Source organism: Hydra vulgaris, chromosome 09 (assembly GCF_038396675.1).
Source record: "Hydra vulgaris chromosome 09, alternate assembly HydraT2T_AEP".
In the NCBI taxonomy this organism is placed as follows: Eukaryota; Metazoa; Cnidaria; class Hydrozoa; order Anthoathecata; family Hydridae; genus Hydra; species Hydra vulgaris.
This window is the reverse complement of record NC_088928.1, coordinates 63,784,897-63,929,075: the sequence shown is the minus strand read 5'-3', so window position 1 is coordinate 63,929,075 and position 144,179 is coordinate 63,784,897. Positions and strand designations below refer to the sequence as shown.

Sequence of the window (144,179 nt, the reverse complement as noted above, 5' to 3'; positions counted from 1 at the left end):
ATACTTTAATACTTACACCACCTACCATTCGATTCAAGAATTGTGATAAGGAAATTAAATAGCTTAAACAATATAACTTCTAAATGAAAACTGACAAATAGGTAAATTTATAACGGTATTTTTTGAGATTTTCCGAAGGAAAACTGTTTAATAATTTTTCCAAGGTTAATTTTTTTCACCTCCTTGTTTTCTATGAAAAATATTGCAAGCAGCGTCAAGCTTTTTTGTGTCATTGGTGTACATAGGTAGGTTTTAACATCATGTCACTGGAATTGTTACAGTACAATTCCAGTGACATGATGTTAAAACCTACCTATTATCTGTTGGTGTTTTATATTATATTGAGTGCTTCTAATGGTTATAGTGTTTTGTTGGTTGCCTTCTACTTCTGCTCATTTGTCAAAAACAATAGCTATCAAAATGACGTGTAGAATTTTCATTTATATCTGAAATGTTTTTCACAGCCAAATGTTCTTGTAACATTTCACAATCCACTTTAAGTTTGTCCTTTAAAGGTAGTTTTTTCAGGCCAAATAGGAATCCTCACTTTGACTCGTATTTGGAGCACTTGTCCATTCTGTCTTTAAAAGATGGTTCAATGGTGTCAATTAGGGGCAAAAAAACATCATTTTTGAAAGATTCTTTTGTGCTAGGGAAATAACCAACGCTTGATTGATGCACAAAAAATTTTAAAAATTCTTTGAATAACTCTAAGCAACAATATATACTTAACCAATGATTTAGCTCTGTCTGATATAACTACATTACGTGGTGAAACCTTTTTTTCTAAAATATGATTTTGGAGTTGGGTCAAACAGATGAAGAGGAAGACAATAAGCTAAATAAAAAGTTTCGAGAGAGTACATAAACCATCTCCTCTTTTTCAATAATTTTTTATCATTTCTTGTTACCCTCTATTGAAATTTATTCGAGAAATGGCATTTTTTGGTTTTAGGATATTCTTTATTGCTCTTCAGGAAATGTATTGGATTCATTTTGATAATGCAGTCTCTCTCTCTTACAGCCAGTCGCTGCCCAGGCCTTTTGGATTTGTTCAAACAGTTGATCCTTATTATGAACACCTTCACGATTAATTCTGCGGTTGTCGATCTCCCACAGGTTCTCGATAGGGTTGAGATCCGGAGATTGAGGCATGAGGTAGCATAACATCTTTCAGGATATTTTTATACATGAAACAGTCCATTATTCCATCGTTTCAATGTATTGGACCTAGACCGTTAGCAGAAAAACACCCGTAGACCATTACATTGCCTCCACCATGCTTCACGGTCTTGTGGCAGTAACGTAAATCGAGGCGTTTTCCGGCTGATTGACGTACACGGCAAATGCCATCACTCCCAATGATGTTGAACTTCGATTCATCACTGAACAGGACAGTTGGCCATTTCTGCACATTCCAGTCAATATGAGATGTAGCAAACAGGAGTCTTTTCTTCTGGTTTTTTAGTGAAATCAGCGGTTTCTTTGCAGGGCGTCGAGAAAACAATCCGGCTTCAACAGCATGTCGTCTGATTGTTCGGTCCGATACAGGCAGCTCTAATTGCTTTTGTATCTCGACTGATGATATCCAGGGATCCTTCTTGATGGATCTTACGATCATAGAATCCTCTCTAGAAGTGGTGGAACGCGGTCTTCCACCTTTGTTATCTGCTGCCAACTTCCCCGTAGAACGATATTTGGAACATAGTCTTGATACGGTCCATTTATTCACGCGATATTTATCACAAATACTTTTTTGTGACATTCCACTTATGTAATCGCCAATAATTTTCTTTCTTAGTTCCAATACAAGACTGTCGGGAGCCATTTTTGCACTTGAAGTCATAAAAATAATAAAAATAAATAATCACGCTTCTCAAGGTTTACTGTGTTACATTTACCTTGTGATGATACAATAATGCTCTGTGGAACACAACATCTTGGATGGATGTGGACTGTATTGATGTAATGAAACACTTGTTGTATTTCACTTCTTGTATTGATGTTCTTCGATAAAACACTTTGATAAAACTCACTTCGATAAACTGTCTTGATAATACTGACTGATTGACTTCCATATACTGACTGAATTACATGTCGATTTATATGTCTCTTATATAGTAAAATGAACCTGTGTGAACCTGTTCTGGAAGATTCTAGATGCTTCTTTTCGATGCTTCTGGAAGCTTTTGGATGCGTCTGAATGCTTCTGAATGTTTCTGGATATTTCTGGATGCTTCCAGATGCTTTTCTGGAAACTTCTGGAAGCTTCTGCATGCTTCTGGAAACTTCTGGATACTTCCTTTAATTATTAAAAAACTTCTGTGACGATGACACAGACCAGATTTAAGAAAATGAAACAAACCAAAAAAGTTGCACTTATTTTGTCCGCAACAAAATGGCACTTGTCAACGAAATTCTACCTGTGTGCTATCACCTGTCAGCTGATTGCTCATGTCATGGCATGCTATGACTCCAGACTCCTGAACTGTTTGCTGTGGTAGTATAGTTCGTTTTGTTTTTTAAGACATGTAAAATTAGGAACACTTTTTAGCATTGTTCGATGTTGGTTGCAAATGTTTTGTTCAATACTGTATATATATATATATATATATATATATATATATATATATATATAACTTAAAATACTTTTAGTAACTAATAAAAATTAAGTAAACGTTGTATTTCAACCAAATAAATAATATATTTATTTATTCTTTTTATCACCCAAAATTACAGGTAAAAAACACAAAGGGCATAAAACTAATAGTTTATACTCAAAGTTGAAATTCTAATTTAGATTCTTCTTCAAAGGACTGGTTTAAAATTTCCGCTAAATTATCTTCTACGTCATCGTTATGATGTTTGATAATGATTTTTCCCCCGTTAATCAAACACTGAATGAAGCTTAGCTCCAGGCGGTTTGCAAATTTTCAGTACTTCGTTGATAAAGCAGTTATCCTTATTAACATCAGATATTTGAGTTAAAATTAAGGAAAAAAAAGTCGGATTGCTCAGTAATCTGATAAACAGATTCAATTTGTTTCGAACAAGGATGGTAGATACGTCATTTATTTTAAAGTAGGAATGCAGATAGTTTTTGCTGTATTTTGAAATACTAAAGAGAAATTTTAATGCTGATCTTCCAATAGCGTCTAACTTATTAAGAAAAGTATTTTTTATTATTTCTTTTTTTATAATTCACCTCGAGAAGGCCACTACAGATGAAAAGGCTACTTGTGCTGCTATAACCCTCTCTCAACTCAATAACTCCGAAACACAAACCTTTTCAAACAAGGCTGCTGCGTGGAGAAACAAGTTGAGCGCGGTACTACCAGGGACATGGCGGAAATTGAACTCGGAACCTCTCGCTTATGAAGCAAGAGCTCTACCACTACACCACTACCGCATTTACCGTATTGTTATAATCACAAATTTCTAAGCCGTATGATAGATTCGACACAGCCAGAGATTCGAACAAATGCACTATAGTTAATGTTTGACAAAAATTCCAGATTTTATAAGAGCTCTGGTGATTGATTGAAATTGAATAATCCTTTTGTTTACATTTGCTGATTGGATTGTAGCTATATTTTGTCCATGGACTTGATTTTCCCATAGGAATCTGAGGTGTTTCAGTTTATTATTGAGTTTCAGGGAAAAACCGTTAATTTGTATTATGTTTTTTGTAACTAAACCTTTACTGGAGATAATGAACTCGGTTTTTTCTGTTTTTAATTTGATATAGAGGTTTTGAAATTGTGTTTGATCTTTATTGATCAACTCATGTAGCCCAGAAAGAGTAGGACTTTGCAAGATTATATGATCTGCATAAGCAATAATACCAGTGTATAAACCCATTACTGTTGTTCCAACTTTACATTCAGAAACAATTTAACTTGGAATTTGACTTTGATATGGAATATCTCTATCTTTTTATTTTATTCCACAAATAAAATATTTATAAAAAAACTGCAGATACAATGAGATAAATTATAACAAAGTTTAACATTTTTAGCACTAAAGGCCTTTCAAAAAATAAAATAAAATTTGTTTATTTTATTTTTTGAAAGGCTTCTATTGCTAAAAATATTAAACTTTTAGAAGCCAGCAACAGGTCAGCCAAAATAATTTCAATTAGGTTGACATTGCCGAATGCCAACCTTAGTCAATGCTCAGTTTCTCCACATTCACCTTAAGGTGCTACCAAACACAGTTTGATCTCTCTAAATCTATTATCTCATTCTTTTTCATCATCAGAATCCCCCTACCATCAGCTGACTGGGATTCTTTTCGTGATTTTCTTTGTGATGGCTTTTTGGTAGAAATCTTTTGTCTTCCTACTGACAAAGGTGCTCCTTATGTGACTTCTTGGAATTAGGCTGGCATGGAGTTTTTTATTCTTTCTTAATGATTCCAAATCAAGCTACACTCTTCTTCTCATTATGCTGCTGCAATTACCAATTGTAAACATTATTCCATATCTATCACCTAAAAAGACTTTATCTAACGCCAAAACCTGCTATTCTCAGGTCACAAAATCTTGTATTTCATCTCAAAAATTAAATTCTAGAGAATTCTGAAGAATTTTTAACAGTGTCTATAATAATGGCAAATCTGTTATTACACTTCTCTTGCATGGCTCAGATTTTGTTGCTAAAGACAAAGCTAAATTGTTTGCAAAGAATTTTTCATCAATCTCATCTCTTGATTCCTTTAATCACATTTTTTTTTTTTTTAAATCTTCACTTCCAACAAGGCTGCAAGAAACCAATATTAGAGTTAAAAGTTACTGGAAGGAAAAAGATGAAATTTATAGAGCAAGTTAACAATTAACAGACAACTTGCAAGATTGCAAATTATATGAATTTGGAAAACAAGATAAAGGAAGCGAATTCCAAAGAACTGATGTTCGAGGAAAAAAACTAGACAAATAAGAATTTTTGAAGCACTTAGGAACAGTCACAGATGACACTTAATTGAATGACAAGTAACACAGGAATGAATTTTAGTAGATGACACAAGAGATGGTAGCTCTTTAGAGCAGTGCTCATTATAGTATTTATAGAAAAGAGAAAGTGAAGCAACATTACAACAATATGATAATGGTTGAAGGTTAGCTGCAAGTGCAGGCCTAACTATGTTTACAATGCACTTTTGCACCTTATCTAAAAGAGAAAGGGCATAATTGGAAGATACAGATATGGCAACAATATTCCATACAAGGACGGATATGAGATTTATAGAGATAAAAAATAGAATCCTAAGTAAGAAAGTGGCAAGGACGATAACGAGATGAACCTTAACAGATGTTAATTTTGCAATCGATTTGATATATGATTTCCAAGAAAGATCAGAAGTGTTAATCCTTGAAGATGAAGGGTAGATGACTCATCGAGTACATTACCGTTCATAAATATAGGAAAATCTAGATTACTGCAATAACAATTATGATTATGATTTAATAAATAGTAATTAAAACCACCTCCAAGAAGCCAGCCGGGAGTGTACCAACTTGATTGAACATGTGGTGCATGTTACATTAGTGAAATAAGAAAAAAGATTTTCTCACAAATCCAAGAGCATAAAAAGACTGTTACTAAAGCCAACTGAGTTGAATCTGGATTTGTAAAACATATCCAACATTGCGATGGAAATGTAAACTAGAAAAATCCTAAAACATTTTTTTCATTTTAAACAGTAATAAAAACTCAATAGATATTTCTGATTCAGAAAATGTTATAAGTGGTTTTCTATTAATTTATCACTGTTCTGTTCTTTTAAGAACATTTTGCATTCTATTTTGTAGCATACATTTAAAACTATTTGTGTGTGTGTGTGTGTGTGTGTGTGTGTGTGTGTGTGTGTGTGTGTGTGTGTGTGTGTGTGTGTGTGTGTGTATATATATATATATATATATATGTATATATATATAGTTTATTTTCAAAACGCTATATGAACAATTTTGTTTTTATGTGCCAATTTTAATTAAAAAAATTCATGCTACTTTAAAAATAACAAATAACTAATAATAACAATTAATTGTGTATTTTATAAAAAACAAAGAGTTATTTATTATAAATAAACTAAAACTTTATAGAGATAAAAAATAGAATCAAGAGCAAGCACGATAAAGTGATGCAACCATAGCAGATGTTAACTTTGCAATGGATTTGATATATCGTTTCCATGAAAAGATCAGGAGTAAGAATTAATCCTAGAAGACGAAGGGTTTATGACCCCCTGAGGTTACAGGAAATGAAGAAGAGTGCTGTCCATGGGGACAACTTTAATACTACAATTTTATAAGTAAGGATTCAAGAATCTTAAAGATGTTAACTGATACTCTAACTTCTGAGGTAAGATACAAGATTTAGTGAACTGGGCATAATGGAACTTAGCATCAGACAGGTCCTTTTTACATCAGTTTCTTGCAATAAGAAATATGTGTTTGTTCTCAAGAGAGTTATTCTTTTGAAAAAAATGATTATGATTAGATATAGCAGCAGCGCAAGAAGGTGAGGTAGAAAGAGACTTGACTTGGAACCTACAAGAAGGAATAAAAGCTTTAATTTCTGCCTGGATCCAGGAGGTTACAAAGGAGGCACATTTATTAGAGAGATAAAAGACATCAGCCCAAGGACTGCCATAAAAAGAATCCCAGTTAGCTTTAGGATAGTTGTAAGTAGTGCGGCGATAAGCTGAGTCTAAAGAAGAAGTATAAGATGAAAGATTTATAGAGATCATTGCATGGTCAAAACCAACTAAAGGAGGACAGGGAGAAACTAAACAAAAGCTAGGGTAAGAGACAAGACACAAAACAAAGAGCGAAGTTAAGTAACTAGACATCTAAAAGAATGCATACTTGAGAAAAACAATAAAAAACAAAGATAAGTGAAAAGCTAAGCAAAAGATAAGCCGAAGCACATAAAAGAATGGTCAAATGATTCAAATCTAATTTCTCAACAAATAGGTTAATTGATGTGTAAGTATACCCCTAAGCCAAACATATGACTACTGGAGTCTTAGTGAATCAAAGAATAGTACCCATTAATATGGTCTCACAAAGAGTAAGCAAGTCTGGTAAATTTTGAAAGAGGTAAGATTCAACTGATTGAAGGTTACTTTGAAGACCACAAATATTTGTGAAAGATATATTGAAACAGTCAGGTGATGGGGTATATATATATATATATATATATATATATATATATATATATATATATATATATATATATATATATATATATATATATATATATATATATATATACATATATATATATATATACACACACATCTTAAAAACCAATCCATATTTCCTAAAAACTTAATTTTTTTTTTTGAATTATAGGATAATTATTTCTCTACAACTAACATGTTAATTATAAGTTTATATTTAGTTTTTTTTTTTAATAATTCACTTTTTTCGAAGAGAAAACATACCGGAAAAGATTGTAAAAAAAAAAATAGGTGCACAAACTTTTAATTGATTTCCATTCTACTTTTAAGCCTACTGTTATTCATAGTAGTTTTATTAATTTATGTTAGTTTGACAATTTCCTATAAAAAGTTGAATAAAATTACTTATGATGACCAGTTTAGTCACATTTAAAACCTTTTTAAATATTGTAATAAGACCTTAAAGTGAATATACATAAAAATGGGTCAAAAAGCTGTAAACAAAGCAATGAAGCCTTAATTATCAGTAATAAAGAAATAGCAAGAAAATTTAAACTTTCAGAGAATTGCGTCAGATATACTTTTAATATATATTTAAAATAACAGGCGGCATCCAACATGCAGGAAAAAATCAGTAAAAAAAACTGAGTGCGAAAATAGTTTTATATTTTGTGAAATAAGAGCCAATCAGAGGTTGAGCTATTGTGAACTCACTGACGCATTTAACGAAAACAGTGAAAACGAACCAAAAGCGTATTTTATCAAATACCATTAAAAACATTTTACTAAGGAAAAAAATTGGTATCTATGCAGCTGTTAGAAAATCTATGTTGACAGCCAGAGATCAGGGTGTCATGATTCACAAAACTTTTGTAAGCATAAGTTCTAAACTTAAGAATTTTTGTATTCAAAAAACTTGCGCAGTTGCTAAGCACAAAACTTTCGATATATTTTTGCGATATATCTTAAGAAGATTCCTTTTTTTTAGTAGAGAATAAAATTAATACATTATTTCTAACTGTACAATATAAAACTGATGGTATGATAATAAAAACCTGTGATTCTAGAGTTTTTTCAAAAAAAAGATAAAGAAAATCAAGATTGCCAGCTTTCTCTTGAAACATAGATACTTTTGTAATGAAGAACCATCATTATTATTATTATTCTTTGTTTTAATTGCATGAAATGTGAAGTTCTATACAAGTAAAAAAGTTTTAAATAAAATTTCTGAGTTTTTTGATATAAATTTATATTTAGTAATTGCGATGCTTGAAATTGGAAAAGGACATTACAAAAGGTGTGGTTTTCTGAATATGAGACTATTTTCAGAATTAAGACATTTAATTAGTTGTGGAACTATTATTACCTGGTGCAAATTCCAAGCAGACAATATTGCTGAAACATATGTGTATAAAGAAAAACCAGGACAGCCCGTTGTAATTATGGACATAATCAAATCAAAATTTATTGATTCATCTGATGAAAACATGTTAGAAAGGTGCCTTCATGAAAAAACTCAAAACAATAAAAATTCTTTAAATGCAAAACTAACTAAAATTTTAATTAATTTCTAAATTCATAACCCCTTTAGAATAGTGCTTTTAATAGTTGCACAGGCCAACAACAACAACAAATTTTCTATTGCTGAACAATACTAACATATATATTTTTTTTTTGTAATTCACCTCCCCAAGGCCGAAAAGGCCACTACAGATGAGGAGGCTACTTGTGGTTATAATCCTCGCTCAACTCTATAACTCCGCAACACGAACCTTGACGAACAAGGCTGCTGCGTGGAGAAACAAGTTGAGCGCGGTACTACCAGGGACGTGGTGGGAATCGAACTAGGAACCTCTCGCTTATGAAGCGAGCGCTCTACTACTACACCACTACTGCATGATATAGTATTTTTCAGCATTTAGGGTAAATTTCATAGCATTGTAAAAAAAAATTTCAAAAGTATGTCAACCTGAGTCTCAAATAAAGCATATTTTCATTGAGATTTTAAATGTATCTATAATCCCTCAAAATATTGTTTAAATTTAATTTCACAAGTTTTATCAAGTTTAAATTTATTTTTACTAATTAACCAAAGTTCTTAGATTTAAACTTAAAAAAAAAAAGTTACATAGTAATTGCAAAAGTAGTTGAGTTACGCATAAAATCTATAAATTTTATGTGTAAGTTAAGCATACCTTTAGCACAACCTTAACTTTACGCTTATGCTGCGAAATGTTTGTAAATACCAAATAGTTATGAAAAAATTTGCGCATGTTTTCCATAGTTTATGCAAGAGTTACAAAAGCTTTGTGAACCCGCACCCAGATCACAAGATTAAGGTGGCGTAAGGAGAAAATTTGGTGGTCTTTGGAGAAGTGGAAGAAAGTAATTTTTAGTGATCAAATAATAACTTTAAAGTAATAAATAGAAAAAGCAAAGTTCTTGTTAATTCAAATTGAAAAAGTATAGTAATCGCTTTGTTGTAACGAGATTGCAAAGTGGCAGCAGGAGTGTTGGTATTTGGGGCTGCTTTAAATTTAATGGAGTAGGAGTGTGTAACATTTATGCAAGTCAAATCAACCAACAAACAGATATAAAGACATTAGAGAATCCAATCAAATCGTTTTGGGCTTGGATGGACAAAGAATTAGTCAAGGGGCAAATACAATCAATAAATAGTCTAAAGCAAGAATTAGATACCATTTGAAGAAAAGTTCCAAACAAAATCTGCAACAATCTTGTAAGATTGATATAAAAAAGATGTTCTGCTTGCAAAAAAGCTTGTGGGAGATATTTTAAATACTAGCTTAGATGTTATTTTTGTTGCTATAATTTTTTCATATTGCAGTTTTTTTATTGATATTTCTTGTTAATGTTTGACAACGTTTTTATATACAATTTATGTATATATATACATATATATACATATATATATATATATATATATATATATATATATATATATATATATATATATATATATATATATATATATATATATACATACATACATACATTCATACAGTATAGGCCAAAAAAACACCCAGATAAGATTATTATTACTCAAGAGACTTTAGGAAAATCATCAACAACGTCATTATCAAGGGCAGATCTAACATTACATCTGTCTTATCCATGGGACTGATCTTATTAAATCTCCCAAGGATAAGGCAGAACTATTTGAAAATAACTTTTCGTTTAACTTGAATCTTGAATCTTATGGCTATTATCTTCCTTCTAGCAGTTCAAAACAGGAATGTTGTTGTAGTCCAAACAACATTCCTGTCCTAGTCTTAAAAAATTGTTCTCCAGAACTCTCTTTAAACTCAAAATTCTCTCTAAACTATTTAATATATGCTTGACTGAGCAATTTTTTCCTGCCAGCTAGAAAATTGCTAGGACTATTGCTCTTGACATATCTAAAGCTTTCAACAAAGTTTGGCATGCTGGTCTTCACCATATGCTTGCTTCATTTTTTTTTGTTGAGCTTATTGAATTGTTTTTTTCTTACAGCTTTATTAAAGTCATCTTCGAAGGCCAACACTCTCCTTCATTTCCAGTAACTTCTGGGGTTCCTCAAGGTTCTATCCTTAGACTTGTTTTTCTTATCTACACTAATGATCTTAGAACAGGCAGCTGATCTTGAATTTGATCTCACTTCTGTAACAGATTGGGGCTTGCATTAGCTTGTGAATTTTAACTCCAACAAAGTTATTTACTGCTAACAACTATCATAATTCTGTCAACATTTTAATGAATGGCAACCTTCACAGTGAGTCCTTTTCTTTATTGGATTATCATTTACTATTGACCTTTCATGGAAACCATATATACAATCAATTGCTAAAATAGCATCTGCTAAGGTTGCTTCTCTTTATCATGCTCGCCATTTTTTTACTCCTAATTCCATTTTCTACAAATCTCTTATTCATCACTGTATGGTTATCATATTTGGGCTAACTCCCAACTTAATATGTTATTACTTAATATATAATGTTAGCGTATTTTACAAATAGAGTGCTCCATTTTCTTAAAGAACAGAGCAATAATAAATTAGTAAAAACACTTATCTAACTTTTAGTTGTCTTCAACGGCATATTTCTCCATCAGTTGGTTTATATATATATAGATATAAATGGTCCTAAATGGTGTCAATAATGGAAGAATTATTGATATGTCATTATTGGATTGGACCTGTTGATGTGGATTAGGAATAAAGAGAAAAATAGATACAAAAAGAGAAAATAGATGCATAATTCAAGTTGCCCTTAAAAATTGCCGCATTTCTAGAGATGAGATAAAGTAGAAACTGGCATTCTCAAGAAAAATCATAATTTTTCATTTACATGAGGCGAAAAAACTGAGATTGTCATTAGGTTATCAGAAAGCATTTTCTATCAAAGATTAACGTAGCGACCTACACCCAATTAAAAATCTATGGTCAATTCTCAAAGACAAAATTAAAAAAAGAATGATGAGGCTTGTCTTTTTATTTGCCTTAAAGAAGCATGGAATAGCTTAGAACTATTGTTATTAATAAGGCTTGTTGATAGTATGCCTCAGAGAATCAAAGAAGCCCTTGCTGCAAAAGGCACTATGATTAGGTACTAATTTAGGAAATTTTGTTTTTAAGAAACTCAATTAGATAATATAATAATGCTGCAAACAACTACTGTGTATTATATAGGTCTGGTTTTGTTAAATCAACATTACATTACTTTTTTTTTTAATGGTTTGACATTGAGTTTCTTTAAAAAACAATTTAGTGGTGTTTTCTTTTCTTTTTTATATTATTTTTATATATTTAATCGAAAATTTTATATATTTAATAAAAGCATGACATTTATATATTGATACTTTAAATAAAACCATTCATTAAATATGTATTTTTTTTTAATTTTACTAAAAATTTTGTAAAAAAACCACACCCAATTTCTTGTCCGACTTTTGTAACTGTATATATCAATATAAAACCCTAACTGTATATATCAATATAAAAAAATAAAGTATCAAAAAAAAGAAAATAAAATAAAATATAATCCTACTGTTTAATATGTATTCACTTATGAGTTTTGGAACATTTTCATCATCTCTTTCAATTCCTTGTAAAACTAAACAAGAAAAAAACTATATTTATTTAAAACATTTACTAAACAGTTCATATTACTAATATGGTTTATGCCCATTAGTGTTTTAATAAGACATATGTTGACACAGGGTGAAATATATTTATTATAACAATTTTTTTATGTATTTTTTTTGCCTTTATTTACTTAACCATAAAATGCAAAATTTACAAAAACAGTTTATAAGTTACATAAAAAGGTTAGATGCCAATCATAGATCTAAAAATGGAGACACAACTATAACAGTTTTTAAGTTACATAAAAAATAAAAAAACAAAGTTTTTTTATTTTTTATGTAACTTAAAAAATAAAATCGGTAAAAAAAACAAAAACAACAAAAAAACAAACAAACAGGAATCAAACAGAAATTTTAACTTTATAAAAGTTTTAAATAATTGTTTACAATATTCAAAATATAAATGTATTTGTCCATGCTAGGTGGTATAAGTAGTGACAGCATGAATAACTCATAGAACTACTCACATGCACACTCAGTACCGAAAACAGTATCAACAACATCTAGTCTTAACACTGGGTGTTCTTATATATATCAATATTGTTCTTGATCTCGCTTTGTTTTACTAAAGTTTGAAATTTTTTATTTCAAGGTTAACTAAAATTTCTCTATAATCAAGTAGAAAATGGTGGACATCTTTTAAATTATCTTGAATTGCATTAAACAATGGTGGCTCAATATAATTTTACCCATCAATTACAGCAGGTTTTGCATGGTCATAAAATTAGGAAAGTTTATTTCCTAATTTAATTTTTCTCAAATATTAGAGGAAAATATTTTTCTTGATTTTTACCAATTGTGTTAAATACATCAAATGCTATAAATACATCATCTTTAATTCGCATCCTTTTAATAGTTTCATAAATCTCTAGAAAAACATTATTAATTGCTTGTGATGCGAACCAATTGTTGCCCAAATTATTTATTTTTAATCAGCATGAGAGTTCTAGACACCCTTTGGAAATAATACACCAATCATTGCATTAGTTTCATCAAAACAACGCAAGCCCAGTTGATGGATATTGATCAATTTAGATATTAAAACTAGTTTTGCTTTTTCGCATAAGGTTTGTGCATCCTTGTTTTCAATAACATGGACTATATCAAGAAATATTTCTTCAATAGTATGAAAACCAGACTTACCTAATAATAATACAATAACATAATAAAATATATAGCAATATAATTACAGAAAGGACAGTGCTATCTGACATGTCGCTGGCCTCATCAAGAACACTACATGACTTAAGTGTTCTTGATAAGATGAGGCTAAAACAATTTTTGTACAAACCTCCTTGCTTAATTTATTACTTATTATTTTAAAGAACTGCTTAACAATACTGAAGTGTATGTGGCTCCTTTGCTAGTAAATTGAATGCGTGAATCTATCCCCTTATCACCAAGGTCTCAAATAAATTATCATTTTTTTATGACTTTTGTTCGTTTGACCTGGTGGCGTTTTTTGCAAAGTTCTAGTGTCATTTTAAATTTTGATGAATCATAAATTTCCTATGTAGATGTTCCAAAAAATTGTCACTTTTTGTTCTCAATACTTCCCTAATATTACCCTCAATACTTCCCTAATATTCTTTACAAATACTACATAATCATCCTTGATGTTTTGCAACAAACAGCAAATGGAAATAAAGTTTCCATTTTTATTAAGATTAGTGACACATCATGCACATAAGTTCATTTATTAATGATTTGTTTATATTAGGGATAATGATTTCAGTGGATTCACATCTGATAAAAATTTTGCTTTTGTTTGATCTTATTTTAGGAGTTTTTCTTATTTTCTTATTTTTAAAAATTGATCTTTTTTTTTTATCGTTATTTTTAATTTGCAATGATAAATAAGTGCTAATTAACATTAGTGCTAAATTATTGATGACCTTGCTAACTAACAAAATTAATTAGCAAGGTCATCAGTACATTCAAAAGTTAATGACTTTTTTGTTCACTTACTAAAGTCATACAGCCCGATAATGTTTTAAAAAGTTTAAGTTTTAAAAAACTTTTATCGATCTATTCTATTACTCAACACTTTTAATTTACACTTTTATTGCAATTTTACTATTATTTAAAATGAGAAAGTTTAAAGCTTATAAAGTTTAGTCTTCGCATTCTAAATTGTAGCTATGATAAACGCATGAGAAAGAAAACCATACATTAATTGTATTTAAAAAAAGTTTTTTACAGCATTTAAAGCACTTTAGTGTTTTATATTTTAATCCAATAGTAACATATCAAGTACTTTATCCGTGTGAACTCCAATCAAATATTTTGATTAACTTACAAAATAGATTTTACCAATTAACATTATATCTATTTTAAAAGTTGCATTTGTTATTATTTCAAAACAATTAACAATAAACTTTATAACAAAATAAATTTTATAGGTGATGAAATGATACAATGTAGCAAGACAATAGATAATAAAGTTTTATTTTTATTTTTTTAAATTTATTTATTATTTTTATTTTGACTTGTTTTATGACAAACTTGCTATTAACATAAAGTTGTTATAAGTTGAACTTGGATTGAAATCAGCCTGGATAAATCACTGATAAAGAAAACTAATGAAAACAAAAATAATAGTGAAAACAAAATTTTTTCATTATAAAAGCAACAATAAGTAGTATACTAATAAAAAATATATCAGTAAAATAAAGTAAAATTAACATTATTAAAATAAAACAATAAGATAAAGAATTCTAAAATACTAATGTTTAACACTGAGTTCAGTAGTAAAGGATAATCAGAAAAAGCACAAAGCTCAGTAAGAGTGTTGTCATTCATTCATTCAGTAAGAGTATTGTCATTCACTCAATGTCAACAATGTTGTGATAATAATTATCAATAAACAACAGTGTTTTGTTTGATTTAAAATTAACCATTCACATAAGCCTAAAAATTGTCATAGAGAAGAGATCAAAATCAATATCAGCTGCTGATTGATAGATGAGAGATCACAATCAATATCAGCTGCTGATTGATAGAGGAGAGATTGTAATCAATATTAGCTGCTGATTGATAGGGGAGAGATCACAATCAATATTCACAGCTTATTCTAAGCAATCAAAAAATAATTTTTTATCGTAACAAGATGATATATAGTTATGTCATTGACAAATAGAAACACTTTAAAAGTGGGACTGATTAAAGGATTGTCTGGAGGATCATAAATATACCCGCAAAACAACATGGAGTCAAGTATGAAACCTTATGGTACCACAGAGGTTAAAAATAAAGAAAGGTGTTGGCCGTCAATGACATTATTTAAACTAAAAAAATGATTCAAAAACTTTTCAGATAAATGATATAACTGCATCTAGTGCTTATATATCTAAATGAATTCTACTAATTTGTTTCATATATGTATATATATAAACAATAAACGATGCTGAAGGAGAAGAGATAAAAAAGGAAACTCAGAGATATAAGAAAAATAGATCACTGTATCTTTTAAACAAACCCAATTTAATGTATCCTCAAAGCAGTTATATGCATAAGTCAAAAAATTTGATATTAGTTGTTTCATACAAAAAGAAGGATAACTCATCTGGTGCAGGGTAACTATCTAAATAACTCCTGTCGAAAAATTGAAATATAAGAGAAAAGATTGAAAGGTTTAAGAAAAAATGGACAACAAAAATAGAATTTAAAAAGTAAGAGCTTATCAACTTTTAAGCAATAAATAGATAGTTTTCATTTTAATAGTTTTTAAATTAGTAAACACCTAAATTATGCTAGTTTTTTTAATCTCAGGTTACACTTCTCTCAGAAAAATATATTTTTCTTATCAAAACAGACTTAAAAACATTAAATAATTCTTTCAGCTGAAGGATCAGGTCATAATTTTGAAAACTTTTTTTTTAAACAGTAACTCATAAAAAAAAAAAATTCAGACATCAAGGGAAAAAATCTCAGCTTCTGAAAATAGTAATAAAATGAATTTTAGTCTGACAATAGTAATGAAATAGTCCTAAAAATAGTAATGATATTCTGATTCAGACTGATATTCAGACAAAGGGTAAAAAAAATAAAAATGTATTGGATGATTTTTATAATCAGAACAATATTTTTGCTGTTTGTGCTGAGACAATTCCATTCAACATTGGTGCCTGTAATAAATGAATTCCATCCAACACTGACGCCCATAATAAATAAATTCAACTTAGTAGCCATGCTTTCGATTAGCATATTATGTGGATTTTATGTTGTTGACACATCTATTGGTTTGTGCACTTTCATGAATGATTAAGACACTAAAAAAAGACCTATTTAACAAATATTGGTCTGACATTTTTCAAGTATAGAATGAAGATGCAATGTAACAATGTAGCTGTTTATATAATATTATATATCTCTATATATCAATTTTTTTTAAATATATTTATATATAAATCTTCTTTATATAATAACTTTTTGGACAGATTAAATTGCAACATTTTTGAAAACAGCGCTTACATGCATCAGATTGCATAGATCTAACATATAAATAGAAACCACCATTATCCAAAACACTTTTTTCAAAGTCAGAACAAACTACAGAAGATTGTGTGAAATAGGTTTTTCTACTTCAGTAATAAAATACCAAGCTTTATGTTTCATTATTCCTTTACCCACAGATAAAATTAGATACCTGCTGGTATATACTTTTATACTGAATCTTATTATGCAAGGTTAAAATTTAGTAAATACCTTTTATTTAAGGTATTACACCTTAATAAAAAGGTATTTTATAGATTACATACCTTTGGTATATAATGACAATTTGTTTCAAATCTTTTACCTATGTGAAAAACTTCTATTTTGGGACACCCTTATAAAAATAGAATAAATGATAAATATTGACTACAAATTACCTTTGGTCATAAGAAGTAAGCTCGAAGATGTAGGTCCTCCTTCATTTTTTAAGTAAGGTATTGAAATATCTCCATTCTAATAAATACACATGTTTAAAATTATTTAATACTAAAATAATAACAAAAGATAAATTACTAAATTCAAAAATTAAAAGAGATTGATTTATTCTTTACACAATAAATCATTATTTTACTATTTCTACAAGTAACTTGCATGGTTTCTACAAGTAACATGCATGGTTTTTACAAGTAACATTCATGGTTTTTACAAGTAACATGCATGGTTTCTACAAGTAACATATATGGTTTCTATGAGTAATATGCATGGTTTCTAAAAAAAGACTAAGAAAAGTCAACTCTGACTTTTCACATCCCTTGCCTTGGGGTACTTAATAAAGTAAAGACTAGAGATGGTATCTCAATAAAAATACACAACTTGAGCATACGTTAACTGCATTTAGATAGTCTTTTGTAAAAAGCCTCCTAGGCAAAAACTTTAGAGCAGAAAACTTCTGTTGATTAGCCTCACACCTCTTCTTCATCTCTAGCCTCGCACCTCTTCTTCATCTCTAGCGTCGCACCTCTTCTTCATCTCTAGCGTCACACCTCTTCTTCATCTCTAGCGTCACACCTCTTCTTCATCTCTAGCGTCACACCTCTTCTTCATCTCTAGCCTTGCACCTCTTCTTCATCTCTAGCGTCGCACCTCTTCTTCATCTCTAGCCTCGCACCTCTTCTTCATCTCTAGCGTCGCACCTCTTCTTCATCTCTAGCGTCACACCTCTTCTTCATCTAATAATTTGGCATAAATTTAAATTTGTGTTACATTGTTTTCTACTTAGGATGAAAATAGATTTTCACTTTCATATAATAAATCTCATGAGTAAAGTCATCTAGAGAGAAAAATTGATTTCCTCTCTATGAGGTTTCATCCTTAGCCTTGTTTTTCTTTATCTACATTATCTTGCTGATGATCTTACCTCTAAAGTGAGTCTATTTGCTGATTGGTTAAAGTGACTCTATTTGCTGATTACTTAGAACAGACAGCCAATTTTTAATATTAAAATTTTAACCCAAGTCAAACCTAATTGTTTACTGCTAATATTAATAATAATAATAATAATGGAAATTTTGTTGACACGTCTTCACATCTTCTCTACTACTAAACCATCTAATCTCAGCTCTTGCATTTATTTACTCTGAGGCCTGTATACCTGACATCTATACACCTTGACACTACCTAACTGATACCTTAAAACTATACCTGACTTTGATACTCTGACACTACATTTTTTCTTGACTCCTTTCTCTACTCCTATAAACCTTCTATTTAAATTAGTATTTAGATTAAAATATTAGTAATTAAGGTAAAGTAATCCTGTTGTCTAATTTGAGTTTGTTTTGATAAGGCAATAATACTTCAACAGACAAAAAAGTCAAGAGCACATTATTTTTTTTATTTTTTTTAAAAACATCTTCGCTTCTAACAAAGCTGCAAGCAGCCACTAATTAAAGTTGGAAATTATTGAAAGAGAAAAGATGAAGATTGTAGAGCAAGATAACGATTGACGGACGAGTTAAAGGATTGCAAATTATATAAATCAGGAGAGAAAAATTGATTCCCTCTCTATGAGGTTTCATCCTTAGCCTTGTTTTTCTTTATCTACATTATCTTGCTGATGATCTTACCTCTAAAGTGAGTCTATTTGCTGATTGGTTAAAGTGACTCTATTTGCTGATTACTTAGAACAGACAGCCAATTTTTAATATTAAAATTTTAACCCAAGTCAAACCTAATTGTTTACTGCTAATATTAATAATAATAATAATAATGGAAATTTTGTTGACACGTCTTCACATCTTCTCTACTACTAAACCATCTAATCTCAGCTCTTGCATTTATTTACTCTGAGGCCTGTATACCTGACATCTATACACCTTGACACTACCTAACTGATACCTTAAAACTATACCTGACTTTGATACTCTGACACTACATTTTTTCTTGACTCCTTTCTCTACTCCTATAAACCTTCTATTTAAATTAGTATTTAGATTAAAATATTAGTAATTAAGGTAAAATAATCCTGTTGTCTAATTTGAGTTTGTTTTGATAAGGCAATAATACTTCAACAGACAAAAAAGTCAAGAGCACATTATTTTTTTTATTTTTTTTAAAAACATCTTCGCTTCTAACAAAGCTGCAAGCAGCCACTAATTAAAGTTGGAAATTATTGAAAGAGAAAAGATGAAGATTGTAGAGCAAGATAACGATTGACGGACGAGTTAAAGGATTGCAAATTATATAAATCAGGAGAGAAAAATTGATTCCCTCTCTATGAGGTTTCATCCTTAGCCTTGTTTTTCTTTATCTACATTATCTTGCTGATGATCTTACCTCTAAAGTGAGTCTATTTGCTGATTGGTTAAAGTGACTCTATTTGCTGATTACTTAGAACAGACAGCCAATTTTTAATATTAAAATTTTAACCCAAGTCAAACCTAATTGTTTACTGCTAATATTAATAATAATAATAATAATGGAAATTTTGTTGACACGTCTTCACATCTTCTCTACTACTAAACCATCTAATCTCAGCTCTTGCATTTATTTACTCTGAGGCCTGTATACCTGACATCTATACACCTTGACACTACCTAACTGATACCTTAAAACTATACCTGACTTTGATACTCTGACACTACATTTTTTCTTGACTCCTTTCTCTACTCCTATAAACCTTCTATTTAAATTAGTATTTAGATTAAAATATTAGTAATTAAGGTAAAGTAATCCTGTTGTCTAATTTGAGTTTGTTTTGATAAGGCAATAATACTTCAACAGACAAAAAAGTCAAGAGCACATTATTTTTTTTATTTTTTTTAAAAACATCTTCGCTTCTAACAAAGCTGCAAGCAGCCACTAATTAAAGTTGGAAATTATTGAAAGAGAAAAGATGAAGATTGTAGAGCAAGATAACGATTGACGGACGAGTTAAAGGATTGCAAATTATATAAATCAGGAAAGCAAGATGAAGGGAGTGAATTCCAAAGAGCTGACCTTCGAGGAATAAAACTAGACAAATAAGCGTTTTTGGATGGGACTTAATTGAATGACGAGTAACACGAGAATGAATTTTAGTTGATAGCACAAGAGACGCTAGCTCTTTAGAGCAGTGCCCATTATAGTATTTGTAGAAGAGAGAAAGAGAAGCAACATTTTGACGATGTGATAATGGTTGGAGGTTGGCTGCAAGAGCAGGTCCAACTATGTTTACAATGCGTTTTTGCACCTTGTCTAAAAGAGAAAGGGCATCATTAGAAGATCCGCCCCAGATATGGCAACAATATTCCATACAAGGCCGGATTTGAGATTTATAGAAATAGAGAATAGAATCCGAAGTAAGAAAGTGATGAGCTCGATAAAGAGATGCAATCTTAGCAGATGCTAATTTTGCAACTGATTTGATATATGGTTTCTAAGAAAGATTGGAAGTAAGAGTTAATCCTAAAAGATGAAGAGTAGATGAGTCATCAAGTACATTACCGTTCATAAATATAAGAAGATCTAAACTATTGCGATAACGATTGGCTGAAAAAAATTGAGTCTTATCTGTATTGAAGTTCACCAACCACTGTGAGCCCCATGCTGTAGCAGAAGTGAGATCTTTTTCAAGCTCAAATGCCCCCTCCAAGCAATCAGAGAGTGTTGCTTTCTTATCACGACAAGAATTAATGGTAGTATCATCAGCAAACAATGCCGCCTTATATGTGAGAATATCTGGAAGATCGTTAATGTAAATTAAAAAGAGTATAGGGCCAAGGATAAAACCTTGAGGAACTCCTGATGTTACAGAATAAGAAGAAAAGTGCTGTCCATCGAGGACAACTTTTATACTATGATTGGAATGGAAGGATTCAATAATCTTAAAAATGTTGCCAGATACACCATAAGAAAAAAGCTTATGGAGAAGACCAGCATGCCAAACTTTATCAAAAGCTTTTGAAATGTCAAATGGCCTTAACCTCTCCACCTTTATCTAATGCAAGATAAAACCTATCTGCTATTACTGTTAGCAAATCAGCTGTAGAACAAGAAGATCGAAATCCATATTGAATGTCAGAAAGTAAGTTATTAGATTCAAGATGAGAAATTAGGTGTTTGTTAATTAAAGATTCAAAAACCTAGCTTATTATAGGAAGAAGACTAATGGGACAGTAGTTAGACGAACCAGATTGCTCTCTAGAATCTTTGAAAATAGGGATAACAGATGCCGCTTTCCAGCAGGCTGGAAAACAAGACTCTGATGAGCACTTGTTGAATAGTTTTGAGAGTATAGACGACAGATCCGGAGAACACTTATGTAAGACAATAACAGGTATGTTATTGTCTTACAGAAATCACTTTAGATACAGAAGCTGGAGTGATACGAATGTCAAGCAATGGATCAACCTGTTTGTTGGCAATATCAGGTAGAACGCAACTAGTGGAATCAAGAGATAATATTGATGAAAAGTTCTTAGCAAACAATTCAGCTTTGTCTTTAGGCGAGGTGACAAAGTCTGAACCATACAAGAGAGGTGGAATTACAGATTTGCCCTTATTATTAATACTATTAAAGATTCTCAAGAAGTCACGAGAGCCTAATTTTTGAGATGAGATACGAGATTTCATGACCTGAGAATAGCGGGCTTTGGCATTGGACAATTTTGTCTGTTTATTACTGCTAGAAACCTTTTTAAAATGGTTTCTAGCAGTAATAAACAGATGTCTGTTTTCTGGAGAATTGTTTTGCTGATAAATATGGAAGTAACTGTTTCGATTGGTAATCGCAGCAGCACAGTGTGAGGAAAACCATGAAGGAGAGTGAGGCTTGACCTGGAATCGTCAAGAGGGAACAAAAAATTCCATGCCAGCCTGAATCCACGAAGTTATGTAAGATGCTCATTTGTTGACAGGAAGACAAAAGATTTCTACCCAAGGGTAGAAATTCACGAAGAAAATCACGGAAAGAATCCCAGTCGGCTTTACAATAGTTGTAAGAGGTACAATAATAGGGGGATTCAGGTGATGAAGAAGAATGAGATATTAGTTTTAGAGAGATCAAACTGTGATCAGAAGCATCTAAGAGTGAATGTGGAGAAACTGAGCGCTGACTAGGGTCAGAAACAATAAATAAATCGAGTAGAGAAGGTAAATGATTCGGGTTGTCAGGAAAGCGAGTTGGAAAGTTGACTATTTGAGTTAGGGATTGAGAAAGGCAAAAGTTGTGGGCTTTGATGCCTGCAGAGTTACTGACATTAGAGCCAAATCATTCAGTGTGATGGTCATTCAAGTCACCGACAACAATAATATAGGCTGATGGATAAAGAGAGAGGGCTTCGTCAATATGATCAGAAATAACATCAAAAAGAGTGCAGTCTTGATATGAAGGAGAGCCATATAGAACAAATAGAAAAGCAATAGAGTGAAATAGGTGCTAAACAAAAGCACATGAAAGAATAGTCTGTGGATTCAAACCTAGTTTCACGACAAATGGGTGAATTCTTACAAATGTAAATGCCCAGGCCAAGCATGTATCTATTAGAGTCTTTATGAATTAAAGGAAGATAACCATCAACACTAAGATTGCAGGTTGAGACAGCTTAACTCAAATTAGTCTCACAAAGAGCAAGTAGGTCTGGTGAACTTTGCAAGAGATAAGACTCAACAGAAGAAAAGTTACTTCGAAGACCACGAATATTAGTGAATGATAGGTTTAGAGAACTTGGCGATGATGATGGTTTTTTGTGTTTTATAGTTTTTGGTACTTAATTTCTCATTGAAAATATATTATATATGAGTTGTATATATATAAAATTTCACTTGAAATATTCACAAGCACTTTATTTTCATAAAAATAACTACATGAAACCGACAAATTCACAACTTCCCTGAGTGATCATTCATGAAATGCATTTTAATGAATGGCGTGACTTGATGATTTATAGTGCAATCCTGTAACTTTTGGAAAATTATTACTAATTCTAAAAAATTATTCAAAAAAAAAAATTACACTGCTGAAACCAAAATTTTCCAAGGAATTAAAGCTTATTTATCTAGTAACTAAAATTTGTGTTTTTCTGTTCTGTGCGTGATTCCGATTCAAACTTTATTCATTCTTTGATAACATCACTAATGTAATTGTTTACCATTTTTTGTTTACAAAATGTTTATATAGATTAGAATTAAATGTGAGTAAATTGGAGATCGCCAGTTTTTTTATTATGAAAATAATAAACAAAATACTTACGAGTTTCTGCGCGTGATTTTTTAAAAATGCCCTATATTTAAGTATATATAGAAAATAAAATTTAAGCTAATTTTTTGGTTTATCTTGATGACATAAATTTAATTGTGTCTATCGCTAAATTTGTTCAATAATCAAAATTTGTTTTTTATATACAAATTATCTATAGAAAAATATTATTAATCCTGTTTACAATGTTTTAATGGGCCTAATACTGCAATATCTACTGGTTAATTGGTATTAAAAATTATTAAGTTTAAATGATTAAAAAAATATTTTAATAACAATTTCATTAATAATCTAATTTACATAAAACTTGCTCCCAAACCTTTTCACTTTAACCTAAAGTAACTACAGGAATGCTTGCAAAAGCAGCAAACTAAAACTTAGAGTTTTAATCTGAACTCCAATTCAACCACTAAAAATAACGGGGTTATTCTCAGAGTTAACAATAATTCTATTTAAAATTTATATTTGAAGTTTTATTTATTTTATTTAATAACTAATAACAATAATTAAAATAAAACCTTATTTTGTTCATCTGCATATTTTATAAATACAAATCGATTTTTTTTCTTTCTTGATTTGTTAATTTCAGCTATCTTTCTTTCTACATTCATATATGTAGCAATAAAAGTATTTTGTAGTTCATTATGTCTTGAAAGTTGTTCTCTAATAGTTAACTCTTGTAGCAATATTTCTGAATTGATTTTTACTTGAGATGTTAGTGATTCGATTAACGAATGAAGATCATAAAACGATTTCAACTCTAACTCTAAATATAAATACTGAGTTCAACATCAAATATATACAAAACCCACAAAACACTACGCTCAAAATCAAAAGTATACAAAATCCACAATATATTGAGTCCAATAACAAATGTATGTAGTGTCAGAGTGTATTGATGTCAGGTATGGTTTTAAGGTATCAGTTATGTAGTGTCAAGGTGTACAGATGTCAGGTATACAGGCATCGGCAGGAGTAAATGAGTGTGAGAGCTGAGAAAAGCTCTCACACTCATTTACTCCTGCCAAACTAAACTCTAAAACGAACATGGCAAGCCATGCAAGTTGCACCTTTAAACATTTTCTTACGAGAGCTTTTGGTTTTTGCAAGCTATCTGTTTATTCATTTAAAAAGTTGCTTATTAAATACAAAATTTTGGTTTTATACTTGTTACAAGTCCAGGACGTGACAAATTATTTTTTTTTAATGAACACCGACATTCGTATTTTTATTTAATGACGAGCGTTTAATTTAAGAGATATATGTCATATAAGGAAGTTTTATTTTCAAATAATTTTTATTCTAGTTAATAAGTTTTTACCAAAATTTAAAAATTCTTATTTTTACCAAAATTTAAAAATTCTTTTCAAGACTTTTAAAAGTGTTTTTAATATGCAAATAAACATTAATAAACATTACTTTAAAAAAAATAAGAAAATTAAAAAAAAAAAGCATGCTGTAGAAAAAAGCAACTCTAACGTTTAGGCATGGTTTCTTTTAAACCAATTACAAATGCATTCATTTAAAGTAAAACTTCGCATGCTTTTTTGTTAACGCATGCAAAAACCATGCTAAAACATTAAAAGTAACACTATTGAGGGAAGTAATCACATTTTAGCATGGTTTCTTTTAAAGTCTTATAAATGCATGGGTTTTTTTCAAAGTTTCTTTTAAATGTGTCTTAAATTTTAATATTTAATTGTTTTTTATTATAAATATGTGTTTTTATAATAAATAAAAAACTATCAATCGCATAATTGTTAACGATGCATAATTATTAACAATCATAATTATTATTAATCATAATTATGATTGTTGTATTATAAAACATACAAAAATATACATATTGTAAAACGATCATAATTATTAATAATCATAAACAAACAGTGCATAATTAATAACAATCGCATAGTATTAACAGAGCCATGTTGCGCATGGATGGCTTCCCTATTCATACTTTTGGTGTGCATTGATAAGGCTTTTGGAGCCATTTGTTATAGCTTAGGGTTTATTAATAGTAATGAGGCAATTGCTTGGGCTATTAAACAGTGTACTGAGTACTATCTATGCTTTGAGTCAAGTTCTTCAATCTGATTTTAAAATGAATAAAGTACAAAAACATCGTTATTGCCAAGTTCTCTAAACCTATCATTCACTAATATTTGTGGTCTTCAAAGTAACTTTTCATCTGTTGAGTCTTATCTCTTGCAAAGTTCACCAGACCTACTTGCTCTTTGTGAGACTAATTTGAGTTCAGCTGTTTCATCTTGTGATATTAGTGTTGATGGTTATCTTACTTTAATTAGTAAAGACTCCAATAGTCACATGCTTGGTCTGTGCATTTACATTCGTAAGAATTCACCCATTTGTCGGGAAACTAAATCCACAGACTATTCTTTTAAGTGCTTTCATTTAGCATCACTTCACTCTATGCCTTTCTTTTTGTTCTAAATCTGTTTCCTTCGTCTAAAGACTGCACTCTTTTTGATGCTATTTCTGATCATATTGACCAAGCCCTCTCTCATTATCCATCAGCTAATATTGTCGTTATCGGTGACTTTAATGCTCACCACACTGAATGGCTTGGCTCTAGTGTCAGTGACTCTGCAGGCATTAAAGCCCATAGCTTTTGCCTTTCTCAATCTCTAACTCAAATAGCCAACTTTCCAACTCGCTTTCCAGACAACCCAAATCATTTACCTTCTCTACTTGACTTATGTCTTGTTTCTGATCCTAGTCAGTGCTCAATTTTTCCACATTCATCCTTCTGATCACGGTTTGATCTCTTTAAAACTATTATCTCACTCTTCTTCATCATCTGAATCCCCTATCATCGTACCTCTTACAACTACCTTAAAGCTGACTGGGACTCTTTCCGTAATTTTCTTTGTCATGGCCCTTGGGTAGAAATCTTTCATCTTCCTGCTGAAAAATACGTTTCTTACATAACTTCGTGGATTCAGGCTGGCATGGAATCTTTTATTCCCTTATGACAATTCCAGGTCAAGCGTCATTCTTCTTCATGGTTTTCCTCACATTGTGCTGCAGCAATTGGCAATCGAAACCATTACTTTCATATCTATCAGCAAAACAATTCTCCAGAAAACAGACGTCTGTTTATTACTGCTAGTAACCATTGTAAAAAGGTTTTGTCTAACGCCAAAGCCTGCTAATCTCAGGTCATGAAATCTTGTATTTCATCACAAAAATTAGGCTCTCGTGACTTCTAGAAAATCTTTTATAGTATTAAGTAATAATATAGTAATATATATAGTAAATATATATAGTAAATATATAGTAATAAGAGCAAATCTGTAATTCCACCTCTCTTGTATGGTTCAGACTTCGTCACCTCATTTAAAGATAAAGCTGAATTGTTTGCTAAGAACTTTTCATCAATATCATCTCTTGATTCCACTGATTGTGTTCTATCTGATATAGCCGTCAAACAAGTTGATCAATTGCTTGACATTCATATCACTCCAGCTTTTGTATCTAAAACGAATTCCTGCTTAGACTCTTCTACAGCGTGTCGCCCGGACAACATACCTGTTATAGTCTTGTAGAAGTGTTCTCTGGAGCTGTCATCTATACTTGCAAAACTATTTAACAAGTGCTTATCAGAGTTTTGTTTTCCAGCCTGCTGGAAAGCGGCATTTGTTATCCCTATTTTCAAAAATTCTGGAAAACCATCTAACTTGTCTAACTACCATCCCATTAGTCTTCTTCCTATCATAAGCAAAGTTTTTGAATCTTTAATTAACAAACACTTAATCTCTCATCTTGAATCTAATTACTTACTTTCTGATCACCAATATGGATTTTAATTTTCTCGTTCTACAGCTGATTTGCTAACAGTAATAACCGATAGGTTTTAACGTACATTAAAAAAAGGTGGAGAGGTTAAGGTCATTGCTCTTGACATTTCTAAAGCTTTTGATAAAGTTTGGCACACTGGTCTTCTCCATAAGTTCTTTTCTTGTGGTGTATCTGGCAACATCTTCAATATTATTGAATCCTTCCTTTCCAACCGTAGTATAAAAGTTGTCCTTGATGAACATCTCTCTTCTTCTTATTCTGTAACTTCAGGAGTTCCTCAAGGTTCTATCCTTGGCCCTACACTCTTTTTAATTTACATTATTGATCTTCCAGATATTCTCACATCTAAGGTGGCATTGTTCGCTCATGATACTACTATTTATTCTTGTCATGATAAGAAGTTAACACTCTCTGATTGGTTGGAAGGGGTATTTGAGTTTGAAAAGGATCTCACTTCTGCTACAACATGGGGCTCACAGTGGCTGGTGAACTTCAATTCAAATAAAACTCAATTTTTTTCAGCCAATCGTTATCGCAATAATTTAGATCTTCCTATATCTATGAACGGTAATGTACTCAATGAGTCATCTACTCTCCATCTTCTAGGAATAACTCTTACTTCTGATCTTTCTTGGAAACCTTATATCAAATACATTGCAAAATTAGCATCCGCTAAGGTTGCATCTCTTTATCGAGCTTGACACTTTCTTACTTCGGATTCTATTCTCTATCTCTATAAATCTCAAATCTGTCCTTGTATGGAATACTGTTGCCATATATAGGACGGATCTTCTAATGATGCCCTTTCTCTTTTAGATAAGGGGTCATCCATAAATGATGTCAGTGTTTTTTCTCTATTTTTCGACTCCCCCTCCCCCCTTTGTCAAACTCAATATTTTTACAAATTAACTTTTGACAATGTAATTACCTTGAGAATCAAGATGAGTTCCGTAATGTTTGCGCAGAAAAATCACTCCAGATAATTCTTTACTTAGAGGTGCCATCTGTCGCTCAGCTCTGTTGAATGCACTGCGGCCTGGACTGTTCGTCATGATGAAAAGAGCGCCAAGGTTATTCTTCAAGAATGGTAAATCCTGATTTCAATTACTTTCTGGTATCTGGGATTTTTGTCGGCTCCTCCATCGATGCTAAACACAACGATAGACTTAACGATATTAGTTTGAGGATCTCTGGAAATAGAGTCAAATTCTTTGATATCCAAGAGCCTCTGAAATTCTAATCCACCAGCGAAGGCGGTCCAGGATGCGTGTTTTCCTGATGGAACAGCAATGTAGGTAGGTCCAGAATAAGTGACAGCATCTGTTTTTCCGAGACCATCTTTTTTGATCGTAATTCCAACATATACAGATGGTATAAGCTTGTGTTTAGCAGCCACGACCCAGTCGTGGTCCGGGAGAGTTACCCGGTACCCCAAATACATCAACAACAGCACCTGTTTTTTGGCTGCTGTGATTCCAATTTGTACTCTAGCCTTGTTGTCTTGGCTAATGAAATACACTTCATCTGGCCCTAAAATAGAACAAACTTCTTCCACATATTTTATAGTTGAACTGCAAAAGAGTCCATCAACATGTTTTAAATGAGATTCATTCTGAGGATTGATCAATCTAACAAGGACTGTTTTAACGTGCCTTTTGCCTTCTAATGTTCCATAACTTCTCGGAAGTAGACAAGTATAGAGGACGCTCTTGCTGATTGCAAACCCAATTTTGTTCATCTCGGTTGTCAATTCGTCTAGAGTTTTAATGTTCTAAATAATAAAGAAATGTATTTGGATATAATTAACTTTTTTACAGAAAACGGGACTTATTTCATAAATTATATTCAAATCAAATCTTGAAATTAGTTGTTAACATTTCAAGGATATTGACAATAGTGCAAGTACTAATTAAGAGTAAAATTCTAACAAATACAATATTAACAAACCTAGCTAAGCTATCATTACCCGAAGAACCTCTGACTGACGTCTTTCATCAGCGGACAAACCATGGAGAGCAATATCCATAATCGCCTTCAAAAGAAGAGGTTGATCTACTTCTAATGACGGTCAACCAGGTTTCTTTCTGATTTTTAGTTTTTCTTTGACTTCTGGATGCTCCAAGCAATTTTCCTCCATTCTAGCTTTTTTCAGTTCTCTAGTTTTCTTCTGTTGAGCTTGATCATACTTTTTTTGGCCAGTTCTTTACATAGATGAGCTAGTTTCTTCTTTTTCTTCTTCAAATCATCCTCTTCAGCTTCAGGAATGAATCCACTTCTCTTTCTAGTCTTCAGTCCAGCAACTTCACAACTCAAAGTTACAATCTCAGAATTGAGTCGATCTTGAGCCACTGTTCTTGCATTTTTTTTATTTTTCGTGGTCTCGTGAAACTCAAAGTTAATGCACTTTGTTGATCATCAATAACAGATTGCTCATTGGTGGGCTCAACAAACTGTGAGAAATTCTTGTCAAATTCAAGTAGAGTATACGTGGGGGCAGACTGTTTTGGAGTATTGGCCCAAAATGATAATTGAACTTCATTGCCTTTCATTAAATAAATTGATTAAATACATTACTCTTGATTCAAGATCCTTATGCACCAGTTTCTCTTCTTTTAATGAATTCCATATACTATGGACTTCTTTCTGGATATTAGCCTTTTTTTATCGGGATGAGCATTTCCATTCGAGACCTTCAATAAGTTAAGTAATGCGGTTTTATCCATATTTAAATATTGATTTATTAGTATTGTTTACATCACAATCAGAATAATGATTTTGCTCATCGTTAGCGCAAGCTTTTTAAAAGAGTTTCTTCAACCCGCTAGTGAGAAATTAGCGTTTAACATTTCTAACATAATTTGATTTGCAGTCAAATGGTAATATATTAATAAAACGATAGTAATTTTTATTTTTCGTTAGTAGTTGTTATTTATTTAATGTCTCTGGAAAACTTATTGTATTAATTTATAATATTATATTATAAATAATTTAATAAAATATAATATCAAATTCCCCGCATTAATAATAATTTCACCACAAACAAAACATCATTTCTATACCATTTAGTAGATGTAAATACTGTTAAAATCTGCTCATTAAAACTAAAAAAATAATTTAAACTGACATCATTTTGGCATCAACACCCCATCTCCCTTATTATCAATTAGTGTCAAACTTTTCAGCACTCCCTCGCCTTCCCCCCCCCCCCCCTCTATGTTTACTGATATCATTTATGGATGACCCCTAAGGTGCAAAAACGCATTGTAAACATAGTTGGACCTGCTCTTGCAGCCAACCTCCAACCATTATCACATCATCGTAATGTTGCTTCTCTTTCTCTTTTCTACAAATACTATAATGGGCACTGCATTAAAGAGCTAGCGCCTCTTGTGCCATCTACTAAAATTTATTCTTGTGTTACTTGTCATTCAATTAAGTTCTTTTTCTGTGACTGTTCTTAAGTGCTCCAAAAACTCTTATTGCTCAAGTTTTTTTCCTCAAACATCAGTCTTTTGGAATTTGCTTCCTTCATCTTGCTTTCCAGATTTATATAATTTGCAATTCTTCAAGTCGCCTGTCAATCGTTATCTTGCTCTACAATCTTTATCTTTTCTCTTTCAGTAACTTCCAACTCTAATCAAACAAACTCAGTTTGTTTTTGCTTGCAACCTTGTTGGAAGCGAAGATGTTTAAAGTGTTGTTTTTACTGCTTATAAAAAAAGTTTTATATTTTCTTATTGTTATAGAACGCAGACATTTTAAAAATTTTTACAACAATTAAAAATTCTAGAATAAAAGTGAATAATATATGAAAGAAATTAGTATATAAAATATATAATTCATTACATAAATTAAAAATTATTATGCAATAATTTAGTGTAATAATTTTATTTTTATAAGTTAAATTTATATTTTATCAATATAATTAAGAGTGTAAAATTTCAATATTCATCAGTTAGTCCAATCTAATCAAAACATTTACATTTAAATCAGCGCTCTTTTTTATTTTTTATTATTACTTTGTTTTTTTGTTGCAACAACCATGTCTTTAAAAATGCATTAAAGTTTATTATGAAATTAGTTTATTTTTATTTTAAAAATGATTGCATTTTTAATGAGAGCCATAAATTGCTCCCGTAAACCATTTTAGGGAAGTGTGGACAAGAAGGAGGGCTAAAGCTTTTGCTTTAGCCCTCATATATGCATTGTAAAGTATGAAAACTTTGTTTTCATATATGGCACTCTCTGGCTTATAAATATGAAAAATTACCCTTTGATAGTTCTTTAAACTTGTTACTTTCATTACAAACAGCTTTGGCAAAGCAAATATTTTCTTCATTACATATATTAGGAGAACTTTCATCCATATTTACTTCTTTATCACAAACTTTATGGTTACGAAAGTGCTGAACATTGTAGGAATGAAAATCAAAGATTGAATTAAAAACTCCATATTTTTTTAATTTAAGGTCTTTTACCCAAGACACATTTCCACTCTAAAAACAATGAAAATTGTAAAAAACACAAAATAATCCTTCAAAACTTTACTGAATTTTTTAAACTTTTATTTTTTAACACAAGCATACCGATGATTGCAAGTTAGAAACCAAACTTTTTACAGCAACTTTATAATATTGTGTTTCACAAGATTTAACTGGGTCGTGAAGTTCACAATTTAATGAAAAATAAAGTGGGGACTCAATACACCTAAAAAGTAAGTCAAAAAAGTTACTTTATGCAGTAAAGTGCACATTACTTTTTCAATAAAAAAGTTCTAAAAAATAAACAGTTATTTTATTAAAAAAAAAAGCTATTATATTTCATAAAAGTAAATAAAGGATAGGACATAAAAAAAAGTCAAAAATATTATACCAGTATATCAATGTACACTTCACATGAAAAAAAAAATATAAAGAAATGAAGAGAATAAAATATAAAAAACATAAATATATTACATAAAATTCTATCAAGGATTAAAAACGTTTATCATTATATTTATTATTTATCCGGTTTTTAGAAAAATGATAAAATTTAAAATACTTCCATTTTTAATAAAATATAATGGTTGTTAAACAACTTTTCCATTATATTAATGGTAATTAATATATGGAAAATAGTTTAACTAATGTGACGATTTTAACTTTTAGGTGACATTAAAAAGTCAAAAAAAAAGATTTTAACAATCTTTAATTTTTCTTAAACAGCTATTTTTAGTGAAGAGAAAACAACTTTTAATGAGTAAGATTCAAACCAATAAAAAATACACTACTTTCCTTTTACCTCTCGTGTAATTGAATTTACACTCTCATTTAATTGAAAGAGCTAATGTTATACACAATGCAACAATAAAACTTCTATACAATACAATTTCTAGAAGAGACTTACAATTCAAACTTGTGTGAAGACAAACATGGTGGAAACTTAAGATCTCCTGTTATGTTTCATCATTTAATTATTTCTGCTGTAATTTTTTAAGTAATAACTTAAAAAAATGTAGTGTTTCCTGTTTTGCATATTATGTTAAGAACAGCATTAACAGAAATGCTAAAGAAATGTTATCTAATTCAATCTAAATCAAAAGGAATATTATATAATAGTGAAGATGTGAGAAAGAGTAAAATGTAGGCTGCTAAAAGCTTTGCATTTTCTAATACAGCAGAAACATTGTGTCTAGAATAATCTAAAGAACTAAAACAAATCTAAAATAATTTAAAATTTATTTAATTTTCATAACTAAAAGTTTTTTGTTTTTAAAAAATTGTGATATTTTATTTAATTTTTTGCAGTTTTGAAAAGATTAATTTATTGAAATTCAGCTAAGTTCATTTTTCAGTACACAGCTGTTTCACTCAAAAGCTAGCATCATGAGTTTATTAACAACAAAAAAGTATAAATAGTTGAAATTTGGAAGACCTAGCTATGAATGTCCATTCAATCTGATTCCTACATCACCCTGGCAATTTTTTTTTTAAAAGTCTGTTTTTAAAGCATTTATATTTTTTAATTTATCATTTTTAAATGCAAAACGTAATATTTTTGATGGATACGTAAGTTATTGAAATTTCAACCTTTTATGCAAATGAAATAAAAAAATTATTTTATGAACCTTTAGCTATGTCATCAAATATGTTTTCAAAAATGTCATGTTTTACAACAACTCTAGTTAGTTTTAAGCTATATTACATTTTTAAATGCAAAATGTAATATTTTGAAATTTCAACATTATATGCAAATGAAATAAAGAAATTATTTTATGTACCTTCAGCTATTTTAAATCAGCAGACGTAGATGACTTTTTTACTTTAAATAGAAGTATGGAGCTACTGAGTCAAATTGATTAATTAACTTCTAAAAATAAAACAAATGTGGAGCAAACAGAGAAACTTAAAATGCAGGTATTTAAGTTGTAAGCTGAATATACAGATTTAAATTCTGAAAATAGGGCTCTCTACATTGTAACTCATTTATTTCTGAATAAGAGACTAAGAGTATCAAGCTAAAACAGGAGGAGCAGTTCCAACTTAAAAAAAAAAAATGAAAAACAGCACAACATAAATTTGCATCTGCTCATGTCAAAAATGTATGATTGCTAGAAAAAATTTAACTGGAAAAAAATATTGCAAAAATCAGTGAAATAAGCAAAAACAGTTGCCAAATTTGCAAATGTTTTGTTAGAGATGATAAAGGTTTAGTTGTTGTTGATTTTTATTTAGACTATGACAACATTGGTTCCTCTAAATTTTTCTGTGGATTTAAGTTAAGTAATCCACAGACTATATCAGTTAAAAAGTCAATAGTTGGTAAAAAATATACTAACATTAAGTTAGGACATGGTAAACCTTTTTTTAAGTTAGGTAGGCAAGCAGCAGCTAGACAATCTTGCTTTTATATCCCTTCGAGTATTAGCTTGTTCAGATTTCGAAAGTGATTTGTCTATGTTATTTTGTGATTCTATGACTTGTAAAAAGTCAATATTTTGTTGTGTTGCAAATAAGTTAGGTTTAATTAGGCAGTTAAGTGTTTATGATACTCTAGAGCTGCAGAGCCAATTAAGGATGCCTAAGGCTGAATTCTGTAGGCTAAGATGTATTCTGTGTAATCATGGTGCAAGGATTCTCCTATCTGAGCCCAAGACAAGTCAAGAAAAAGAAATGCAGACAATGCAAGTCAGTAAATAACATATAGTATCTGTACTGATGGTCAAGAAATTAACAACTTATATTGAAGAGGTTTCTAATAGTCTTTACGTTTGTAGCCATCTCAACTCTGATGTTAGTTTTGGCAAAGAGATATGGCTCCTTTTTGTTGGGGATAAGGGTGGGAAGTGTATGAAATTCCATTTTGAAGTTATCAATTCTAAATCATCAGGCCCTGTATATGATGTTCATTATTTTTGTTAATATCAGGGTTCAGACTATCTTGGGCATTATGCCAACAAGATTAAAATACTTCAGTCATTCGATTTTAAGCTAAAAGGCAAATTAGTCAGGTTGTTCATAGGTGGAGATTATCATATCATCAATAATGTTCTGGGACACCAGGGTTCAGCTGCAAACTTCCCTAGTTCTACAGACCTAGTTGAGTTGAATTCTCTAAGAAGCCATGTTTGTATGCTTCAGAAACCTGCAAATTTAACATCTTAAGGAAGAAAATACAACCTCTGGAAGATGATTACTATGAAAACTTGCGTGAAAAAAGACAAGGTGGAAACTTAAGAGCTCTAGATAAGTTTCATAATTCAATTATTGCTCTAATGATTTTCCCAATAATAACTTTAGATAATGTAGTGCCACCTTTTTCGCATATTATGTTAGGAGTTGTGTTAGAACTAAATAAGTTATTGTTAAAAGAGTGTAAGATTTTAGATTACCAAGCTGATTCATCTTTGTCGCATAACAAGAATATGAGAACGAATGAATTGTAGGTGGCTAAAAGCGTTGAATGTTCTAAAACAGCAGAAACTTTGTGTTTATTAGGAAACCAATTTGAAGACATTGCTAATCTACAGCTGTGATGATTAGCTTTTATTAAAATTTTTTTTGAATTAGAATGCATATCTCTAAACTCCTCCAATGAAAAAAACCTCCTCAAACAGCAAGAAATGTGTGCTATTATTAGGTGTTTAATTACAAAATATGATTGTAAAACTGATTGAGTGCAGTGCGGTTTCATCAATTTTGTAAAATTATTGGTGATTCAGAAAAGAGTGCATTGTGTGACAAGTTTGGAAAAGAGTGTATTGTATGACATAGATGTGTGAAGATATAGAATGTCTTGACCTATATATTTCTGAATAAATTTCTTTTATACAGGTGCAATGCAAAATTTTAGACGTTAAGTATATTCGATTGCAAATAGAGCGCGAAGGCCTAGAAAAATTATTCAAAAATAGCATGGGGACTCATGAGAGGGTATGATCTTGTATGTTTGTGTAGTTAATTTTAAAAATGCATTCTCCTTCATTATATATAATATTTATTTCATATATTAGATGTCCATTTGATTATTATCATCAGAAGTCAGTTCTACCTCTGCAGTACCTCTGCAGAGGTAGAACCTACATCCTCTCACACTACCAAAAGCAAGATTAATTCAACTGCCAAAAGCAAGGTTAAAAACTATAAACTAATTTTGGTCATGAATTATTTTATTAGACTTCATGAGTCTTTATTTATTAAAACCCCTTATTAAGGGGTTTTAAAAACCCCTTATTAAGGGGTTTTACTAAAACATTTATAAAAATTATATAAACATATAAAAATATATATAAAATATTGACTTAAAGGCCTTAAGTCAATATTTTTAAAAAATAACAAGAAGCTGTAAAGCATGCTTAAAAGTCTTTGTACATTCATTCAAAAAGTGAAGGCTTTTATTGCTTAGTCGAATGTTATAAGATGAAAAATTTTATTGGTATTTTCAATTTTTTAACGGAGCAAAAATTATTTTTAATTATTTAAAAAAGTACATTAAATTCAAACTAAAAATTCCTCAAATATTTAAAAAGTTATATAAAATTAAATGACACCCAATTAGTAAATATTTTCATAAAATAACAATTGTTATTAATAAAAAAGTATTGAATAAATATTTTTCGAATATTACTTAGCTTATTTTAAATACAAAATTTAATTTTAATAGAAATTGATGGCGCCATACCTTGGTTCTATACATTGATTAACATTTTCTCCATTTGATGTATTAAATGGCAATAAAAAACACTCTTTTAACATCTGCCTCAAATTAAAAATTGAGCATTGATTTCCGTTACTAATTAGATTTGTACTACAACCAGAAAAAGAATTGTCTATTTTTTTCTCAGCAGTAGTAAAGATACTAGAAGATAGCTCCTTTATTTCTTTTGAGTTTGCACATAACTCGTTAACGTCGGTAATAAAACCATTTAATTTTTTAATGTTATTTTTATCAGCTATTTGAGTCTCAGAAAAATAAGAAAAATCTGCAAAATTCCATTCTTCAGAAGCATCAAAGGAGTTTTTCACAAACTCCATAAAAAAAATAACATGAGTTTTAAACATCTAAATCATTCTTTTCGAAATATCGTTAGCGGACTTATTTGGAATCGCATCAAAGATATTTTCGAATTTCACATTGTCCGCAATAAAACTGATTGATACATTTTATATTGATACATATCTATATAAATTATATAGATTATCTATATCTTATATACTTTACCAAAGTATATATATCTATATCTTATATACTTTACCAAGTTTAAAAATCTATATCTTATATACTTTACCAAATTTAAAAATTTTAAGTAGCAACTTTGTACTACTCTTTGTAAATATTATACAATTTTAAATAGCAACTTTGTACTACTAGTAGTAGTACAAAGTTGCTATTTAAAATTACAGTAGTAGTACTACTGTAAATATTATACAATATTTTGGAATATCAGTTTAACATTATATATACATCATAAAGTATTGTTAAGTAATATTAAATAAAATTTATATCCAAACGCTTGAAAAAGTTTTGACCTTAAGATCAGTACCAGGGGCGTGTCTTTAGAGGAGAGAGGGGTGTTCCACTAATTTTGAGGACCTTTTTTTTTTATTTTAGAAGCCAGTCGGTACTTTTTGAGTATTCACCCCTACCCTTATTTTATTCGTAAAATCGCTTCTGGATGTATCCAGCATTTTTTTTTATGTTTGAGATAAGACTCATTATAATAATAGTGAAATAAGACTCATCATAAATGATCCACAGTTTTCCTTGCAAACTTTAATGCAGGGCAAACTATTTTATGCTGGTCATAATTTCGCTTTGGTATCTTTTCTATTTGATGGCAATTGATACTTGTGTTTTTTTAAACAAGTAATCAATCAGAAGTGTGCTACATTCAAATTGGAAAGCAGCCTGCCCTTGGGAAATTCCAAACTAACTTCCAGACATGTAATAAACTCTAAACATTAATATATTTATGCTTATGTCAAACAAAGATGCGTTGCAAAAAATTGCGGTGATTGTTACCGGGAAAAAAAAGCCCAAAAATTTTGCAAGTGTGAGACAACAAGTAGATAAAATATTTTATGTACTATTTATTAACAAGTTTGAATTCATCAATAAACTTTAAATTTCATGCGATCATCTTTTATTGTTCAAAAGTTATGACCAAATAAAACTTGTAACCCTCTCAAATTGAAGGGAGGGGGGAGGGAAGAGGGTTCAAACTTTATATAGTCATAACTTTTGAACGCTAAAAGAATATTATATGAAATTTAAAACTTATTGACGAACACAAATTTATTAAAGAATAGTACATAAAACATTTTATCAACTTGTTGCTCTCACTTTTGGGACAGTTGTGGCCAAAATTTTTGGGCTTTTTGGATGTTCCCAGGCTCAAATCAGCGCAATTTTTTTGCAAAGCATCCTTATTTGACATAAGTATAAACATATAAATGGTAAGAGTTTGTTCTATGTCTTGAAGTAATCTCGAACATCAAAAAATGCTGAATCCACCCCTGAGTACGATCTTCCTTTTAGAAACTTTGTTAGTACTTGTTTAAGAAACTTTTTTTCACAAAAACTTTCAAATTAAATAAAAACTTAAACAAGTTGTTAATTAAATTTAAAAAATTGGAAAACTGAAGAAGGAATAAACCCAAAAAGAACAATTTTAATAAATGAAATTTATACTTTCAAGTTAACAAAGTATTAAAAAAAGTTTTATTAACTTTTGTTAAGTAAGAACAAAATAAACAAACTAGAAAAAAAAACTTGATGAATTAAAAGATAGTCTAAACTTCCAAAAACATTTAATCAACCAGAAAATTAAAACGGCAAGTAACAACTTAGAAAATGAATAGAGCTTCCAAATGTCCGGCTTTTACAGAGGAGAATAGAGTACCGAACCTGTAAAAATAATTTTTCCATCGTAAAAGCCGGAAATCTGATAACTTAAGAATGAAAACTCTATAAAAAATACTAGCGAGAAAATAGAACATTAGAAGATTGATTATAACTAAATAACCGTAGAATAGAAGGTATCACTGAAAGTATAAACGAAACCTAGGATGAGACCAAAGATAAAGTTTTAAAACTATTTTCTGTTGATTTTTTGTAGCCTAAGCTTATCGCATAGGCTACAAAAAAGAAAGACGACCTAGAATGATAATGATGAAACTACTAAGATATAAAGATAAAGTTAAAATTTTAAAAGAAGCTCATCGTCTAAAGAGACTAAACATCTGCATCAATGAAGATTATTCTCGAGAGACAGCAATTATTAGGAAGAAAATGTTTGTAGAGGCAAAGTAAAGAAGAAAAAAAACACGCTGTAATAAGGTACCATAAAATTGTTAAACTAAAAAACGTATCTACTAAGAAAGATATAATTAAGTAAAAAAAATTTGTTTTTATTTTCATAAAGGAGATATTAAAAATAACACAAATGACTGATAAGATAATTAAAATTAAAACTTTTGAGATTTTTAATAAAAAAATATTTTTGAATAAAAATAATGATCCTGATATAAAGCTTTAGGAAGATATTGAAACTGAATCTTTTTACTGTAATGTTGAGGAAGTATGTTGTTATATCGACTGAACGCAACCAGCATTTGCGTCATTAACTTTAAACATTAGAAGTCTGAAAAAAAAAATTTGAAAATTTTAAATCTGTTACGAAACATAAACTATGAATTTGAGGTAATATGCTTTAAAGAAACTTGGTATCAAGATATAGATTCCTATAATTCGAATCTTGCGACCACCTAGTGGTAACATAAAATTGCTTGAAAAACATTTCGAACGGTATTTAGAAACTATAAGGAATAAACAACTATACTTTATGGGGTATTTTAATATTAAGCTTTTAGACATAAAAACTGATAATAAAGTGAAACGTTTTATAAATATTCTTTATCAACAAAGTATATTACCATTAATTAACAATCTGACTCGCGTTACTCAAACCAAAGCACAGATGGACAATATCTTTACTAACAATTTTTAAAAATATAACATTCAAAGTGATATCATAAAAATCGATGTAAGTGATCATTTCCCAATCTTTTTTACCTCTAATTCAATATACAATGAAAAATCTGACAAGATATCAAATATATACATAATAGTTTTCCGCGGTCACTTATCGCTAATGAACTGGAATTATCTTAATGCTTCGAAAATTTCTTGGATAAAATTTGGAAATCGTTACTTGTAAATGAATCAATTTTAATGCTTTGAAAATTAACAAGCTGAACAATTTGGGCAACTACCATTAAATTTTAAAACGAAACATATAAACTAACTTTTTTTTTTTGATTCAAACAGTAAATATTATACTGACATTAGAAATAAAAAAATATATGTAAAATGGTAGCTCGTTGCTATGGTAATCAAAAAAGATAGCTAAAAAAACCCAAAAAAACTGGGTTTACGCTGTAATAAAACAAGGAAGAATGAGTAAAGGAGTAATAATGTTGCTTTGCAAAACTGTTCTAAATGTGTAAAACTGTGATATGACTCATATCATATCTCATATTATGAGAGAAGCCAATTTTTTAACAAGTTTTTTGTAATTTTTTAACAAGTTTTTTGTAATTTTTTAACAAGTTTTTTTTAAAATAAAAAAAAAGTAAAAACAAATTTAGTAATAAAAAAAAAAGATAAAATACAAAAAACTCGATAACTCAAAAACTAAAGTTTTATTAGATATTCTACTCCGATCATATCATAAATATTGATAAAATAATTAATCCCTGAAAATTTCATTTTGAAAGTATTTATATTTTTTGAGATTTTTACAACGGCGTGCTTGAAATGCAAAGTCTTGGAAAACTTTATTTTTTGTTTTGAGTTTTTCATTTTATTTTTTATTTTATTTTTTATGAATTTATATAAATTCATAAAAAAGTAACATTTTAAAAATTAAACAAAAAAAAAATATAAATTTTTGAAAAAATATTTTAAAAGATACTTGATAACTAGAAAAAAATTTATTTTAGAAGCAATATAATTTGGCTATGTCTAAATATAATAAGAAATAGAATATTTGGTAGCAAATAGGATATAAATTCTAATCGGTATTTGAAATAGAAGTTCTGAAAAAGCACAAAAAAAGTGCATTCTTCTTGTTGCTATGCGCGTTGCTGTAAACATTTTTTCAAACTTAGGTTGAAAATAACAAATATAAGGATTTTATTATTAGGAAAAAAAACAAATATTAGGATATTATTTAGAAAAATTTTATATTTTTTGCAGATTAGAAATCTGTTTAAAACTTTAAGCTTTATTAGTAAAAATAAAAAAAAAATTTTTGAAAAATTTAGAAATTTAGTAATTGCCCTTTCTTTTTATTATTACCTTTTAACTACAAACGATGCAAATAATGCTTAAAAACATTTTATCTATAAGTTAATTAATGCGTACGAACATTTAAAATGATTTAGTTGTAATATCTAAACAATCGGAAACATGCCTTATATTACAATAATAGTTACAATTCCCTTGAAATCATTACTTGTGGCATTCCCCATGGATTTATTCAAGATCCTTTGCTTTATCTTATCTATATCAACGACATATTTTTATCTTCTCGTATACTGAACTTTTTTTTGTTTTTCTGATAACACGTAAGCTTTTTTTACACCCACTCAAATAATAATACTATTTTTAACACATTAAATCAGGAGCTGGAAGAGTTGAGCAATTTTCCTTGAACATTAAAAAAAGCAAATAAATTCTTTTCACAAAACCAAGCCAGACACATTACTATTAAAACTTCCAGATATTTTAGTTGAAAAAGTTGTAAAGTTTCTAGGAGTAATACTAGATTAGCATATTAGCTAGAAAAATCAAATTATTAAAAGCATCTCAAAGCATTGGAACTATGCATAAAACTAAGTATATTTTAAATAAAGTATGCCTAAAAAGTTTATACTTTTCATTTGTTGATAGTTATATTAGTTACTGCAACATTGCAGTAGCCACATTAACTACTGCAACAAGTTATACAAACTACATTAAATACTGGATCAAAACTAGCTTTAGTCTATAAAAAACAAAAGCAAGCATTCCGTATATTAACGAATGCCAATAGATATGCTAGTACTAAACAAAAAATGCCAATAGATATACTAACGGGTGAACAGTAAAGTTTGAGATTTTTTTTGAAACTCTCTAACTAGGCAGTGGATCAATATTTTTTGATAAAATAAAAAACAGCTCGAAGATTTGAAATCAAATAATTTTTTTTTGAAGTTGCAATAGACTTGTCTCACCGTCTTACAAAATCAAGCTTTCGATACACCCCTCAAAACATATTCTGTACAGCATTTACATCTACTTTCTTCAAACAATACTTGATCCGTTGTTTTAATTCATCAACTGAAGTAGCCTGCCAATTGTTCTGATAACCATTCTCTTCAAAATTGAACAAAAGTTCTCAACTGGACGAAGTTCATGCACTGCAGGAGCATCATCGGCATTTTGTACAAAAGTGATGTTTTTTGAGATCAAGTAGTTTGTCACTGATTTAGCATAGTGGGCCAAAACCAAGTCAAGCCAAAACACAAAATTACCCTCAGGATGATGTTTTTTAATAAAAGGCATCTGTCTTTTAATAATGCACTCTTTCAAATACACATTTTATTTGACAGCAAGGCCCGAAGGAACAAAATAGGGTGTTGAGATGCCTCGAGGTGAAATTTCTTACTATACAAGCATTTTCTTTTCAACTTTGCCTTGGACTTGTATTTCACACCACAAGAAACTGCTTTTGGATTGTTTGACCAATACTCAACGTTTGAGTTCTTATCAGAGTGAGAAAATCTGAAGTATGATTCATCATCAATTATGAAACATCTACACAACCTGCGACAACATGTTTGTAACTTGGACACCTGCTCAGAAGTACGGGCTGGAATGGTCTGTTTTTTTCGGTAAACAATATTTGTGTGTTGCTGAATTGTATACACAACGTGTGATTGGCTGCATTTGAGCTTTCGAGCAATTTGTCGGTCGGAAATGCCAGAACGACCATCAATCATGCTTTTCAACTTGGTAATATTGGTTTTAGTCATTATTTTAGCTTTTCGACCGAAACCAACAACACGAAGTTTTGATTTGCTTTTTTCCCACATTGAAATGTATCTGTAAATGCTTGCTCTTGGGTGATTTTCTTTTAAAAAATGATCCACGACGACTTTTCTACCTTCCTTGAAATGCGAATCACAATACCTGTACACACGATTAATCAAACTTTTACGCTTCATTTTGATGTTGATTACAAAATAGTAAGAATATTTTCATAAAACTTTGCCAGTAGCAGCTACAGAGAGTGGGCTCTGAAATAGAAACAATAAATGAATCAGTGCACAGAATAAAAAATTCAAAAATAAAAACCGTTAAAAAAACTCAAATTTTACTGTCCACCCGTTAGTACTAAACAAATGACAATAGATATGCTAGTACTAAACAAATAATGAGAGAACTGAGAGTTCCTAATATTTTATGAACCAAACATCTATCGTAACATTCATTTTACGTTTAAACTAAAAAATAATTTGATCCCTAAAATATTCCATAATTACTTCCACCTTATTGATCACAAAACATTCTATGCAGAACTACCATATTTCAAAAATTTCTTTGAGACAATCCAAATTCTCAATATCTAGAAGAGGACCACAATTGTGGAACTTATTTCTCACGAATGATTTTAAAACAATATACTCGGTTCAACATTTTAAATGCGTTGTTAAACAACAGCTGCTTGACCTCAAAATTACTGAAACAATCTCTTAATTTTAAAACTTCTTAACAGTGCTCCAATTTTATTAAAAGATTTGTATTAGTTCAAAGAATTTCTATACAGCCCAATTTCGAGCAGGCAAAAAGTTTTAACTTCTGAGTTTTTAACTTTTGTTTAGTTTGTTTTTTATAACGAATTTGAGGAAATTTAACAACCTTTAAATGCTTCTTGACATTTCTAAATTTAAAAACAGATTTTGAATTAAAGAATGTCCAACATTGAGTGCAAGCATTATCGAGTTTAGTTTTAGTGATGCATTGTTAAAATTATTGACATAAATTAAAAACAATGGCGGACCGAGAATTGGCCATTGAGAATCTCCACTCGTAATTTTTAGTTCTTCGGATTCCATGTTTATGTACAATTGTGACAAAATAATAGTAGTGTGATTAAAATTAATATTTTTATGTTAATTTTATGTATGTAGCGCATTTTTATGTAGGGCATTTTTATGTTAAACAGTATGTTAAAATGAAGCGCATTTTTATGTAAAACAGTTACTATTAAAACAAATGTATCATTGAATAATTAAACAAATAGTCGTAAGATGATTTACCAACAAGGACAAATTTTTTTATTTTTGCTAGTATTTACAATAATTATATAATTAAAAATTAAGTTGGACGGTAGTATTTACAATAATTATATAATTAAAAATTAAGTTGGACGGTAGTATTTGTTGCTTTTATGTTTTATTACGAATAATTAATTTCAAAGATAATTACTGACACTAAATTAGTAATTAAATATTAAAAATAATAATCTTTAATTGCATGTCCCCAATTTTGAACCACACGTTTGCACTGATTCGGCATTGAGTTGATTAGATCTTAACAACGTTGTAAAGAAATATTTTTTTAAGCATTTTTACTAAAGTTTCATGATTCGTGCTGATTTCTTGATTTTTCTTTAGAAACTGCCTTTGACATCAATCCAAACGTTTTAAATGAGATAGAAAAACGGTGACTGTGCAAGCCAGTCCATAACTTCAATTTCCTCCTCCACAAAACTAGTTTTTTACCTTATGACTGGTATGTTTTGGGTCATAGTTTTGCATAAAGATTCATTTTAGCAGCATATCTTCTTCTACATGGGACAAAATAGTGTTTTTAAATATTCCAAATAAAAATGTTGGTCCATAATTCAATCAATATTATAGATGGGATACCCCATAATAAGAAAAAAAAAATTAAATATTTATTTTGCTTCACTATGTCTAACAGCTTTTAAAGTGTATTGTGGTTTGTAGGCAGAGTTAGTTAGTCTTTTTATGTATACCCTGCGTCCACTTGACCTAAATAAAACTATTTTGCTTTTATCAGACCACAAAATGTTTCGCCATTTTTAAGCAGTTCAATTTTCAAAACGTTTTCTTGCAACAATGTGTTGCAACAATATGTTGCAACAATGTTTTGCAACAATGTGTCTTTTTTTAAACGAGAACTTTTCTTAAACTTCTCAAGATTATCTCAGAATAGCAATTCTCAAAATTACTTTTTACGAATTACCACTATTTCATTGTATTGACACTAATAGTAATTTTACCTTTGATAAATGTCAATAAAGTCTAATAATCAAAAAGCTAATGCAAATAAAACGAGAGGAAACGACAGATATGTTTTTTAACAAAAAAGATCTAAATATAAAACTCGTGGGAATCCTACAGTAATTTGAACAATGCTACTAATGTTGTATGAATGCAGAATGCTACCAATCAGTGTTATACATACATACACAACACTTGTACCACAATTATGCAAAAAGTAATTATTTTTTGTTTAAGATTAAACAAAATATTTATTTTGAATAACTATTTTGCTAAACACTACTATTATTTTTTCCACAATCATACTGTAAAACATATTGCTTTAACGTTCTAACTTTTTATTATTTTTGATTATTTAATGACTTGTCAAATGCTTTTGATAATAAATAATCTAACTGTGAAGCTATTCATTTTTAATTTTTTTTTATAATTTGGTTCGTTATTTTTATTAGATACTCGTTTAAATGAATTTTTTAAAAACCTAACTGTTTTATGGGTAAAATAAAGTTGTTTTTAGTGAGATTTTATTCTAAATAAAAATAAAGTTGTTTTTAGTGAGTTTTAGATTCTGTAACAAATTACACGTTCAAATACTTTTGAAAATACACCAAGAACTATAGATTTATACTGCCCCCATAAGAAAGAACTGTAAAATACCTGCAGAATTTTCGTCTTCCACAATTAAAATAATTATTTATAAAATATTTATATATATTTATATATATATATATATATATATATAATAAATTATATACAATAATTTATGATAACTTATAATAATAACGAATTTGAATTATTGTAATATATATAAGCTGTAAAATATCTGCAAAATATTCCTCTTGCACAATTTGAAATATACCTAATGTTCATATGCAGACCATATGAACATTTTAAATTTCTAGGTTGCATTCATAAATAAAAATTGGTTTAATCAGCTAATGAAATACAGCGAGATGGATATTTTGCAAATACTGTGTTCTTTCAAAAGTCTGCAAAAGTTGTTTTTGCTTGAAAAATATATATTGCAAAAAACCTAGTTAATTATAAAAAAAAAAAAAAAAAGGCGATTTCAAAATGTTCAGGAATAAAGACACCATTGTGCAGTGTAACGCGGTTTAAAAGTATATGATATATTTTAAATGAGTTTTGCAAGTTTATAATTTTTTTTTGTGCAAGAAATAGACATTTGTAAAACTTTTGTTTAAATATTTCGAGATTTGTTGCTGAATTTGTTTTACTTCTTCCCATTATATAGCTACATTCCATTATGCCAATTCATTTGTTTTTAGTTATTTTTTACTGTTATAGTATTGTTCGCTTTTTTGAGAGGTTTTTTGTTAATGCATGTATATTTTGTTATATCTCTTTTTGTTATCTTCACCTCTGTTTTTATTTATTTATTATAAGGTTTTGTTTTATTTTTTTGATCATTTTATGAGCATCGTTGGTTTAAGGCCCCTCAAATTAACCTAACACTAGCTTTAACCCTTACCTAAGACCCCTCAAACTGATCTTAAAACCCCTCTAACTGACTTAACCTTAACTCTATTCCTAACCCAAGACCTCTCAAATTGACCACAAGACTTTTCAAGCTTACTTTAAAACCCTCAAACAGACTTCAAGGCTTCTTGAACTTACCTTAAGACCCTTTTAAACTGATCTAAAGACCCTTTTAAACTGATCTACAGACCCCTTAAAAATTATTACAAAAAAAATTACAATAAACTATTTTGTGTTATTCTGACACAAAGTTCAAAATTGTTTTTTTTTAAATAAAAATTACTTTTTGCGATATAGAATGTTCCTTCGACTGTGCAAGTAAAACGCATAGGAACGAGTTTTAATAACAATTGCAAGTTGTTACTTTGTGTTATCTAATAAACTTCTTAAACATGTAAATTATACAGAGTCAAACAAAATACTCAAAGTTAAAAACCCGGAGGATTTCTGTAGCTTCTGGATTTTTTACTTCTGTATATCAGTAGCTCTTGTTATCATTTTTTAAAATGACCCTATTTATGTAATACTTTATTAAATTCATCTGTACTCTCAAAAAAAAATAATTAAGAAAACTGGTATACAACACTGCCCTACTTACGAAATAGACAGTAAGTGAAAAAAAAAAAAGAAAAATGACTTAGGACCGGAATTTACGCATTCGTTTTCTTTCATACCTAAAACATGCTAACAAACTTAATTAATAATTTTAGTACATAGCAAAAAGACTGTATGTGCCTAATTATGATAATTATATTAAAAATTTTAAAAATCAATATAACTTTAGGAAAGCTCTTTTTTGAAGTCAATTGATGATATTAAAAGTTTCTAACATGGTTAGTTATACGTTTTTTGTTTTTATCTTATAAAAACAAAACGGTTAATTAACTTATAGAAATTTTATCTGGTGTAACTAATCAACTATGTTTAGTTATAGGTAAATCTGGTTTTAACTTTAAATCTGATTTTAAATTTGGGAAATGTTTTTTTACAGCCATATTTTGTACCACGCTTTTGAACATTTTTTAAGAGTTGCATGGTATGAACATGTTTTGCTGTGTAATTTTTTAGAAACATGTTTTCACCAAAGGGGTAAATTTTTGCAAAACATTATCTTTTGACATAACAACGATAGATTCGTTGTTATGTCAAAAGATAACGTTTTGCAAAAATAACGGTGAAAGTCTACCCTCCCCCGCATCCTGAATGAATGCATAATCTTTTAGATGCACTTTTTACAATTATTATTTTATGAAAATTGAAAAACAAAGCTTCATATTTCCCGTAAAAGAAAACGACTCTATATTTAGTTTAAATACAGTTTAAAGTAAAAAGATTGCATAAAGTTCACTTTCTATTGAAAGAATAAGCCGAAAAAAGTTGTAGCCACTTTTTTGCAATATAAACTCAAAGGGAAACTTTTAAAGATCTTTCTACTTATAAGATTCTACATTTAAGATCTTTCTGCGTTTGAGATTTTTTACATTTACATTTTTACAAAGAGCTATTATGTATTTCGTAAAGCGGTTCGGACATTATGAAAACCGTCTTTTAAATATGTTTTCTTATTTTCGGAAAACACAAAATGGCTGTATTAAGAAAAGGTCACGCTGTCTACTATCAAAATGAAAACGAAGTAATTGAAAGTAAGCCTTATAATTTAATAATTTCATTTATTTTATTTAAAGTTATGGTAGATAAAATTTTTGTTTAAAGATGTTTTGAAAATTAATGGTTTTATTATGTTTAAATTCTTAAATGGTTTTTATTAAAACAGTTTACTTAATGTTTTTGTTACTGTCGATAGCTGTATTTACACAAAGTTATAAAAAGTAATTTTATTGTAATAATTGTATTGTAATAAATTTTACATGACTTTATTGTAATAAATTATAATATAAATGTAATAATTTTATTGTAATAAATTTTACATAAACATCTAAAGATTTCATCTTTAGATGTTTATGTAAAATAGACATCCGATTTTCCCTAATTACCTGTTCTTAAAGTTTTCTAGTATTAGTAAGGGATTGATGTTATCAAAAATAAAATAGTTTGGTAAACTAATAAATGCAATGCATAATATGTTTGTAGCTTTTTTTAAAACTGTCATTTATTTGATACTTGAATGTTATTTATTGAATCATTTACAATTACAATCTAGCAATACAAATTATAACTTTAACCCTTTCCCGGCACATTATGATCAAGGTGTCAAAAATTTTTTTTAGAAACTCCTTTAAGAGTATGGCTTAATGTTCTAAAAAAATTTTTTAAATTATTTTATACATAGTTGTAACCATTTTATGGTCATATTTTCTTCTTCTTCAGTCCTAAAGATACAGAAATAGAATAGAATATAAAATTAAACCTCAAAGCAACTAAATAAATAGATTAGATGTACCATTAAACCTTAAAGCAACTTAAAGTCAAAATTAACTCACTCAGATTCTTCAGAACTGAGTGAGTTAATTTTGACTTTAAGTTAACAAAACAACATGATCAATACCGAGTTCTGCTTCATTCCCTGATTCATCTGATTCTTCAAGGTCTGATAACTCAAAATCAGAATTTGATTCAAATACATTGTTAACAGCTTCTTGTACAGTAAAATTTTGAATTCTGCATGTTTTTGTAGGAGCTACCAGAAAAAGCATAAAAAAAGAAATCTTGTGATTTTTGTACCTCAACCCGACAATGTTTCATATTTACAACAAATAAATTAGGAGATCTATATAATAATAACTTAGGTTTTTTTAGTTTTTAATGACTTTAATCAGAAACCTCAATCTTCGGACATATTAATTTTATGCATTTAAGCATTAGCTTGGGCTTTTGTATGACAATATATAAGCATTAAAGGGAGTAACTAAAACTTACCAAAAGCAGCAGTTCTGTTATGAGCTGCCATTATATAAAAAAAAACAATATTGTGCTTTCATTGCGTCAAAGTAGCAAATAAAGGTCTAAAATAGATGTTTCAAAATAACTTAAATTGTAGATTAGGTTTATAACCAAGATGTTTATCACCAAATTATTTGTTGCAAATATGCAACAAAGTCAGAAAAAGGGTTAAAAAAAGTTATAACCGTTTTAGTTGTAAATTTTATTATATAGATTTCTTAAGAACATTGTGACAAACTTTGAAAACCAATAAATGACACACTGTAGTTTTTATGAAAATTTGTTGTTTATTTTTGAAAAAAGTCAATAAAACAACATAAAATAATGACGCTTTATTTTCTCACTCTGAGTGAGAAAATAAATAGAGACAAACCCAGACCTGTTTTAGTACCGCTGGAGCGGTATGGGTGCCGAAAAAAAAGCACCCAAAAATTATTTTAATTTTTTAATTTTTATTTTGCTTTTTTATAGAAAAAATAGAAAAAAATTTTTAGTTTTAAATGCAGTAGTATATAAATAATTTTCAGTTTATTTTAGCTACCTTCAGGACAATAAAATGAATTAAAAATTTTTTTTTACGTAACCACATGGCATAACTGTTCTTCAATTACTAACTGGGCGTTTTTATAACAACGGAATGTATTAAAATTTGCTTTTTCAAAAGATAGAACGATTAAAAAAAATCCGCTCAGAGTAAAGTTAGCTTTTGGTTTTTGGCAATTAAGAGTAAACTGTTATAACTGTTGATAGTAAATGAACAAAAGTAAAAAACTTCAGTCTTAATACCTATCACACAAATTTAATATTTGAATGAATGAACTTTTGATCTTTAGGTTGTTATTTTAGTTTAAAGGGTGTTTTTTTTAGAGGTATAGAACCTTAAGTTGGCATTAGTGTTCAAGATAGCGACCGATTTAACAGGTGACAAGTGATTTATTCTCAGTTTGGTTTGGCAATTCATCATGAGTAGACTCACGCCTGAACAACGCTTGCAAATAGTTCAATTTTATTTCGAAAATAATGGTTCTGTGCGGAATACGTATTGCGCTCTACGCCCATTTTATCCTCGACAAAATCATCCATCAGAGCAGTTAATTCGATTAGCCGTGGAACGTTTTCGCACCATGTTTACTCTTATTGATAACTCGCATCCCAAGAGACACCGTACGGTGCGTACAGAAGAAGCTATTGCTACTGTAGAGCGTAGCATTGCGGAAGACCCGAATGAGTCTATCCGCCATCGAGCACATGAATTGGATCTGTGTCTATCCACTGTATGGAAGATTTTGCGGAAGGATCTTGGTATGCGTGCTTACAAAATCCAACTCGTGCAAGAATTGAAGCCAAACGATCATCAAGCAAGGCGTAGCTTCGTCAAATGGGCCCAAAACGAGATTGCCGTTGTTCATGATTTTCATTAGCGAATTTTCTTTAGCGATGAAGCGCACTTCTGGTTGAATGGTTACGTCAACAAACAGAACTACCGCATTTAGAGTGAAGACAATCCTCAAGTGTATGTCAAAACACCGTTACATCCAGAAAAAATGACTGTTTGGTGCGCTTTATGGGCTGGTGGAATCATTGGTCCGTACTTCTTCAAAAATGATGATGGCCAGAACGTTACAGTCAATGGTGATAGGTATAGAGCCATGATTACAAACTTTTTCATTCCTGAATTGAATAACCATGATGTCCAGGAGCTGTGGTTTCAACAAGACGGCGCAACATGTCACACAGCTCGTGCCACAATCGATTTATTGAAAGACATGTTTGGTGACCGCCTAATTTCACGTTTTGGACCTGTGAATTGGCCTCCGAGATCTTGTGATTTAACACCGCTAGACTACTTTCTGTGGGGCTATGTAAAGTCATTGGTCTATGCAGATAAGCCACAAACGCTTGACCATTTGCAAGACAACATTCGCCGTGTTATTGCCGATATACGGCCACAAATGTTGGAAAAAGTCATCGAAAATTGGACGTCCAGATTGGACTACATCCCAGCCAGCCGTGGCGGTCATATGCCAGAAATTATATTTAAAATGTAATGCCACAAGATTATCTTTCTAATAAAAAAAAATTCTTGTCAATCGAATAATCCATCGTTGTTTTATTGCAATTTAAAGTTCTATACCTCTAAAAAAAACACCCTTTACATGACGAAAACGAAAAAAGGAAAAGTTATTTTTTTTCAGAAAGTTTTGTTTATTTTCCATATTCTTTTTGACGTTTAAAGTAATAAATATAGCGATTACAATAACTTATTAAAAGTTTTATTAATATCTATTTAAAATAAACTATAGTAAATGTAATTTATTTATTAAGCGTAATTTTTTAAATTATAATTAATGATTAAAAAAATGTTTTTTTTTAAATATAATATGCTTTTTAATAATAAAAAAAAATAACATTTTTAAAATTATGTTTACCGTAATTATCTCTTTTTTAATTATCTTTAATTTAAAAGGCGCCTTAAAATCACTTAAAAAATTATTAATCTTACGTAAAAGTTAAATGAACAGATTTGCTAATATTTAAATCAAAATTTTAAAATTAAACTAATAGTAAATAGGTTTATTAAATGTTTATATTTTTTATTTAAATAGTTGATTAAATACGTTTATTAAATGCTTACATTTTTAATTGGAATACAAGACGTAAAACTATTTTGTTAATTTTACAAATATAATGTGATTTTATATTATGTAAAGTAAATATTGATTAAAAATTGTTTAAAGTGTTTAAACATTTAATTACTAATTTTTTAAAACATTAATAACTACTAAAATTAAAATAGCTTTCTTATCATATCTAAAGTAGCATCATCCACCGGTAAATTCATGTATTAAAAAAAATGTCTTTAAATCAACTCCTTATCTTAGGATAAAACTAAACAAAATAAACAAAAATGATTAAAATGATGATTGAAAAAATAATGATTAAAAATCATTGTCACGGCACCACTATGGGACACAGAGGAGGAGGAAGGGGGAACTCAAAAACATACCCCCCCCCCCCTCAACATTGCCGGTAAAAAAGCGATACCCCCAAATAAACTCTGGGTTCTTCACTGATAAAGCATCATTATTTCTTTATGAAATTTGTAAATTAAGTAAATAAAAAATAGAAGTAAAAAATTGAATGAATATGTAATTTTTTACTTCTATTTTTTAGAATAATACAAAATAATTAAGCATATACAATGCAAATGCATTTCTAGAACAGGAACAAAGTTTTTAATACCAATAAAATAAATAAAAAAGTTAATAACTACAAAAAAAAAAAAACAAATCATAATAAACTATTTAAATTTGTAAATTAAGTAAATAAAAAATAGAAGTAAAAAATTGAATGAATATGTAATTTTACTTTAATGAAAAAATTTAAGTTGATTTAAAATTATTAATAAATACACAGCCAATTCATCCTTAATGAAAAAATCCTTTAATGAAAAAATTTAAGTTGATTTAAAATTATTAATAAATACACAGCCAATTCATCCTTACATCACAAACTCTAGACATGCTTTGAAAAAAATTCACAGATTTTTACATTTTTTTAGATTTTTATAAAATGACTTTTTAGATGAAGAAGAAAATGAGGAAGATGAAGAATATAATGAAGTAGCTTTACCAAATGATAATGTAAGTATTTGAGGTGTTTTTTTTGACAAGATCTGTTTAAATGTCTTTTTTCAAAATGGTTTTAAATCTATATTTTTGAACTGTCAATCTCTATCAATCTCTAAATCTAATTTGACATTTGATTACATAAAAACATTCAGTACATTATTGATAAATGTTTGTTCGTTTTTTTTTTAATTTATAAAATCTTTTTCAACCCATTTTCATTATTTCATTATAATTAAAAAAGAAGCAAAATACAATAATGTAATACAAGTAATGAATTCACTCCATATTAATGAACGATAAATTTTATAAACACAAATCTTAGAAGTTTCAGCTTGAAATCTTTTATGATTCTTGTGTTCTTGAGCACATTTAAACTATTTCTTAATAATGGTTTGTGGGATCACACTATATTTATTACATAGTTACTTAACAAATTAGATTGTAATAGTTGTATCTAAACATATAATTTTTTTGTAAAATAATCCTAATAAATTCTAAAAAATGTTGTCTTGCTCTTTTTTGTTTTAAATAAATATTCAGTATTCTTTGTTGTTTACTTCTTTGTTTTTTTTAATACTAATTCACTCCCAACAAGGCTGCATGCAACTCTACTAATTTGGGAGTTATTAGAAAATAAAGAATAGTGTTAAAGAGTAAGAAAATGGTTGACAGAAAACTTGAAAATTTGGTTTGCATTTGAAAAAAGGTTGCATGAGTCAGGAAAACATGAAGATGGAATAGAATTTCAGAGTATTAAAGTGCGGGAGAAAAAACTAGTTGAGTAAAAGTTTATAGAGCATTAAGGGACAGATACTGTAAAAGGAAGCAACTTTATTAAGTAAACAGTCAAAGGAAAATGACTTTTTGTTGATTAAACTAGAGATGATAGCTTGTTTGAGCAGTGATCATTATAGTATTTGTAGAAATGAGAAAGAGATGCAACTTGGGAGACAAGGGGAGAATAATTTAAGTTTGACAGATAGAGCAGGTCCAACTATAAAGTATAATAAACTATAAATATAAAACCTTCCCGGAAAGCATGTGCAGTTGCACGCCTTGTTCGTCAACTTTTACAGTAATTTTTTTAGACTAACTGACCATGGCAGTTTGCATCTTTTAATAGCATTTCAATCATTTGTGGCAAAAAGCTAAACTTATTTACTAAGGATAAAAAAAACAATTCTTAAATAAGGAAATAAAATTGTAACAAAATATCAAGTTTAATTAAATAAACTAGAAAACTTGTTAATTAAAAAAAGTAAATTAAAAAAAAAATGTTTTTTTAAAAATTTTTATACACTTTTTTTATTCTTTTTTTTTTAAAGTCTTTTTAAAAAAAAAACATCTTTTATAACGGTTTATCAACAATTGAAAGTTTTGATATGCAATTTATTCACAATTTTTATCAGTCCATATAATTAAGAAACTAATTTGCTATGTACGCTAGAACTATAAGAAATTTGTAATTTTTTCCTTACGTTTTTTACGTTTATTGTGTTAATTCGTTTTTACATCTTTTCGCTTTTAAAAAAGCTTTTGCTATATTTGACATTTTTTCTCAATACTTATATAATAGAAAAATAAGAAAATAAATTGTTATTTATTTGTAAAAAATATTGTTTGATTAATAAATTTTGTTAATGATGGAATAAGTTAAATAAAAGAATAACATAGTTTCTTTATTATATGTATTTACTGCATTTGATGCATGCATGAAATTGTTTCTTTTATATTGCCCAATTTCCAATGTTTAATATGAATTACTAGAGATAATGAACATAACAATTGCTCTGTTTATAGATGAAAAACTTGTTAAAAAAATTTTTTTTTTCACAAATAAATAATGATTATTTTTCTTGCTTTCCTGTCCATTGATAAAAACAACTAAGCAAAAACTAGCAAGGGCATTTGAAAAATAAATTAAAAAACTGTCTGTGTTTCTAGCACAATTTATAAAGTATTTCCTTTACTGACTAAAAAAAGTTGTGAAAAAATTGTATATCAAAAAATATTTCTATTTTTGTTATAGTCTTATCTATTTTATTTCTTGACTTGTATTGGAAAATAACAAATGCTCTAAAAATGAGAAAACAAAAAAAGTAAATATTTTTTTGACAATAGTTTTCTTTTTTTTTATTAATAAATGTTTTAGCTTATTTTATTTAGGTTTTCTATTTCGAATAGTCTTTGGTTCTTTTCTTTGAGTAATGCTGATTTATTCTCTAGTTTCTTATAACTCTATTTTGCCGCCAATTCTTAAAGTGCTTCCTATATAAAAATGTGGTCAAGTTGTCTAAAAAATTACATTTAGCGTGGTCGTAAAAGGCTTGCAACTGCATTTGCTCTCCGGGAAGGCTAAAATAAAATTAATATTTTCCTTGTTAATGTTCTGAATTTTTGTTTCAATGTTTTTGATCATTGTTCTGCTTTCTGGTACTGTTCTAATATTTTTGCTCTGCTGTTTTCTGGAAATGTTTCAATGTTTGGTTATTTTAAATGTTTCAAGTTTACTTGTATTAGTAGATTGTTATTTTATTATTTTACTATTTTGAGATTTAAAATTTTTAAAAAATATGAAATTTTGTTTGGTTATTAATGTCAATCAATTATATTATATTTCAAGCTGATTCAGAAATCAAATGAAACTGATTTTGATTAAAAGCTAACTTTATTCCCATCAATATTATTTGATATAATTACAACAATTTTTTTTATTACAATAGCTTCTTTCATCACTATAAAAGAAAATATTTCATATTAAAGCATTTTTTTTTTTGAATAATATTTTCTTTTAAATGACGCACTTTGATTATTTAAATGTCAGGTTACAAACAAGAAAAAGAAGAAGACTAAGAAAAGAAGAAGAAAACGAGCAAAAGGAGAACAAAGGAATAAAGTAGTGATGTTAAAAAGTTTGTTTTCTTCATATGTTTATTCACACTTTTACATTAATAAGCTTTCTTCATTAGGAAGTTCAATATAATGAAGTAATTCGAAAGGAAGATAAAGTTGAAGTAGAATACATTCAAGAAAAAATTGACTTTCCAAAGTGGGATCCTCAATATGCAGCCTTTAGTAAAATATTTGAAGCTTTCCAGGTATTATAAATTATTTGTATATTATATGTATATATATATATATATATATATATATATATATATATATATATATATATATATATATATATATATATATATATATATATATATATATATATATATATATATATATATATATATATATATATATATATATATTATATAATCATCACAAAGTTCATTATTTGTACACAAAAATTAATAAATTAATCAAAAGTATTAAAAAAAGTTGATTTCCTTTTCGACAAAACAAATGCAACTCAATAAAATGTTGACCAAGCTGTATTTCGCTATCAATATTTTGTAGCGAATCCTTTGTTGTCGATCACAACCTTGCATCTTCGAGGCATAGATTCGATCAGGTGATCAATGAAACTTTGTGGAATCGCTGCCCAGGCCTTTTGGATTTGTTCAAACAGTTGATCCTTATTACGAACACCTTCACGATTAATTCTGGGGTTGATGATCTCCCACAGGTTCTTGATAGGGTTGAGATCCGGAGATTGAGGCGGCCAATCCATCACCGATAGGTGGTTGTCTTGAAACCACTGCTTGACTACTTTTGCAGTGTGTTTCGGATCTTTGTCTTGCTGAAAAACCCACTTTATTGGCATATTCCATTCAGCATGAGGTAGCATAACATCTTTCAGGATATTTTTATACATGAAACAGTCCATTATTCCATCGTTTCAATGTATTGGACCTAGACCGTTAGCAGAAAAATACCCCTAGACCATTACATTGCCTCCACCATGCTTCACGGTCTTATGGCAGTAATGTAAATCGAGGCGTTTTCAGGCCGGTCGACGTACATGGCAAATGCCATCGCTCCCAATAATGTTGAACTTCGATTCATCACTGAACAGGACAGTTCGCCATTTCTGCACATTTCAGTCAATATGAGGTGTAGCAAGCAGGAGTCTTTTCTTCTGGTTTTTTAGTGAAATCAACGGTTTCTTTGCAGGGTGTCGAGAAAACAATCCAGCTTCAACAGCACGTCGTCTGATTGTTCGGTCCGATACAGGCAGCTCTAATTGCTTTTGTATCTCGACTGATGATATCCAGGGATCCTTCTTGACGGATATGACGATCATAGAATCCTCTCTAGAAGTGGTGGAGCGCGGTCTTCTACCTTTGTTATCTGCTGCCAACTTCCCCGTAGAACAATGTTTGGAACATAGTCTTAATACAGTCCATTTTTTCACGCGATATTTATCACAAATACTTTTTTGTGACATTCCACTTACGTAATCGCCATAAATTTTCTTTCTTAGTTCCAATACAAGACTGTCGGGAGCCATTTTTGCCCTTGAAGTCATAAAAATAATAAAAATAAATAATCACGCTTCTCAAGGTTTACCGTATTACATTTACCTTGTGATGATACAATAATGCTTTGTGGAACACAACGTCTTGGTTGGATGTGGACTGTATTGATGTAATGAAACACTTGTTGTATTTCACTTCTTGTATTGATGTTCTTCGATAAAACACTTTGATAAAACTCACTATGATAAACTGTCTTGATAATACTGACTGATTGACTTCCATATACTGACTGAATTACATGTTGATTTACATGTCTTTTATATAGTAAAATGAACCTGCGTGAACCTGTTCTGGAAGATTCCGGATGCTTCTTTTCGATGCTTCTGGAAGCTTCTGGACGCGTCTGAATGCTTCTGAATGTTTCTGGATACTTCTGAATGCTACCGGATGCTTCTAGATGCTTTTCTGGAAACTTCTGGAGGCTTCTGCATGCTTCTGCAAACTTCTGGATTCTTCCTTTAATTATTAAAAAACTTCTGTGACGTTGACACGGACCTGACTTAAGAAAATGAAACAAACCAAAAAAGTTGCACTTGTTTTGTCCGCTGCAAAACGGCACTTCTCATCGAAATTCTGCCTTTGTGCTATCACCTGTCAGCTGATTGCTCATGTCATGGCATGCTATGACTCCAGACTCCTGAACTGTGGTAGTATAGTTCGTTTAGTTTTTAAGACATGTAAAATTAAGACATGTAAAATTATATATATATATATATATATATATATATATATATATATATATATATATATATATATATATATATATATATATATATATATATATATATATATATATATATATATATATATATATATATATATATATATATATATATATATATATATATATATATATATATATATATATATATATATATATATATATTAGGGTGATCCAAAAATGACCAAAAAATTTTATTTTTTACTTTTTGTTATTCCTAAGGTCTAAATGTGTTCATTTATGAAAGAAAACATTGTACCAAATATTTAGAGGTCGCGCTGGGGCGATCTTTATACCCCTCTAAAATTGGAATTTTCAAAAGTTCAGTAAAATATTGACCTTCGTTTTCTGTGCACATTTCGGTTATTTACCGTTCGATTTTAATAAAATAAAAACGAAAATAAAGCTCTTATTACGCATAACAATTTTTGTTAAACAACATTTCCTTTTTAAATGCATATTAAAGCGGCAAAATAAATTGCAAACTAAGCCAAATTTCATTATATTTTATTATATTGGTTTATTATATGGTTTAGTTCAGTTCGAGACTTTATTGAGAGTGTTGTGATTCCTGAAATAAAATTACAACAGTTTATCTATTTTGCTTGACTAATAATATTAATTACAGTATTTTAAGGAAGTGATATAATTGCGAGTTTCAACGAAACTAATTTTGTTTGGAAATATAGGTGACAGCAATATATATTTTCATTCATACACTGTAATAAAGAAAATTTAAAATGGCTGCAGTCGCAAAGTCAACACGCAGTTCTACAGCAAAATGGTTAATTGGTCAACCAATATCAATGCTTTCCCATCTTAAGCTTCCAACGATTTTGGAAGTATTAAAATGTTTTTTCTTCCACCATGAGGTGAAAGGATTGAGTATACGTGAAAGTTCGGTAACAGTTATCAAATCAACTTGTGAAATTTGGGAAAAAGCTAAAATTCCTACAATTTGAAAGGATAATGCAGTTATAAGGCTTGAAAAATTTTATAAAGAATATACGGATCTATTAAAAGACAGAAATAAGAAATCAGCTGTTGCTAGAAGCAAAGTAACAGACTTTGAAAAGAGAATTATGAAACTTTTTGATATTGCGCCAACTAATGTTTTTGATTTAATAAAAATTGCTGAAGATTGCGATTTCCTCATAGATCAACGAGATGATAGAAACATGGTCTTGGGTTCCATTGATAAAGATGATGCAGAGAAAGAAAATAAAGTTTGCAGAGAGATAAGTTTGGATAAACGTTTGCAAAAAGAAGTGTTAAGGAAACAACGCTCTGAAGAAATAGTTGTTCTTGAGAATTCAACTTCGCCTTCAAGTTCTGCTAGTAGCGATCATGATGATATCGTAGTTTTTAAAGGAAAGATGATGTTGCAGAAAGCTCCGGTCTGAAAAGGAAGCGTTCTATAAAAAAAATTATTACCCCTGAAGTTGTCGCTTCCTCAGATAGAGGAAAAGTAAGCGATCATGTGGCAATGCGAACAATAACAGCTACAATTCAAAGTTTAGGTGCTCACATTGAAGAGTTCTCTATATCTGTTATTACTTTTCATAGGGCAAGAACTGATTATCGTGAAACTCATTACAATGAAACGAAAGAAAATTTCAAACCGGATGTACCTTTCGTAGTTCATTGGGATGGAAAAATGATGGCAGACATCGATGAAAGTGGAAATGTTGAGCGTTTGTCAGTTTTAGTAACAGAGCGTGTTGTTGAAAAACTTCTGGGAGTGCCAAAACTTCCTGATTCAAAAGGAGAAGCCATTGCTACTGCAGTTGTAGCCTCCCTCCATGAATGGGACGCTTCGAATCTTATTAATAATCTCTGTGGCATGTCGTTTGATACCACAGCTAGCAATACAGGATCTGAGAAAGGTGCTTGTAATTTACTTGAAGAAAAATTAGGAAAAGAATTATTGAATTTAGCTTGTCGTCATCATATTACTGAAATTGTTGCAGGATCTGTGTTTAAAATTTATTTTCCAACAACGTCCGTACCAGATGTTGCTATTTTCAAACGATTTAAACAAGCCTGGAAGAATATCAAGAAAGATGATTTTAGCCCAACAGTGCAAGATGAAGAAGCTGAAAGATATCTTTCAAACGTCTTGATTGAAAAAAAATCGTCTATAATTAATTTCTTAAAAAAATGTTTGCAAGACTCACAACCACGAGATGATTATAAAGAACTTCTTGAATTATGTCTAATATATTTAGGAGAGCAACCTCCTAGTGGAATAAGGTTTAAAGCACCTGGAGCCTTCCATCATGCTCGGTGGATGGCAAAACTTATTTATTCAATTAAAATATGGTTATTTAGAGATCAGTTTAAAATGGTGCAACATGAATTAAACGCAGTAAGAGATATTAGCATGTTTGCTGCGTTAATATATGTTCGACAGTGGTTTACTGCACCACTCAGTGCCTCGGCCCCATTTAATGATTTAGATTTTCTAAAAAATATTGAGGAATATCGTGAAATGAATGAAAATATAGCGACCGCTGCAACCAAGGCAATGAAGCGGCATCTATGGTATTTAAGTGAAAAACTTATATCTTTGGCCTTTTTTAGTGATGATATAGAGATTGAAGTTAAAAGAAAAATGATAACTGCCCTTCAGGACTTTGTAACGTGTAAATCACTTTCATTTTTTAATTTCTTAAATATTGACATTTCCTTTATTGAAGAAGATCCTTCAAACTGGAAAAACAATGAGTCGTATGCCGACTCTAAAGAAGTAGTGAAGTCTCTTAAAGTTGTTAATGATTGCGCTGAAAGAGGGGTGAAGTTAGTACAAGACTTTAATGCTGTCTTAACAAAAGATGAAGAGCAGCAAAAGTATGTGCTAAACTTAGTTGCAGAAAACAGGGCTGTCTTACCAGATGCAAAAAAATCAACATTGAGTGCTAAACAAACCAGGCGACAATGAGCAGCTGTTGTTGTTTAATGTTGTTTAATGTTGTTTAATAAAAATTATTATGTGTAATAAAAGCTTTATTTTCGTTTTTATTTTATTAAAATCGAACGGTAAATAACCGAATTGTGTACAGAAATTGAAGCTCAATATTTTACTGAACTTTTGAAAATTCCAATTTTAGAGGGGTATAAAGATCGCCCCAGCGCGACCTCTAAATATTAACCGATTTGGCTGATTTTTTTGGTACAATGTTTTCTTTCATAAATGAACACATTTAGACCTTAGGAATAACAAAAAGTAAAAAAAAGTTTTTTTGGATCACCCTAATATATATATATATATATATATATATATATATATATATATATATATATATATATATATATATATATATATATATATATATATATATATATATATATATATATATATATGTATATATATATATATATATATATATATATATATATATATATATATATATATATATATATATATATATATATATATATATATATATATATATATATATATGGAATGCCTTAAAGAAATATATATTAGGACTTTTATAAGTGTTTTGGATTTAATTTTTATTAGTTTTTAATCTAAGATTTGGGAACATAGATATGGTTTTTAAAAGGCAACTTTTAAAAAATTTGTTTCAGTGACCCTTAAGAAAATATTTCTAGCTTGCAACAGATTGTTTTTAAATGTTGCATTATCTATACTTTTTTATACAACATTGTAATTTCCTAAATTTTTTATCCTTTTATACAACAATGTATAAAAGGATAAACAATTACTTTTGTAATTTTTTATCCTTTCATACATTGTTGTTGGTTTTATTTATTTTTTACATGCATGTTGTAAAAGAAATATGTATTTAAAAATTTTATTTACAAATTTACCTATAGAATACAAGTTAATAACTAAAGTGTTAAATGTTCTCATCGGTAGATGTTTTATCCTGTATTTACTTAGTTTGCTGTTAAAAGCAGCGTGGAAAATAACAGCAGGTCAACAGTCGATGACTGTTGACCTGCTGTTATTTTCCACGCTGCAATGACTTAAATTGCTATTTGACCTGCCAAAAATAGTTTATGCTGGTTATGGTTGACCAGTTAAAAAAAATCAGAGTTTTAATAAACAAGGTTTAACAAAAAGTCAGGATCTAATTTGGAAAATGCATATATTAAAGTTTCATAAAATCATTTAAATATTGAAAAAGTGTTTAAAAAAGTTTTATGATTTGTAATATGCTGCTAAAATTTGCTCTGTTGACAAATATTGTAAGCAGAGTAAACTGTTTATTTTATTGCTTAATTTATTTAGATTTTTTTACAGCTTTATTTTACTGGTGGTGAAAATATTTTTTTCATAAATGATTAAAGTTTATATTTTATTATTATTTTGATAAAAAAATTTTATATGTTATTTTAAAAGTAATATATAAATAACATTGATAAACAAATAAATTTTTTGTGTGGAAATCTTGTTAACTAGGTGGTTTTTTAAGGTAAATTAAATATGCTGATTTCAAATATGCAAACCATTTTTCACCATCGCATTAAGTTGTAAAGATATTTGGGTTTAAATCTTTAGTATTTGGGGGAAAGTCCCTAATATTGTTGAAAAAAAAGTTATTCAAAAGTATGTCAATAGTAAGTGACCGTAGCCCCGGCAGAAAGCAGAGGTTTTTGCAAACCCGGCCCCGACTAAACAAACACAATTTGCAGGGGTTACTAGCCGGGGCTGGATTTTTGTTGTTGTTGTTGCTGTTTTTTTTTAATATTGTTCAAGTTAAAATTTGTTATGAAAGTTTAAGAAAATATAAGAAAAAGTCACAAAAATAATATATACAAATATAATATAATTCATAAATATTTACAATGAAAAATAAGAAAGAACAAAGTAGATCAGATGGATATATGGTGTCTTTAAAAGATAGGAAAAGAAGCAATGATCTTAGAAAGAATATGAGAGTAGTAATTATATTTATAGTGTGTATCAGAGAAGATGATAATGATGCCAATGATTAAGATAATGATGATGATCATTGTCATCATCATCATCATAATCATCTTAATCATCATCATCAACTGTATGCTTGATGATGATGATGATGATAATGATAATGATGATATTATGATGATGATGAGATAATATTATGATGATGATGATGATGATGATGATGATGATGATGATGATGATGATGATGATGATGATGATGATGATGATGATGATGATGATGATGATGATGATGATGTAGAGATAATGTCACAAACCCGGCCCCGGTCAAATATCAGCCCCGGTCACTTACTATATGTCAACCTAGGTCTTTCATAGTATTAAGTGTTCAGTTTGAATTTTTTAATATTTTATAAAAGTTGTTTTGAATTTAAAAAAAAAATTTAAACATTAAATTACTTGATTTTACTTGAAGTTATTATTTTAAAAGAAATACGAATTCATTAATTTTCTAGCATTAAGCTGTTTTTGTATTTATAAAGTTCAGCAATGAACTATTACTAAGAAAAAAATATAAACAAAGAAAAAATAAAAAATTTTGACTAAAAAAAACAATTAGTCATCGATTCCGTGTGTTAGCCTGTCAAATTGATCGCTCGCATTCAATTTCTTATTTGTCTTAACTGTCTTGAAGTCAGAAAAATCCTATTAAATAAATAATTTAAGTCTAAGCAAAAAGATATTGAGAAAAATATATATGTAAATGAAATATCGAAATGTAAAAAATATTTCAAAAATTGGTGGTAATAAAAATTGTTGATTATGAATTACTTATGCAACAACCACTAAATATGCAATGACCCTTGAATATTAAATGTGAATGGTTAATTGGGCTGATTTATTTTTGTTGGTAAAACCTGCAAAAGACAGGACAAAAAGTATATAAAACATTGTAAAACCAAATGCAAACTTTTTTAATATATTGCTTTCTGCATTTTAACTACCTTTAAATATTAATTTGAATCCTCATTAAATTATCAACAATTTTTTTCCATGCAAAACTTAAAAAAGTAGTATCAACACGAGAATGTCAAATTAAAGCTACTGCGTATTAACAATAGAATGTCAATTTAAAATCTAAATCTATCAAGTATCAATATGTTATATTAGTAAAATCTATAGTAAATCTATCAAGTATCAATATTTTATTTTAGCATAATCTATAAGTAAACCTATTGAGTATCATTTTGTTATTTTAATAAAACCTTTAGTAAACCTATTGAGTATCATTTTGTTATTTTAATAAAACCTAACCTATTGAGTTTATGATAAAAAAAGTGTTGTATAGTAATAGTAGTTGAATTTTATTTTTAGATTGAAGAAAAGCAAATTAAAAAAGAGGAAGAAGAAAAAGAAAGCGCAGTTCTTAAAAAAAAATCTGAAGACACTGGACGTGATATAAATGATGATGACGATGATGACGATGATGATGCCGAGAATGAGGTGAATTATTATATCTCGATAGTACTAATATTATATCTCAGATAGTACAAATATTATAGAAGCTGGGTCTTAAAGCAATATACATACTATTATTATTATCTTAAAAAACAATTATAAAATATTTTTGATCATATTTTAGGCTACCTGGGTGTTTAAATATGTATATCTTTATTATTTTTTGTGTGTTAATGTTGCAATAGTTTGAAAAATATATGATTTTCAAAACGCTTTACCCCAGCTACTACTACCAGCTAGAGATATTTAATGACTGCTATTTCTCAACAAAAATATGAGTTGTAGATATATAATATATTTTACTTGAAATGCTCACAAGCAATTTATTTTCTTAAAAATAACTAGATGAAACAACTTTGCAACTTCCATACTTGATCATTCATGAACTGTATTTAAATGAATGCTGTGACTCAATAATACATAGTGTAATCCTGTAAATTTTAACTAATATCTAAACATAACCCTAAATTAAAATATCTAAATACAACCCTCAGGTCACCACTCGCCAATGCCAACTTAATGCTGACCTTAAAGTGTTTAAGGTCGGCAAAAAATTGCCAAACTTGTTTCTATGTTTTATGGTAAGACCTTTGTATCAAGTTTTTTTTGCCGACCTGATGCCGGCCTTTAAAAGATTGAGGTCGGCAAATTATTGCTGGCCTCATTTTTGCTTATTCTGAGGGTTGAAAATATTGTTTAAAAAAAAAGAATATTGCCAGATTTTATATTTTCCGAGGAATTAAAGTTTATTTATCTAGTAACTAAAGTTTGCATTTTTTTGTTCCCTGTATAATTTCTCTTCAAACTTTTTTTAATGTTTTTAATAATGTGTATTCTAAAAAAATATAGATTAAAATTAAATAGTAATAAATTTAAGATTTAGCTAAGCTAGTTTTATTATTATGAAAATTACAAAACATTTACAGTTTTCTGCGCATGATTTCTTGGAAATGCCCTATATAATTTTCAAATAGCATTAAAAAGATCCTGAAGTGCCAATGCAAGTTCATGAATAATCTTTAGAAAATGTTTTATGAATAAAAAAAAAGCCAAAAAAAACTACTTGACTTGCGGGGGAAAAACTAATTTAAAAAAAGAAAAGAATTCTTAGCGTAAAAAAAAAAAAAGTTAACTAAAACAAAATAAATTTTAACACTTTGCTTTTTTATAATTCTTATAAAATAACAACCTATAGTAAGTTGTTACTTTATATATACAAGTGTTGCCTAATTTTATGATCATATAGTTTTTAAATCATTTTAAATCAAAGCATTTGAAACAAACATAATTTCTTGTTACTGTTTATATATATATATATATATATATATATATATATATATATATATATATATATATATATATATATATATATATATATATATATTATTTTCAACATCTTTACTTCCGACAAGGCCGCATGCAACCACTATTAGAGTTAGGAATTACTGAAAGAGAAAAAATGAAGTTTGTAGAGCAAGATAACGATTCACAGACAACTTAAAAGATTGCAAATTATATGAATCAGGAAAACAAGATGAAGGGAGTAAATTCCAAAGAACTGATGTTAGAGGAAAAAAACTAGAGAAATAAGAGTTTTTGGAGCACTTAGGAAAGTCACAGATAAAGAATGAGACTTATAGTGCTGGTCAAAAAGATCCAACCACTAAGGTTTTTAGACAGAAACGTAATACCACTTCAATTTAATGATAATATGATTGAATTAGGCGCAACAAACAACATTCACGTAAGTCAATGACACACTTTCGAAGAAACTAACAAGTAGCTAATATCAGAAAAGAATTTCTAGTACCTCGAATGTCTTCCTCCAGCTTTGAGGACAGCTTCTATTCTTCGAGGCATAGAGGCAACAAGAGAGTCACAGTAATTAGGCGTTATTTTTTGGGACCAATCCTCCAGTATAGTCTCCTTCAAAGTTGTCGCTGACGTTGAGTTTGCTTTTGCCACTTCTGCTTTCAATTTTACCCAGCAATTTTCAAGCGGGTTTAAATCCAGTGGCGAGCCAGGCCACGGAGCAAGAACATTGATGGAATTCTCTTGAAACCATGTCTTGACGATCTTTGCCTGATGACACGGCATGCCATCATGCAAAAAGATGACACAGTTGCAAGTTCTGAGCCAAATAGAAACATTTTACTTTATTATTTGCAAATAATTAAGATGGATTCTTGCTCTTGTGCTATCTACTAAAATTTATATATTACTTATGTAATCTGTGTTAATCTAAAATCTAATGTAATCTAATCTTAAATCAAACAGTAGTTTTAAGTAAAACAGCTGCAGCAATTCTCTGTAGTTATATAGTGTAATTTCTGAATTCTTTTCTTTTAATAAGTTTAACTATTAGTTTTATTAACTTAAGTAATTATTAAAAATTTTTTTTTTTAAATCCCATTGTTGTTGAAATTATTGTTTTTTTTTATTGAAAATAGATCGTGCGAATTGTTTTAAAAGATTTACATTTATCATAAAAAAAGACACTTTTTAAATAATAAAAAGTTAATCTATATTTATATAATTTACTTAAATTTATATATTTATATAATTTACTTATATAAAGTTGAAAAAATTTTTCAACTTTATATAACTAAAAAATAATTTTTATAAATTTTATCTTTATAAACAGTAGGGTACATCATACTTTTAAAATTTTTGATTTTCAATTCGGCGGATAATTTTTATGGTGCCACTATATGTAAATATTAACTTCCAAAAAAAAAATTAAAAAAGTTTTTCTTTACCTAGGTGGGATTGCAGTTCTCGAAAAAGTAAAATTGCAAGCAATTTTACTTTTTCGAGAGCAAGGAAAGCAATAATATTAATAATAAGGAGGAAACCTGTTAGAGGTTTGTTTATTGATGAAAGGAAGGACTCAACTTTAGTTTTGAAACAGAATCCTCTAACAAATATATTTCACATGAGGACTATAAAAAAAGAACATATAACTGTAACCTGTGAGCCTGATGGAAGATACCTTACTCATTACACATCATCTAAAGCTATACCGCCAAACAAAACCAGCCAAAGAAGTCGCATTTGCTCTTTACAATTGGATGATTCCAAGGGCAATCCATGAATCCTTAGAGGTCGTAGGTGGAGATTCTACTAACTCCATGACAGGTTCAGGAAAAGATGGAGGTTTGCTGTCAAATCTGGAACAATTAGTAGGGAGAAAATTATTCTGGTCTATTTGTATGCTCCATTGTAATGAATTACCATTGAGGCACATAATTATTGAACTGGATGACCCATCTAATTCAAAGGATGGTTTTACTGGCCCTATTGGAAAAGCTTTATCATAAGTCAATAGCATAAAAAGACTTGAAGTGTTTGAATCTATAGAACAGCTGGAACCTTTAATTGAAATTCCTGAAAAAGTTCTCAAAACAATGTCAACAGGTGCAACTCTCTGTTATAAGTTGGTACAATGTTTGTCCACTGGCAAGATGGACATAAATCTTTCTAAAGCAAAGTGTGGAAATATTTGCCACAACAGATGGCTTACCACAGCAGAAGCTTTTTTTTTTTTTTTTCATTTTCTATATGAGTGATCACACTTTTACTGGTGACGTTCTCCGAAAGTTTCATTTAATTGTTAAATGGGTAGTTCAAGTATATTTCCACATGTGGTATGAAATCAAAGTAAAACACAGTATTGTAGATGGCCCAGGTCACTTAGTAACACTGTTGCGACTGCTGAAAAAACAATATAATGAAGTTCAAAATATTGCCACAAAATACATTCAAAATGGAGCCTATTTTGCCCACTCAGAATCCCTTATTTTAACGCTTTTGTCAAGCTCAGATAAAGAATCGAGGAAGTTTGCCATTAAAACAATTTAAGATATAAGTTAAACCTCACAGTTCGGAGTCACAGCTGTAAGGTCACGAAAAAAGGTTTTTCTCTATACAGAAGCTTTGTCTATCAAAGAGCTAATAGATTGGGAGAAGAAAAAAATATCAGAACCAGTGTTTACATGCCAAATCTCTACATACGATCTTGACAAATATCTGGTCACTCATTTTAAAGCTGCGTACTTTCCTCTTCGCACGCAATCTTGTGAAAGGGCAGTAAAAGAAGTTACAGAAGCAGCACTTTCCGTTTGTGGTTTTGAAAAAAGAGACGGGTTTGTGAGAGCACGAATGAATAACAGAAAAACTTTGCCCGAGCTAAAATCAAAAGAAAATTTTAGTAAGCTTTTTTTAACAAAATTGTTAACAAAAACATTTTTATGACTATATTATAACTTAACATTGTTTTGTTTTTAATGTTGTTAAGCTAAACGATGTTGTTAAGCTGAACTATAAAAATGTCATTCAAACAAATAAAGTCTGAAAATTTCTAATGAAAAAATTCCAATGAAAGTCCTAATTATTTAAAAAATTTATGGACATATTTAATTTTTGGACATATATGGAAACATATAAATTTGAATGTTAAAACATCTAAAAAGATGTGTTCAAGTTGTTGCAACTAAATATTATATGTGTGGTCAGGATTAAAGTGTGATTGCACCTGCTGATTCTGACCAAGCCTGGCTCATGAGTCATGACCATGGCATATTAATTAATGTTTGAATTACTATAGTAGTTTTACTTACATTTAAACTTGTAGTTTTTGTTTTTTTATGGTCATATTTAAAAAGGATTAAATTAACACAGATTGCAATTTATGAAATGCAGATTAGTTTACAAAGAGATTTTGGTTATGCAGCAAAAGTGCAATTATAAGTGCATTTGTCAAAAGTACTTACACAAAATGCCTCAAGCAGTAGTATATGCAACATTTTAGTAAAAAAAAATTATTCCATGGGATATATCAACAACCTTTTTTATCAAGTACTTGATACATAGTACTTATCAAGGCTTGGATTAAGTGATCATTAATTGTGATATCTGAAAATGTTTCTGTTCTTCAAATTCTCAGTTTATTAAAAACCATGAACACTGTTTTAATGAAATGGTCAATTCAATCATATTGCAAAAATTAACAAAAAAAACCAAACAAATTTAATACAGCAAAATGATAACACTCAAAACTTACATATTTTAAATTTATAATTGTTTTAACACTAGTTAATTTAAGCATTATAAATAAAAAAATAATAAAGCTGTCTGCACATTGTATGAAACATTAAAATCGGTTTTTATTTGGGGGGAAACTTTGAGGAATTATTTATTTAAAAATTTAAATGATTTAAATTAGATATTAATTAATAACAAACAAAACAAAAAAGATATTTTAAATAAGTTATTAGAGTTTTTTTGTTTTGTTGTAAAATAAATGTAAAATAACTCTAATTAGTTTAAAGTTTTTATGTGTTTTTAAACTCCGCTGTCTTTGATTTTATATCCGAGTTAGAGAGTTTTAAGCATTTAATTGATGGTTATATATTTATAAGAAAATATTAAATAAAATTTAAATAAGACATAAAAGTATTTTATATTGTATTATGCAATTTCTTATATTTAAAATATTTGATCACTGATAAATTCCTTTAGACTGTTGTGATTTGCTGTTGTTTTTTAATATCGTACTGTATGTTTTATTTTTTTAGTTTTATCTGATGATTTACCAAATGAATTTTAAATCATAGTTTGAATCATAGTTTGAATCATAGTTTGAATCATTTTTTGAATCATAGTTTGAATCACAGTTTGAATCATAGCTTGAATCATAGTTTGAATCATAGTTTGAATCATAGTTTTTGATAATAATGAAAATAATAAAAATAAAATGATAGTAATGATATTAAAATGAGATTTTTATACCATAATTTCAAGATCAGCATAAATATTTTTTAATGAATTACAACTATTGAGTGTAATGATAATGACATAGTTGATCGTTTTTATAAAACTAAAAATTTAAAAACCTGAAGTATTTCCAGGTATTGCAATTTGCAATTATTTAATTTGAGCCTTGCTTATATTGTTGTCAATCTTAAGCCTATTGTTAAAGTACAAAAAATAAAACAAAATTCCTCTACAAAAACTGTACTTCAACTAGTAAAATGTTCCTCTAAAAAAGCAAGAGTTTGCTAACATTTATCAGACCATTTTATTTACATTTCTACATCAACTCAATTTTCAATATACATGACATTTGTTGAAGAATCACAGAAAAATGCAGCAGAACTTTAAAAAAGCTTTTGAAGACAAACTTTGTACTTTGATTTAAGAAAATAACAAGCTAGGAAGTTGTTGTATTAAAAAATTAGAACCAAGATTGCTTAGTTGTACTAACATTTAGGAATAGGAAAGTATTGGCACTATTCACATTTGGATACTAGCTTCGCATTTGGATACTAGATTTGCATTTGGATACTAGATTTGCATTTGGATACTAGACATAAAATGATATTGATAATTAAAATGACAGATATACATTAAAAAATATTTTATAGTAAAAGTTATTTTATTATCTATTACTTGTTTATAAAAGTTATGAAATTATGAAAGCTATAAAATTGTTTTAGAAAGAAGATGGTGATAAACCAAAGTTATCAAAAAAAAAGCTTCGAAGAGCAAATAGAATGGAGATAGCTGAATTGAAACAAGTAATTTTTTAATAGTTATTGGTTTATGCATTTTTTCTGCTTAGTAAATCAAATATAAATTCTTTTTTCTATTCTAGCTGGTTAATAGACCAGATGTAGTTGAAATGCATGATGTCAATTCAAAGGATCCCAAACTTCTTGTCTATCTTAAAGTAATATTCTTTATGATTATTTTTAAGTTTCAAATGTTTTGTGTAAAAGTAAAGGTTTTGTTTTATTTGATTTGATTTGACAGGCTTACAAAAATACAGTCCCTGTTCCACGTCACTGGTGTTTCAAAAGAAAGTATTTGCAGGTACAGTTTTTTATTTTTTATTTTTTTCATCTGATTTAGAAAAGGTTTAAATTTTTTCTTTATTTTTTATTAGGGTAAAAGAGGATTTGTAAAGCCTCCATTCGAACTGCCAGATTTTATCAAAGTATGTTCCTATATCTATCTTTTTTATTCCAGTTTATTTTTATTTGTAGTTACTATGTAAATATTCATAATTTAGCATAAGAAATATCAATGATTTTTTTTGTGATCAGCAAACAGGAATTATGGAAATGCGTGCTGCCATGCAAGAGAAAGAGGACTCTAAAACTTTAAAAACAAAACAAAGAGGAAAGGTAAAATTTATTTAAATATGTATATATTTTTATATATATATCAGTGGTACATTTTTGTATTCTTTCTTTTGCTCTTGTTCACTTTAATTAGTAAAATGCAAACTATCATAATCTACTTTTTCACACAAAGAAGATAAAAGAATAATTTTTAGAAAACAATTTTTTTTTTTGTAAAAATTGTCTGGGTTTGAAGAGGCTTATGTGTGTTTGTACACACATATGTGCAGAGATTATCTTTTTCCGGATATTTCCGGAATTCCAGATATTTTTCTCAACTTTAAGTTTTTCCGAATATCCAAAATGTCTTCGATACATACAAGTTTAGGTGTATATTTTTGTAATACACTTGTTTTTTAGGCTTTTTCCCTCATCACTCGTTCAAAAGTTATAAAAAGTTTGGAAAAAAAAATTTGAAGCAACTCAGCTAAAAGCAAAATTAGAAGGAAAATAAGGGAAAATATATTCCAGATTTTTTCCGGATATTTTGCCCAAACATTTTTCCGGATTTTTAAATATGACCTGGATGATCTATGTATGTGTGTGTGTTTATATATATATATATATATATATATATATATATATATATATATATATATATATATATATATATATATATATATATATATATATATATATTATATATATTATATAAGCTGACCAACATCATCCCTTTTACAAAGGTGATGCAGCACCAAGCGTAATTAAAGTTTAGATTTACACGGCACTCTCCTACAAAAATAGAAAGATGTTGGTCAAAAATACATACTAATTTAGGCCAAAAAGTTGCTTAAAACACGCTAACTTAGTATAATTTTTAAGTATATTTAAATAGAAAGACACTTGTGTTCGAATATAACTCACATCTGTCACAAACAAAAACAATCTTTCTTTTTCGAACTATTCATTCTAAAAAAAAACTAGAAAAGACTAAAAAATGAATTCATGCTATATTTTTACTTAAGCATAGGAATATTTTTTTAATTATAAACTACCATTTATAACTTTTACTTTAAAATCAAAAATAAAATAAAGGTTTAAAAAAAAAGTAAAGATACTACCAATAATTAGGAGATCACTTTCAAAGACAATTTTATTTGAAGATAAAAAAGTGTTAGAGAAACTTTTTGAAACACAGTTTGCCACAAATGAGGAAATTAATTTTAATTTTCATTACAGATATGATTAAAGCAATAAATTGATTGAAAATTATCATTCAATATATTAACCAAGTAATTAAATTTCGGTTTGTAAAACTATAAAGTCTAAATTTAGTTATAATAACTCAGGATCTGTTAGACAAAAATACTCCCACCAAAACTTTAATTGGTTGTGGTTACCAAGATGAAATGATGTCAGCATGCTCTGAACAAGCAATATGTCCTCAGATGTCTTTTTTGCTATAAAGAAACAGTGCTGTTCTTGTAAATATCGATGGTGATTTAAGACTTGGCATTACACTAATGGAAAAACTACTGGAAAATCTCATCATGATGCTTAAGTAAACATTTTAGATGAATATAAGCTAAGAATTTATATAAAGGGTCTGTGCTTTGACACAATTGCAACCAGCACAGGAAAATATTCTGTCACAAGCATTAGTTTCTGTTAAACATAGGGTTCAATAATATTACAGCTTGCATGTCGAAGACATGTTTACAAGCTTCACTGTAAATATTTTTGGGAAAAAGTTCATATTGGTCATAATGGTCAAACATGCTCCTGAAAATCTGATGTTCAAAGTTTTCTAAGCTAATTGGAACGTTACAAAGGAAACTATGGATAAATCAAAATTCAAAAAGTTTGACAAAGTTGCAGCTAAAGGTATGTATCTAAAAAAACAGATTGAAGAAACTGTTCAGTTTTGCAAATATGCACTTGCCAATTTAGTATCTCCAAGAGGTGATTATAAAGAAGTAGTAGAACTTACACTCACCTACTTATGTTCAAATGTAAGCTTTATTGTTTTTGCTTTGGGATCAGTTTCCCATCATTTTATGGCAAAGTCTATATATCATCTTAAAATTCAAGTTGTAAATATTCAGTTGCCTTACCAATTGACAGCTTGTTTACAAAAAGAAATCAATAGAATGGCAGAATTTATTTCTATACCGTATAATATTTTATACTGTGTGGTTTGGGCAATCCTATTTAGTTTCCTCTGCACTTTTTCAAGATTTAAAAGTGTACTGGCAGATGGTCCAGTATAAAAGTTGGGTAGAATCTTATGATCCAGAAGCTAACGATGTACTAGAGGGAATTAAAGAAGTATTGAAATCAATGGAGAAAGTCTGAAAATTCAATCCTTCTAAAAGATCTAGACTTCACCCAGGAGAAACCACTTAGCTTGTCACAGTCCTCCATCTTTTTGAGGCTTTATTGACCAATTTAAAACTTTCATTGAACTTGTTTGCCGAATATATGTAGTCAACGACTGCTCTGAACAAGCCATTAAGCTTGTAATAGAGTTTGTTGATTTCTTCACAATGAAGAGCACAGGCAAGATATAATCAGCCAACAGAATTAGGTTTGGCATTCGGCAATGCCGACCTAACTACTGACCTAGAAGTGTTTGGGTTCAGCAAAAAATCGCCAACCTCGTTTCTATGCTTTATGGTCAAGCCATTGTTTTACATTTTTTCTGCTGACCTGATGCTGACCTCACACAGACTAAAATCAGCAAATTATTGCTGACCTGATTTTTCCTAATTCCGAGGGCTATATAATGTTGGCTGTTCAGCAAAGTAGGGACTAATTCAGTGAGTTCAAAAAAGTACAAACTACAGAGAGTAGCAAAAAAAAAGTGGCGCTGACAAAGAATAATTTGGAGAATATTTAATTGATTTTTCACCAAAAACACGAATAAAAGTTTGTTGAGTTATAATTTGCAAACTATTTTTGTAAAAAATCTTTTTTTGATTGTTTACTAATTTATCACTGTTGACCTTAACAATGTCGTTACATATTTTTCTTAGCAGAAAATTAGTTTTTTTACCTTAACTATCCCAGTCAAACCAATGCACTTTTTAAAAATTTAATTTTCCAACTGATTCCAAACTAATATTTAGGCCTTTTAGAGTTCATAGAAAAAGAAATTGGTGTTTTATTTCAATGCTAAAGGTCCCTGCTTTTAGGTTAAAAAAGTTAGGGCTTCAATGCACAAATTGTAAAAGTTGGGGCCTTAACAATAGGTTTCAAAAAAATTTTTTTAATGTAAAATTATTTTTATCCATCCAGTAAACTAACTCAGGTGGTTCTTATGCCAACAAGTATGTATTTTAATTACTTTTGACTTTCGTCCAACATTTGCGCATTGTCAGAAAGTTAAAACCATTAAATTAATTACAAATTATTCTTTTTTTAAAAAAACCGCAAAAACGCAAATTTAATTGACCAGATTGTTTTTAAAAACTACATCGACTATCTTATAGCCTGAAACAAAGTGCTGCTACATTGACTGACAAATAGCCTGACTTGCAACAGAGTGTTGCTACATCGACTATCTTATAGCCTGACTCGCAAGGAAGTGCTGCTACATCGACTGAGGGTTTGGTTGGGGCCGGCAGTCTATCAAGTAATAAAAAAAAAAAATTCCGGTCTTGCATTTTAGTTTTTACTTTTTGTCAACAAAATATGGAAAAACTTTCTGACAACCAGTAAGGGGTTATGTATATATACATATATATATATATATATTTATATATATATATATATATTTATATATATATATATATATATATATATTTATATATATATATATATATTTATATATATATATATATATATATATATATATATATATATATATATATATATATTTATATATATATATATTTATATATATATATATAATATATATATATATATATATATATATATATATATATATATATATATATATATATATATGTATATGTATATATTTACATTAGGGCTAGTGATCGACTAAAACAGAAAAAAAGTCATAACCAAAAGAAACCAAAATTTAGGGTTCTGAAACTGAAATTTCAGCTGATATTTTTACCGAAACCGATACCGAATTTTCGGCTAGTCAAATTTTATTTTATTAGAAAAATTTATTTAAAAATGAAATTTTACATTTTTTGTTTTTTTATATTCGTATTATGTTAAAATTAATTACATGTGTATCCCAAATTGAGATTTAATACATAAGTCGGTGTTTTACTTTAATAGCGAAATTTAACAACTGGCAGATTTTCTCCGCAAAACAAGATTTTTTTGAGGTATTTTGTGAAAATTCTCAATATATTTTGTGAAAATTCTTAAAAGTAACTATTTTTCTAAATTAGATAAATATTGGTTTTCTGTATGTTTTTCAACCAAAATTTCGGTATTGGTTCAAATTGAAATTTCAGCTGAAACCGGTACCGAAACAGGTTTTGGTCAATCACTAATTAGGGCCCTGAGCATTAAATCAAATCAGTAATGCGGTTCGATATTTTATTGAAGAAATTCCATATATTTGAATGGAGCTGATTTTATAAAATAATTCATTTTATAATATTTTATAAAATAAATTACTCTACACAATGTAATTTAAAAAAGTTGAGTGTCTTCGATTATAAGGTGGAATAGGACAAAGGTTAAATATATTTATATATACAGCTCTTGTTATAAGATTTCGTTGCGTAAAGTAAAAGTGTAACACATGTAAATATAACTCAACGCAACTTACATACTTACATTGTGAAAAGTTATATTTCATCATTAGTACATTTTAAAGTACTGCATGGTTGTTAAATTTAATTTAAAACAATGTTTTAACATTGTTTTAAATTTTTTAAACAATATAACTATAGTAAATATTACTTATGAAATTAAAAGCGAAGTAAATAAATACAATTATTCTAAATAATAATTTAGAATTGATGAAAACATTGTCATAAAACCTTATACTTAATACTGTTGCAAAATCATGCTTTATCTATAGACTAAACAAGTAAAATCAAATAAAAATAACAAACAAGTTAACTCAAAAAAATTCTAAACTTATTAGATACTGTGTTGTTTCTAATTTATTAGATACCATGCTCTTTCTAATTTATTAGATACCGTGTTCTTTCTAATTTATTAGATACAGTGTTCTTTCTAATTTATTGCTTCTTGATCTAATAAAAATAACTAGTACTAATTATAGTAATTTTAATAATTATTACTAAAAGTACTAATGAAAATTTAAGTATTTTAGGTTTTTTTATTAGAAGGGTTTTTGTTGATCTTTTCATTCAATTTTTTATTTAAATTAAAATGAGAAAAAAATTTTGGTTTATAAGTCGAATTATATTTCCATAAGTCTAAGTATATACTTAAATTTCATCACTCTTTAATAAAAATTCTCTAATGACTTAAATTCTTTTGTTCAAATAGATTTCTTTTAAAATAAATTTCTTAAAATAACATTGAAAAAAATTGTAATGGTAATTTTGCATGGAACAATAAAAATACTTTAAAAGTAGAGGTCAATAATTTTAATAATAACAGAAAAGAATAATAACAGGAAAGTGAGAGAGGCATTTGAAATACAACATCATGAATGTGCACCTATAGACGGTGGTCAGGGTTAGGGGTTACTGAGGGTTGATGGAGGTTATGTCATGTTATCCTTTTGGAAACCTATGTTTTGATATTTGAATCAAAAGAAACTATTGCGTTGATTTGTTTTTGCTTTTGTTTTGTTTTTAATGGTTTTATATATATATATTATACCTGACAACAAGGGTATTAATACTCCCTTCAAATATTGTAATAAAAATAATTTAAAAATAAAGAGCTACATCCATAGTAGAAGTTTTTATTTAATCATAACAATTTGTATTTTTATAAATGATGTTTAATCTTGATATCACTATAAATAAAATAAAAATATATAAAAAATATGATAATGCTTTTTTCATATTCTATTTGAAATTTCTTGTTAAAATAATTTTTAGTTAGGAGCTTAATATATGTTAACAACATAAAAAATATAAATAGAAATATTTCTATGGCTAACTTTAACAAGTAAATGTCTTTAAGCATATCAAGTAGATTTAATAGTTAAGTAGCTTAACTGGAGTAACAGGTTTGATTTAGTTTATAGGTAAATTTACTGTGATGTATTTTATTACTAAATTAAACTTTAAAATAGAAGTAGGATTTTTTTTGGTTTCCACTCAGAGATTTAAAGTAGTTAAAATTCAAAAGTGCTTTATGTTGAACAAAAATCTTCGCGGAAGAGCAAATGACCATACTTCTATTTAAAAATCAAATTTTTTTGACATACTTTATGAATTAAATAATTGATGAATGAGTTGATGAATGAGTATTTTTAGAATTCTTTTTATGTTATGTAACAGTTTTGTATAAACAATTAAAATTTTCAGAACTGTATATTATTACCAATTTTATTCAAATTATTAAATGTGTATATCTATTTTTATGTTTTGGGTGAGTTTATTTTATGTAAGTAAACAAAATAAAAGAATGCATTTCTTAAATTGCATATTTAAAAGTAAATTATTTTGTTTTAAAAATAATATTGAGCTGATGAGTTTCTACAAACAAGAATAAGTGTTATATTTTATGTTTAAAATGTTTTGAGTTAAAAATATATAACTGAAAATTTAGCAAGAGTCACTAAAAACTAATTTCCTCTATAGATCTGCATTTTTTTCATATATTTTACATGGGTTTTCATAGTTTAGAGAAATTTAGTTGTGAACAAAAATTTAATTTTCAATAAATTCCTAACTAATCGAATAAAAAATAAAGACAAGTTTTTTTCATCTTTCTTCTAACTTTTTTTCTTAAATGTATTAAATTTTTTTTTTTTTAAATCTTGCTTTTTAAAGTTGTTGCATAATTGTTAGGTAATACTTTGTACTTTTTGTTTCATTTTTTAATACACTAAATAGTGTTTTAATTTTTCTTTTTCTTTTTTATCTAAATAAAATTTGTCTCAACCTAAAAACAACATAATTTTTTAAAGAAATACTAAACATATAACTATTTTCATCAAAGCCTTTGTCTATTTAATAGTTTGTAGTGAAAATTATTATTATTTTTTAAAATTTTTCCTCTTGAATATTTGAAGGTCAGTTTGGACTCTTGAAAATGTTTTTAAATCCAGTGTTACTTTAACAAACCTTAACAAGAACAAGGTTTAACAAAATAAATTTTCAAAAAAAAATAATTTTCACTCCATCCAAATATATGTGTATATATATATATATACATATATATATATATATATATATATATATATATATATATATATATATATATATATATATATATAAATATATATTTATATATATATATATGTATGTATATATATGTGTATGTATATATATATATATATATATATATATATATATATATATATATATATATATATATATATATATATATATAATATATGTGTGTGTGCATGCGAAATATCTGAAGTTCAGAAATCATGGCAAATCTATTAAGCATTTGATTTAAATTTAATCTAGTATATTTTTGTATAGGTTCGACCTAAACTTGGAAAAATTGATATTGATTATCAGAAGCTTCATGATGCGTTTTTCAAGTAAGTATTTAAAAATTAGAATTTTTCAATTAAGAATATTTAAAGCTATTACAAATTTATAATTTTCTTTACTTTTTATAAATATACTGTTATTACTATTCATGACGGCCACAGTTCTGGATTTTTAAAATTGTCCTGGAATTTTCTGAAAAATTGAATTTTTTTAAAAAATGTCCTGAAATATCCTAGAATTTTTATTTTTTAAATAAAATTTAAAAGTTACTATTAATATTGGAGTTGAATTAGTTTTTTTTTTATAAAAGTTTATAATAGTTTTAATATAAATTTTAATAAAAAGAAAGTATTTTGTGTCGTTTTATATTTATTTAAAAGTTTTTTTATTTTTATTATGTTGTTGTATTTACTTTAAATTTTGTTTTGTTTTCATTTTGTTTTGTTATATTTGAAATTGTTGAAGTCTTGCATATAAAATAATAGTATTAGTTTAGAGTATTAGTCTTTTAAAGTTTTTTTTTATCCAAATTTGCATAAAAAAGTTGCATTGTATTCTTTTTTAAAAAAGTTATTAGTTTAGGTGAAAATAATTTAAAAAGTCATCTCAAAAGAAGGAAAAAAAAAACATAATTTATCACCACCAGTATTAAGTTTATTTTGCAATTATTTTGCAAAATCAATATTTCATTACCTTTGAAAACAAGTACAGTTCAGATTATTGAAAAGCCATCTGCTTCTTAGATGTTGTATGTAGTGTATAAATGAACAAGTTATAACTGCTGAAATGAAATAGGTGTTACATGTAGCTTTATCAAAAAATTTTCAAAGATCTTGCGAAGGACTAAACTCGCTATTTGTATCAATGTTTTCTTAAACTAATATTGCAAAAAAGTTTCAGTTAGGTCGAATAAAGTGTGGTTATATTACAAAATTTCTTGATTTATTGTATAAAGATACTGTTATCACCTGTTTTTGTAATATCTTTTGATGAGTCATTAAATCAGACTGTGCAAACAGATCAAATGATTATTATTTGTAGGATTCTGGAACAATGAATGAACTCAGAGCTTTAAAAGATATATGGACTCTGGATTTTTAAGAGAAGCAAATTCTAATGAATAAAATCTTTTTATTAAGGTTTATCTAGATTTGATTAAAAGACTTTGATAAATAAATAAACTTTAATAATTCTAAAAATGATTCAGATACCTTCAGATGGACCTAATGTTAATTAAAATTTTTTAAGTTAAAACAAGATTGCAAACTTAATAAGTATTAACCGGCATTAATAGATATTGGCATGCGTGGTCTCCACACAGTTTATTGAAGCCTAAAAACATCAATGAATCAATCTGAATAAATGCATGCGTAAAAATTGAAAACAATGTGGAAATTTTTAAATGAATATCCTTCATGAAGAGAAATCTATGAAATTATATCTAAAATAAAGTTTTACCCTTTACCTTATTGTGGCCATTGTTGGTTTGACAATCAAAATTGTTTTGAACTAACAGCAAGTATTTTTGCTGGGTTTTTAAATTTTATTGAACATTTAAACAGTTTACCAAAATCAAAGTAACCTTGTGGAAAGTGATTAAGTATAAAAAAGAATAAAATTAAAGATGTTTTGTTTATTACTGAAAAAAGATTCATAATTTATATCTGAATTAATTTATCTATTGATTTATATTTAAAAATTTAAATCAAATCTTTTTATTTCTTTTTTACTTATTAAAACGTAAATTATATCTGAAAATTTCTGAAATATTTCAAAGTGATAAACCTATGGTCCCAACTGTGTTTAATGTTTTAAAAAGCATATTATTTGACATTCTTAAAATGTTTTTATTAAATGATGTGCTTAGAAAGACCTGATGCAATAAAAAAAATCATGAAGCTAAATCTATCAGATCCAATGTTATACAAAAAAAAAAAAAAATTTAAAAATACTAAAGATTATCAACATCAAAAAGAAGCATTATTTCAAAACTTTACAAAGATACTTTTATCTACACTTTTTATCTACTCTTATTTTAGAAAAATCTCCTGTTATCTACTGGTTCTACTGGTCAGGTGTTTATCAGGTGTCTGGATAAATTAGGTTAGATAAGTGGATGCAATTAAGTTAGATGAGTGGATGCAATTAAGCTAAATAAAGTAGATAACTAGAGGGTTGCAAATTGATGTTGTCTAAATTATTGCAAAAATTTATGGCTCCTTGATATTCAAAATTAAAAGTTGGGGATAAAGCAAATGAAGAGTATTTTCAATTTACAATAAACATTGTTTGTAAACATAATACAGAGTTTTTATCATTAAAAAATATGTTTTAAATATTTAAATAAACAGTAGTATTTTCTGGCAGAAAATATTAAAATTGAAAAATCAATTTTTTCAAATAATCAATTTAGTTGGGTAATTATCCTAACATCCTTATTTCTAATTATGATATGAGTTTTCTGACTTTCATTTAAAAATGTATTTGTCAATTTTGGTCAACTTTGGGAAGTATATCAGTCAATTTAATTGACAGTCAAATTATTTCAAAGTTGTAACAACACTAATATTAACATAAAATTTTGTTATTTAATAAATAGGGAAAAGGAATTTAAAAGTTTTGATAATAATTGTTCAACAGAATTTAAATGTCCTGAAAAATGTAGTGAAAAGTCTTTGGTTGTCCTTGAATTTAATTGGTAAAATTTTTTGGCCACCATGTTGTATATATATTATATATTAAGTTGTATTAAGCCATATTAAATTGTAACAATGCTAATATTAACATTAAATTTTGTTATTCAATAAATAGGGAAAAAGAATATAAAAATTTTGATAGTAATTTAATAGGATTTAAATGCCCTAGAAAATGTGATAAAAAATCTTGAAATGTCCAGGAATATGTTTGTTAAATTTTACTTTTTTTAATGTTACACACAGCCATTGTTTTACAGCTTTGAAAAACACTGATGGAATAATCTTAACTGAAAGCAAATTAATTTGCAGTGTTTTAAGTAATTTTTTTTGTTCTGTTTTTGTTATGGAACCCACAGTTGGACTACCTTATTTTAAAAATCAAACTGAAATACTATGCAATGAAATTCCTTACCATTTTTTCAATAATGAGCATATCAAAAAAAGACTATAACAATTGATCCAAATAAGTCCACTGGATTTGGTGGCATCTACCAATAAGTCCTCTCAAATTATTCTTCGAGTATGGGTTTACTCTGAGTATAATCTATTTGTTCAGTTAGTACTGGTGTTGTGCCTGATAAATGGAAAAAAGAAAATGTTACACCAATTTTTAAAAAAAGCTCTAGACTTTTGGCTCCAAGCTAAAGATTAGCCTCCTTAACATCAATTTCTGGAAAAGTAATAAAAGCAATTATCCTAGAAGTTATCATGCATCACAGTGAAGCTACAAGTGTCATCTCAAATAGACAACATGCATTTGTATTTAAAAAATCATGTGTGACTAACTTGTTAGAAACTCTTGACATTATCACAGAGGCTTTACACAAAGGATATCCTGTTGACGCCGTTGAAACTACAAGTTTTTAAAAAAGCATTTCAGTACATAGGTTTAAATCTGTGGAAATTGTTATATACAACATATATTAGGCCACATTTAGAATTTGCCATTCAATCATGGTCACCGTATCATGCAAGAGTCATACAGATTTTAGAAAACATTAAACAAAAAACAACAAGTATTTTTTTCAATATCAAAACTGCCATACAAATATAGACTCAAAGAACTAGGACTTACCACCGTGACAGAGAAAGATCAGAAGTGATATGATACAACATTTAAAAATAGTACATCTGATTGATTTCATTAACTAATATCACCTAGTAGAGTCCCTTTCCTCCTTTCTTTACATTGGACCTGCTGGTGGTATTCGCGGTCATCCTATGCAAATAGTGTCAACTAGTATATATTAACAACTTGTATATTATATGCATGTATATTAACAACTTTAGGTTCTGCATAGAAATTCTGGTACCATTCCTTCACAAGTCTTTTGTAAAATAACTTGTTCAGAAAATACCTATATAAATTTAGGTATGAATTGGTTCTGCCAAATTTATTCTTCATTTTAAGTGTGAATTGGTTATGATAAATTTATTATTCATTTAGAAAAAATTTTATTATAAGAAGCATATTACTGCATTTTCAAATAAACTGTGTGTCAAGTGTGTAGCCCTTTATGTCAATTGTGTGTAAGGTGTGTAACGCTCTACAATGTCAGCGTGGAGCACTTTTTTTTTCTTTTCACTTTATATTGCTTGAATTTATTTAATAATAATAATTGTTACAAGTAATAATAATTACTTAATAAAATATTTTGCTTATGGCCAATTCAGTGTAGAATTTTGCATAAAGATAATGTCCCAAATAATCAGAAGTTGCATCGAAAAGATTTATAGGTGAAGGGGAGGGGTACTAGAATTAAGTTCATATTGAAAAATAGATTTAAAAAAATTGCTAGAAATTGTTTGTATTAAAGATATTATGTGATTTGTATAGCTCATTTTTTTATTTACATTGTAAATAAAAATTTTATGTTTTAGGTATCAAACTAAACCTAAGATGACCATTCATGGGGATTTGTATTACGAGGTAGATTGTTTTAGGGTTTTTTATTTCACTAATTCAACAATTTCATTAATTATTCAATTTTTCTAAATAATTTAACGATCGGTGAATAATTACATTATAATTTTAGATCATAATAGTTATGTAAATTAATTAAAATTTTTTTGTTTTGTTTGAATGTATAAATTTTTTTGTTTTGGCGCTACCCACCAATAAAAGATCACCTCTGCTTATTTTTGTAGTTTCAATGTATATTTTAAGGACATTAAAAAAGGATATATTATTTTGTAAAAACAATATCTGTAGAAATGTTTATTTTAAATGTGTAAAACATTTCAAAATGATTTTCCTAACACAAACAAGTAAAAAAAAACTTTTGCAAATGTTATAAAAAACGCAATTATTGATCATGAACAATAGCGACTACAATTATGGATCAGAATAGATAAAATTATGGATCAAAAAACTTTTGTCGAATATTTTATTCTTTATTTCAGTTTTAAACTGTAAAACAGTGAAAATTTATTTTTTAGCAAATTTATTTTTTTTTCATTTTTCTCCCATTTCTTGTTCATTTTGTACTTTTGATACCTCTTGTTGAATTTTTCGATTCTGTATTTCATTTTCCTTCAGTTGTTTCCCTTGATCCGTTTTCTAAAATCATTCCAGTCACTTATCGCTCTTGCATCAGTTGCAACATGTTCAGATCTACTTTTTTGTGAACTTTCGTTTGGCGTTTCTCTTGGTCAAACAAAACAGTCCATCATGGGATTTTGGCTGTTTCCAAACATTTTGCTGAATTATTTTGTCACACTGTGTCAATTTATCATCACATTCTTTCCTGATATGAACTTTTTTGAACTCCAGCGGCTGAGTATAGAGTAGTCTCTCACCTTTGTCTTTTACAGACTTCCATAGATTGAAAAGCGCTATATTCGTGATAGGTCCATACCGAAAATCTTTCTCTTCAAAACTTTCAAATTGCTGTGAGGTTAATTCTGACTCTAGCAACTGCAATTTATCGCAAAATAGGGTCCTAGGAACATTGGACACAACATCTGTAGCTTCCAAAATCAGTTTTTCTTTCTGGCAATAGGCTGGAAGGCGTGTCAAATCTACAAATCAAAATTTTATGGTATTCAACTATCAAAGTTTAATACATTAATGGTTTTGAACTGTGGTATTTAACTATTAGCAGGTACTTCTAATGCTTTTAGGTTTGAAGACAAATTTTGGTATCTATTCAACAAATATCTTTTAATTACAAGTGTGTTATCATTCTATCATCAGCATCATTTGCATACATTTCATATTTCTTATATTTACAACACATTTTTTTGATAAAGCTTTTTTATGCTATTTTCATATGTATTGCTCTCTCCAAGATTTCCCTCTCTTACCTTTATATTATGAACTGTCAATTCTCTTCATGCTGATGCTCTAAAATCTATTCAAGAGTCAACTGTCAATTTTTTACGCGCTGATGTTGGAAATCTATTCAATAGAACTCATGCATCTCTTTTCAATGTCATTTACAAGATTAAGCTTAATTAACAAATAATAATAATGACATTGTTTAAGATAACAGATTAAAAAATGACACAAAATTTTGATAAAGATAGAAAAAAGAAAGAACCCCAGACAAACATTACAGATACAAACATTTTTGTAAACAAAGATTAAAGAAAAATGAATCACTGACATTAATGTCAAATTCTTAAACAAGTCTTATTAAAAAAATTTTCTTCGTAATTTGTATAGCAAAATTTTTAATTTTTCTTAATTTTAATAAGTTTTTTTTATATAAAAAAAGCTTAAAATTAAAATAAGAAGTAAAGTTACACTTGTAGCTTTTTATAAAATTATACAATTAAAAAAGCTCTTTGTCAAAAATAGGCCACTCTGCATTTTGAAATATAATACAACTATAGACAACTTCAAGTAAAAATAAAAGCTCTGAAACATGGAGCGCATTTATTATCACTAAAATCTAGAATCGACTTCATTGAAACCTAGACACCACTTATCTTCACTGAAACCTAGACTCCACTTATCTTCACTGAAACCTAGACTCCACTTATCTTCACTGAAACCTAGACTCCACTTATCTTCACTGAAACCTAGACTCCACTTATCTTCACTGGTTTCTTGTAAGTTATTATGTTTTTTTATACAAACAGGATGAATTTGTGTAACCAAAAAAGTATATCATTAAGAATAAAATTGATGTGTTGTAATGTTTTTATAGGGTAAGGAGTTTGAAATAAAACTAAAAGAGAAAAAACCAGGTGATCTTTCTGATGAGTTGCGTACAGCTCTTGGTATGCCAGTTGGTCAGGTAAGTTTAAGTTTTAAAAAGGTTTTTGCTTTATGAAAGAAGATCTAATAATGTTAAAATGAAATTTAAAAAAATACATTTATTAAAAAACTTATTAAAATGTAGAAGTATTTCCATGCTGTGTATGATTAGTTAATATTTGTAAAATTTAAATGTATTGGACTACCAAGAAAAAAAATTCAAGACAATGCACAGTGATTCAGAAACACTTAAAATTTGGCCAAAATACAGTTTTTTGAGTAGGGTAATTTCAATAATTTTTTATTAGCTAACTATTTTCTATTTTTTCTTAAGATTCTAACGGTTTAAAAAATCAATACTGAAATAATAGATTTAAACATTAATATGTTTTTAAAATTAATCCAAACTGCTTTTTTTTTTATCATTAAAATTTTATCATTATTAAAACTTAATTTTCTTCCTATATACAAAACTTTTTATTTTAGTTTTTATAACATACAAAGATAATTCTATTTTAATTTATAAAAAAAATTTGAATATGTATTTATACAAGTTGTAAAAAATACATTTAATGTTCATTTTCAGGATTCATTTTTGTGATATATACATAATAATTAGATCAGATTAATAAAGGATTACAGTAAAAACAAAGAAAAAAAAGTAGTGTTGAACATATTAAAAAATTGTATGTAGAGCAAGCATGCAGAGCATACAGTTGCAGATAATCAGGATGCAGTGATTAAAAAAAAAGTGTAGCGTAGAAATAGATAAAGTTAGAGAATACATTGCAGGTAATATAAAATAGGACTTTTATAGATTTTTTATAAACAAGTATGAAAGTAAAAATGATTACTTTCATATTTTGGCAAAAGAGGTGCATTTTTGTGGAGTAAATCCATGATTTTAGCAGGCAGCTTTTCCAGGGAACTTTGAAAAGGTCTATCTAATTGTCCAGCATATCACTGGAAGATTCAGATGCAGGTACATTTGAAATTCAAGGTTGGGTTGAAACTGCAACCAAAGAATGAACCTGAGTATTTTATTTTAAAGGTTACTATCAAAATAATATAAATTATATATAAGTACAAATAAATAATTTAATAATAGTTTAACAATAATTAACATCAAAATTTCTATACTACAGATAACTTGTCAAAAATTACAATTTTGAATAATTTATATATAGATCAGATTATGAGAATAATAATAAAGAAAGCTTTTTAAAAAAAATTGTACTACAAAAAAGTAAATAAAAAAATACATCTAACATGCTCCTCAGGTGCTCCTTAATGCTCCTCCTAACATGCTCCTTGGGCTAATTGCCACATAGAGGCCACATACCAAGACCTATGAAGATGAGTTCCTAATGACCAAGGTCTATGAAGATGAGCATCCTAACCCCCTTCGCAGACCAAGAGTATGTGATTTTTAGAAGAATTAAAAGTATTAAAGAAAGTTTGAAAAAGTCAAATTAAAAAGTTGGCATAGAAACAGTGGACAGTATTGCACTAGGTTATCTTTAATAGTATTAATAATAAGGGTAAATCTTTAATTCCACCTCTCTTGTATGGTTCAGACTTTCTCACCTCACCTAAAGACAAAGCTGAATTGTTTGCTAAAAACTTTTCATCAATATCATCTCTTGATTCCACTAGTTGCGTTCTACCTGATATTGCCAACAAACAAGCTGATCCATTGCTTGACATTGGTATCACTCCAGCTTCTGTCTAAAGTGATTTCTTGCCTAGACTCTTCTACAGCTTGTGGCGAGGACAATGTACCTGTTATTGTCTTGTAGAAGTGTTCTCCAGAGCAGTCGTCTATACTCTTAAAACTATTTAACAAGTGCTTATCACTTGTTAAATAGTTTGTTTTGTTTTCCAACCTGCTGGAAAGCGGCATCTGTTATCCCTATTTTCAAAAATTCTGAAGAGCGATCTCATTTGTCTAACTACCGTCCCATTAGTCTTCTTTCTATCATAAGCAAGGTTTTTGAATCTTTAATTAACAAACACTTAATCTCTCATCTTGAATCTAATAACTTACTTTCTGACCAATTAAGGATTTCAATCTTTTTGTTCTACAGATAATTTGCTAAAAGTAATAACCGATAGGTTTATTCCAGATATTCTCACATCGAAGGTGGCATTGTTTGCTGATGATACTACCATTTATTCTTGTCGTCATAAGAAGCCAACATTCTCTGATTGGTTGGAGGGGTCATTTGAGTTTGAAAAGGATCTCACTTCTGCTACAACATGGGGCTCACAGTGGCTGGTGAACTTCAATTCAGATAAAACTCAATTTTTTTCAGCCAATCGTTATTGCAATAATTTAGATTTTCCTATATTTATGAGCGGTAATGTACTCGATGAGTCATCCACTCTTCATCTTCTAGAATTAACTCTTACTTCCGATCTTTCTTGGAAACCATATATCAAATCTGTTGCAAAATTAGCATCTTTAGGGTTGCATCTCTTTATCGGGCTCGACACTTTCTTACTTAGGATTCTATTCTCTATCTCTATAAATCTCAAATCTGGGCTTGTATGGAATACTGTTGCCATATCTGGGGCGGATCTTCTGATGATGCCCTTTCTCTTTTAGACAAGGTGCAAAAATGCATTGTAAACATAGTTGGACCTGCTCTTGCAGCCAACCTCCAACCATTATCACATCGTCGTAATGTTGCTTCTCTTTCTCTTCGTGTTACTCGTTATTCAATTAATTCTCATCCTTTTTCTGTGACTGTTCCTAAGTGCTCCAAAAACTCTTATTCATCTAGTTTTTTTCCTTGAACATCAGTTCTTTGGAATTCGGTCCCTTCATCTTGCTTTCCTGATTTATATAATTTGCAATCCTTTAAGTCGTCTGTCAATCGTTATCTTGCTCTGCAATCTTCATCTTTTCTCTTCCAGTAATCTCCAACTTTAATTAGTGGTTGCTTGCAGCCTTGTTGGAAGCGAAGATGTTTAAAAAAAAAAGGTGATAGAATGTGCAACTTATGTTCAATATCAAGTTCACTTGATAGGAACCATTGTTACATTCAAAGTTTTACATTAAATTTAACTACATATACATATACAGTATTGTAAATATGTTTTAGACCACTTGTATAATTAGATGTATTTACAATTTTTTTCCTAAATGATTTTTTTAAAGCGTACATAAGTTGAATAATATATAAGAAAAGTTGGAAGAATATATTATTTTGAATAAATAAACAAAATTGATGAGGGGACATGAGGGGTTTGTTTGTTTTTTAATTAAAACAATGTGTCATAATAACTACAGACCAAGCGTTCATCTAAATAAAAAATAAAAATAAACTGGTTTAAACTGATTTATGTTCATACTCCTTCATTTAAGTTTTCGACAGTATAAAGTGCAGTCATAGAATAAATTTAGTACAATAATGATGGGTTTAGGTACATTTTTTAAAATTGATATTTTTTATGAACAGTTAAACAAATAGTTAAAAATAATTAAACAAAGTTATTAGTTTGCATTTAGATTAAATGCTTGCTTGCATTTTTTAAATGTTTAGTTTGCATTTTTAGATTAATTAAATGGGTAAAATATCTTTAATAGAGAGACAAAAAGTTGTTGTGCTTCATTCGCAGCACCAAATTTCATCCAAAACACGATATTTAAAGACTGTTGTTACAGAAATCATTAAAAAGTTTAGAGAAACTGGCTTCCTTGAAGATAGAAAAAAAAGTAATAGACCTCCTAAGCTAACAAAAGATGACAATAAATATTTTAAAACCCTTTCTTTAAGAAATACAAAAAAGCATTCACTGAGTTGGCAAAGGACATTATCTCTCACAGCAACTGGGGAAAATGTTAGCTCTTCTTGTACTCGACAACACTTACTCAAATCGGGATTAAGAGGGTGTGTTGCAATTCGAAAATCATCATTACGGCGTGGCAATAAAGAAAAGCGACATAAATATGCGAAACAAGACAAAGATCGGGCCTAGGAAATGTTTAATCGCGTTCTGTACACCGATCAGTCCAAATTCAAAATTTTTGGAACGAAAGGACGCCAATATGTTACAAAGAAGAATTGAAGAAGCCTATCAGCCTGAGTGTTTAAACTCTACTATTAAACAAAGAGGAGGCTCTTTACAAGTTAGGGGCTGTTTATCTTCATCTGGAGTAGGTGATCTGATCAAAATAGAGGAGCGACTCACCGGGGAATGTTATGTGGATATCTTAAGGCACCGTGCTGTATCATCCAGAATGAGACTAATAGTTCATAATTTTATACTGCAGCAGAGCAATGATCCAAAACATTGTTCCCGAGTGGCAAAAAATTGTTTAAATGAAATGGCAGAGGAAGGAGTACTGGAATTGATGATGGTCTAAAATATATTCACAGTACTGTTTGTATGTATATTTTTATATTTTATATATTATATATTATATATTATATATATTATATATTATATATATATATATATATATATATATATATATATATATATATATATATATATATATATATATATATATATATATATATATATATATATACACACACAATACTGTAATACTGTGAATATGTTTTAGACCACTTACATTTTTTCAAATAATCTTGTAGAATTCTTCTCTAATATTAAAGTTTGTAGTTCTATATTATAAACTTAAAAATTGTAATGTTATCAATATTTTGTAAATCCACCCTTTGCTGCTATAACAGCTTCTACTCTCCGTGGCATGCTGTAATGCATTTCTGTGCCAATTCTTTAATGTGAGGGTTTCGATGTCAACCTTCAATTAGTTTTTCAATATGCTGGGTTTTATTTGTCACCAGTTCTTTTGAAGAAACCTCCTGTTTTAATAGCTCCCACAGGTTTTCTATAGGATTAAGATCCAGGGAATTTCCTGGCCAATCCAGCAGTGAAATTTTTTTCTCTCCGAGAAACTTTTTAATGGATTTTGCCATATAGCATGGGGAAGAATCTTGCATAAATATAAATTCGCCATCTGGAAACCATTCCGAGACTTGAGGAATGAGCTTTTGCTCCAAAACTTCTTTGTATTGGTCCTGCCTCATTGTCCCTTGGACTATGTAAAGCCTTCCCGTACCCTTACCACATATAACGGACCACACCATAATTGACAATGGATGTTTTACTGTCTCGACAATGCAGTCTGGATTAAATTTTTCACCCGCCCTTCGTCGCACAAATGAGGCTTTGTCGTCCAAGATCTAAAACGTGGATTCATCAGAAAAGCGCACCTGAAAATAAATTTTTCAAAAAATGTTAGTCTTTCATTAATCTAAAGAAAATTGAGAAATAACGCAGAAAATGACTTGTTTAAGAAATAAATACTTTTTTCCAATCATCTGTTGTCATATTGCGGTGTTTTATAGCCCATTTCAGTCTTTTATCCTTCATGGCAGGCGTTAATTTTGGTTTTTTCGCAGGACGGTAACACTTAAAGCCTAACTCATCTTAGCGTCTCCTGACTGTGCGATCACTAATATTAATTCCAGTATCTTTAATCAATGTTGTGACTATTTTTCTGGGTTTCTTTCTATTCTCCAAGCAAATATTCCTGATAATTCTCTCAGACCTTAGCGTTATAAGGCATTTTTCTTTACAGTTTTTACGGAGTGTGGATATAGGGTTTTTGCCATTTTTTATTTTTGATGCTATTCTTTGCACAGTCTGCCTAGAAACGCCATTTTTTCTTGAAATTTCTCGTTGAGAATAGTTAGTGTTGCTTAAAAGTGACATTATTTCACTTTTTTTTACAAACATTCACATCTTTTTTTTACCCATTGTCAGAAACTTTAAAAAATTTAAAAGACAAATAAACACACTAAAAAAAATATGTAAAAGAAAATTAAAAAAGTTGAAATAATGTATATTTTTGGAAAAACTACTTTCAAAGAAGTCTTTCACTTAATAAAACACTTAAAAAAATTAAAATTTTGAAAAATAGTCGGTTAAAAATAACGTTTGAAGAAAGATCCTTAACACACACACAACAAGCTTCGGCACTCTACAAATGGTAACTGAACACAATTTCACGGTTTTACTTGTCAAAACATGCAAAATACAGTGTTGCTAGCAACAAAATAGTGTTGCCTACACAATAATTTGTAATAATGTCGTAAATAATTATGAAAAGTTGTGAGTTTTACGTTTGAAAGGTGAATTAATGCTGACAATATAACAAAAAACGTGATGGCCCTATTTCAATGGCCACCCACTGTATTTCACACAAAAAAATTTGGAACAATTACAAGTTTTTCGCAAATTCAATGTCTAAATAAAATTGTAAATAAAACTTGACTTATTAGCCTTAAGATTCTTTTCTTATGAAATGACTTTTTTAAAGTTCATATTGTTTAGTGTTTCTTTTATATACTATATAAACCTAACACTAAATAGTATGAACTTTAAGAAAAAAAAGGTTTTTATATCATATAAATACTATATAATATAGGAAACTAATTTTCAGAAGTACCTATATTTAATAAATATATATATATGTTTATAATAGCATCCTTAATTTAAATTAAAGATAATTTTTTGTGAATGCACTTCTTTAAAAAAAATTTTAGTTCCAGTAAAGCAATTATAAATATATTAAAATCTCTAACTTGAAGTTATATACGTGTATAATTTCTCCTCGTGAAATAGAAAAATGGCGTTTAGTAAATTTCTTTATTAAAGTATACTAAAATATACGGTTAAAGTCCATAATTTAAAGTTACGGATATTCTCCTTATCTTAAATACGGACAAAATCATATAAAATGATGTGATTATTTCATAAGTCTTAAAAGTAAAAGACCGTAATTTATTGAAAACGGATTTTTTCCGTACCATAACGAAAAAGTCTGATAAATACTACGGAGTTTTTTTACAGTGAATTTCTCAAGATAGAAGTAAAGTTAAAAAAATTCAATTATCAAAAATCGCTCTAGAATCTGTTAAAAAAATAAATAAAAATACCATTGATAAAATCGAAAGTCATAATGAAACTGATAATTATTTTATTTTACTGATAACTAGTACAATGAGTATGACGATGAAGTCGAGGATGAAGAAAGTTATGAACTAGTTACTGACAAAAAAGATTACGAAGATAAGAACATAATGAATAAGACGATGATGTTGATATATTTATTTTTAAGCTTATTTTTCAATTTAGGTGCAATATTAAACGTATAGATCATGTTAACTAATTATTTTTGATATTTATATTTGGTTTTCAAAATAATAATTAGTTTGAAATATAATTAGTTGAAATTACTCAGGGGCAAGGGGGGGGGGTCTTAGAAAAATTTGCTCCCTCTGACTATTTTTAATCCTTTTTACAAATATTTTGAATCTTCTTTCCTTGTCTACTCTATTTTATATCTTAGAGTCAATTATAAGCAATTTTGAATAAATATTTTGACAAAATTAATTTTAGCCTAATTTTAAGTTATTCCTGATCACTGTGCAATGCGCTAAATCTAAGTAAGCACAAAACGTGTTAAATACGTCTAAACGTATTACTACCTTTTTTTAGACGTTTTAAACATGTCTTGTGCTTACTGGATGGACGTTCCATAATTAAGCAAACAGTACGAATCACAAATCATAATTGATTAGAAATTCTTTTTTATCATAATAGTTTTTATGAATTTTTATCATCAATATTCTTTTTAGGGTAAACATTTAATTCCTCCACCATGGCTAATTGCTATGCAACGATATGGACCACCACCTTCTTATCCTAACCTAAAAATACCTGGTTTAAATGCTGCTATTCCTGATGTACGTTTTTTTTTAAGAATTTTTACTCTTTTTTTCTATTGAAAGATCTTTTTTTTTTTTTTTTAATATTAGCTTTTTCGGGGTGCTTCATTTTAAAATTTGTTTTTTTAGGGTGCTTCGTTTGGATATCATGCTGGTGGTTGGGGAAAACCTCCAGTTGACGAGATGGGTAAACCTCTTTATGGCGATGTTTTTGGAACGCACAGTGAAGAAATATCCGCAATAGCAGAAAACGAAGTGTTTGATAAAACACAATGGGGCGAATTAGAGTCTGAGTCTGAATCTGAAGAAGAATCCGAAGAAGAAGAAGAGGAAGAAGATCAAACTGGTGTTGTTACTCCAGGCGATGTGTATGTTTCTTTACTTTTGAAAAGTACTCACCTAAAAATTAGTGTAATTATTTATGTTTAATTTTACAAATATAGAGGACTTGTTACACCAAGCGGATTGTCATCAGTGGGCGCAGGTATGGAAACACCTGATGCAATAGAATTGCGAAAACGTAAAGAAATAGAAGATGCTATGGAAACAGGAGGAGATACTCCTGCATTATATACTGTTCTTGCAGAAAAGAGAGCGCAAGTAGGAAGTGCTCTCATGGGCTCAGCTCATACGTACGATTTGGTTACTACTAAAAAAACTGAAGGTGTAGAAATAACCTTAGATCCAAGTGAATTAGAACTTGAACCAGCTGCAATGGCGGCTAAGTATGATGATTCCATAAAAGAAAGAGAAGCGCTGCGAGAAGATTTGAGTGATATGGTTGCTGAACATGCTGCAAAAAAAGTAAAATTTCATTAATTCAAATTTTGTTTTATCATTTTTTGTTTGTATTTTTATTGAAATATTGTCTGTTTTTAGAAAAGGAAGAAACCGTCTGATTCCGGCAAGAACGCTAAGAAATATAAAGACTTCAAATTTTAATAGATATATACATTTGTTTCCAGACTCATATTACCGCCATTGTTTGCAAAATATCTTTGTTTGACTGGAGAGAATGAGGATAACGAAGTTATTTATCGGCTTATTTCGAAACTGTTTCTCATATTTTCTAAGTTCTAGCATCTCTTTTAGTATTAAAAGGTTTCAAAGAACTAGAATAAACGAACAGTCAGGTCAGGGTTAGAATAAATTATTAAACAACTTTGATTTTGATCGTTTTTATTTTGTATTGTTTATATCAAATTCTTGCGATGTAATTTTAACGATCGGAAACGATCAGAAAAGCTGTATTTCCTTAAAATGATCTTGTTTATAAAATATAAGCTCGAAATAAGTTGTTCCGTTAAGTCTGATTAATGCTTTCAGTATCTGATTTATGCATTCTCTTATATGTAGGGACATAAAGACGTGCATATGTAGAGATATGAAGACATGCGCGCGCGTGTGTCTGTTAAATTCACGTGTTTATAACTTACAGAAGAAAATGTTATATTTTTGTAACTTGACTGAAAATCAAACAAAATTTTAAAACTTTTGAAAAATTAATTTACAAAATATGAATTAACATTTCATTCTGAATTCATATATCGTTAACTAATTAAATTTGTAAATTTTAGCCTCATTTATTTTCGTCCCACAACAAAATGCCTGCTCCAGCACTTATATGTATAGATTTCATAAAACACGTCTAATTTATTTCGAACTTTTTATTGGTTTTTCTTCTGTGTTAAGAGTTATTAACATTAAGATAGTCCTTTATGTTTATAGCAATTCAAAACTCTCTTTAATTTTCTCTTTTGAAATTTATTTTTTAGAGACAAAACATGCCAAATTAAACTTAACTATCCTAAACACAAACTCATTTGGAAACTTAATCCAATAACACAATTTGCAAAAATAGTTTATGCATTTTGCATAAATGAATCTAGAGCAATTCCACAACCGTCTTTTTTTAAAATTAAAATAGATATAAGATGAATTTTCTTTGCGATTTACTTAGCTTATAAAAGGTGCTACAAAAAACAAGAAAAAAAATTTGGGCGGATATATTAGCCTCTCATTCATGCAAGAAAATATGAAACGTCACAGCGTGACCAATTTTTTCTCTTTTCAATATTGTATTTTAGTTTTTAGATCAACACCGTGATTCAGCTAATATAGATGAACTGAATTATTAACTTGGCATTAAACTAAAAGTTTAGACATTACTCTTACAAGTTTTATAGCTAAATTACATTTTTTTAATTAAATTTCAAACAGGCACACCTCTAATTAACTAGTGGTAAACGTGGTAATTCAATAGTGGTAAATCAATTTTAATTTTTTTTATTGTATTTATAATATCTTCCCTTGAAACAAAATAGTCATTGAAATTAGTCTCATTTTTAACAGCTTCATGAAAAGTTATGGCATGAGTTATTATCAATTTTCTCTGGATTATTTTTTGTGTTTCTATTCTTTTAACAGTCTCACCAATAGCATGTACCGATCCTTTCCCATGTGAAGCAGCAAAAAAGCTCCAGAATAATTTTAAACCATGCTGTTCTTCCAACCAGGGTATTGCTGATGCAATAAAACGATTTTTAAATTGATTACTCGGCCCGTCAATCTAAATCTGTAGTATTTGAACATTTGATTTAATATGGTAAGATAATAAATTATGAACAAATACAAGAATAGATTTTTTTTGAATGGCTTAAATCATCTGAAACTATGACAGATGACGAGAATGAATTTTATTACTAAAATACAGCAGTGAACACAGTAACTTGCTTCTTGTACCAATGTGCTGGCTGCACTTCATCTTGCCACAAAGTTGAAAAATTTTCAGCAAAATTCACTTGAAGGACAGCTGTGTCTGGATTACTTTAAAATTGGATCTTATGATCACGATGTATTTGATTGTTTCTGTTTAATAAAATAATGCTAAAGAAACGAAGGTAAAGATTTTGAAAAAGTGTTGTAAAGATCATCAACTCTTCCCTTTTTTTTAATCTTTTTAATATACTCTTTTCCATTACCATCTGCAAGTTTTTCCCATTGGTACTATGTAATGCATTTATTCTTGTCAATTTCATTCAAAGCATATAGATTATGAAACTTTACAGCATCTTTTCATGTTGTACACATATTATTATAAAAAATGTCTTTTTCACTATCACATACAATGCTAAGAGGAAATTCATGTGAATGCAATAGAAAGTTTGAATCAAACTTGTGCATAGCTTCAAGGATAAGAATTTTATTTGTCGTTGCCGTCGTTTTATTTTATTTGTCGAGAATTTTATTTGTCGTTGTCGATGTCGTTGACAACAACAAACGTTTCTTGATATTGAACTAGACAAAAGCACATGTGGTGGACGTAAACAAGCAAACTTTGATTTTCCAACTGATTCTTCAGGATAACTACTTTTAAAAACAGCATAAGCTTCATTAACATTCACATACAAATGACGCTTTTGCAGTTTTTTCTTGTTCTTTAATCTCACCACAATAGTGTCTCTTTTACCGGGTGCTTGATGGGATATATCATCACGCTAATAAAAATCAAGAACCAATTTTACAGTTAAAGCATCTAAAACATTTTCACTAAGTATTTTTTCTGGACTAGGGGTTTCATTCATTTTTTATTAAAAGTTTTTGTACAACTTTAGCCGTCTTTCTTTGTGATTTTGGTAGTGCTGATTCGGCTCTCTTAACAGCTTTTCCAAGAGTGCTTGCAGATTTATAAGAGGGTGATGTAACAGCTACAGATTTTGATTCTGCTATTTTTTGTCTGCTCTTTCTTTTTCAATGCCTTTCTTTTTCTCGCTAAGCCTCCAATTTCGCAAGTCGTCTTTCTTTTCTCTATTTTGATTCTTTTTCTTTAAATACTTTTTCACCAAATTTTTTTAACTGCCTTTCACGATATTTCCTTTGACATTCAGCATGAGTAAGAGGCATGTTAAACCCTTGAAAGATTTAAAAAAAGCAACACAATAGTTATGGAGATGGACGTATTACATCCAAGGCTCAGTGGAGTTACAACTATCCTTTAGAGAAGCTCTGTGTATCCCAAAAGAGAGCCTCAAGGATAACTGAGCAAATGTTGCCTATCCAAAACATATCTATATTTCGTAGTTATTGTAGAAAACGTTAAGATTAGATAACTTCACAATAATCTGCCCGATAAAAGTTGATCAAAACTCAATTGTGGTTTTAGTTTAGCAGTTTTAATTATTGTTTTAAGATTGGTTAAAAATTGTCACACCTTGACGTGACGGCGTGACATAAAAAGATTCTAAAAATAACTTGAGCTAATTATTTTTTTAAACATGTTAATATTTATTTAGATGTACTAGATAGAGTTCTCATTGCGCTGGAATTTTGAAATCCTTAGTTTTATTGGTTGTCTTAGAAATAAAACTATTGGTACCCTAATTGTGATAGCGTGACAATAGAGGTAATAACATTTGATTAAAATAAATGGTTTTCTAAATTCGTCTGGCAATAAGTATCTTTTATCATAAGTAGCAATGATTAGTGCAGCTAAAAACCTGATTGCACTGAGCAAAACAGTTTTTAAATTTTTTATAGGTTCAATTGAACTTTGACGATTAAAAATGATTTAAATTATAGCAAAAACGCCTATTTTTACCTTCTGTTTCAGCCAATATAATTTTTTATGATTGCGGCATACTATAACAAACTATATATTTTCTAAAAGAGGAAAAGTAGAAGTTTCTACTGATATATAGTATTATGTGTATTGGCTTTAATTTTTTCATTTTTTCTGAGACGGTCGTAGAATTGCTCTCTAGTGAAACAAATATAACGCTAGAACTTGTAAAATCTGATTAAAAACCTTCGGAAAAGGTAGGAAAAAAGTGTTTAGAAGATATAAATCCTCTATCCTTGTATAACTAAATTTAAAAACCTTAAAAAAAGTGCTTAGAAGATACCCGGCAAACAATCTGTAGCGGAATCTAAGAGAAACCTGTATAAGCAGGACCAAAGGTTTAAACGATTTAAATAAATTCTCTAACATCTTAAGCTCCATTTTGTTTGCTGATGATACCAACTTGTTTTATTCCAGTAAAGATATAAGTTTATTGTTTTAAACTGTAAATAAGGAACTTGAAAAATTAACCCGATGGTTTAAGTCAAACAAACTGTCTTTAAACATCAATAAAACTAAATACACTTTGTTCCATCGTCTTCATAAAAAAAGCATATATTCCCCTAAAACTACCGGATCTGTTTATTGATAAAAAACTAATAAAAAGAGAACAATCAATAAAGTTTTTAGGCGTGTTATTAGATGAAAATGTAACCTGCAAAAACCACATTGGACTAATTGAAAATAAAATATCAAAAATTTGGGTATATTGTACAAAGCCAAACAGTTTTTAAATCTATCTTGTTTGAAAAACCTATACTTTTCTTTAATTCACTCCTACTTGAACTACGCAAACATTGCTTGGTACAGCACTAACTCAACGAAAGTAAAAAAATTGCTGAGTAAACAAAAACATGCTGTAAGGATAATCTCAAACGTAGATCGTTTCACTCACACTCGAACAATATTTAATGAACTCATATTCTAAATGTATATAAATTAAATCTCTATCATGTTCTTATCTTCATGTTCAAACTTGATAAAAAAATATCCCCAATTTTATTTAATTCAATTTTTAAAAAAATAAGACACATATACCTACCCGATTTTCAAAAAATAATTATATTCAATCCAAAATATATTATTCAGTTACTAAATTCTCAATTCCAAACTGAGGTCCTAAACTGTGGAATACTATATTAAATAACAAACTGAAAACAAATTATTCTCTAAACATATTCAAAACAAAACTTAAGCAATTGCTGATGGCAATTGAAAATAAATCAAATTTCTTCTAAAATTTTTAATTTTTCACCACATTTTACTATATTTATATATATTTTTTACTATATTATTTACGAAAAATACTAACAATTAATTAATTTGTAATTAAATGTTGTTGCAGTTTTTCAAACTTTAGATTGTAATTTGTAATTATTGTAATTTTTTTATCTTCTGTTGTGTTTATTAATCTTAGAGTTCCACGTATAACTGCTTGTTAACTGTTATTAAAACAACATCAATATAAAGAATTGAGATTAACTCAAATATAATTATTTGTAAATTGAACCAGCTAAAATTATATTTTTTTGTTGATAATTTCTTACTTTACTAACCAATTCTTAAATTTAACTCTTTAAATTACTAAATATTTTGAAAGTTTAAAAGCTAAATATTTTTAAACATTTTATATTTTATTTAATTTTTGCATTTTCTTGGAAAATTTTATTTTATAATGATGCATTTTTCGGGGCTTAATTATAAGACTAATTTTGTCTTCTTCTAGCCCCAGTCATGTAAATTTTTCTTTTATTAATTACGGTTGTAAAATTTTTTTACTAACTGGCAAATACATAACATTATTATTATTATTATAGACACTAGCTCTATAGAGCAGCGCCCAATATAGTTTTATAAAAATAAGAAAGATAAGCAACATTACGACGATGTGACAATGATTGAAGGATGGCTGCAATGGCATATCCAACTATTTTTATAGTGCGTTTTTTAACTTTGTCTAAACGAGAAAGGGCATTATTTGAAGATCTGCTCCATTTATGGCAACATCATTCCATTCTAGGACGGATTTGAGATTTATAGAGATATAGAATAGAATCCGGAGTAAGAAAATGGCTAGCTCAATAAAGTGATGCAACCTTATGCTACTTTTGCAATGAATTTAACATATGACTTCCAAATAAAAGAAAGATCAGAAGTAATCCTAGATGACGAAAGGTAGATGATAAATTAAGTATATTACCGTTCATAAATATAGAAGATCTAGATTATTGCAATAACAATTAGGTAAAAAAAAAAAAGAGTTTTATTTGAGATAAATTTACCAGCCACTGAGAGCCTATGCTTTAGCAGAAGTGAGATCCTTTTCAAGCTCGAATTTTTCCTCCAAGCAATCAAAGAGTGTTGGCTTTTTATCAAGACAAGAATAAATGGTAGGATTTTTAGCGTTTAATGTCACATTATATCTCAGAATTTCTTGGTTAAAGCGCTGCTTAAATATTTGGAATAATTTTTGGCCGAAGCAGCAGGATTACAGGTTCAAGTCCCGGCTCCGCCTACTCAGCGTATGAGTAGAACGATTCGAAGGGAACTCATCTCGATTAGCTCTGCTATTACGATGTTTCCTTCTCGACTAGTAAATAAATAATCTGGTCGAGTAAATGAAAATTATCATTAATGTAAATTAAAAAAGTATGGGGCCTAGGATAGAACCCCTGAAGTTACAGGATATGAAGAAGAGTGCAGTTCATCGAGGACAATTTTTATTCAATAGGATCCAATAGCCTTAAAGATGTTACCTGATAAACCGTAAGAAGATTTACATTTACACCAGAAGAAGTATTACATTTAACAATTTAAGTAGCTTTTTATAAATTTTTATATAAACAATGCTTATGATGTCCAAAAAAACAAACATGAGATTACATCTAAAAAATGAAAAAAAGACTTTGTTTCAGAGCTTACATTCTGGCTAATTCAATGTAACGCAAATGCCGATCTTCACAGGATTGCATTAAAAGTATTTTTTTCGGACTATTACAAAAGCCAACAAAGCAAAAGAATATCTTGCCAAGCAATAAAACCGTTTAAGTATGTCGAGAAATCACGGTACTAATATTTTGTTAATATCACCTTATTTCTCTTTGCATTAATTAATTCAAAAAGGTAAATGTAATAATAATAATAATAATAATAATAATAATAATAATAATAATAATAATAATAATAATAATAATAATAATAATAACAATAATAACAATAATGATAATAATAAAAACATTCATCAGTACTTCATTCCAAAAAAGATTCTTCTTAGATATTATCTCCTTAAACATTCTCAAAACTAATGCTTTGAAAAAAAGAAAAAAAAAAAATGTCATCAAAAGCGATTCTACGAAAAAAAATGAGGTAGATGAGTGAGGAGTGAATCCTTAAAAAGTACCGACTGGCACCTAAAAAAATAAGCTCCTCAAAACCGAAATTCATCCGACTGATGAATGCGTCAAACACCTGACTATAACTTAAAAATCACCTTCAATGGGGTAAAATTACCCCCCAAATGCTATATATTATTAAGAATTGAAATAAACTCTGAAAGCATATTGATATTTTAGCAAAAAAATTTGCAACTTAAAATCGATTCAGCATAAGAAAGATAAATTTGACGCGATCTACAATATACATAGCGCTGTTCTTATTTTATTTTATTTTTGTAACTTGATGTATGTTGTATGCATGTAATGCATGTAAGATGTAAGCAGCAAAAATTAATTGCCATAAATTCCCATATATTTTTTGATAGTTTTGTGTGGTTTTTATTCATATTATTGTTAAATAATGATTGAAACAAAAAAGACCTAAAATTTCAAACTTTGAGATAGCTAACTTCCAAAATGTTTGGAAGTTAGCTATTTCAAAGCTGTCTTTTTTGAATATATATATATATATATATATATATATATATATATATATATATATATATATATATATATATATATATATATATATATATATATATATATATATATATATATATATATATATATATATATATATATATATTGTACATAAAGAAATTTAAAAAACGTAATCTTTATTAATATTATAAATAAATGTTTTTTTTGTGTGTGCTTAAAATCGATTGTTTGAAAAAGTTTATAGCGATTTTCAAGCGATTATGACAAAAAACAAATATTTTTATAAAAAGAATTAAAAAAAGTAAAAACTAATTAACTAAACGTGTTAACTGACTTTAAACAGAATGTAGTTTATTGGTTATGTTTATGCATGACTTTATTTTTAATATACTGGTATTTATAAAAAAGCTATTCCTTAGCAAAGCTGCTTGATATAAAGCTGCTAAATTCAATGCACGCTTTGCGAAGAGCATTTTTTTATTTGTTTACGTCTCGTGTTCTATTGTGAAATTCTAAGCAAGTTCCAACACTGCATTTTTAGCTTTATATAAAACAGGGGGTTATTTTGTATACAATCGTTTACTTCTTAAATAAGTTTCATATAATTTTTAAATTAAAACTAATTTTCGTAATAATATAATTTTTCTTTTTACATGTATTTATTTGTTATAATTTTTTTTTCATTAAAATAAAGTATTCAATTTTGCAACTCTATTACAATTACTTTACCCAATACAGATTTGAAAGAACTCAAGATTTGGTTTTCCACCGTTTTTAAAAATGGCTGAGATATAGACGAATTATCAGATAATGCGTTAGTAAAGATTTCTCGATAAATATCCTCTAAGAAATTTTTATTTTTATTATTTTAAATGCATTTTATATAATTAAAATGACTCGTCTACAGGAAAAACTGTTATCGTGCGAATGTCGAAAAACAAAAAGGAAGCAGAGCGACTTAGTCACCACATCAAAAGTGTACCAAACTAGGTCGGAACATTTACGAAGACGCGGAAAGTTATTTAACAAAGATAAAATACGTCGACGCTTGAATTCTTATAATAGCTTTGCCAAATTTCAAAGAAATGGTTTTTATCACAAGATGGAAACATCTATTATAATACAGGTACCTCATAAAGAAAGAAAATTTATGTTAAATGATGTTTTACCTTCAACAAAATTCGTAGGAGATAATGTAGTTGGACCAAATACCCGAACATTAATCGAAAACACTTTAGATAATTTTTTGTCTTCTGAGATAAAAAAGAGTAAAGTGCAGACAAACTTTTTAAAAACAAATTCAAATTTAAAAGAACTTTCACCTCGTTCAAAAAACATTGTGTCTAATGATTTTTTTTCTCCTTATAATGGGGAAAAAACAAATTGTGATTTCGAAAATGATGTATTTAAATCGGTTCTGAAGAGTGTAAAAATTGAGAGAAAAAATGAAAATTTTGATAAATCACAAAAAATAATAACTGATGAGATATTAAAATATGAACTTTTTCAGACTGATGCAACTGATTTCAAAATAGAAGGCGTTCTACCAAATTTTAAAAATGATCATATAAGAGAAAACTTAAAAAGTGAAAACCAAAAATCTGAATTTGTAATGCATTTACATTCGCATGAAGAACCAAAAGTATTAGAGTTAGAAAAAAAAAATAAAGGAGTAAACAGAGATTTGAAGAGGAAACTAAAATGTGATGAAAAACTTCAAGATAATAGTAACTTGGAAACTAGCATAGCTGATGATGTCAATTTACCTAAAAAAAAACGTGGTAGGAAACCAAAACAGCGAGGTCCATTTCTGCATTACTTGGATATTTATGTTAAAAATAAAGCAAAATATACAAACAATGATTACCTTAAAAATGTGTCATATAAAAAATCAACTGATTTGAATATGGAATATCAATTAAATGAAAATCTTTTAGTTGAACCACAAACACAGTTGTCTTTGAAAAATCTTAAACCGCACGAAGATAAAGGAAAAGAACTGCAAAAAAAGAATTGTTGTCATACTTTTGGAAAAAAAAATCTAGTGCAACTTAGTAATAAAAATTATTTATTAGATGATAGTAGCAAAATTTTATGTAATATTACAACATCATTTATTGATGAAAATAAACTTCAAATTAAAAGAAAACGAGGTCGACCTAAATTGATAAAAAATAATATTAGTGAAGATAAATGTTCTTTTTATGTTGATAAAACAGTTGATTGCATTTTAGGTTATCGTAATGGTAAAAGTTCAACAGAAGTTTTAGTTTTATTTAGAAATGGTACTAGTAATTGGGTAGAGGAGGGTGATCTTTCAAAAGATTTTACCCTTAAAAATTTTTTTCAAAATCAAAATCAAAATTTTTCAGTTATGAATCGGTTACCTTATAAAATTCATGCGACTGGGAACAATAGAATAGAAAAGCAGATTGAAGTAAAAGAGAGACTGGATGTTGAAATAAATAATAGTATGGATATTGAAATAAAAGAAAAGTGCTTAAACCTGAATATGACTCTTGAAAGTCAATATTTAAGTTCAGAATCAACTAACTGTATTAATGAAAAAAGTCATATAGATGCTAATATTGATATTTCTGATTCCACTAATCTAAATGCAATTAATGCACCGAATTTGACAAATGAAACTTTGCATGAACTACAATCTTCGATTTTTCCTCCAAATATAACAAATATTCAAAATAATACATTCGACCAAGTGAGTACACTAGAAAAAGCAATTTCTATTGTTGAACTAAATGATTTGTGCAAACATGTCATATCATCTGATCATATTAAGCTTTATCCTTACGAGCTCAAAAGACCTATTGTTTCAAGGTTTGATGGCGATTTTATGCATATTTATTTAAAACATATACCTATTGCACTTCCAGCTGTGTTAAAAGAATTAAATGATGGTTTAGATCTACACTCATGCTCAGTTCTTATAAACTTGTTAGAGGATTGTGAAATTTCTGAAAAGTGTCAAGTAGTTGTAATTAGTGGCATAGATGAATTTTTTGGTCACACTCGAATATTAGAAAAATTAATTAAAAATCCAGCATCAGTTGAATTAAAATCCTACCAAGAAGATGTATCTATGCTACGGTAAGCAGCTTCTTTTTATTCTATTATATGTATAATTAAAAACCTGACTAACTAAAAGTAACATTAAAATGGACACCCTTCTGATTATATTAGTATCTTTAATACAGTTCATTTATTTGTGTCTTTCTTATTATCATAATTCATAAATAATATTGTTATTGTTGTATTTATCCTGCCCTCGTAATCCAGGTTGGCATTTAGTAATGCCATTGTAAAAGCAGCCTATCAGGGTTTATTAACATGTAAGTGTCTGTGTGCCAAACCTAATATTTAATCTGAGTTGTTTACATAGTTATTTCATTCAAGTTAAAAAAAATTTCTTTTCATATTGTTTATTGTTCTCTGTTTTAAAAATTATGGTAAGTTCTTTCAAAAATAAATATATCTTTTAAACATTTCAAAAACAGATAGTAAATGCCTTTCAAAAAAAGATATTGTATATTTTTTATCCTAAGCAAAAAGTATTTTGCAACATACAATATTTCAAAGCCTTCATAAGTATTTTTATTTTTCATTAAAGTTTGCTTTATAATTTAATTTAAAATTAGTATTTTTATTTTTTTTACATGTATATATAAATGAATGCATATATTTGAATGTATATATATGAATGTATATATATGAATTTATATATATGAATGTTATATATATATATATATATATATATATATACATACATATATATATATATATATACATATATATATATATATATATATATATATATATATACATATATATATATATATATATATATATATATATATATATATATATATATATATATATATATATATATATATATATTACATTCATATATATATATATATTTATATATATATATATATATATATATATATATATATATATATATATATATATATATATATTCTTTAATTTAAATTTAGTGTTTTTATTCTTTTTCTTATAATTTCTTTAAATTAATTCAAGTTTTGCGTTTTTTATTGTTTTTATATTTTATAAATCAATATTTGATATTTAATATCTAACTTATATTATCTAAATTAATTTAAATTTAGTATTTTTTTAAATAATTTTAACATTTAATAGAATTTTAACCCTTTTTACATAACATTTTTTTATATTAAACTAAACTAATGAATCTAGTAGCATTATATGGTCTCACAAAATTAATTATAACAAAAAAATAATTAAAAAAAAGCTATTTTAAGGTAAACAAATTGCTAAATATTTATTTGATACATCATGCAGTAGTGGAACTTTATGAAGAAATGATAAACTAATGTTTGTTTTAAACAAAGAGCTTTTCTTGCAATAAGAGCTTGATAGTTATATACACTCAATAAAGATATTAGGATAAATCAAAATTTTATTGCTGGAAGGCTTTAAAACCAAGGTCCAATTGCTTTAAAAACATAGCACAGTGTCATACTTTTTACAAAATGAATGAAAGGGGAGCACTTGTTATATTTTCGACAAGCCTGCTTTTCATTTATATAGACCAATGTCCAACTTGATCAGACCAAATCGCTTCATTAGGAATGACAATTTTTGGACCAACACATAACTTGATGTCAGTGAGTGATGGCAACCCACTTTCTGTTTATGTGATACCTGGTAAATAGACAACAAACCTGCTACTGCCAATTTGAATCTGACTAGTAGAGTTGACAGATTACGCTTCCACCACAGAATCTAAGCATCAAACAAGTCGATTCTGCCCATGTGTGTGTTGTAGAAGGTGACAATTACCGGACAGGAAATGTTGATACAGCACGTATTTTTTCTTGAAAACTTTCTAACCTCAGTTGAAGGTTTACTTCCAATAAAATTAGACAGCAAGGTTACAATTTTGTTGTCAAACCAGAAAACTACCAATACATTAACCCCATTAACCTTGGAAACATGTTCAGTAAATGTTTAACTGCCAAACTTCAATAGGAATACTGTTCAGCTGTTTATTTATTTTGTTTACAAGTGGGTGTTAAAAAATTTATCATCTTTGTCAGTAGCATTGTCAGTAAAATAAATTTTTCTTAAATGCATGATGTATCATTTCTGATAGTTAAAAAATGCATTGTTGAGAAATGAGAGATCAAGAAAATAGGTAAATAAATACACTGATGACTACCAATATGAATAAGAAACTTTAGAAATTTTTGTGAGTGTATAATTAAAAGGAATCTTGCTTAACGAAAAGATGTACTTACAATAGAATTAGTTGATTTGCTGCCATATCAATAACATAAGAAAAGTAAAGGTCCAAAAACAATCCAATTTTTGTTGCCACACTCACCTAGATATTGTATGCTTAAGATAAGCCTATTTCCTGTTAAAATTGTTTAGAGATACACTAACTATAAACTGTATCATATATGATACAGTATGCGGAAAAGGGTTAAGATTTATAAAAAAATATGATGATCCTATTTGCAAAATGCGCTAAACCTGAGTAAATTGAATTCGAAAAAACAACAAAAAATTAAATTACTCATAGTTGCTCATCAACAGAAATTAATATTTTCTGTGTCTATATTTTGGACAAAAATAACTTTTAATTGGTCTAATTGAATCTGGAAATGGAATTAACTCAAAGTTTTTATTTTTGTTACAGATTTTAAGATCTTTGTTGTGTTTTACACAATAAAGATTTTAAAAGTTTTATTGTATACACAAGTAATAGGTGTAACATCTTGATTTTGCCTCATCAGGTATGCCTACCTTTTCAAATAACTTTTAAGAATGTTGCATATTTAAATATTAATCTTGAATTTGGTTGTTAATTGTTAAATTTAGGTTATTAATCTTGAAAAATAGACATGACTTAGAAGTAGTAGGAATTTAAGTTTTACTCTATTGCACCACTATTTCACTATTTGATAATTAAATTAATTTCTCCTTATTTGCATATTAAGTTACTGATACACTTAAAGATATTTTATTTAAAGATTGCTTTTGATTTTTTAGCTACTTGATTCAAACCATACGTAACTTCAGTAAACCAATTGTTGCAGTTATAAAAAAAGCTGTGTCTGGCTTGTCAGCATCTTTAATATCATTGTTTGACATGGTTTTTGATGAGGTTATAATACACAAATTTTTTGCTTTTTTTTTTTGATTCTAAACATAAGCTGTTAGTTTCTTACTTTTTAAATCTTTAAATTGTTTTATGGTTTTAAAGCCATTTAATATTATCGTAAATATTTCGTTCCTTTAAAAATTTTGTTTAACATTTTTAAATACTTAAGTGTTTTATCAATTTTTCAAGTCCAACTTTTCTGTATATATAATTTTGTGTTTAGCACTGTGAATGCGTTGATCAAAAAGATAATAAATCTAATAGCATCAATGTTTCGAGCAATTCAAATGAGAGGGAATCCAATGAGTGTAAAAACTTTGTTTTTCCAAGAGTCATTGGATTGACCCACAATAATGAAGCACAAATCATGGGAAATCACCCTAGACAAACAAGTAATGACTTCAACATTTTTGATATCAGCATGTTTAGTTGTAAAAATTTATCAAACCAACTAAGGGCTAGTGTGCAGCATATGTGCAATAATGGTGAAGCTAGTTTTAAAAATGAAGTTTGTTTAAATGAATCTTTCACTTCTGATATTATAAATAAACATTTAACAACTCCAAATGTCATAGACCATACTGAACAAACAGTGGACATCGAGAACTTAAAACATAGGTTAAATATAGAAAAAGAAAAATACCAAACTGATCTCCGGATATATCTTGATTCTTTAAAGTTCTCGTAGCCTTTTTAATGCATATCATTGTGACTTGTCATTTATAAATTTGTTTATATTGACAAAAATAAACATGTCAAAGTATTTATTTTTATAGTTAATTATTTATTTTTAGAGTAACTCTGTTTATTTTTTATCGCTTTATATTTTTTTAACTTTTATCGTAAAAAGCTACAAGTTGCGGCGCTTGTGAGTGTGTTGTTTGTTTGTTTAATATATATTTTAAATGGAAATTAATTATTTATTACTTTAGGTATATATATATATTTCTTTAAACATAGCTGGAAAGTTTTTACGTTGTTTTGCTTCCACTATGCACTATGCCAAAAATAGTTTTTTCGTCTTCTAGAGGACGAAGCAAAATAGACTTTGTTGTGACAGTGTTTAGTAAAAAATAAGAAATGAGGTAGATTTTTAGCTAGTATATTATTGTTAAACGCAGATGCTTGTTAACTCTAGCGTTTTTACTTGTCTTAAGGCGATATCTTCTTCAAGACCAAGCACATAAATTTCTAGCATTTCTGCTTGACACGGAATGTATGTATTTTGTATATATATATATATATATATATATATATATATATATATATATATATATATATATATATATATATATATATATATATATATATTGTATATATATATATATGGTATATATATATATATATTGTATATATATATATATATATATATATATATATATATATATATATATATATATATATATATATATATATATATATATATATATATATATATATATATATATATATATATATATATATATATATATATATATGTATATATATATATATGTATGTATGTATGTATGTATGTATGTATGTATGTATGTATGTATGTATGTATGTGAGTGTATGTATGTATATACACATGTATATATAATATATGTACATAAATCCATCATAAAGATAATCTAATTTAAAAAAATATTCACAAAAAAACGTAAAGTATTTTATAGTCGCTATTTTTATTTACTCCCCATTTAGGTTGGGCCGTTGCTGCAAAATAATAAGGATCCACTATTTTGATAGTTTCATAACTTGGACATGACTCTCCAAACTTTTAAAAATGCATTAATACTACTTTATTTAGCTTTATCGTTAGAGATTGTGCATTAAGTACGTGCGCTCTGAGTGGAAGAGGGGGTCTGCAAATGGCCTATACGAGATGGGAGGGCAATGGGTCAATTATAAAAGTAAGAAAACACTAAATTATCATTAAATGTTGGGCAGGTACGTAGGTACATTTAGTGAGGTGAAGGGTGTTCAAAAAAGCGTATAGCAAAATGCGGGGAGGGGTGGGAGGTCCAAATAAAAGCGTACGTACTTTATAGACAAACCCTTAAAAATTATCTGTATATAAACAATATTTTTGGCTACATTAAAATTTTATTAGTTTCTAACATAGTAATTATTTTACCAACAGTAACCATAGTTACATTTTTATAAAATAAGTTATTACCAATCAATTTTACAAAAGATGTGAAGAAAAAAAAAAGAAAAAAAAATATTAGGAAATAGAATAAAAGGTAAAATAACTGAGAAATAATATTGTTATAATATTGATGTATGATTTTAATTGCGTATTAAGTAAAGGCCTCCCATTTCAGTATGGGTATCTTCCCTAATTTTGTCTCAGCTGTAATGCTGGATATATTGGTGAAAACGCCAGACGCTAAACAACAAGGGTTTCAGAACAATTAAATTCTAATAAGGCCTCCTATATTTACAAGCATAAAAACAGAAATTCAACAAATCGTGATTGCTTTTTCATTATTGACAGAGTTTTCTCTAAGTGTGAGCTCAAAATTAAGGAAGGTATCCATTATAAAACGGGAAAATCTTTACTTAATACTAGTGATTCTTCCCAGGAATTTCCCGGGAAAAATTTTATTCCAATTTCTCGGAATCCCGGGATTTTTGTACACACATTTTTTAACTTTCCCGCCAAAGTCAGAATTTTTTGTTTTCCGGACCATTAGAAATATTGCTTATTTATATTGTTTACATACTGAAATTTATCGCAGCGCATTGGGAATTTTTAAAAAAATGTCCTTAAATCTTAAAACTTCGAAGGTTTGGAGTTATTTTGATCTTAAAAAAGCAGACGAGGCACAATGCAAACATTGTCCAAAAATATTACTATGCAAAGGTGGTTCCACTGTTGGATTGAAGAGGCATTTAGAAAAAATCCATAATATTATTTTAAATAAAGAAGAAGAACCATCAACTAAAAAACGTTGTGTTCAATTAACAATTGATTCCATGACAAAAAAAGTTTCATTGGGAGAACGATTGGCTCGTTTTGCTGCGATTGATGGTTTTTCTATTAATGCAATAACTGTATCGGATCAAATTCGTGAGTTGCTTCGTGATAAAGGCTTCACTCTTCCTAAATCGAAAACAGATGTCATGAATCTTATATATATATATTATTTGGAAATAGTCGAAGAAAATAAAAAAAGATACTCGAAATAAAAGAAAAAAAATGCAAGTTTAGTATAGATTTGGATGAATATTCAAAACATGGCAGAAGATTTATGAATATAAATCTTCACTTTAATGAAGGCTTTATTAATCTTGGATTAGAGCGAATGTTAGGATCGCACAATTCAAATGATTGCCTAGAACTACTCATCAAAAAATTAAACATGTTTAATGTAAGTCTTACAAATGATGTAGTTTGCATAACAACTGATGGTGCTTCTGTTATGGAAAAATTAGGATATACTTCGCCTTCTGAATATCAACTTTGTTTTGCACACGCAATACATTTAGCCGTTGTTGATGTAATATATATAAAAAAAGGTAAAAATAATAATCAAAGTACTAATGACAAAGATATTGAAGATGATGTCTTTGATGATGACGATGATTATGATGAGGAGGAGGATCAGCAAAATAAAATTAGTGACCAAGTTTCTGATCTTGTTCCTGAGCTTCATAAAGTTCTTGTTAAAGTTAGAAAAATAGTTGTAACTTTTAAAAGATCTCCTTTAAAAATGGATTCTTTAAAGCGTTATTCTAAAAATGAATTTGGACAAGAGCTAGTGCTAATTTTGGATTCAAAAACTCGTTGTAATTCAATGTTGACCATGATTCAAAGATTTATTAAAGTTAAAAAAGCAGTTTTTAAATCTCTCGTGGATTTCAGTTTAGAAAACCTAATGTTGTCTGATGATGAACTTACAGTAATTGAAAATTTAGCAAAAAGTCTGGAACTTATTGTCTTAGGTTCTGAAATGATTTGCAGAAGGGAAGCAACTTTATTAACAGCTGATGACACATTAAAATTTATGGTTAAAGAACTTGATGTTCAAGATTGCTACCTAGCAAAAGATCCTAAAAATGCTTTAATTGAAAGAATATGTCAAAGAAGAAAAAAAGATCTTGTTGGCTTACTAAAATTTTTAGATAATCCACAATCTTCAAATAGTGATATGGATGATGACTTATTTAGCATGCCATCTAAAGCAGTTATGATAAATTTAGCGATTGAAATAGCTGGTCGACTTTTTCCCATAATTGAAAATATAGCAAAAGAAAAAGATAGCGATAGAAAACTTAACAATAGTATTATTGATATAAATCAGTTATCTGAATCTATGGCTGCCAGATTAGAAAAATTTGTAAAAAAAAAAAGATGTTTTTGAAGTCAAGTGCAATAAATCAATTATGCGTCAAGAATTCAATCTGTTTGAAGCTACTAATAAAAGATCGCATAACTTAGATATGCTTTATAATGCGCTTTTAACTATTCGTCCTTCCAGTGTAGAGGCTGAAAGGGTGTTTAGTTTAACTGGATTTTTTTTTACCAACTATAGAACTAGATTGATCGACATTCATCTCGATGCACTGGTTTTTCTCAGAAGTCACTTTAAAGTTGTAAACAGTTACAAAAAATAAATAGAAAAATAGAAAAGTGTATTTAGTTATTTATATTTTCTCTGATGAAGATTTTCCCGGGAATTTCCCGGGATCCCGGGAACAATGTAAATAATTCCCGCTATCCCGGGAATGGAAAAAGTCCGGGAAATCGCAATCCCTACTTAATACACAATTAAAATCAGACATCCTTACTATAACAATATAATTACTCAATTATCTTACCTTTTTATTTCCTTATTATTTCTTTTTATACTTAACACGTTTTGTATAATATTTTGTAAAATTTTTTGTTAATAACTTCTTTTATAATTATATAATTACTATAACTATTGCAAAAACTAATAATATTTTAATGTACAGTTAAAATGAACCTCAGAATACTAGTTATCTTTTAAGATCCTAATTAAAGCACAATATTTGGGCAGCCATTTAGTTTTTACTTTTAAGAGTTAACAAAATTTGTTCAATAACGACTTGAACTACATTAGAAGCAACCACCTCTGAGCGTGACTTGGGAATTCAAATTACTAATGATCTTAAAGTAGAAACTAAAAAACTAAAAAAGTTAGACTACAAGTCCAAATGTTTACAAATTGGCCTATCTTCTCTTGTTGAACGTCGTAAACGAGGTGACCTCATCCAAAAATATAAAAGTATTAATAACATCGACATAGTCAACTGGCACTTTCCTTTCATCGCAATTCCACCAAATCACAGAGAAAGAATTCACAGTGAAAAGTGCAGCAATAATTTAGCTCGTTTCTACTTTTTTAACAATCGCATTGCCAATGCATGGAACATGTTACCAGATAAAGTAATCGGTTCTCCAACTGTCAACAGTTTTAAAGCGAGCCTCGATAAGCTCTAATGTTACTACAACTCGCAGCTATCCTTAGTGAAAGTTGCAATGTGAGCTTCACAAAAACTAACTATAATCTGACAATCTATGATTTGTATTTTGTCAATTATTTTTACTTTTGTTGTAACAAAACATATACTACTATACTACTAAAATACTCTTGTTAGAATGCCAAAAAGGTTAAAACTTTTGAGTTTTAACCTTTTTGGTATTTTTGATATTTATCTAAAAACATAAAAATGTTACATTTTTATGTTTTAGATAAATATTTAAAATATACTCTTTTTTCAATAGGGACCTCAATATGTCAGGTTAAATAATTGGTTTTATTGCTTCCAATTTTGGTTACAAAGTTTCTGCATAAAATCATTACTTTCCCTGCTGAATATATTTTTAAATGTTTGGTTCTCTCAGGGCCGACAACACCAAGGTGGGAAGGGAGGGCACGTGCCCCCACTTTTTTTCCAAGGGACTTTTTTTTTTTTTTTAAGAAAATTTTTCATATAGAAGTCTTTTTTTAAGAATTGGCAATTGTATATCTAGAAACTTTGAAACCCGTATCGTTGTCCCTGTCTCTTACCCTTTTTACTTTTTATATTCCACTACAAAATGCTAGGTTTAAGAACCTCAAAACGCTAGGTGAATTGAACTAAATTAAAATTCTTTTTTTATTCAATTTCTACTCGACGTTGTTTAATGAATATTTTGCCTGCCGTATACTTCTATATAGTTCTACTATCAAACCTCTTTTAAAACACATTTAAGGTTGTTATCTTTGTTTGCGTTAAAATTAAAGTGTGTTTACTAAAGTGCGAGAACAAAGGTTTTGAGTTGAAAATAAAATAAAAACGGAAAAGTCTTATAGTTTACAAATCAGAATGCAATGTTCTAACAGATGACAGAGATGAAAAATAAGCAATTAAAGGAAGCAGTTAAGTGGTGTTTTATCAGTAATAACCGTGATTCGGCCGCAATTATTTCAGAAAAATTTCCACTTGTTAAAAATGCTGTAATTGAAATTGGAAAGGAGAAAAAATATTGCTCAATTTTTACCAAAAAAAAGAGTCACTAGTCTATAATATAAAAACAAGAATAGGTAATATGCATGATTGAGAAACTAAACTATTTTCTTATAAACTGTTGAAGTCAAAAGTAGGCTCTTCAATATCTGCGAACGTGATATCGACAATCGATATCGACAATCGAACGTGATATCGACAATCGATATCGACAATCGAACGTGAAATCGACAATCGATATAACACGGCTGAGGAAAAAAAGATCTGACGTTCAATGCCGACAAAATAGTTTAAAGTGTAGGTTCTTCGATTGTTTTTTGTCACTTTTTTTTTTTTTTTTTTTTTTTTTTTATTTTTTTTATTTGTTTATTTCGCCGTTTAATAACTTTTACAATTTACAAGCTTTATAAATAAAATAAAAAAACTGGCGGGGCAAGTAGAAGACATTATTTTGTCTTATCACCGAGCCCCAATCGTACGTATTTACAATAGCCGGATAATATATTTATACTTTACAAACTATTTATTAAAAATTATAAATGTAAAAATAAATAACAATTAGTTTAAGAAATACTTCAAGAACAATATTCATGTTAAGAGTAATAATCAAGTAAACAAGAAAAACTGAAAGAAAAGTAAAAAACAAAAACAAAAAATAAATAAATTAATTAAAGAGCACGTATTTTCAAGAGCCACACTATATACGTATATTATACAAAGTATTTGTTGAAGAATATGAAAATAAAATTTTTAACAATTTGTAATAAAGTAATATTTAAATAAAGAACAAAAAATTCAAAATAAAAGAGTACCTAATTTAAAAAAAAAAACCGTTTTATGTGGGTATATTTCTAACCAATTTAATTAAAAGTAAAATAAATAACAACTCATTAATAGTTAAGTAAAATGTTGAAAAACTAAGATTTCACCAATAACTTTTAAGATTAGAGGAAACACCATAACTCAAATAATGAAAAAACTAACAAACAAAAATTGATAAATTGATAAATTCTGATACATATTTTATATAATTGATTTTTAGTTTAAAAGAGGCATTTAAAATCGGATATATTAAAATCCATATGTAATAACACCTGTTTCGATTCTTTTTTAAACTGATGTATACTAACTTTTTCCGTATTTGCAATATTAGGAAACTTTTTCCACAAATAGGGTCCACGATATTGAATTGAATATGTAATTTGTTTTGAATTATATTTAGGGACAATGTAGTTATTATTTGAAAATTTTGTCGGATATTTATGCTCTACTTTTTCAAAATAGGACTGAAATATTTTAGGAGATAGTCCCATTTTTGTTTTATACATAAACATTAAAACTTGATGTAAGTTTATTTTATAAACATTTAATGCGCCCAGTATACGCAGAAGAGGCTCGCATGGTACAATTTTATCAGCTCCAAATAATATTCTGCAGGCATGTTTTTGTTTACTGTACAATTTTTTTAATTTTGTATGATTTGTACTTGCCCATGCAATATTACAATAAATCAAATGACAATGAATGAAAGAAAAATATAAACTTTTTAAAGATTTATTCAACAGATTACTTTAAATACAATAACTTTTTGTTTGTTTATTACAAAAGTAGAACCACAGCTTAAAAGGAAGTCCTCCCCTCCCCCCTAAACAAAAGTATTAAACATTTTAAACTAAATCAAGAGTATAAAATTTAAGTATATTAATTATATTAAAAATTCTTGAAAAAAAAAAATACAAAATGGTTTTTGGATGCCATAGTAACCACAAAAACACATGAAAATGGGCAACAAATGCATTTACACCGTCCATAAAAACCAAAAAACCATGTAAGATCTGTTCATAACCTTTATCAAATACTTCACAAAAGGTCAAAGGGTGTTTTAATAGAGGCATTTTCCTGTAACTAAAAATCTCAGCCCTGTGTGCGCATTCAAAGATGGCAAAAATATTTTTTATTCAAAATATTTAAAATCACAAAATCTAAAACTCAGAATAAAAAAATGTTTTATTAAAATATAGCTTAAAATAAAAATAACAACTCCTCAAAATTTCATCAAAATTGGTAAAACTGTTATTGATATAGAATGGCCGGCGTGCATAAAAAGACTACTTTGAGAAAACGCGAAACGATAAAAAAAAATTAGCGAATATAACTTTAAAACAGGTTAAGTTTGGGTCAACACATATTTTAGTTAAAAAATCTAATAAAAAGTAAAAGTAAATCTCCTGCTTTATACAACTTCTCTTCTTTTTCTTCTTCTTCTTCTTCTTCTTCTTCTTCTTCTTCTTCTTCTTCTTCTTCTTCTTCTTCTTCTTCTTCTTCTTCTTCTTCTTCTTCTTCTTCTTCTTCTTCTTCTTCTTCTTCTTCTTCTTCTTCTTCTTCTTCTTCTTCTTCTTCTTCTTCTTCTTCTTCTTCATCATCTTCTTCATCATCTTCTTCTTCTTCTTCTTCTTCTTCTTCATCTTCTTCATCATCTTCTTCTTCTTCTTCTTCTTCATCTTCTTCTTCTTCTTCTTCATCTTCTTCATCTTCTTCTTCATCTTCTTTTTCTTCTTCTTCTTCTTTTTCTTCTTCTTCTTCTTCTTCATCATCTTCTTCTTCTTCTACTTCTTTTTCTTCTTCTTCTTCTTCTTCTTCATCATCATCTTCTTCTTCTTCTTCTTCTTTTTCTTCTTCTTCTTCTTCTTCTTCTTCTTTTTCTTCTTCTTCTTCTTCTTCTTCTTCTTCTTCTTCTTCTTCTTCTTCTTCTTTTTCTTCTTCTTCTTCTTCATCTTCTTCTTTTTCTTCTTCTTCTTCTTCTTCTTCTTCTCTTCTTCTTCTTCTTCTTCTTCTTCATCTTCTTTTTCTTCTTTTTCTTTTTCTTCTTCTTCTTTTTTTTCTTTTTCTTCTTCTTCTTCCTTTTCTTCTTCTTCTTTCTACCAAAATTAAAATTAGACACTGCATCATACACTCCAAGTTCTAATTGATTGAACGATATAAAATTTGTTTTAGATAAGCACTCCCAGATTGTGCTATTAAAACCTTGGTTAGCATTTTGTGTTTTACCGTGTTAGTGATTTTCCAACTGTTTTTCATCACTAAATTCCTCAAAGATTAGTTTGATTTAGGTTGAATTAATTCCTTAAAGATTAGTTTGGTCTAGGTTTGTAAGTATTTTTGTCACTGGCTTTATCTAAACTTTAGACATTGTGGAAAATGCAGATTATTCTTCTTTTTTGAGGCAACAAAAAAAAGGGATGTTAGGGTATCTGTTTTCATGGAAGCTAAATCCCCTACATTAGTTCTAATTGCAACACCAAAATAGCTATATTCAACCAAATATATGATAAATTGTGGTATCTATTAACTCCTTATGGATCTTTTAAAGTTGTCAGAGACACAAAGGATTTTCCATAGAATGCAATGGAAAAGTGAATTCTTCAAAAATATTAGACAACTCTTCTTCATACTCTATATCCAGATAGTAGATTATTGTAAGCAGATTCAACTGCATCAATTTGTTGTATTTTTGAATATAATGTCGAGATATTTACAGCAGTATCAGAAGCGTTGTTTTTTTTTAACACTCACACAGCAAATCACCTTGTTATTGTTTATTAAAATGTCTTCAATTAGAGGAGACTTTTTATTTAGACAATCAACAACAACATCTTATTCACAACTTAAAGATATTTTGACAGGAAAAGGTCCACGACTTCTTCTAACAACTTTGGTTCGAGTTTTTACTCTGCAGTTTTTTAGCATCTTTCGCTAAATAAAATAACTTTTACCTAAGTGTGTTTTTGTCTCCTAATATCACAAGAGTCACTTGCAGAAACCAACCAATCACTTGTTTTTTTGCAGAAACCAACCAATCACTTGTTTTCTTGCAGAAACCAACCAATCACTTGTTTTCGCTAAGATGAATAAGAAGTACAACAAAAGGAAGCATCCTAACTCAAATAACACTTTTAAAAATAGCTTTGAGAAAAAAATTTACAACAGAAAAATAATGCTTTCAATAAATCAAAGCATGAAATTACCCTTAAAAAAACTAAAAAGTAGGCCACTATTTAAAATCAAAATAATCACTTTCAATTGTAATTTTTTTAAGTGATATAGTTATCGTAAATTACGAATTTCGAAAAAACTAGCTAACACCATTAAAAGTATATTTTGATAAAGTGGTATAAAAAACTTTTTTTATTTTTCCGTAGCAACGGTTTGTTTGTTCCGTGGCTTTACAGCTAAAAAAGAAATTACAGTTAATTCCCGGTAAGTCGAATACCGATTAACTAACCATCAGCGAGATCTCGTCTCGTTCTCGTTTCTCGTGAGAAATGGGACTTCTCGTGAGAAACGAGAAATAGAAAATTCTCGCGAGAAGTAGAACGAGACTTAAATATTATATCATTTTCCAAATTAAAAATTAATATAATTTACAAAATGCCTAATAATTTATTTTTTTAATTAATTAATATTTTGACTCCGTGATTTTAATAAATCTAATTAAAAATTTAATTTGTTTTTGACAAAGACAAATTAAATTTTTAATTAGATTTTTAATAAGATTTTAAATATTTTTAATTAGATTTAAAATACAAAAACTTTTTGTATAAAATGGTGCTTTTTCGACTTAATTTCATTAGTTTACCAGTGGAATTCAACTTGACACATATTGTTCATATTGAAAAGAAATATTCTTGCCTCATTTCAACGATCAAAAATGTCACCAAGAAAAAACAAAATCTGGAGGTATTTTCAAAAAACAAGTGACGGTGCTAAATGAAAGGCGTGCCAAAAGTCTTTGAAAACAAAAGATAGAAACACAAGCGGCCTTCATCGTCACCTCGAAAAAAAACACAGCCAAGATTACGTTGAATATTCTGAAAAAACGGTCAACTTTCTTCTTCCTCCTCCTAAGAAGAAACAACAAACCATGGTCGAAATGCTTGAAACAAAGTCCAAATATGACAAAGACAATTCCATTAAAAAACAGTTTGACTCTGCATTGCTGGATTACTTTTGCACTGATCTGGCATCCTTTTCAGCAGTCGAAGGAAGAGGTTTCAAGAAATTGTTTGACATTGCAAACCCTAAACTGAGCCTTCATCACAGAACACCATATTCAAGAAAGCTTTCAATTCGGTAAAGAGAAGTTCAAGCTGGAATAAAGAACATAATAACGGAGATTACGCCAAATCTAAAAAGTGCTGCATTTACTTCTGACCTTTGGACTTCTAGAGCTCAGGACAGCTACATCTCTTGGACTTTTCATGCTATTGACGAAAATTGGAGACTACATCACTGGACACCCTATGTCCAACAGTTCCCAGGCAGACACACAGGTATCTTAATTAAAGGAAAGCTGGATTCTTTCTTAAAAGAACTAAATTTGCCTGCTGATTTGCCAATGTACTGCGTGAACGACCAGGCAAGAAACATGAAACTTGCAGTCAAATTGTCAAAGCGCCTTGACCAATACTTGTGAAACAATCATATTTTGCAATGTGCAGTTCGAGACTCCTTTGGAATGACTGCTGGAATGGATGATGCGTTGCAAACATGCAAAGATTTGGCTTCTTTAACTCACCAGTCAATAGTTGCAGCTGAGTTACTTGAATTAGAATCAGACGCTCAAGGAATCAATTTTAGACAGTTACGCTAATCTGTTGACACAAGATGGAATAGTAAACTGGATTGCATGGCTTCTGTCCTACATCTAAAGAGTGCAATTATCAGCTTATGTGCAAATGAAGATATTTTTTCTTCAAAGACCATCAGTGCATCACAGTGGAAATCAATCGAGGGAGCAGAAGAAATTTTGGCACCACTTAAAGAAGCTACAGAAACGTGGTCGGCTGAGTCTATTCCAACAATTAACACTGTCGCCGATTCTCTTTATTTAATCCATGACAAAATTGATCAATTTATTGAGACGGAAGGAAAAAATGGCTACGGTGTCTTGTATGCAAAAAACTTGAAAAGCTACATTGAGAAAAGATTTCCTCTTTGTCACGCTGGAAACTTTTTGAGTGCTGTAGCAAACTACTTAAATCCTGCTTTAAAGGGACTTCACTTAAAGCTCTTCAAAAAATTTCAAACAACAAAAGAATGGTTAGCCTCACAGGTTAAGGATAATGTTGAGTGCCAACCTGTTGCCAGAGTCCTTTCAGCAGATTTGTCCCCTAATTCAAAACTGAAGCGCAAGTTAAACGTCAGACTTGAAACACAAGAGCCAACATCTAAACTGAATCCTATTTTGAGCGAAATGTGCCAGTATGAATATCTCCCTGATGCCAAAAATGACTTTCCGATACTTGATTGGTGGAAATTGCATTCAAATACATTGCCAGAACTCAAATTCAAATACATTGCTAGAACAAATCAAAGAAAATATTGTTGGAAAAGTTTGGCAAAAAAATTCTGAATTAATATTTGAAAAAGTTGTTTACATTTGAAAAATGTCATTTGTGTCTATTTGTCAAAACCATGTTTACATTTTTTTCTTTTTACTTGGATTTTAATGAATTTGTTTTCAAAAATTGTTAAATTTCTCGTCTCGTCTCGTTCTCGGTCTCACGAGAAGTACTAACTTCTCGTCTCGGTCTCGTCTCGGTTTGAAAAAACCTAGTCTCGCTCATGGTTAACCGGGTTAACTCGAACTTTTGTTATCTTAAACTGTTTTATTTGGTCCCTTGATATTGTCCCACTGATTAATATAAAAATTTCCGGTTAAGTCAAACCTTGATTAAGTCGATCCGATTTTTCATCCCTTTTTAGCGAATTACTTCGGTTAACTCGAACTCTATGGGAAATTAAGTTTAGTATATTATTTTTTATATAAAATACTAAATGTAGCAATTTTAAAACTGCTTTTTGTTTATTGATTGATGCTTTTCATGCATTTTGTTACATGGGTTTTATTGACTTTTCTAACTTTAGTTGCTGTTTTCTACGTCACATTTTTCCGACACTTCTTGACTCCCCTCCTTTTTTTATTTGTTTGTTTGTTTATGATTGATTATGATTGAATATATTTATTTAAATTATACACATTATGTATGGATAAAGCGCAACTTAAAAGCTTTTATTCCTTCTGGAATAAAAGTTAGTAATTTTTTATTCCTTTTTTTTAATTTTAAGTCAAACCTCATTCTACACCAAATTTTTTACCACCTTGAGCCTCATTCTACACCAAATTTTTCACCACCTTGAGCATCATTCTACATCAAATTTTTCACCACCTTGAGCCTCATTCTACACCAAATTTTTCACCACCTTGAGCCTCATTCTACACCAAATTTTTCACCACCTTGAGCCTCATTCTACACCAAATTTTTCACCACCTTGAGCCTCATTCTACATCAAATTTTTCACCACCTTGAGCCTCATTCTACACCAAATTTTTCACCACCTTGAGCCTCATTCTACATCAAATTTTTCACCACCTTGAGCATTTGCTTTGTTAAACAGTAGTTATTTTTTTCATCTTTTTTACAAGAACATCTCTTTTGAGAAAAAATATCATTTTATTATTCCAAGAAGCCAATATTAACAGGTCGTGTCTGACGACTCAACTTTATACTTTTGTCTTGACAAAAAAACTTGACTTTTTGATTGCTTGGAACAAGCAGTCGGTTTTTAATTCGATCTTACTCCTATAACCGCCAAGGTTCGCAGTGGCTTGTGGATTTAAATTCTGGACTTAAAATTCACAATTTTTGTTAGACTACAATACTCATTTATTTAATGCAAAAAGATTATTGCAATATTTTTGGCATTCCTATATTGGCGAATAACAACCCTCTTAATCTCAGACAAAGTCTAAAAGCACGTTGTAATATAGTTAGACCCGATTTATCTGCCAAGCTTGAGCCACTCTCCCATTCTTGTAAGGTTGCATTTCTTTCTTTTCTCTACAAATACAATCATGGTCAATGCTCAAACGAGCTATCATCTCTATAACGATAAACCAAAGCTTATTCTTGTTTGGCTATATCTTCATGTTTTACTTTTTTATACAACCTACAACTTTTTAAGTCATCAGTTTAACCGTTTCCAAGCTTTTTAACCTATTCTCTATTTTAAAGTAACTTATAACTTAATAGTGGTTGCTTTCAACCTTGTTAAAGTAAATTAGAGTTTAAAAATAAATAAATATATGCCAGTATTTTAATAAATAGTAAATGTAAGTATAAAATTAAAATAAATGAAGTATTATAAATTTTTTCTAGTCCCGGTTATCAACCCCTGCTAAATCTTATAATTTCACCGGGGATAAAGATTGGATATGTCTAAATCAGAAGAGTTAGTTTCGATTGCTATGATGAGAGAGCTACTAAATATTCAAAAAGAAACAATTTTGTCTTTTTTTCATGAAGCATTATCGAACATAAATGAGAGGTTTGATAACTTTCAATCTAGTTTTAAAGAAGTTCGGCGAGAACTCGACGAAATGAAATCTGGATTAAATTTTGTTGGCGATGTATTCAACGATAAAGCTAGAGCAGTTGAGGAAAAAATCAATAAAGTTCACGATGATTTATCAAATGTACGAAAAATGCAGGGTAAAATATCTTCTGACAATATTGAGTTAAAATTAAAAAGCGTTGATATTGAAGACCGTAACAGAAGAAACAATTTAAGAATTGACGGGGTCGTTGAAAATAACGAAGAAAAGAATTGGGAAATCACAAAGAAAAAGGTAAAGCAACTATTTAAAGATAACCTTGGTATTGAAAAAGATATTATAATTGATCGGGCTCATCGAGTGGGAGTAGCTAATGATAAACGAAAACGAACTATTGTCTTGAAGCTCCGGGATTACGAGGACAAAAAAACAATTTTGGAAAGAGCAACAAAATTAAAAGGAAATAATATCTTTCTAAATGAAGATTTTAGTTTTACCACGCGAAAAATTCAAAAAGAACTTTTTGATCAGGCGAAGATACATCGTCAAAATGGCTATTTTGCAAAAGTTGTTTACAACAAACTAATTGTTCACGAATTTCGAGAAAACACCCGCAACACAGATGTTATTCCGACATGCGTAAACGAGTAAGCGTTTTGAGTATTTTAGTTTTTAATTATATTAAATATTTTTAAATTATACATTTTTAAAAAATGGCAGCGCTTTTTCCACAGAAATTAGATTTTCACAATTTAAATTTAGACTTTTTTGAGGACAACTTTATAAATAACCTATCAGAAGAAAATATAAATATTTTTCAAGAAACTCAAATGAACTTAATTAACACACCGTATATTGATCCTTTTGAATTTAAAGTAATAGCAGATGATGGCTCATTTTCTGTATTACACATAAACATTAGAAGCATGCAGCAAAATTTTGATAAACTTAAAGAATTTTTAAATATTTTAAACTACACGTTCGACATCATATCTATTTCAGAGACTTGGCATGATACAGAAAGTTCTCTTGAATTAAATTCTAATTATATATTACCATTTTATAGACTAATAAGTCAATCAAGAGGAAATGGGAAAAAAGGAGGAGGATTAGGAATTTATGTCTTAGAAAAGTATGCTTTCAAGATAAAAAATATACTATGCTTTTCAAATGATAACTATGAAAGCCTTTTCATTGAAATTATTAATAAAAAATACCGAAACATTTTAGTTGGATGTGTTTATCGTCCACCGAGTGGAAAAATAAAAAATTTCGAAACCTTTATCAAAAATACGATTATGAAAATAAATAAAGAAAATAAGACTTTATATATAACTGGTGACATAAATCTTGATGCTCTTTCTAACACAAAATTTCCAAAAATAAAATCTTTTTTTGATATGCTTTTTAAATTTAATGTCTTGTCAACTATTAATAAACCAACGCGAGTAACAAAAACCTCTGCAACAGCAATAGACAATATTTTTATCAATAATTATTTAGAAACGACATTTGAAACCGGTATATTTTTGACAGATATTAGCGATCATTTCCCGATATTCATAAAAATAAAAAACTTTAAATCTATGTCTGATTGTCATTCAAAAATTATACATTTAATAAAACGAAATTTAAAATTGAGTAACACTAATAAATTAACAAGTAGACTAAAACAAGAAACATCGAACAACGTATATAAATGTAAAGATACTAATGAAGCTTACAATGCCTTTTTAAGTACATTTTTGGAGTACTTTAATGAAAAGAGATAATAACAACTAAGTCAAAAGCAATTGCTAATCCGTGGATGGATAAATCGTTATTAAAGTGCTCAAAAAAGAAGAAAAATCTTTATAATAAATTTCTGAAAAATAATAATGATAATGAAACCAATTACAAAAATTACAAATATTTTTACCACGATCTCATTAAAATATTACAATAATCAAATCAACAAATGCAACTTTGACAGCAAAAAAATTGATCCATTATTAATGACATAATGGGAAGAAAAAAATTGAACTCATCTTCTCTACGTAAACGAATTGTTATTGAAAACAATGAAATAATTTGGCAAAAACTAATTGTGGAAGAATTCTACAAATACTTTATAAATATTGGTCCGAATCTTGTCAAAAAAGTACCAACATTTGAATCATTTAAAACCTACCTAAAACTCGTAAATAACGCTATCATGCATGATTTTGAATTAAACTATAAAGAACTTGAGGAAGCTTTTTCCTCTCTAAAAAAAAATAAGCCCCCAAGGTTTGATGAAATATCTAGTGATATAGCTGTTGCAATCAAACACAGTCTTAATAGACCTCTGTTTCATATACTTAAACTCTAATTAAGTTCTGGAATTTTTCCGGATGTACGTAAATTAGAAAAAGTTACTCCAATATACAAATGTAATGATCATTCTGACATTTTGAACTATAGACCTATATCAATACTTTATGTATTTTAAAAACTCTTCGAACGTGTAGTTTATAATAGAGTCTATGATTACTTTATTAAAAACAATATTTTTTTACCCAAATCAATTTGGTTTTCAAAATAATATCTCTCGACATAAGCCTGTAATCATTGAAATAGTAAACCAAATAACTAATGGTTTTGAAAAAATGAATTTTACTTTAGGAATATTTCTTGATTAATAAAAAGCGTTTGGTGCAGTGGATTTATGCATCCAGGTAGATACCCTAATACTAATGGGAAAAATTAATAAAATTTATTACCGGATTAAATGCTATCTAACTAACATAGAGCAATATGTGCATATTGTCCTATCTGGAGTAATCAATGTCTTTGGAGAAGTTCCTCAAGGATCAATTCTCGGCCGACTCCTGTTTTTAATTTTTATAAATGACTTCTGTAATGCAAGTCTTTAAAACTAAATTCAATCATGTTTGCGGATGAAACTAACTCTATTTATTATAAACAATAATATCAAAAAACTATATGCGGATATGAATTTTGAACTAAAAAAAGTAAACAATTGGTTTAAGGCTGACAGACTCTCGCTTAATGTATTTTATATGGCGAAGCCAGGATAACTTTTCATTAAAAATAATTCCTGAGAATCTTATACTTTTTTTTTTAGTTTTTCTTTTTGATTAGTTTATCATTTAGGAAAAGGTCAGGCAATTTAAGAGGAAGATTTTCTCTTGTGTTTTTTCATGAAGTAGTACATATTTTATTTTCTCTGCATCCAGTCAAAATTAACAAAAATCATAGGTTTAATGCATTGAGTTCGCTCTAACATCAATACAATGTCTTGAATTAATCTACTTTGAACTAATTCATAGCTTCATTAGCTAAGCAAACATTTCATGGGCAAGTACTAAACTTTGTAGTTTACAAAAACATGCTTGCAGAATCATTTACTTTTACAATAAACATAAACACGCTAAAACCTTAATAAAAGATATGAAAATGATGCATGTATATGAAATAAATATCTATTAGCATCTAATTTTCATGTATCGTTTCAATAACAATATCTCTCCTGCAAGCTTTAACATCAAGTTTGAAATAAATAAAAATGAAAATTATCATCGAAGAGCAAATATGATCGAACACATATAAACTGCCTCGGATAATTAATAACTATTCAGAATATAGCATTTCCTATCGAGGGCCAAAAGTATACCTTTCATATCGAGGGCCAAAAGTATTGAATACCTTTCAAAAAGGATTCAAGGGTATGGTTTTAAATTCGTTAAGTTCTTTCAAGTTTACAACAAAAAAAGAAATTTTTAAAACCTGAGAAAAATTTTTAGTTAAAGTTACGCTGAATAATTGTCTCATTAAATCTGTTCTTGTTTTATTTTTACTTTTTGTTTTATTTTTACTTTTTATCTGTTGCTTTATAAACTTATTAGCGCACTTACGATAATTTATTGAAATTTTATTACGCTATTATAACATATTACAAAGTTCTTTTAAAATATTGTTAAAGGGGCTCTTGAAAAGATTTCGATGACGTTCTGGCCATCCTCATCTTCTTTGAGCCCCTATCTGTTTTACTTATTTTATTTATTGAAATTTTATATTACGAAGTTGTAAAATCTTATATTATATTAAAACAGAGAAAGACAAAAAAAAAAAAAAAAAAAAAAAAAAAAAAAAAAAAAGATGAAAAAAATTGAGTTTTATCTGAATTAAAGTTTACCAGCCACTGAGAGCCCCATGCTGTAGCAGAGTTGAGATCCTTTTCAAGCTGAAATACCCCTCCAAGCAATCAGAGTGTGTTGGCTTCTTATCAAGACAAGAATAAATTGCCGTATCATTAGCGAACAATGCCACCTTAAGTGTGAGAATCTCTGCGAGATAGTTAAAAAAAGTATAAGGCCAAGGATAGAACCTTGAGGAACCCCTGAAGTTACAGGATATGAAAAAGAGTGCTGTTTATTGAGAACGACTTTTTTACTACGATTAGAAAGGAAACATCAAATAATTTTAAAGATGTCTGACACACCGTAAGAGGAGACCACATGGAGAAGACCAGCATGCCAAAGTTTATCAAAAGCCTTAGAAATGTCGAGATCGATATCCTTAGCCTTTCCACATCTAATGCACAATAAAACCTGTTAGTTATTAACGTTAATAAATCAGCAGTAGAGCAATAAATTACTTTCTGATCATATTGATGATCAGAAAATGTAACTTATTAGACTTAAGATGAGAGATTAAGTATTTTTTAATTGAAGGCTCTGTTGACTGTAGTTTGATTTTTTTTTAATTTTTATTTTAGGTGCCCCAATTAGTCCTTATGGTGTTATCACAGTGCAACACGGATAAGGATTTAATTAGAAGTTCACGGCTCCTTCCTAACCAATGTCGCATAACTTGCCCATAGGTGGGGTTTGAACCGGGTGAATTAGATCGCTCTCCGGGAATTTTGAAAATAGCAGTAACAGATGCCGTTTTCCAGCAGGCTGGAAAAAAATACTCTTATAAGCACTTGTTATATAATTTTAAAACTATAAACTTCAGCAATACCCTCGTAGTTATTAATAATTTCTGAAGTTCTAAATAACTCTTATATTCCTCGAGCGATGTTTGATTACTGCGCGGCGATGAGAGATAAATGCCAATAATTATTATGTTGGTCTGATTTTTTTTCAAGATTTATTGCAAAGGTATTATCATCTTCAAAAAGAATAATAATGTTTTGAAACAAATGTTTTTGAATGAAAACGAGTTTCCACCACCAGTTTGGTGGAAACTCGTTTCTACCAAACGGGTTAACCGTTTGGTGGAAAAACCAATCTATTATATATATATATATATATATATATATATATATATATATATATATATATATATATATATATATATATATATATATATATATATATATATATATATATATATATATATATGTAACATGAATTTTGAATTAAAAAAATATACTTTAGAATGTATAAATGTTTATGTAGCCCCGGTCACAAACCCTACCCCAGCCCAGGCCCCAGTCGCATATCAAACCCGGTCGCTTACAACGGTAATGTACTCGAGGAGTCATCAACCATTTATCTTCTAGAATCAACTCTTGCTTCCTATCTTTCTTGGAAACCATAAATCAAATTGATTGCAAAATCAGCATCTGCTAAGGTTGCATCTCTTTATCGTGCTTGCCACGTTTTTACTCAGGATTCTATTCTTTATCTCTATAAATCTCAAATCCGTCCTTGTATAGAATACCGTTGCCATATCTGGGGCGGTACTTCAAATGATACCGTTTCTCATTTGGAAAAATTGCAAAAGTATATTGTAAACATAGTTGCATCTGCTCTTGCAGCCAAACTACAATCATTGTAATAAATAACAATATAGTAAACAGAGTTTCATCAATTTCTAAAACTATGACATTACGCATAAAACAAAACACCTACTAAGTAAAAAATGTTTAGTAGATTTATATTACTCTTTTATCCATTGCTACATAAGCTTTTGTAATATACTAGGGCAAGTACTTGCCTTTCAGCATTAAAAAATATATATATTAAGCAAAAACAAGCCAGTAGAATTACATGTAATGTGTATAAATACGCCCACTCCAAGCCGTTACTCCGGGAAATAAAGGCTCTTAATTTCTATGAGTAAAACGTGTTCCAAAACTATTATTCAGGTTTAAATATCAAAATGACATGCTTCCAAAATCCTTTAATAAGCCATTTCTAAAAATTAATTATAAATACTTAACGAGGTGCTCTATCCATAATTTTAATTTACCTAAGTCAACTCTTAAAATATTTAATTACTCAATTTCATATAGAGGGCCTCATCTGTGGAACATAGTTTTTAATGAAAGTATGAAAAGTATAACTTCAATAAATTGTTTTAAAAATATAGTTAAACAGTATTTGCTTGAATTAACAGACACAAACATATTTTTGTATTTTTAAACGGAAAAAAAAAATCTTGTAATATTTCTTATTGTATGTATTTATTTAATTTTTGCAATTTGTCGCATTCTTGTTGTAATTATGTTTTAACTTGTTTTATATAACGAGTATTTGTAAATTTATATAATGAGAATTTTGTAAAAAATACTTTACGCTCACTATAGGGGCTTGATGACAAGACTTCTGTCTTCTACTTGCTCCTGTCGTTATAAATTTTTTTTCTTTTATTATTTTATTGCCACATTGTCGTAATGTTGCTTATCTTTCTCATGTTTATAAATACTATAATTGGCGCTGCTCTAAAGAGCTAGCGTCTCCTGTGCCATCTACTAAATTTATTCTCATATTACTTGTCATTCAATTAAGTCTCCAATTCATCTAACTGTTTCTAATTGCTCCAAAACTATCCTAATTGCTCCAAAAATTCTTATTATTATCTAGCTTTTTCCCTCGAACACCTGTCGAACACCTCGAACACCTCGAACACCTCGAAATCCTGTTCATTAGGATTCGCTTCCTTCATCTTGTTTTCCCGATTCATATAATTTGCATTCTTTTAAGATGTTAATCGTTATCTTGCTCTATAAATTTCATCTATCTCTTCCAGTAACTTCCAACTCTAATAGTGGTTGCTTGCAGCCTTGTTGGAAGGAAGGATGGTAATAAAAAAAAAGAAAAGAAAACGACTTTCAATCTTTTTCTCACGGAATATATGAATTATTTAAGAGAGCTAGCTCCATGATAAGTAATTATTTATTTTATTTTAATTTTAAGTTAATATTTTGTTCCTTTGTATTACAAATTTGTAATTACAAGATAAAGCTTCGTTAACAGTGACTATATATAGTAAATAATAACAAAGTTTAGTGGTTTCACAAAAATAAGAAATTCTCTGTAACAGCGCGTAAAACTTGCAGAAAACCAAATGGTCGTATTATCAAGATCCGCTTCACAATGCCATAAATATAAAAACATATTCATAAAATCGTAACATTATAATGGTATTTATATGTCAGATAACAAATATTTTTTTTTTTCTTTTTTTCATTTTATAAAAAGTATACGAATATATATATATATATATATATATATATATATATATATATATATATATATATATTTTTTTTTTTTTTTTTTTTGCATTGACACATTTATAATGCATTGTTGAAAATATATTTATATATAGTAAAAAATAAGAAATTATTTAAGAAGCTTGCAGAGAATAAGATAAAATTAAAACTATTAAAAAATTTTTTTCTAAACTTTTTCTCTTGCAGAGGATACGTTTCGAAAAAAATACTCTTTTTAATAGTTTTTTTAAAGCAATTTCATTTTTTTAAATCAAAGTTATTTAAGTTAATTAGTAAAAACTTATTCCAGATATGAGGTGCACGATAAGTAATTTTAGATTGCTCACGCTTACTTTTTCATAAAGACCCTAACAGAGTACTATTTGTAGGCTTTACAAAGACTATAGAAAATTGAAGGACTTTTTTGCATTTTGCTATTATACATAAGACTTAGAGCATTATATACATTTAGTTCAAACAATGTTAATAAAGACATTTGTTCAGAGTGGTTTTAAGTGTTATTTTTTATTTTTAAAATAATAACAGGTATAGCATGCTTCTATTTACGATAGAACGCTTTTAATTTTATTTTATAGGTACTACCCCATGCTATATTAACGTAGTTTTGGTAACTTTGAGCTTTGTGGTTTTTTTAATAAGTAACGTGACTGATATATAATGACAAAAATTTTTCGGTGTTTTTATTGACAAAAATCTAAATTGGAATAAACATGTCGCATAATTAGGTAGTAAAGAACTTATCAAACTCGAATTGTTACAAAATTCGCATCTGAGGCACTTAGCCAATATTTATCCAGGAAAAAACCGTCTTAGCATATAAAATCTTGGTGGATACCCGAGTTAAGCCGAAGTAAAAATATTCCTGCATTTTATTTTAAAAAACGGCGGGAAACTGGTTTCAAAAAAAAAATTTAAACTCGCCAATTTTTAATCTACCCTCTCTTGCCTACAAAATATTGATAATACCTGTAATATATACACAAAAGAAAACTGCATAAAATTAAATGCTGACAAAACCGAGTTCTTGCTAACCAGAAAAAAGCAAATTTAAAACTGCACAATAACACTCAACTACCAACAAATAAAAGTTTATGATATACTTAGTCATCTAAGCTTTACATGAGATTCAAAAACTTCACATTTTGCCTCACTTAATCTTTTAAATTGCCGAATAATCAATTTCCGGGCAGTAATCAAAACTTTAATTCAATTAGATTCCAGAACTCCATTGTCCAGTTATATAAAACTTTAGCTGTTCCAACACTAACTTATGATTGTGAGCTTTGTGAATACTTAAAAATATTAATGCAAAAGCTTGATTTTTGCTTTAATATTGCTTGATTTTTGCTTTAATATTGTTAAAGACTTTTTTAAAGTTATTTTAGAAAAGTATAATTATAACCGAGTTTGAAAAAGATAGCAAAAATGTTTTTAGAGTGATTTTAACTTTAACATCAAATAAGAGTATTCTCCTCAAGTTTTCAGATCTTTTTTGTTTTTATACGATTCTGAATCAATATAGTATATACTACCATAATCAATTATAAAAACAGGGTAGGGGGCTAAGGGAAAGGAGAAAGTCGAGCAGCGCCATTTTGTCCTATCACTTTGATTAAGCAATATTAAAATTAATGGAGAAAAAAGAAAAATGAAATAAAATAAGACATAGTAAGAAACTTATACTCTTCAGAGGAAACTAAAATAAATCATCAAATATTGCAGCTAAAGAAAAATTTGCATGAAAACTTGATTGTAGTAAAAAATCAAAAGTAAACATGTGTACATCCAGTTCCTGCAGCAAATCTTCTGTAAAACTTGTAAGTAATGATTTTATAAATAAAAATAATAGTTTTGGTAATTATGATTTTTATTTTTACATTTTTACATATTTTTTCATTTTTTTAAATGATTGCTTCATATTTATGAACACCGATATATGAGATGAAACAATAGCTACCATTGTTCGTTGTCAAAAATTTTTTTAAATGTAACTTTTAAATTATAACTTTTTATGATGCTGAAAATAATGTGGATTTTACCACTGTCTTCTTATTTTCTTTGCATTTTGCCAATGTTAGCAGAAGGTTTATTCTACGAAAGCTATAAACAAAGAAGCAACAATGAACTTTTGATGTTTAATTATGAGCAATAAAAGTTTTTTGAGAAAAGTTTTGTGGTTATATAAACATGTTTGATCCCATTAAGAAATTTAAAGAAATCCCATAAAGAAATAAAGCTAGAATGCTGCAGCATAGAAGTTCTGAAAATAAATTTATAATGAACTTACAGTAGTTAATGAGAACGTCTGTTATGGTGCATATGGAGCATATGGTGCTGTTATGGTGCATAATAATTTTAATTTATTTACTAATAACAACTATTGACATAAAACTGATTTTTTATAAGATAATATTTGTCAATAGGTTTTTTACGTGAACTTTTTTTGTTTGTTTAAAGTATTTTATGGGTTTTTTTAATTAAATGTGTTTTTCTCAGTTCTCTAAAATACACAATTTGTGACTAATATTGTAAGAAAATGCAACAACAACTGTAAAAAATGCAATATAGCTGTAACATGAGAGTTGTTATTTACAGATGTATTGAAAGTAATATTTCTGTTAATAGAGTTTCTAATATAATGCAACCGTGTATATCACTTCACACAAATCAATTTATAATTGATATACCAACACTGTGAATAATTTCTCAGATTAGTTGAGAAATGTGGATATTAGCTACACTCCGAGTTGCAGAAACAAATACGCCTAGGTATTGTTCAGATGTTGTTCAGATTGTGCATGACAGCCGATGCAGTTGGCCTGCCAAATTATTCATAATGTAATTGCAGTCAGTTTTGTGGTTTTTCAACGCCCAGTGTGAATGACTTTGCACTTATTGACATAAAAAGACATTAGCCATATGTGCAAACACTTCACTGCTTCATTGATGTTGGCTTTGAGTTTTATAATGTCATGGTTCGATTCGAAAACTTTGATTATTTTGCAGTCATCTGCATACATTTTAAAGTGATGTAGTATTTTTTCTGGCAAATCGTTAATGTAGATAAGGAAAAGAAATGGTCCAAGTACCAATCGTTGTGGCACACCGCTAGAGACTGTTTTCCAATTGGATTTAGTGTTACCAATGGCTAACTGACACGTTGGCGGTCAGTTAGCCAGCCTTCGATCTATTTACAAGTTGTCAGACACTCTGTAAGATTTAAGCTTGTGCGGCAGACGCCTGTGTGGAACCTTGTTGAAAGCTTTTGCAAAGTCTATGAATATGATATCGTTTGGGTAACATTTGCGGGCAGCTTCAGTCAGTATGTCACATGCTTTAAGTAGATTTGTGACGTAACCTTTTCCTTTTCAGAACCCAATGTTGAGCTGATGAGTTTATTCTTGTTCAGGTGGTCAGTAATGTGTCACTTTTTACAAGACATTTCATTACCTCGAAGGAGACTGAAGTGTGCAAAATAGGTCGATAGTTTGAGGAGTTTGACTTTTTGTTTTGGTTTAAACTTGACAGTTTTTCCAGCTTTAAGCAAATCAGAGAATATAATACTTAGTGGAATAGCAAAGCCTGCAGCACTGTATTTTATCATTTACTGTGCGCAAATGCGACCAAAGCCAATTGATTTAGTTTTGTTCAGGTTTGAGAGTTTTTCTTTAACAGATTCGTATGTGTAGTCGGTTGGTGCATGCTTGTGGAATGAGGTTTAAATGTTGGGAGAGACGCTAGCGGCTCAATTTCAAAAAATGATTGAAAATAATCGTTTGGTGTGTTTCAGATTACTTTAGGATTTGTTGTTGTTTGACTGTTAGTTGTTTTAAGTTGCTGGATGCAATCGTTTGTTTCTTGTTTGCTTTTAACGTACGAATGGAAGATTTTAGGGCCATGTCTACTATTGTGTAGAAGTTCCTATTTATAAGTAAGAACTGCTGAATCAACTTTTTTACTGCTTTGCTTGCATGTTTAGGGGCCATCCATAAAGTACGTACGTAGTTATGGGGGGATTGGGGTTTCCCAAAAACGTACAAACGCGTACAAGGGGGAAAGGGTGTTAAAGACATTGAGTACGTACGCGGTTTGACTATCTATCCTTAACTTGTTTTAGTTTTCTTTTTTTTTAAACATTTTTACAATTGCTGTACGCAAACTGGTTTTTATCATTTCTCTTAAAATGTTGTAACATTTGAAGATAAGTAACATAAAGATAAGTAACATTAAGTAACATTTTAATTTTTAATTAAGTATAGAGAAATGTCAAATAAACTAAATATTTTTTTTTTGTTTTTAATGTTTTGAATTCGTTAAGAAAGATGGGGGAGGGGGATTGGGAAAGCTTTATTTTGAAAAAAAATAATGCGTACGTACGAGGGGGAGAGAGAGAGGTGGGGAGGGGGTTGAAAGCGTACAGGTTCGTACACGGGGAAGGGGATCCTAAATCAGTGATTTTACTGCGTACGTACTTTATGGATGGCCCCTTAGGCTGTTGGCGTAGAATTGGTTTGTTTGTTTGGCTAGCTGCGATAAATTTGCCCCAGAGTTCGCTTGTCGATTTGATAACGTTTGTCATTTCTTTGGTCACCCATGTTTTGTACTTTTTAATGTAAGGGGTGGTTGTGTGACGAGATTGCTTCGTTGTATCGTTTCGATATGCTTTGAGATTGAATTGTAGTCGACTCTGCTCTAGAGACAATTATGAAATTTACTGTTGGCCAGTCATTTTGATCAGTCGAGTGATCGGTCGTTTATTGGTGTGGTTGATTGGATACGGTGGTTGATTAGAGGCTATCTGGTTTCGGTAAATTCTTGGATCTTGTTGCTTTGTATTACAAACAATGCTGTTTATATGTAAGGAAGGAACGCATTTTATTTTTTGCATTTTATTTTAATTCAAGGTTGATAAAGTGTGTGGTGCAGTTGGCTCAATTTGCTACAACTTGGAAGAACAAACTGAAAAGTTTCAGATCAAAGTTTCAGTGGTTGCGGGTAATTTTGTTAGGAAGTGTGATGACTAGTGGCCCTGTTTTAGTTGGGTTACCGGAAAAATTGCGAGGAGTAAAGGGGAAGAAAGCACGCCACTTGCCTTTGTCAGCACGAATTAGGTTGATTACTTTGTTAATTTCAGTTTGACCGTGTTTTTTTTGATCGATCTGATTGTATTAGGTTAAAATGCTTATTCCTTAGATGACGATACTCTTTGATCGGTTTTTGCGTTTATTTGATTCTTTAGCAATGGAGGTAAACTACATTATGTTGACATAGGGGTGTTTTACAAAATTTCCTTAATAAACTCAGCTCTTTGAGACCTTTCTAAAAGTATACTACACAATGTATTATTGCCGTCAGAATCAAAGTTAGATCCAAGAATACAACACTACGTTTGATTAATTGAGGTGAAAAATGTTTTCTTTTATCTCAAGTTTTCTTGTATCAGCCTTTTAGGTGCACATAATGCTTTGTTGACTTAATGCACTTTACCCCTAGCGGCCAACTCAAAAACTATAAAACATAATGTCAATTTCAAAATGACAACATGGAAAGTTTCATTTTATAACCTTTTCTTTGTTGTTTTTATTAATTTTTCTTTAATGTTTTCTGTTGTGTAATATTTAGTAGTACTTGTTTTTTACTTATTCTTGGTTTTATTAGTGTATTGTGTTGGATAAATATAGGTCGGAGCTGTTTTTTTTTTGTTTTTTACTCATTCTTGGTATTATTAATATTATAATTTGTTGATAATCTCAAGGAACTATTAAAATGTATTCACGCGACAAAATGCTTGTACAGATGGCTTTGCAAGGAAATGATGTGAAACATTGTGGTAAGTAACTGGAATTCTTTATTACACACATTATTTGTCTTATTTATTTTGTTTTACTTAATATGTTCATAAAAAAATAGAAAGACGATAATATAATGTACCTAAGATAATTCTATTCAATACATTATAATTGGTAAAGCTGCACTAATTGACTCACCTATTTATATAAACGATTCTGGTAAATCAAATAGTTTTTTTAAATACGTTAAGTGAGAGTTTCTTAAGAAAATAAAGGAAGATTATGCAAAATTAGGTGGAAAAGTAAAATGCTTAACCAACTAACAACTAAACTAGCAGTAACTTTCCTTAATATTCCTTAGAGAGTAACACTTGACGAATTTTTGAAAAAATAACTTTTGAATTTATCAAGGTGGTACAACCGTAATCGTATTTTATATTGAAAAAAGGAACAGTTTAAAAACAGATGTAAATTGAACTTTCAGAAATAGGTGGGCTAATTATTGCAGATTTGCCAAATTTTATTTTATTTTCGTAACAAAACTTTGTAAATTGTTTTGTACATTTTACAGCAAAGTATGTGACATTGATTAGGCCCTCCAATGATGATAACAATAACAAGGAGCCTGAAGGTTTGCTAAGACATTTTTGATTCAGATGAGTGCCAGCACTTAGATCAATCAAGTAAGTATATACTATTAAATGGAGCAAATGATTATTTCTTATTGGAATGGCCTGTAGCATCCTTTTTAGTTCGCACCAAACCCCCTTAGTCACAGGTCTCAACTTCTTCCTAGGACCCAAACATTGGTGTTTAGTATACATTTTTTAATTTCACTTTTACAGATCATGGTTTAATATTTAATAAAGAGGATGTGATAATTTTAGAAACTAGTGAAGAGATGTTAATGGATCATTATGCGCAATGCGCACGGAAAAAAAATGCGCAATGCGCACGGAAGTAAGCGGACGTGTTTTTTCTTACGGCTGAAAAAATTTAAATCTTTAAACAAAAAATATAATACATATATTTGTTTACAAAAAAAAAAGAATAAAAAATGAAATAACAATAGAAAAGTTTGATAAATATGGCAGTCACAATTGTTGAAATTCAAAAAATGCTAAAAGAAATGTTTTTAGAATATAAAAAAGAAACTACAGCAATGCTTTCAGCATACAAAAATGAGATGGCGATTATATTGAAACAGCAAGAACAAATTGTTATTGATATTTTAAGTGCAAACACCAAGATATTCAATGAAAGACTAGAAAAAGTTAAACAAAAAGTTAATGATAATTCTAGAGAAATAAAGTTATTAGTAAATGATGTAGAAGATGTTAGATTGAGCTTGAATTTCCACGAGGAGCTGTTCGATAAAAAAATTGCCAGTATCAACGAACACGGAAACGAAAAATGAAGAAAAAAAACATCATTTAGTGAAAATATAAAGTAAAAACAAAGAATATCTGAAGATAGATCCAGAAGAAAAAATCTGAGAATTGATGGGTTGTTGGAAACTGAAAAAGAAAGCTGGAATGAAACAGAAGAAAAAATTCAATCGCTTTTTGCAAATAAATTAGGGTTAACTGAAATAGATGTAGAGCGGGCTCATCGAACAGAGTTAAAAAGAAATGGACGCTCCAGAACAATTGTTATTTATTTGTTGAGGTGTAAAGACAAGATTAAAATTCTGGAAGAATCATATAAGTTTAAAGGAACTAACGAGTATGTGAACAAAGACTTTTCCGTGAAACTGTGGATGTGAGAAAAGATTTATTGGCGGAAGTGAAGAAAAGGCGATCCAATCGTGAAAATGTTAATCTTAGGTATGATAAAGTTATTACTTCAAAATGGCATTCTACACATCATGCAGTAACTGATTTAGCCAGTCAAATTCTGGATAGGTTTGCTAAAAAAAGTTATACTCTCAGCTTGTTCATCGACTTGTCAAAAGCCTTTGACACTGTTGATCATTAAATTCTCTAGTACAAGCTAGAAACATATGGAGTAATAAATAGCAACTTAAAATGGCTGCAAAGTTACCTTAAAAATATAAAACAAAGAATTTCTTATGATTCAACGTGTACAAAGTTAAAAACAATAAGCTGCGGAGTTCCTCAAGGCTTTATTCTCGGACCCTTACTATTTCTGGTTTACGTAAATGATATTTACCTATCTTCAAACATGCTTAATTTTGTTCTTTTTGCTGATGACACTAATCTTTTTTATACCCATTCCAATATAAAAACAATTTTCTTTACAGTAAATCGTGAGCTGGAAAACCTAAATGACTGGTTTAAATCAAACAAACTCTCTTTGAATATCAGTTAAACTAAGTACATTTTACTTCATCATTAATCTAAATCCGATGACTTGCCTCTGCAACTTTCTCAGCTAATAATAAATAACAATATAGTAAACAGAGTTTCATCACTTAAAATCTTAGGAGTAATATTTGATGAACATCTCAATTGGAAAAATCATATTACGCTAGTTAAAAACAAAATCTCTAAAACTATAGGCATTATGCATAAAACAAAACACCTACTAAGTAAAAAATGTTTAATAGATTTATATTACTCTTTTATCCATAGCTACATAAGCTATTGTAATATTACTTGGGCAAGTACTTGCCCTTCAGCATTAAAAAATATATATAATAAGCAAAAACAAACCAGTAGAATTATATGCAATGTGTATAAACACGCCCACTCCAAGCCGTTACTCCGGGAAATAAAAGCTCTTAATGTCTATGAGTTAAACGTGTTCCAAAACTTGTTATTCATGTTTAAATATCAAAATGACATCCAAAATCCTTTAATAACTGATTTTTAAAAATTTATCATAAATACTTAACGAAGTGCTCTATCCATAATTTTAATTTACCTAAGTCAGCTCTTAAAACATCTGATTACTCAATTTCATATAGAGGGCCTCGTCAGTGGAACATAGTTTTTAATCAAAATATGATAAGTATAACTTCAATAAATTGTTTTAAAAATATAGTTAAACAGTATTTGCTTGAATTAACAGACACAAACATATTTTTGTATTTTTAAATGAAAAAAAAAAAATCTTGTAATATTTCTTACTGTATGTGTTTATTTAATATTTGCAATTTGCCATATTGTTGTTGTAATTATGTTTTAACTTGTTTTATATAACAAGTATTTGTAAATTTATATAATGAGAACTTTGTAAAAATTATTTAACGCTTACTATAGGGGCTTGATGACAAGACTTCTGTCTTCTACTTGCTCCTGTCGTTATTTATTTATTTTATTTAAATTTTATTAATAAAAATTGTAAAACAAGATCGTTTTAAAATGTTTATAAATGACGAAATAAATGTTTCTAATTAATATGGCATAAATAAAACATTAGGTAATATTTTTATCATCTAGAATATTTTATTGATTTTAAAATACTGAGTTCCAACCGAGAAGTTTAACAGTTAAGTATTGTTTATTTTTGCAGAAGGAGTGCATGCCACTGTAGATGAAGTCGTGACAAATACTTCAGAAGTTACAATGGCCTATCTACTGTAACTTCTGAATTATTTGTCATGACTTCATGAATTGTGTACACAGCAACCACAATCTTCACCAGTTAGTAATCAATCGATTAATTTTGAAAGGGGCGATAGTAATTATAAACCAAGCTCTCATGAACTGACAGTTTCGGAGTTTGATTTACAAATAAATGAAAATGATATAGGCAATCAGTCAATCTGGAAAAAAACGAGTAAGGCATAAGAATTTATAGTTATGCAACAAATGAAAAACAAACCATGCTTCAGGTGAAGCGTACATAAGCAAAAGAAGAAAGACTATTTCAAAAAGGGAAATCAGACCACCCTGCTTTTATAAATTGAAAAAATTACTGAAACACAAAGGATAGAAATATTTAGAAATTACTGCGCCTGTAAAATCAGAAGAGTCAACTATTCATCGAGCAAAAGCAAAAAAAACAAAAGCAAAAAACGTTTACACATTTTTTAATAATGATATTAATATTAAAGCATGCAAGGTTATGTTTTGAACACTTTGTCAGTTTCTAATACTGCAGTGAATACAACCCTAAAAAACGTCTATCAGGTGGACTGAATGAAACAGACGGCAGAGGCAAACACGAGTTTACCTTTTCAACTAATAACGATTTAACGATAAGTTAAACGATTTATCGATAAGTTTATTTAAGGCTATTCAGTTCTGACTTATGGTATTTGTTTTGTTTTCTTATTACATTAAAAAAAAAAAAGTTGAAGTGCGTATTAAAAGGAATAAAGTTATTTTTTAAATCATTTTTGCATTAAGAAAACTAAAATGTTAGTGTTTGGTTTTTTAGTAATTTCAATAATTTATTTAGATGCCCCCAAGGTTTAAACAAGTCAGAGTTGACAGAGACAATATTGAACGTTTTGGGAGTAAGAAAGCAAGCCTATGGCTTATATAGATCTAATTTTGTATTTTTTCTCCTCCTGTTTTTGATGATAAAAATTGAGTTTTTGTTTTTCCACAAATAGCGCAAGTTCCACGTTGCATATTTCTATTGTTTTTACTCACGACATTTTGCAAGTTTAGTGTATTTGTTTTGTTTCTACATTTAACGCAGAACATTTTTATATATAGAAAAAAATGTATAGTATTTTTATATATAAAAAATGAAAATCTTAATTATATAAAAATGGATATTATAGATTTGTGATGCAATGCGAATAACAATAAGAGAAATAATTATAAGTTGTTTTTCCTAAGAGTATAAGAGGAATTATTGTTGGAAAGTCGGGTTGTGGAAAAACTACTTTATTATCGAATTTACTTTTGAGACCTGGTTGGTTAGACTATAATAATTTACAAGTTTTTGGAAAAACTCTTTTTAAACCAGAATACAAAATATTAAAACATTTTTTTGAAAAAACATTACCAAAAGAAACTGTTCTTGAACTATTTAAGCTACAAGACAAAATAGAAAAATTAAATGCAAACCTTTAAATTTTTTGAAATTTCTTTAATTATAAGCTCAGCTTATAATTAAAGAAATTTCAAAAAATTTAAATGAGAAAATAGATATGGAGTGTAAGTTTTTTGAAACATCTGAAGGTGTACCAGATCCTCAAGATCTTGATATTCATAAGAATAACTTGATGATATTTGATGATTTACAACTAACAAAGCAAAATAAGCGTGAAAAAGATATGCGAGGAAGACATGGTAATGTAGATTGTTTCTATCTTTCACAAAATTATTTTATGTTACCTAGGCAAACTATACGAGAAAATACAAATTTTATTTGCTTATTTCCACAAGATTCAAAGAATTTAAATCACATTTATAATGACTATGTTTCAAGTGATATGTCAAAAGATGAGTTAAAAATTTTTTGTAAGAAAGCTTGGTCAGAGCCTCATGGATTTGTTATTATAGATCTATCTTCTAAAAAAGATTATGGAAAATATAGAAGTGGATTAGATAAGTTTTATATACCAACTTGTGAATTTAAAAAAATATAAAAAAACAAAAATATTATCTTCTATATAAAAAAATAAAAATGGCATATTTATCAGTGAGCGGAAATAGCAATATCTTAAGAACTAGGTTTGCCCCTATTAATACACTTAGAGAAGACAGAGAATATGAAATGGCTCTAGTTAGTTTAGAGACATATTACAGTTTTCCTAATATTGATTCTTCAAACAACAATTTTAGATATAGCGCAAATAATGGATCAACTTGGAAGGATATAAACATTCCAGATGGATGTTTTGAAATTAATGATATAAATAAATATATCCAATTGATTATGACAGGAAACGGTGATGCAAGTTCAGGAGTTTCAAATATTACAATTGAAGGAAATAATAATACATTAAGATTAGCTTTAACTATTGCAACTGGTTATAAAGTTGCTTTTACAACTTTTAATTCAATTTGAACTGCTTTTGGTTTTGACAGTGGAATATATTCAGCAGGCTACAATATATCAACTAATATAGTAAACATATTAAATGTTAATAGCATACGAGTAACTAGTGATATAATAGAATCATCGTATATAAATGGAGGAACTGATAACGTTATATATTCATATTTTCCAACTGTAGGTCCTGGTTATAAAATTGCTCTAGAGCCGTATAACTTAATTTATTTACCAGTAACACTAAAAGCAATAACAAAAATGCAAAAAAAATTGCTTGGTCAAAATGGTAATCTTTTGAATTTACGAGGAGAAGAAGTAACTATCACTTTTCATATAAAAGAAGTGATGTAGTATTTATTATTAAAATAATTTTTTGTAATTTTTTTAAAAATTATTATATATTATATATAAAAATGAGTAAATATACTAACATTAAAATAAATGTTTCGCAAGGGCAATTATAAAAACTTAAAAAAGCAATTGAAGATGGTTATGGAGCTAGTATTAAGTTATCACATTCAGATCTTAATGGTGAGCATGTATTAGCTGTAACAGATTATCAATTGAATAGAATTAAAAGAGCATATGAAAAAGGTAAAGGCTTAATAATTACTCTAAGTAAAGCACAACTAGCTCACAATTCTCAAATAGGGGGAGGATTTATTGGTGCACTTTTACCTTTCCTTGGTACAGCTGGAAAACTTTTATTATCAAGCGTTGCTTCAGCACTTGTAACAGGTTTATTAACAGGTTCAGAGTTTCAGTTTATGAGTAGGTTCAGCAGCTGGATCAGCTATGGTTGATAAAATTGCTGGAAGGGGTTGTGTACTTAAAAAAGAATGGAAAAGGTGTTAAAACGAAAGCTGCAGGAAATGGTTTATATTTGGGACCATGGGGTAAAGGAGGTTCTGTAGGTGATAGACTGTACTTACGTAGCGGATATGGATATACATCGACAGGATCAGGTTTATTATTAGGACCAAATTCACCATTTGCTAATATTCCATTTTTGAATATGATAGTGTGATTTCTCAAAAAAATTTTTTATTGTGTATAAAAAGAAATGCCAAGAAATAATCCGCCAATACACAAATTTATAAACAAATATATACCAGATGAACCTCAAAAAACACTTCTTTATTCTAAAGTACACAAAGATTTGAAGCACCCTTCAGTATTAATAAATGATAATAAATATGAAATATTTGCACAACACAACATTACAATAAAATCTCTATCACATCAATATATTCTTTTAAAGTTTGGTGTAGTAGTTAATGAAGGTGTTGCCTTAGTTTCATTAAAAGAAGAACTTAAATT

The 144,179-nt window shown here is 28.7% G+C and overlaps 4 protein-coding genes across 5 annotated transcripts in view; 3 read left to right on the top strand and 1 right to left on the bottom strand.

Moving 5' to 3' along the window:
- Positions 1 to 36,900, bottom strand: part of LOC101240117 (uncharacterized) — a 55,768-nt gene extending 18,868 nt beyond the window's left edge. The window contains exons 1-6 of the mRNA XM_065806318.1: positions 36,473 to 36,900; positions 31,900 to 32,020; positions 31,584 to 31,809; positions 24,013 to 24,260; positions 17,196 to 17,271; positions 12,228 to 12,293 (exon numbers count right to left, since the gene is read on the bottom strand). Of these exons, the coding sequence (XP_065662390.1) occupies positions 12,228 to 12,293; positions 17,196 to 17,271; positions 24,013 to 24,260; positions 31,584 to 31,809; positions 31,900 to 32,020; positions 36,473 to 36,852 (1,117 nt within the window). The 5' untranslated portion in view covers positions 36,853 to 36,900. The remainder of the gene's footprint in view (positions 1 to 12,227; positions 12,294 to 17,195; positions 17,272 to 24,012; positions 24,261 to 31,583; positions 31,810 to 31,899; positions 32,021 to 36,472) is intronic.
- An 11,275-nt stretch (positions 36,901 to 48,175) lies between these two features.
- Positions 48,176 to 95,423, top strand: LOC100197368 (splicing factor 3B subunit 2). The gene is made up of 17 exons (XM_065806315.1): positions 48,176 to 48,290; positions 53,134 to 53,192; positions 56,005 to 56,076; positions 56,150 to 56,278; positions 64,600 to 64,728; positions 71,241 to 71,321; positions 71,399 to 71,473; positions 71,557 to 71,616; positions 71,690 to 71,740; positions 71,850 to 71,930; positions 79,439 to 79,500; positions 84,031 to 84,079; positions 86,304 to 86,393; positions 94,033 to 94,140; positions 94,252 to 94,490; positions 94,566 to 94,926; positions 95,002 to 95,423. The coding sequence occupies exons 1-17, from the start codon at positions 48,230 to 48,232 to the stop codon at positions 95,062 to 95,064; spliced, it is 1,770 nt and encodes a 589-aa protein (XP_065662387.1). The 5' UTR covers positions 48,176 to 48,229; the 3' UTR covers positions 95,065 to 95,423.
- A 7,510-nt stretch (positions 95,424 to 102,933) lies between these two features.
- Positions 102,934 to 109,583, top strand: LOC101240258 (uncharacterized). Of its 2 annotated transcripts, XM_065806314.1 has the most exons (4): positions 102,934 to 103,429; positions 103,523 to 105,723; positions 108,673 to 108,787; positions 109,008 to 109,583. In XM_065806314.1, the coding sequence occupies exons 2-4, from the start codon at positions 103,718 to 103,720 to the stop codon at positions 109,470 to 109,472; spliced, it is 2,586 nt and encodes an 861-aa protein (XP_065662386.1). In that variant the 5' UTR covers positions 102,934 to 103,429; positions 103,523 to 103,717; the 3' UTR covers positions 109,473 to 109,583. The 2 variants fall into 2 exon arrangements, with proteins under 2 accessions (XP_065662386.1, XP_065662385.1); XM_065806313.1 differs by having other exon boundaries at positions 102,938 to 105,723.
- A 13,941-nt stretch (positions 109,584 to 123,524) lies between these two features.
- Positions 123,525 to 124,295, top strand: LOC136085646 (uncharacterized). Its single transcript, XM_065806970.1, has one exon. The coding sequence runs from the start codon at positions 123,525 to 123,527 to the stop codon at positions 124,293 to 124,295; it is 771 nt and encodes a 256-aa protein (XP_065663042.1).
- The last annotated feature ends 19,884 nt before the right edge of the window (positions 124,296 to 144,179 follow it).

Excerpts from the sequence above, each read along its gene's own strand:
- LOC100197368 (XM_065806315.1), top strand. The coding sequence starts at position 48,230 with ATGGCTGTATTAAGAAAAGGTCACGCTGTCTACTATCAAAATGAAAAC. Across the intron at positions 71,474-71,556 it reads AACTTCTTGTCTATCTTAAA|GCTTACAAAAATACAGTCCC; the intron begins GTAATATTCTTT and ends TTGATTTGACAG. Across the intron at positions 71,931-79,438 it reads AAACAAAACAAAGAGGAAAG|GTTCGACCTAAACTTGGAAA; the intron begins GTAAAATTTATT and ends ATTTTTGTATAG.
- LOC101240258 (XM_065806313.1), top strand. The coding sequence starts at position 103,508 with ATGACTCGTCTACAGGAAAAACTGTTATCGTGCGAATGTCGAAAAACA. Across the intron at positions 105,724-108,672 it reads GAAGATGTATCTATGCTACG|CTACTTGATTCAAACCATAC; the intron begins GTAAGCAGCTTC and ends TTGATTTTTTAG. Across the intron at positions 108,788-109,007 it reads TTGACATGGTTTTTGATGAG|CACTGTGAATGCGTTGATCA; the intron begins GTTATAATACAC and ends TTTTGTGTTTAG.
- LOC136085646 (XM_065806970.1), top strand. The coding sequence starts at position 123,525 with ATGTCTAAATCAGAAGAGTTAGTTTCGATTGCTATGATGAGAGAGCTA.